Here is a 144,179-nt window from a genome sequence, read left to right on the forward strand (position 1 = left end):
TGATTTGGAGGAATTTCTACTAAACATGTAAGTTAAAGAAATAAAAAATACAATGGGTCCATTTTTAAAAAATTGTGCATATGCATGCATGTTTGTGTATGACTAAAAGAAGACAGAGAAAGGCACAGAGGATACATAGGTTCAGGAGTTCTAGGGAGGAAAAGTTAGCAACTCCCTGCACAGGCACATACTCAAAAATAAAAATATTGTGAACAAATAAAAATATTAGAATATTCTGTATGCTAGAGTCCCTTTTACAGACAATTGTGTGTATAAAGGAAAAACACACTCAAAAGAGAAGAAAAATAATTTCTGGAATATTTTCCAATGAGAAATAATGAAGACAAAAGTTTGATAGATAAATGAAAGGACAGATTGGTTGATTTAAGTTAAAACATTAAAAAATAGAAACATAAATAGTGTTCTCTTCTTTCAACATAGTTTTTAGATCATAGCATTTGACTTCACAATATTTGGTAATACTGATCACTTTCCTTCCTTAAACATTTTCCTGTTTTCCATGACCCACACAGTCTGTTCCCTTCTGCTCATTCTCAGTCTGTTGGGGGCTCTTCTTCCTTGACTGTTTGTCTTTCAGGGCCCTGTCCCTCTGCTTATTCCTCACTCAGTGCACCCTCCCCTAAGTGATCGAATTCATTTCCAAGGCCTCAAATACCACCTACAAGGTAACACCGGACTTGTAAATAAGTTATCTTCTTAAACTAGACTTTCTTATCTATGGGCCTACTGGAAATCTCCACTGGGACATCCCATAGATGCCTGAAATACAATTATATCCAAAACTAAACTCGTTTTCTTCCCTCTCAAATAGGGCCCTCCTTTTGAGATCCCATGTCAGAGAACGGCATCACCCACCATCAGTGAAGGCAGCTTCCCACTACCTTCAGGATTAAATGAAATGCTCAGTGTCTGGTCCTCACCGCTCCACAAAGTTTTGGGGAAATTAAAACATAAACTGCACAGATGGAAGACACTTTAAAAAGTCACTAGCTATCTTCTCCACTGTGTTACTTTCTCCGCTAAGTCTCTAGACCACTGTAAAAGTCCAGGTCTCATTCACCTCCTGTGGCGCGGCCCCAATCGCTCAGGGACCACGGCGCAGTCGGGTAGGAATGGACCCAACACCACACCTACGCAGGGACTCCCGGCAGCTAGTAAAGAAAAGGGCCGTTCTAGTACCTCCTGCACCCTGCGAACCCCCGAAACAACCTCCAGAGTGACCGCTAAAACACAATACCCACTTCTCCTCTCTCAACCTCACAAAACTCTACTAAGTACCTGAGACTATAAGGGTCCCTATCTGAGGACGGGCGAGACAGCAGGGGAAGGTGGGGGCGCCTGCTCCAATCCTTGCGCTACAGGGACCAGCACTTCTACTTCTCCCGGGCCTTACCTGGGATCCGGAAACTGTTTGCAACTCTGCAGCTGCGGCTTTCCAGAGGACTTGACTACGAGCCACGTTAACTCTGCCCCGGAGAAGGAGCCGATAGGAAAGCTCAGCGCCGTAGGACACACAGGAGACCGCCATCTTGGCTGTGGAAAGCCTAGGCATGAGGGGGGAGAGGCGGGGCCTGGAGATTGTGCAGGCGCTGGTGGGCCGGCCCCGGAGGTCCGGAAGCTCTAGCAAGAAGTTTAAATGAGGGGGCGGGTAGGAGGCTGGTCCGAGGCTGCTGATAGGACGTGTGAGCCTGTGGGTCGTGTCAGACTCCACCCTCTGGCCCTCATTGGCAGCCTGCTGGAGGTGGGTCATCTATGCATCTTGGGCACTTTCCTCCTCTTAACCTTTTGAGTTGAGTCGCTCTCCAGTTCCTAGTATTACTGACTTCCACGTGACTCTTCAACCAACCCATCCTTCCCTTGACTTGTGCTGCACCTTCTTCACCTGGCTTTCTGTGGGCAAGGGAATCTGTGCAGCTCTCCTGCACCTCCCTTTCCATTCTGTCTGCCCCACTCTGGAGCACTCCTCTCTTCTTCACAGGAGGCTACCTGTCTGCCTTTCTATCACGCGTTTTTCCTCTTGTCTGACTTTACACATTTTTCAGGGTCCAGGGTCTTAACCGACCTCCAGTAACTGCCAAACCACTAGCTTCCAAGCATTCATTATTTTTTTTTAATTTTATTTATTTTAGGGGGGTGCAAGAGAGAGAGAAAGAGAAACGTCCACGTGTGAGAGAAGCATCCATAGACCCCTGGCCTCTCTCGTGTGCATAACTGGGAACTGAACCTGCAACCCAGGCATGTGCCCTGACTGAGAATTCAACCAGTGACCTTTTACTTGACAGAATGACTCCCAACCAACTGAGCCACACTGGTTAGGGTTCCTAGGATATTTTATAACTATACAATGCTAACAGGCTAAACCAAAAACCCTGTGTGGGCAAGCTGTCTTAACTTATCTTTGCAAATCACTCCCTGTAGTGTTAGTACTAAGCCTTACTTGAAATCCAGTCAGAACTAAATAAATACGTGTTAAATAGAGATGAGTATGCTTTGCCTTCTGAGACTTGTGTCCTTCTGACAGTAACTCCCAGGTTGCTTCACACGGGATACATGTTAAGTGAAGTGGTAAACAGCTCTGATAGGATTTCCGAACATTTAGATTTGAAGGGTCAGTAAAATTAAAACACAAGTATACTCACAGAAAATCTGAGCTTGTACAAAGTTTTCAAAGAAATAAATGCTATGTACTATCACCATAATTTCTTAAAACACAACAGACCATTTTAACATTAAAAAGGCAGAACTAACAATTTCAGAGTAAAGAGCGTTACTTTAAATGGATGCATTTAGTGGCATAAAAAGCTTACTCTGTTTTCTGTTATTCCCTTTTAGGCTAGTGAAGCTTTCATCAGAAATTGGCAGAGGTCCATGAGCTAGCATTTGGAAACCAAACTTTATAGGTTATTAAAAATAGCTTCTGTATATTGTAAAAGTTATTTTAACTTAATTGTGGAAATTTAACCAAGCAAAAAAAAACAATCAAGGATGTAAAGCAGAATTTATATCATTTTTATTCAACTGGAAACTAAGATTTATTTAAATGATAAGTCAACAGGAACAAGAAGTGGTTCGACAGCCCTAGTAACAGGTTTCTCAAGTGTGGGATGGACAGGTAGAGGAACCTGGCCATCACTCAGGAAACTGAGCATATTAGCTCTGAGAAGATCAGTGACTGCACCTTTTGACTCAGCAGGATACTTGAACAGATTAGCAAGTGACCTCCTTCAAACTTAGCTCCCTTCCTCCCTTAGTTGTCCAGCAGAGGTAATAATGCTTCATTCACTCCTCCAGAAGCTCCATTTTGTCAAGGAACTCAAGGGGCTTGATTCTGCTGTACAAATCCATCATACTCATGACAGATGCTGCTTCCCACCCATTCAATGGGAATCATATTTTCTGAGGTTTCTACCCCCACCAGGGTCACATTGTCATCTCCATGGTTTTCAGTCATGATCTGCCCAAACCAGTCACCCATGTTCATGTGTTTGTAGTTATGAAAGTGGCAGTCCTCAAACTGTTGGCTGCCCACCTGATTAGGTTTGCAGACTACTCTGGAGTCTGTAGACCAGAACACGCTCAGTTATCACAGGTGTCACAATTGTGTATTCATGTTATTTTTCTTTAGTTTCCCTCTAGTTAAGATAAATCTTGAAGATCTGCTTCATTTAAGGCATATCTCTGAATCTGAGTGTCCATCAATTTGAAATGTATCCTCTGAATGTAATTCTAAAACGGATTTTGAATTTGATGATGTACAGCTTTCTTGTGACTATCAATAGAAAGTTAATTTCAAAATATTTACTTGGAAGAAGATCTTGATTCTTTTTTAAAAAAATATTTTATTTATTTCATGGGTTGCAGGCCAGTTCCCAGCAGGGGACACATGAGAGGCAACCATTTATATTTCTCTCCTTCTCTCCTTCCCTTCCCTTCTGAAGATAAATAAATAAAAAATCTTTAAAAATATTTTATTTATTTCTCTTTAGAGATGAAGGGAAAGAGAGAAGGAGAGAAATATAAATGCATGGTTGCCTCTCATGTGTCCCCTGCTGGGAAATGGCCTGCAACCCAGGCATGTGCCCTGGCTGGGAATCGAACCGCGATCGTGTGGTTCGCAGGCCCGTGCTCAATCCACTGAGCTACACCAGCCAGGGCCAAGATCTTGATTCTTAAATATTCAGAATGTGGTACCCATCCCAGCCCCAAGTTTTAAAGTGTGACAGTGACATTCTGTCTTCTGTAAAAATGCTTTTGTAAGTTGACTAATGCCATGGACTTGAGCAAAATATCCTCTGTTAATTTCTGGGGCCTTTCTCTTTTAGACAGACAGTCTCACAGATGCTGGATGTAAGGGTCATCCCAGTAGCCAATGCTCACTGCAAACCTCTTGCATGTAGAAACATTTTCAGAGGTGCTGGCACCCCTTCTTTATTTGTTTTGATCAAGGGAGAAGAACAGGAATTGAAAATGGGCCTCCCCAGGTTTGTGGCTATGGGTGTGCAGGTTCTGGGGCTGCTGTGCCCACTTGAGACATAACAGTAAGGTTGACAGCCACTGGGGGAATGCTATACCATTTTTAAAATAAGTATGTTGGAACATATAAGAACTATGTAAGTACTGAAATTAGGTTAGGAATTGTGGAAGTTTTATTCTTTTTCTTTCCTCTAAAATTCATCTTACAGACTTTTATTGTATTACAGAAAAGCAAATGTGATACATTTCCCACTTCTAGGGGCAACACCTGGACTGCTGCATTAAATTTTCTGTGTAGCTTGAGTTTGGGAACAAATACACCATTATAGGTTGACATTGGGTTCATAATTTGTAGACAGAGGGAATGATTAGAATCAGGAATGTGCTGATAAAAATTTAAACATGAAAGATCTGTAATTTTACCAAACACCTACAGCTTAGATTTATTTCATTTTTCTCTCATAAACTGAGCACCTATTATGGCATAAGCACCAAGTACCCTAGGTATCATGATCATCGAATCCCTCATCAAGTCCTAAAAGTCCAAAATGATGGAGTCACATCTAATGTAAGGGTCTGCTTCCAAAGTTAGATTGTAAGATAAACATAAGAGACAAAATGTTGGGCTAACAACAAGTGTTGTTAAAATATGAGATAGCAGGACCTATTGGATGCTGCTGGTGGGAGTGTATGTTGGCACAGCTCTCTTGAAATCAACCTAATGAATTACGTAAAGTTAAGATGAGTACACCATACAATGCATCAATTATATTCCTAGGTATATGCCTTGTGGAAATTTTTGCACAGTGTACATGGAGACATATAGAAGATTGTGGGGGCAACTTTGCCCACAAAGACACCCCCTCCCACCGCGTGCCACGGAGAAAAGTGAAACTACCAAGACATGATCTGCTTGGGGAGGAAAGGTGGCTGATCCCTCAAAGGGGAAGGGCTGTGAGGGATCAGCCCCCCTTCCTCAAGGGGCTTTTATTGTGTTCATTTGCACAAGAATACAGGTAAGGATCAAACAACCATAGCATTCAAAGAACTACCAGGGCTTATTCTTAGTCAGGGTCAGATAGCTAAAGAGCCATAAAACTTTGAGGAACAAACTTTTTCCTTGGACCCTTATCATTTAAATGAGAGCATTCTAAACAAAGCAGGTTTCACAGGATCTTATATATTCTTTCTTAGGCCTGATCACCCCGGAGTACCCGCCTTTTCCAGCACAGCGCTGCACTGCCTTCCCCATCATAGGTTTTTAGGCTTAAGTGGGTTATGTCAGAATAGCCGCAGGACAAAGGTCCATCACTCCCTCTTTGTTGCAGCCCCCTCCCCCTGAGTTCTTACATGATGGCCTCCCAAGTGATCGTGTCTGGCTTAGGTTGCCCCTCCTCTGAGGGGCCGTACCGGTCATAGACTAACCAACCAAATGTTGAGGGCAGGGGACAATCTTTGTCTCCTTAGTGGCTCACATTTCGGAGGTCGCTCACTCAGCCCTAGCTGTGGGGGGCAGCCACAACTCCTGAAACCAGGCAGAGAAGTTCCCAACCAAAGACTTTTTGTAACAGCAATTATCTATCTATTTGGTGAGAGGATGGATGTATAGGAGCACAGTGAAGAAATGGCAATGAATGAACCAAAATTACTTGTACAAATATGGATGAGTTTCATCAAGAGGAGGGAAAACAGTCACATATACTTACATAGCAAGATTAGATTTACATAATATGCAAAACCCAGCAAAACTAAACAAGATATTGTTTAAGGGCTTATTTATATGTGGTAAAACAATAAAGAAAAGCAAGAGCATGAGAACCCCAAACTTCAGGATGCTTAATCTCCAGGGAGGTGGATGTTTATAGCTATGAGCAAGGCACACAGAAGCAGCATCAATCTCCCTGCCAGTGCTGCTATCTTCAGATGACCAGTGAACACAGAGGTGCTCATTTTATTGTCATTATGGAATTTCTAAGCAAATGTTATAGATACATATAACAGGAAGAGTTGCTTTCATCTTCCATCCCACCAACTCCCATTGAAAGATGTGGCAAGCTGTGGCTGTAGTGTAAATTGGTACAATTGTTATTTCTTTTTCCTGTACTTCTCATTTCTTATTTTCTCCTCTATTATTTTATTATCTTTTATTCATCTCCTGCTCTCTCTCTCTTTTCCTACCAGTTCAGTAGCTTAAATGCTGAATGATGTAGTCCCCATAAAATAAACACACACACACACATACACACACACACCCCCCTTTAAAGGTTTCCTAGAAAACATCTATCTGCAGAACTTTGTGGATCAGTATGAAAACCTAGCCTAGAAAAACCAAAAAGGCTTAATAGACTTCACATGTAACTGAGATTCTCAGAGAAATTTCATCAAAGATGACCCAATACTGTGTCATTCATGCAAAATGCAATAAATGTGGATTTTTTTTTAAAAAAGCAGTGTTATCTGAGCCCTGATATAAATGCACTCTTTGACATTTGATGATTCCTTTAGTTGATGGAAACCTTACATTTGTCATCAGTGTAAGGGTTCCAGGAATGGGGGTTAGACCAAAGGTTCTCAAAAGTGTTGTTGCTGCAGTAGGGGCATCAGCATTATCTGACTGAATTGTGGGTTGAATTGTGTCCCCCCAAATGTGTTGAAATCCTCCCAGTATCTCATAATGTGACCTTATTTGGAATAAGGTCTTTACAGAAGTAGTTGTATTAAAATGAGGTCATTAGGGCTGGTCCTAATTCAATATGACAATAGTACATGTAATAAAAGGAAGCTTGCATGTAGACACAGATATGTACAGAGGGAAACAATGTAAAGACACAGAGAGAAGATGGGCATCTACAAGCCATGGACCACCTGAGGTCACCAGAAGCAAAGAGAGAGCTGGAACAAATTCTGCCTCATAGGCCTCGGGAGAAATCAACTCTACTGATAAGTTGATCAACCTTCCATCCCCTGGAACTGTGAAACAATACATTTCTGTTGTTTAAGCCCTCTGGTTTATGGGATTTTCCTTATATCAGTATTAGGAATCCATGCAGTGTATTGGCTGTAAAATGTACACGTTTGATACTCCTTCCTTCAAGAGGTGGAGTCCCTTCCCTTAAGGGTGAGCTGGATATGTTGACCTGCCTTCGAGGAGTAGAATGAAGTGGAAGTCACTGTGTACACCTTTGAGTCTTCATCACAAAAGGTACCATGGTTCCCTGTTTGCTCTCTCTTGAAGTGCCCACTCTGGGGAACTCAGATGTCCTATCACATGACAACCCTATGCAGAAGTCTGTTCAGTGAGAAAGTAAAGCCTCTTGCTAACAGTCCTGGAAGTGTACCTACAGGAAGTCTTCAAATGACTGCAGCTTCCATCAACTTCTTGACTGTCACCTCATGAGAGATTCTGATCTGAGACTCCTGAGCCACGAAAACATGGGGGAATTTGTTATGCTGCAATAGACAGCTACTACACCTGGAAATTTGTTAGATATGCAAATTCTTGGGTCCCAATCCAGACCTATTACATCTGCAGGTGAGGTCCAGCATAAAGATCTTTAAATAATTCAGAATTGTCATTTTGTTTGGTTTTAGTTTTTGAGTTTACAATCCGTTATTTCATAGTAGGTCAGATTACATTACATTCAATCCACTGGCAATGCTCTTTCTGTCCTGATAATCTAGCAGATTCCTACACATTTTTTTTTGTGTGTGGGTATGTGTTAAAATATATAACATAGAATTTACTGTTTTAACTTTTTATAAGTGTACAGTTCAATGGCATTAAGAACATTCACTGTGTTGTACAACCATCACTGCCCTCCATCTCCAGAACTTGCTCATCTCCCCAAAGTGAAACTCTGAGCACATAAAACAAGAAGTCTCATTTTCCTTCCCCACAGCCCCTGGTAATCACCATTCTACTTTCTATCTTTGTGAGTTTGACTATTATAGGAATTTCATGTAAGTGGAACCATCAGTATTTGTCCTTTTTGTGCCTGGCTTATTTTACTTAGCATGTTTTCAAGGTTCATCCACATAATAATCGCATGTATTAGAATTTCATTCCTTTTTAAAGCTAAATAATTATTTCATTGTTGCTACTCCATTGTATGTATATACCATATTTTGTTTATCTATCCATCTGTCTAGAGATACATGATTTGTTTCCACATTTGGGCTATTGTGAATAATGTTGCTATGGGCATGGGTATACATGTATCTGCATTCAATTCTTTTGGCTCTATACCTACAAGTGGCATTGTAGAATTCTTATTTTTATTGTGACAAGATTTTTAACTTAATCTACACAGGAAGGTGCCCACCTGCCTGTGTAGATTGGAAAATAACTTGAATGGAATTTAAATCTGCAACTTGAAAAGTCTTTAATTATCTATACCACTCCCAGCCAAATAAATGTATATATGGTGCATGAAAAAGAATAATGTAAATCTCACTGGAGTTTGAAAATATTTATGAGAAGTAATTTTGGTGCAAAATTGCAATACATCAAGCTTCCATAACAGAAAGACTGAATCTGTCTCAGACTACAAACTAAATCTATTCTCCCAAAATGCATATACCTTACTATATTAATTGAATTTTAATAAATAATGAATTAAATAAATATCTACTTTGTCTTTTCTCCAGTATGGACCCAATCTATCTACATGTGCTCTTTACCTATGAGCTGTCAGTTTTGTATGCTGGGCAAGAGACAGCACTTAGGGAGCTGTCAGCCAGCACAGTTATAGTGCTTCAAGAATCATTTTTCCAGGCTTCCTTATCAAAAATAAAACAAATTTACATGGAACATAAAGATGAATTGATCACACCATTTGCTGTGCATTGAAAATGACTTTAAACATGCACAAGTTCAGGAGCACTGTGCTTAGGGCCACTGTCTTCCTCACCGTGTTTATAATTGCTTTCCATAGATGCTGTCTTTTAAAAGAAGTGCATATAGACAGTGAAAGTAGTTATTTCAATAGGGTGGTTGGATTATGAGTGGGTCCACTATTTGAAATAATAGTGTGTGGAAAATATTCTGTGACATTATAGCTATTTCTTTCACCCACACGCTAAGCATGGATTTGGGCTCAATACAGGACTCCTGGTGATAGATGCTGAGTGGAAGCAAAGAAGATCTAAAAAATGGAACTAAATGCTCAAAATTATAGACTGGATATAGTCAATACACTAGATCTTTCAGAATGAAAAAAACATGCAATGGAAATGTATCACAAAGAGCACAGCTAAAATAAACACAGGCTCAGTGATCAAATTCCATAAACATGACCCAAACTGAACTTCTGGAGGCATGAAAGAGACTATTTTAGGACAGAGGAAATACCACTTTACAGAGCAGGGGAGTAAACTATGAAGTGCTTTGATCTTAAGAAGTTGATGCAGCCTGAAAAGGTAAGTAAATTTTTAAAAAAAGACTGTGATACAGACCTGAAAAAAGAGAAATGTTTTGAAGTGTAATTTTTATTCTTATTCTTTTGAATAAGAATGAAAGGTAAGAGCAACAAATCTCCAGTGTCTCTATCAGAGATAGAGTATGAATTTAGATGGACCATGGGGTACAGGTCTTAGAAATATAAAAGAGAATTATGTAAATTCTACATGCATACACATATAAACATACATGTATAAACAATAAAAAATTTTAAAAGAATTATATAATATTATGTGGCATTAATTGTGCACTGTTCTAAGTTTAATCTCATTTAATCATAGGAACCCTTTGAGGAAGACACTATTGTTGGAAGCTGCAGGCATAGAGATGCTAAATAATTTACTAAGGTCCCACACTAGGAAGGGATGTGTCCAGACGACAGGACTCAGGAGCACCCACAGAATGCCCCTATACTGTATTATGTCCAGTCTTACACAGGATTGCTAGTTAGGCAGGGATATATTAAGAGCCTTCGATCTTGTCTGTGTCCATGGCATCTGCTCACTGTTACCATTCACTTCAGGAACCCAGGTCACTTGTTTTCTTGCTTCAGCACCAAACTCCACTTAACTCTGTCTGCTGCTCTCACTCAAAGGACATGAGATTACATCTGTCTAGGGTACTTTTCAGAGGGCAAAAAACTGTCCCTCAGATAAGTTTTCCTTGGCCCGTACTGTGTGGGTGTATGTGTCAAATTTAAATATGAATGTGATAGGGGAGCTCTAGAGTTAAAAATTTTAGCTGTAGTTATTATAGTTGATAGGCTTAAGTGATTAATGCATGTAGACAGCTGTTATTCCAAGAACTGGAATACGTGACTCCAGGAGATCAACAAGCAAATTCAACCTTTATGCTCCAGGGGGTCCACTAGTCAGGGAAGATGGTATCTGAGCCATTGTGTTGGGGGGTGCAGGGCTGGGAATACAAGAAAGAAAACTGTACTTGAACAAAAGTTAAATAAATAAATAAAAAAAGAAAGGAAGTCTGTGATGCAGATAAGGAAATGTTGATCAACAGAGAAAGAAATGTTAGGAAAATTGCTGCTCAATTGCAGTCTTATCTGAATAACTCTTTCCCAAACCCCTAGCCTACCCTTTTCTTCTCATTATCAAAAGGTCCACCTGAGATGAGACGTTAAGGCTTTTTTTTAAAGACTTTATTTATTTATCTTTAGAGAGGAAGGGAAGGAGAGAAGGAGAGAAATATCAATGTATGGTCGCCTCTCGTGAGTCCCCTGCTGGGAACTGGTCTGCAACCCAGGCATGTGCCCTGACTGGGAATCGAACTGCGATCGTGTGCTTCACAGGCCCGCACTCAATCCACTGAGCTACACCAGCCAGGGCAGACGTTAAGACTTTTTAGAGTACATAACCTGCCATCTTCTCAGAACACCAGCATCTGAATTAAAGGGCCCATAAAAATTCAATCCTTATCTGTATTTATAGGATCTGTTAGTAAAAGGCATGAACACCAACCTTCTGGTTTTAAATGCTTTAGGTTGTTTACACCTTTCCTTTATCACATCCCCACCTCTCTTGGTGTCCTAATCTGGCTGTTCCCAGATTTGTGTTAATACCAGGTTTCTATGGTGCCCACTCTGAGTGCTACACATATATGCATTAGATGAATGCTTTCTGATACAAACACGAGCCCCCAAACTACTCACATTTTGCCTACTCAAAGATGGTTAGGGATGCTGGGGTTCTAGAACCCGAGAGATTCTTCCAGAAAGGCCAATCAGGAAACTGGATATTTCATGATTCAGTGACATGGATAAACCTACCTAACATCTTCACTTCACTGCCCAGCTAGTAAGTGGAATTTTGATACTTTAGGAAACAAAGAACTTAATCAACACAAAGACTATTTTATCTTTGTCACCTAATGTTTATTGATACATACTTTGGAAGGCTCTGTGATAAGAAACTTAGGTATAAAGATGGCGCCTGTCTTTCAGCAACTTATAATCTTAGAGAGAAAAAGATATTTACACAAATATGATTATTCTAAATGTGATATGGTCACAAAACAATTATAAAGTGATTTGGGAATTTGAAAAGGAAAAAAATTACTTCCTGCCTAATGGATCAAGATTTCCTAATGTTTTATAGAACTGCAAATCAAAATAAGGAAACCATGTAACTCATTTCTTTACATTATGCAGAACCACTTCTAAACTTGGTCTCAAAGCAATTAACCTACCACATTTTATATTACCTGCAAAGTAGAATATTTTTATTTCAATTTATCAAATCAGGCGATTAAGAATTATTCTTAAACATTCTTAAATGACTCTTAAGTATTTGCATGTCACCTTTCCTATTTTCACTGGAGAAACTTCCCTGGCCCATTTTCCAAATGTTTTCTAAAATCAAGTGTCTTATCTGAAATCTGAAATTGTGTCCAATTTCATCAAGCACCTTACAGCTTAGTGTGTGAGTAAACTATCTTATTTCTTTACGAATAGTTTGCTTCATTAGATTGTAAACACCTGCATGGGGTTATTTTAACTTTAGATTCAAAGGAACATTTTACCCTGGGAAATACAGATTTCTGAAATAAGAATATTGGTTTTCAAATGAGGCTACATTCTTAATGACCTTTGAAATTTAGAAACATTTATGTTTATATGGTAAATTCATGATTTCTTGCTGTTTTATTTATATATCCAGCACTCTTTTTAAAAAAATTCTCACTCAAAATATATTTACTGAGTTTTAGAGAGAGAGAGAGAGAGGAAGGAAGAGGGAGACAGAAACATCGACCGGTTACCTCCCATACGCACCCCAACTGGGGATTGAACCCACAACCCGGGTATGTGCCCTGACAGAGGGTGGAGCCCATAACCTTTTGGTGTATGGGACAGTGCTCCAACCAACTGAGCCACCTTCTGGGGCTCCAGCACTCTTTATATATAGGTTGCTTACCTCAGGACATACGCTTGTCAAATATTCATATTCTTTATAACATTTTATCTAATCAGAGCAACGTGTTCCTTTATGTCAGAATCAAGAGCTCAGTTTAAGAATTCAACTATTCATGAAGTTTATAACTGGGAAGATAAAATTGATAGTATGAGTTAGCATAACTTCCAAATTTGTAATATACATTTGGTCAGTGTTGGAAAGAGAGAACCTAAGAAACAAATGGGAATTTAGTCTTCATCTTTTGTTTTTGTTATGCAAGTAATCAGACTTACAGGCTCACACTTTTCTAACAGTAGGGCACAAACATTTGTTAGTAACATTGTATTCATCTGTCCTCAACTGCAGGTGGAATTTTTTTTTAACCAGGTATTAACTAACTTACAAAATGATTGAAAGGGAGGGTAGATCAAGCTGTACTGAATTTGGGAGAACAAATGGATGCCTCATGCTCTACCCATCTAACCCACTTAATAAAGTTACAAATTTAAGTCTCAGGTGAGGGCCTCTGATTGGTAGAAACTAAATCGTATACGGAACTCTAGCTGCAAGGAAATCTTTAACTTTCCAGCCAGCACTAGCATTCAGGAGGGAAGTGATTTTTTTTCCTGCTCTGTTCCTATCAGTTTTCTGAACAGTACCCATTACCTAGAAGCTGGGCCATGAACGTTTATTGAAAGAAAGAAATTAGAAGGGATGTTGAGTAAGCTAATCCATGGTTTTCACAACAACCACTTAATAGGGATGTTGCTTTAAAGGGGGCTTAAGTATCTAGTAGAAGCTTAGAAGAAATAAATTGGAAGTCCTTTTCAAATCCCATGAGGGCAAGATCCATGTCTGTATTACTCATATTGTATCCCCAGCTCAACTGTGCCTGGCACAATACTAGGCTATCAATGAAACCTTGTTGATCGCGTGAATGATTACATAAAATGTAAGTTGTCTTTTTCTCCTATCTCTCTACCTTTCTTCAGTGGTCAAGATTCAAATACTGAATGTTATATAATTTTTGATATTATATAGCTATTATATTTGTTAATCATGTCATTTAATTTCCCTTTCCTAAATTGACAATGTGTACATTGTGTACACATTGTGTACAATATGTACATTTCCTAAAATGAGGATTTGTGTGTTTTTTTGCACATTCTTTCTATACTGATGGCTAAATTTATTTTGATGCTTAGTCAACTCAGTGTAAAGCTGGTCATTGTACCAACAGTGTAGTTGTCTAATGGGTTCATTTCTATTTTTTATTGCACAGAAAGTATTATTGAAGAGTTTCGTCCTTGCAGAAGATGATTTCCTTCTAACCATAGAAAATAGCATGAAAATGCAAAATTATTAATCAGATAATAATGAATGTCAAATCAGTTTTCCAAACAGCATGTTCTTGATGTGTCTTTATTTCTACGATTTGGGGTGAAGAAAAATCTTGATAGTGTTTTAGCAAATGCCTCCTTCTCTTGTTTCCATATTCATAATAGGTTTTTCTACTTATTTTTTATTCCTTATTTTTTAAACTCTGAGTTTTCCTTTCCTAAAATAAAACATTGATATTTCATTTTCTGCACAGAATATGTGGAAACCTCAATTTTTTGAATGGAGGAAACCACTTATTTACCCCAAATATTTATATAAGATTTCATGAAATTCTCCTTATTTTATGTGCAGACCCAACATCTGCATGTTTCTATAAATAAATTATTGTAATGATTATTCAGTTGAAGTACCCAAAGTTCAGCATCATATAAAGTTAATTTGTTGCACATTATAAACAACTCCATGTTTTATTTTACAAATACACACTATGTAAGACTTGTTTTTCCCCCAAAATGAGGCTTATAACCATATGTAGAACTAAATGTATACTTCATATTTATTCAATAATTTATGTTTTCAAACTGTTTTTACATGTTTTACCTTTTTTGATTCTCATAACAACCTAATTAGATTTTAACCATACTAGAAACTATGCCAAGTTTGGATACACTGGCTTGCATATTCTAAATGCTAAAAGCACATATTAACAATGAAACAATGTTATTTTATCTTTAGAATGAAGAAATCTATTAAAACCATAAAAATAAAGCACTTCAGGTAAAAATAAAACAGTAAAAACATGGTTTTGAAAACAAAATAACCTCTTAAATTTCTTAAGTGTTCTTAATTCCTTCACACACACATGCACAAATATATACACCATAAACAAAATTACTCTGAATAACATGAAACAAAAATCATCCCTTAATGATTTTTGAAATAACCTGAGCACCACAACCACTTATTTACCCTTAATTTTTACATAAGAGTTCTTTTCACCAGAGCTCAAGCTTATTCTTCAAATCCCAAGAAACAGACTTCCGGTCAAGATGGAAGCAAAGGTAAACACACCTCACACCTTCACACAACAATAGCATAAATTACAACCAGACTACAAAACAAATATTACCCAGAATTATCAGAAAATTGAGCTGTATGGAAGTCTGAAAACCAGTGACTTACAGAAGCCACATTCATCCAGATGGGTACGTGGGGCTGATGTGCAAAGAGATGTGGAAAGGTGCAAAGACACAGAATAGACAGTCCCAAATACATGTGTAGTGGATAAAAATTTGGAGGGATATTTAGGGAGTGAGGGATCCAAGCCTTACACTAGACCACACAGTCCAGGGTTCCAGCACTAGGAAGGTAAGTCCCCATAAATTCTGGCTGTGAAAACCAGCGGGGTTTAGGGTGGTGGAAGAAACTGGGATGAGACTACTCTTAAAGGGCCCACAATGGACTTAGGACTCACGAAGACCCACACCTGTAGGATTCAGAACCAGAGCAACAGCTGGAAGGGCATCAGTGGCGTGTGGGAAGAAAGTGAAATGACTGGCAACAGGTGAGTGCTGAGAGACAACTACCTCCCAGGCAAAGCTCCAGAGGCTAGAGAGTAGCATTGTCCCCTCTCTGAAACCTCCCCCACAGAAAACCACAGAGCAGTGACATGGGTTGCTATGCCTGAGTGATTACCTAAGCCTCCACCGCATACAATTTACAGGTGCACTTTTCTACAATAAGCCATGCTAAGACAGGGAGTCAAAGCAGCTCTTCTTAATACACAGAAACAAGCACAGGAGGGCTGCCAAAATTAAGAGACAAGGAAACATGGTCCAAATGAAAAAAAAAACAAACAGAAAAAAACTCAAGAAAAAGAACTAAACAAAATGGAGGAGATAAGCAACCTATCAGAGGAAGAGTTCCAAATACTGGTTATCAGGATGCGAGGGACTCATTGGGTACTTCAACAGCATGAAAAAGACTTAGGCAGAAATGAAGGTTACAGTAAGTGAAATAAAGAAAAGTCTGTCCTGGCTGGTGTGGCTCAGTGGACTGAGTGCCAACCTGTGAACCAAAGGGACACAAGTTCGATTTCCAGTCAGGGCACATGCCTGAGTTTTGAGCCAGGTCCCCAGTAGGGGGCAAGCACATATTTATGTTTCTCTCCCTCTCTTATTCACTCCCTTCCCCTTGCTTTAAAAATAAATGAAGTCTTTAAAAAGAGAGAGAAAGAAAAAGAAAAATCTACAGGGAATCAAAAGTGGAGAGGATAAAGCTGAGAATCAAACCAACAATTTGGAACACAAGGAAGAAAAAAAGCATTCAATGAAGAGAGCAAGAAGAAAAAAAGAATTATAAAAAAACAAGGATAGAATAAGAGGTCTCTGGGAAATCTTAAACATACCAACATCTCAATCATAGGGGTGTCAGAAGGAGAAGAGGAAGAGCAAGAAATTGAAAACTTATTTAAGAAAATAATAAAACAAGAAGGAAATAGACATGCAAGCCCAGGAAGCACAGAGAGTTCCACACAAGGTGGACCCAAAGAGGATCACACCAAGACATATCATAATTAAAATGCCCAAAGTTACAGAAAAAGAGAGAATCTTAAAAGCAGCAAGAGAAATGGAGACAGTTATCTACAAAGAAGTTCCCCGAAGATTGTTGGCTAATTTCTCAAAAGGAACTTTGGAGGCTAGAAGGGAATGGTAAGAAGTATTCAAAGCAATGAAAAGCAAGGACCTACAACCTAGATTACTCTATCCAGCGAAGCTACCATTTAGAATGGAAGGGCAGATAAAGTATTCCCAGACAAGGTAAAGCTAAAGGAGTGCATCATCACCAAGCCATTATTACATGAAATGATAAATGAAATTATATAAGAAAAAGAAGATCAAACTATGAACATTAAAATGGCAATAAATTTACAACTCTGAATAATTGAATCTAATAACAAACTAAACAAATTAGCAGGACAGGTAAAGAATCATAGATGTGGAGATCATTTGGAGGATTATCAGTCAGAAGAGTGAATAGGGAGAATGGGGGGAAAGGCACAGGGAATGAAAAGCATAAATGGTAGGTACAAAATAGACAGGGGGAAGTTAATAACAATATAGAAAGTGGAGTAGCCAAAGAACTTATATGCATGACCCATGGACATTAACTAAGGGAAAAGGAATTGATGGAGGCAATAGGGGCACTGAGTGGAGGGGGCCAAAGAGGGAGAAACTGGGGCAACTGCAAAAGCAAAATCAATAAAATAGATTAAAGAAATAAATTCCGCCCTGGCTGGTGTAGCTCAGTGGATTGAGCGCGGGCCTTTGAACCACATGATCGCAGTTCTATTCCCAGTCAGGGCACATGCCTGGGTTGCAAGCCAGTTCCCAGCAGGGGGCTCACGAGAGGCGACCATACATTGATATTTCTCTCCTCCTCTCCTTTCCTTCCCCTCTAAAGATAAATAAATAAAATCTTAAAAAAAAAGAAATAAATTCCAAGTAAGAGTGACTAAAAATAAAGACTTTAAAAAATTGGCTAAGATATCTCTCCTATCAGATTCTTGCCATTTTCCTCCATTGACTTTATACTCTCCACATAAACCTTTTCTTCCTTAACTTTATAGGGATGTCTGTATTTTTTCTTATTTTGGTAAAATGAACATTACATAAAATTGGTCATCTTAAATATTTTAAGTCTACAGCTCAGTGGCGTTAAACACATTCAAATCATTGTCCAACCATCACCACCATCTATATCCAGAACTCTTCTGAAATTCTGAAACTGAAACTCCAAACTCACTAAAAAATAGCTCTCTATGCTTCTCTCCTCCAACCCCAGAAACCCACTATACTAATTTTCTTTATGAACCTGACCATTTCAGGAACAAAATATAAGAACTATATTGCTATATTATGTGTCTTTTTGTGACTGGCTTATTTCACATAGTACAATATCCTCAATGCTACAACATGAGGTACAACAATATCCTCATGTTGTAGACACAATATCCTCATGTTGTAGCATATGGAAGAATTTTCTTCCTTTTAAAAGCTGAATAATATTCTATAGTATGAATATACCATATATTGCTTACCCATTCATCTCTCAGTGGATTCTTGGGCTGCTTCCACATTTTAACTATTGTAAATAATACTGCTATGTAGTTACTATTTCCATGGAATATCTTCTTCCATCTTTTCATTTTCAAGATATTTGTATCTTTGATCAAAAGTGAGCTCTTTGTAGACAACATATAGTTGGGTCATGTTTTTAAAAATCCATTCTGCCAATCTCTCTCTTTTGAGTGAAGAGTACAATTCATTTATACTTAATTAGTGATAATTTGGACTCACTTCTCTCATTTTGCTATTTGTTTTCTCTACGCCTTATTGCTTTTTGTCCCTTATTTCCCATATGGTTATCTTTCTTGTGTTTTGTTTATATTTTTTCCAGTAAAGAGTTTTAATTCCCTTTACATTTCCTATGGTGTGTATTCTATAGATATTTTCTTTGTGGTAACCCTGGAGATTACATTTAACATCCTAAAATTGTAACACTCTAATTTTAAATTATACAAACTTAAATTCAGTAACATACAAAAGCTCTGCTCCTATACAGCTCCATCCCAACTCCCTTTTATATTTCACAAAATTACATTTTATGCATTATGTCCAAAAACATAAACTAATAATTTTTATGCATTAGTATTTTAAATTATACAGAAAACAAAAATGTGGACTTACAAACCAAAGTTAAGAAAATGATAGCTTTTGGACTAATAATTTTTGAGGCATTAGTCTCTTAAGTCATGTAGGAAACAAAAAGTAGGGTTACAAACTGCAGTTACAATAGTACTAGCTTTTATAATTGTCTATGTATTTAATTTCATTGAATTCTTTATTTTTTCTGATGGTTTTAAGTTATTGTCTACTGTCCTTCATTTCAACCTATAGGACCCCTTTTAGCATCTTTTTGCAGGACATTTCTTTTTTATTTTTTAAAGTATATTTTATTGATTATGCTACTATAGTTGTCCCATTTTTTTCTCCCCTCTTTTCCCGTCTGCTCTGTACCTGACCTCCCATCAGCATTCCTCGACCTTAGTGCACACCCATGGTATACATATAAGTTCTTTGGCTTCTCCATTTCCTATACTATTCTTAACCTCTCCTTGTCTATTTTGTACCTACCATTTGTGGTTCTTATTCCCTGTACCTGTTCCTCCATTTGTTCCCCTCCACCTCCCCACTGATAACCTTCCATGTGATCCATTCTTGTGATTCTGTTCCTTTTCTACTTCTTTGCTTAGTTTGTTTGTTTTTTGTTTTTGTTTTAGGTTCAGTTGTTCATAGTTGTGAATTTCTCATCATTTTACTGTTCATATTTTTGGTCATCTTCTTTTTCTTAAATAAGTGCCTTTAATGTTTCATGTAATAAGGGCTTGGTGATGATGAACTTGACCTTTAACTTGACCTTATCCAGGAAGCACTTTTTCTGCCCTTCCATTCTAAATGATAGCTTTGCTGGTTGGGGTAATCTTGGATGTAGGTCCTTGCCTTTCATGACTTTGGAGACTTCTTCCAGCCCCTTCTTGCCTATAAGGTTTCTTTTGAGAAATCAGCTGATAGTCTTATGAAAACTCCTATGTAGGTAACTGTCTCCTTTTGCTGCTTTCAAGAATCCTTTCTTATCTTTAATCTTGAGTAATGTAATTATGATGTGCCTTGGTGTGTGCTTCTTTGGGTCCAACCTCTTTGGTACTCTCTGAGCTTCCTGGACTTCCTGAAAGTCTATTCCATTTGCCAGATTGGGGAAGTTCTCCTTCACTATTTTTTCAAATAAATTTTCAATTTCTTGCTCTTCCTCTTCTCCTTCTGGCACCCCTATCATTTGGTTGTTGAAACATTTAAAGTTGTCCCAAAGGTTCCTAAGCCTCTCCAATTTTTTTGGAATTCTTGTTTCTTCATTCTGTCTGGTTGAAAGTTTTTTTCTTCCTTCCACTATAAACTGTTGATTTAAGTCCCAGTTTCCTTCCCTTCACTGTTGGTTCCCTGTATATTTTTCTTTATTTCACTTTGCATAGCCTTCACTTTTTCCTTTATTTTGTGACCATACTCAGCCATTCCTGTGAGCATCCTGATTAGCAGTGTTTAAAACTGCATCTGACAGGTTGGCTATCTCTTTGTCATTTAATTGTATTGTTTTCTAGAGCTTTGATCTATTCTTTCATTTAGGCCATATTTCTTTGTCTCAGTGCATGTGTTATGTTGTTGTAAGGGGCAGAGCCTTAGGTATTCACTAGGGCAGGGCAACCAACATCAATGTATGTGGAAGAGGGGCCAGAGAAGGAACAATGCCTCTTGCTTGGCTCTCAGCTGGCTTTCAGTTACTCCCCCCACAAGCAACGTGGGGCCTTCTCGTGCTGGATGGGTTTGTGTGTGTTTTAGGACCCTGTGGCTTTCTCCAATGAACTCTCCTGTGAGGCTGGGAGTTTCTCCCACTGCTGCATCCACACAGATTTTTACAAGCAGAGCTTTTGAGGGTTTGTTTTCTCATGCTGGAACCCTGGGTTGCTTGGTCTGTCTTGCTCCCCAGTTGTTCCTCCTGGTTTATCCACATGCAAATGTGGGACTTCCCAGGCTGCTAGCTGCTGCTTTACCCACCTGTCTTTCAGCCACTGCCTTGCTGTGTGTCCTCTCTGCCCCAGCGGCCTGTCTCCTCCCTTCCTATCAGTCTAGATGAATGTTTCTTCTCTAAGCCCTTGGTTGATGGACTTCTATACAGTTCAATTTTCTGGCAGCTCTGGTTATTTTTTGTTTTTATATTTGTTGCCCTTCTTTTGTTTGTATGAGGGGGCAAACTGTATTTACCTACTCCTCCATCTTGGCCAAAAGTCCTTTTTACAGGACAGTTCTAACACAGCAAACCTCCTTAACTTTTGTTTATTTAGAAATGTCATAATGGTCCCTTATTTTTGAAGTAGAGTCTTGCCAAGTATAGGACTTGATGGACATTTTTTTTCTTTAAGCATTTTGAATATATTAGCCCACTCCCTTTGCTTCAAAGTTTCTGATGAGAAATCTACTGATTATTTTATTGAGGATCATTGTTTTTGAAGATTCACTTCTCTCTTGCTACTTTCAAAATTTTCTCTGTCTTAATTATAATGTATATAAGTGTGAATATCTTTGTGTTCATTTTGCTTGGAGTTTATTGGACTTCTTGGATGTTTATAATCCTGTCTTTTATCAAATTTGGGAAGCTACTGGCATTATTTTCTTAAATTATCTCTCTGTCTCTTTCTCCTTTCTTCTCCTTCTGTGATTCCCACATGCATATGTTGATCTGCTTTACAGTGTCCCTCTAGTCTCTTAGATTGTTCACATTTCTTCAATTTTTTGTAGGGTAAATGGAGGCAATCTGGCTTCTTCATCCAGGCATCTGGGCAACTAAGAGAAACAGTTTCCCATTTGAGAATGGCCTAATAATTAGAGTTCTCATAGCCTTGAGACTGGGTCCAATAAACTGTTCCTATAGACTTGAGTGGGCTTGCATGAATAGTATGAAGCTCTGTTGCCACTCTGTTGGCTTTGTCTGTGTTCTAGTGTTTAAGGGTGTAGGGTGCCATGCTGGGTGCCACACCGAAGGACAGGAGACATGCAGGGACATGCAGGGGGACATGCAGCTTGCAGTGAGCATGGATTGCCCACTCTTGAATAAAGGCATGTCAGACATCCCAATGGCTCCATGAATATTCTGCCATATGCCCAAATTTCACGGACATGCCTTGCCTTATAGTCGCAACAAACTTTTTCTTTCCTCACACTCAATATTTTCAATAGCTCCATCTTTAAGTTTACTGGTTCTTTCTCCTCTTTGTTCAAAACTGCCTTTAAAACACTATAGTGAAATTTTTGTTTCAGTTATTGTAGTTTACAGTTCCAGGGTTTATCTTCCTTTTTCTTTGGGGTTTCTGTCTCTTCTTTGTTAGTTTCATTTTGCTTATGCATAATTTTCTTGATTCTCTTCATATCTTCCTTCAATTCTTTCAGCATCTTTAAAACAAGTGTTTAAAACTATTTGTTTAGAACTCTTCCAAGTGATCTTTTTCATGGATAGCTTTGTTTCCGCTCCCCCCACCCCCCCTTTCAGTGAGCCATAGTTTTCTGTCTCATTGTATGTACTTCAGAGTTTTTTATTGAAAACTGGACATTTGGAACTAATAATGGTAACTCTGGAAATCAGACTCTTCCTCCTCCCCATATTTGCTAATTTTTGTTTGTTGTTTTTTATTTTTTTGGTTGTTGCAGACTGTCCTTGGGTTGGGGATGCAATCAGCCTAAGGTGTAAACTCAGGGTCATCTCAGGTCTTTTCTGAGCCTGTGGTTTTACCTGGACATTCATGATGACTTTCTAAATTCCTCCATATATGTGTTTGTTTTTGAATATCCTAGACCTGAAATGCCTGGCTTCCAAAAGAGAAAGAAAGGGAGAAATAAAAGAATAAAAGGAAATAAAAGAATAAAAAAGGAGAAGGAAATGAAACCAAAAAGTATAAAAAGACATTAGACCTTTTTTAAAAACTTTATTTACTTATTTTTAGAGAGGGGGGAATGGAGGGAGAAAGAGCGGGAAAGAAACGCCAATGTGTGATTGCCTCTCACACACCCCCTACTGGGGAACTGGCCCACAATCTAGGTATGTGCCCTAGACTGGGAATCAAACCAGTGACCCTTTGATTCACAGCCCATGCTCAGTCCACTGAGCTATACCAGCCAGGGTGACACTGATCCTTTAAAACCTGTGAAAGACTTTTCAGCCTGGAAAGGAAAGGCTTGTAGTGGTGGAGGAAGTGCAACAATGACTTTGTGTCACATCTTGTGTCTATACCTGTGTAATTAGAAGTAGCAAATCAGAGACCTGAGCACAGAACCCTGATATTTGGAAGCAGGGTCCTTATTATCCATCCTGACTTCCTCAAGGTGTGGGCAAGATGGTTTTGAAACATGTGCACAGCTGCCTATCATGGGGTCCAGGATGGAAGATGGATAGTTACTACCATGAAACTGATGGAAATTATGGGAAATTTCAGTCTTCCCCTGGAAGTTGCTGGCCTTCAGTTGCCTCCAGAGTTACAAAATTGTTATATCAGACAGATTCTGCAGTGCAATAATTTCTAGGTGGGGACATGGATTCCTACTGCTTTCTATTCTGTCATCTTTCAAGAATCCCTTTTTTATAAGATAAAAGGGAGCTTATTATTTCTTGAAATAATCCTCTTTATTTTGTATTTAAGAACAATAAAAAATTTCCCTGTTGATTTTGGAAAATTTCTTAATAGCTTCTCCCGGCAACTGTCAAACATTTAAAATAAATGCTAAATAATATATTATGAAAAAAGACTGATTTTTTTGCCCTAAGCAATATATTTTCCCATTAACAAGTTAGCATGTTCTTCAAAGCAAGTTCTTCAGTTACTGGGTGGATTTTGATAAAGAAGGTAGTTACTAAGAAAGGCTCCTTATGGCTTGTGGGGGCAACTTTGCCCGCAAAGTCCCCCCGTCCACCACAGATAAAAGTAACACTACCAAGACATGATCTGCTTGGGGAGGAAAGGTGGCCAATCTCTCAGAGGAAAAGGGCCAGGAGCCCCTTCCTCAAAGGCTTTTATTGGGTTGTAATACACAGGAATACAGGTGGCAAGGATCAAACAGTAGACAACATTTCAAAGAAATCTGAGGGCTTAGTCTGAGTCAGTGTCTGGAGGTTGCAGAAACTTCAGGAGACATACTCATTTCCTGCTTGGACCCTTAACATATGAATGAAAGCACTCTTAGCAAAGCAAGCTTCACAGGACTTTAGGAATTCTTTCCTATGCCAGATTACCCTGGAACCCACTCTAGCTGGCAAGGGGCTGCATTGCCTCCCCCTTCATAGATTTTAGGCTTAAGTGGATTAGAGCCAGGAAGCGCTTCTCCCGGACAGAAATGGGGACTCAGACTATGTCAGAATAGCTGGCGGGTGAGGGTCCATTGCTCTTTGTGGCAGCCCCCCAAGCCCTTTCATGAAGGCCTCCCAAGTGATGGAGTCTGGCTTAGGTTGCCCCTCTCTGAGGGGGTCTTACCCATCATGGACTAACCAAGAAAGCATTGGGGGCAGGGGATGAAGCAGAAGCAGCACTGCTGCTAGAGACAAGCTTTGTGCCCTTGTGGCTCGCATTCTGGAGGTCGCTCACTCAGCCTTAGCCATGGGGGGCAGTTACAACTCTTGAAACCAGGTAGAGCAGTTCCCAACAGTGGCTAACTGGGCTCAAATTTAAAAAAAAAAAAAAGAGCCTAGCAGCCATTTCATGCAAATTGCTCTTGAGGAAGGAGCCTAAACTGAAGTACCTGCCTGCACTAGGTTTCTGCCATCCGAGCCATTCTTTATAAAAATAATCCTCCATGACTGAAGCTGTTTCCATTCAGAGTTGTGCAGCTATATCCCCATCAACATCATTTCTGACCAATCAGGACAGTACCTATTGGACCTATCAAATTGCAAAGATTTGAAATTTTTATTTAAATGAGGATGGACCAATCAGAGTAGGGTGGGGATTTCTGTCTATATAAGCCAGCTCTACTCTGGCTTCAGGAAGGCACTTTCCTTTAAAGACTGCATTTCCCAAGGTTGAAACAGTGAAGTTGTCTTGTGAAAGCAGGTTGGTGCTGGAGCAGAAAGGCAAACTGGAACAGAATGAAGCAGAGCAGAGCAGAGCTTCCTGGTTGAAAAGGGACCTGGCCCCAGGGCTGCCTCAGAGCTGCAGTGATGATTGGGTTCCATGGTCCTGCTGTATTACAATTGAGCTGTTTTGCACTGAATAAAGTTTCCTTTTTCACTGTCCCCCAAACTGAGGATTTCTGTTGGTATTGATGGCACCAAGAACCATCGTTTGACGTCGGCACGAAACCAATTATGATAGGCCCATTCAGGGACATGGTGACATGTAAAGTCAGAGGAGGCAGGGGTTTTCCTCCATTCTCACAAAGGAAATGTCAAGTTACTTTTAAGTAAGTTATGGTAGTTCAAGGGTCATTCTTGGGCCACTTGTAGACAGAAAAGCATTGGGGGTTCAATCTAAATTCTGATACAGGAGGATCCAGAAAGCACTACCATAAGAGTTGCATGTTTTTACACTTAAGACTACAACCTCAGCAAAGAAGCAAATGCTAGATTAAGGTTAAAAGTGACCTTTTCTTAAGAAGGTTAAAAGTGAGCCTTTTCTTAAGAAATTGTTTCTCTAGTGCAAATTTGAGGGTAATAGTAGTGTGAAGGTGGTTCTTTTCTGAACACACAGATTATGGACTGAATAAGAAGCTTCATGGACTTCTGCCAAGATGGAGGCATAGGTGGAAACACTGTGCCCTCTCCCACAACCAAGTTTGAATACAACAAAGGTTTGGAGAACAAAGACACAGCCAAAAACCAGAAAATTGAATTATACGGAAGTCCGACAACCACTAACAGTTCAACGGACGGTAAAAGGGGCGGAGCCAGCAGCAGAGCTGGGTCGGGCAGGTAAGATCCCCAGACCTAGGCGTGCAGGCAGCCCGGACCCAGTCAGGGTGTGGGGCAGACAGACAGCAGTCCCACATTCGCACACAGTGAGACGGACCACGCAGGCCCCAGGGGGCGAGGGCTGATGGGGGTGGCACACTCGCGTGCAGTGGGATGAAACGCGTGGGCCCGGTGACGGCAGCAGCTGTGGCACATGTGGGGGCCGAGGCGGGAGGCAGCAGACGGGACGCCATAGTTCCTCGTTGACCCCGCCCCCACATATAACGTCACAACCCAGCGACTGAGTTGCCCTGCTCTAGTGAACACCTTACGGCTCCTATCCTGCTATGGAACAGGAATGAACAGCCCAAAAGATGGCGCAGAAGAACTCAAAGTCCAAGAGCCAATAACTCTCAGCGACTGAGAAATTGCCAGCCTCTTAGAAGCACAATTCAAGACACTGTTTATCAGGATGCTCACAGAACTGGTTGATTATAGTCACAAATTAGAGGAACACATGAAGGCTAAACTAATTGAAATGAAGGGAGATGTCCAGGAAACCAATAGTGATGGAAAGGAAACTGGGACTCAAATCAATGGAATGGACCAGAAGGAAAAACGAAACATCCAACCAGAAAGGAATGAAGAAATGAGAATTCAGAAAAATGAGGAGAGGCTTAGGAACCTCCAGGACATCTTTAAACGTTCCAACATCCAGATTATAGGGGTACCAGAAGGGGAAAAGAAACAGCCACAAGTGGAAAACTTATTTGAACAAATAATAAAGGAGAACTTCCCTAGTCTGGCAAAGGAAATAGACTTCCAGGAAATCCAGGAAGCTCAGAGAGTCCCAAAGAAGTTGGACCCAAGAAGGAACACACCAAGGCACATCATAATTACACTAGCCAAGACTAAAATGAAGGAGAGAATCCTAGAAGCAGCAAGAGATAAGGGGACAGTCACCTACAAAGGAGTACCCATCAGACTGTCAGCTGATTTCTCAAAAGAGACCTTCCAGGCAAGAAGGGGCTGGAAAGAAGTATTCCAAGTCATGGAATCCAAAGACCTACAGCCAAGATTGCTTTATCCAGCAAAACTTTCATTTAGAATGGAAGGACAGATAAAGTGCTTCTCAGATAAGGTCAAGTTCAAGGAGTTCATCATCACCAAGCCCTTATTATATGAAATGCTAAAGGGACTTATATAAGAAAAAGAAGATGAAAAATATGAACAGTGAAAGGACAGCAAACACACAGTTATTAACAACCACACCTAAAACAAAAGCAAACCAAGAGGACAGCTAGATCAGGAGTGGAACCATAGAAATGAAGAACACATGGAGGGTTAGCAACAGGGGAGTGGGAGGAGGAGAAGGGGGGAGAAGGTACAGAAAATAGCATAGACAGTAGGTAGAAAATAGATAGGGGGGAGGGCAAGAATAGTGGGGGAAATATAGAATCTAAAGAACTTGAGGCATGTGGTTATAAACTAAGGGGGGGGAGAATGGTGGGGGAGGGAGTATGGGGGTGGAGGGGAATGAAGGGGGGGAATAGAACAACTGTAATGGTATAATCAATAAAATATATTAAAAAAAGAAGCTTCATTTTCCAGAACTGTCAGTTTGATGTCTTTTTCAACAATTAGATTTACTAAAGAATTTTATAGAGAAAAAGAGAGAGAAATTAAGCAAAATGTCCAGATGTCATCTGTTAAACATGTTTTATTGAGACAATAAACAAATAACATCAAGTGCTAAAATTTTAATTAAAATATGATTTATAATGTTGCTATACACCACAAAAGCATTCTTATTGGTGGAAAATAAGATTGCACCGCTGTATCCTCAGGACACTCGAATGTCCCATTTGGCTTTGTGGCCTTTCCTGCCAGTAGTGTGCTCTTATAATGTCTTTTCCATGCCCATGAGCATGAAAATTTTCAGCACTTTAATACACAATGGCAATATCAAGCTTAGCATCTCATTGCTGGCTATATCACTAAATAGATGTATATTATGTTTTCTTGCCTTCTGCTCAGAAAAAATATAAGTATTGCATTTCTGTCAATTCGTTGATTGAAGAGTTTCCGCCTCAGAATGTTGACAGCTGTTTCAGATGTTTATAAAATGACTTTGCTAACAGCTGAAAATGGATTGGCTAAAGAAGATTTGGAACCATGTAATTAGCATTCGTCATATGCACACATTTCCTTTGAAAAACCTCTTCAACCCAAAAGTTGACTATCAGGAAGCTGATAATTCTTGTTAAGTCTCAAAACAGGCATTGCTAATGTTTAATTCTCCACTAGCTGATTTAAAATGGAGCATATTAATATAGTTACTATTTAATAAGTTATTCATATATGCTTTCTATAACTAATTTACTTTAATTTTTGTCCTTTAATCATCAGACAAATAGCTACGTGGGAATGGTGGACTATTTTTTAATAATACAAGACACTAATAATTCCCTTGTACTTGATGAGATGTAATTCTCAAATATAAAGTAGAAATAAACTCAGTAACATAATTTATCTTTATGGACTTAAAAATATTCTTTGCAAGAAACAAAATGTACATGTATTGTGGTCACCATTGTGTTCAGAAGTGCATTAAAATCCTTGAAGTAAACACCAGAATGTTCACAGTAGATGCTTAGTGTCATGTGACTGTGGGAACTTTTTTCTTCTTCCTATATATTGTAAATGTTTTATCTGAACATGTAATTCTCATATAATTGAAAAAATATAACTTTACATTAAAAATGCTTTGAGTACTTAAAGGATACTATAAGTGTACCTTTAAAGTCAACTGGGATCACTAGTCTTACTTATCTTGAAATCTTCAATTTAAAAAGAACTTCCCAGGAACTAGGTTGTTATGAATAGATGAGTAGATACTACTGTGTGTACAGCATAAACATCACAGTGCCAACAAAAGGATCTTCAGTTTTTTCCTCATGTTGTTTTCTAGATTTATTTAATTAAATAGACCATCCAATTAGTATTGAGTAATATAGTGAACACATTTGTCTGGCTCCTGATGTTGGTCAGAATGCCTTTATATTTTCAGAATTGTTCACTATTGGTTTCTTATAAATATTGTTTAAAACATTTAAGGAAAATTTATTTTATTAAGCTCTTTTAACAAATGGATACAAACTTTTTTTTACTATTTTACATCCATTGAAAAAATAAAATTACCATAAGTTATTTTACTTTTATTTTTGGTTTATTAACATAATGTTTTTAGTTTTCTAGTGCTGTCTCTTGCAGCCTTTCAAGGCCTAGCAGGTTCACTTGGGATTCGGGCAGACAAAAGAAAATGCACGGAGCTGTGGAGATGCCTGACATGCCTTTACTCAAGGGTGGGGCGATCCACCCATGTTGCAAGCTGCAGGTCACACTGGCAGAGAGTCCCAACTCCCTTACATACTAACTGCACACAAAGGTGGCAGAATGGCAAAATATTATAAAACAAAGCGTGATTCTGTGCACGTTATATGGCCCATTCATTGGGTCATATAGCATTCATAGCCCATTCTCAAGGCTATAGGAATACCATTTATCTTAGTTGCTCAGACACCTCCGTGAGGAAGCCTGACTAACCTTATTTCCCCTACATGCTGCTAAGTCAAAATGGAGTCATTAGGGTACAGTCTAGTGCAATATGTCTGGTGTCCATATAAGAAAAGTGATTAGAACACAGATTTGGAGGGAAGACCATGTGGAAGCACAGGAAGAAGGTAGCCATCTGCAAAGCAAGAAGAGAGGCCTTGGGAGGAACCAACCCTGCTGGTGCCTTGACTATTGTTAGACTTCCAGGCTCCAGAATTTTGAGAAAATAAATTTCTTTTAAGTCACCCAGTCTGTGGTACTCTGTTATAGTAGCCCTAGTGAAGCGATACATTCTCCAAAATATTGTGTGGGTATCTTAGTAAGTGCCTAAATCATTAAATAATTTGTATGCATAAATCAGGGAAGACCAGGTACAAAAGAGAAGCAACCCATGCAAAAGTGGAAGTCTAAAGCTAAATTTTACTTTGAGAAATCTTGAAAACTGTAAAACTGAGGAGAGACTGGATATTCACAAAAAGATATCTGGGTAACATCCGGGCCAGTGTGACCCAGATACAGCCTTCTGTAGGCTTTCACTATACTTCATATCCTTGGAGACCGGTATTCATTTCAGCAAGAGCTTGTTTAGAGCAAACTCAGGCTCGTGGGCCAAACCTTTCTCACTGCCTATTTCTGTAAACAAAATGTTACTGAATCATAGCCACAACTATTTGTTTAAACATTGCTATTTCACACAAAATGGCAGAATAATTATAACACAGGCCACACGATCTAAATGACCTAAAATTGTTACTAAACTTTACAAAGTTTGAAATGAAGCGAATAATGATTGAATAGTATAAGGAACTACCCCTACTTTCCAAACACATAATGGATCTGCAAATGTTCAGGAACCTTGAGTTCAGGGTAATTCATGTATAGTATACTTAAAATGAAACTACTTAAGCAGTGGTTCTGAGGTGACCTCACAAATCAGTGACCTAGGAAAATTAGAAGAGCTGTGCTTGGGGAACCTTTGGAAAATGCTGAATTTCGACAAAAGGCAGGGAATAAAGGCATGCTAATAACAATTAGAGGCTGACTACAGGTGGTTAACTGAAGAAGGTCTGAGAACTCAGACTCAAGAAAATATTTGTCAGGTGATTCCTACAGAAAGAGGCCAAGGCACAGGAGCCTCCTCGGAGTTCCGTTCTGGAAGTAGGAATACTACCTAAACCGGATTTCAGTGAAAGCTAAGTCTCCCAGGTCCTAGTTGTCCAGACATTCTTGGCTCAAAACTCTATAGAAGTCTTACCCTCTTTCCCTTTAAGATTTTTAAACATTCCTGGGAATTCATATCCTTTTGATCACTTCTGACTCCAAACTCCTCACTTAAGTTAGGCTGTTTTATCCATTATAAATCAATCCAGAAACTACATTCAACTTCTTCCAAGACTTAGTTATACATACACACACACACTCACTTATAGAAAGCATTTAGGAGAGCAACATATTTTACTTTAAGTTTCTGAAATGAGGGGGTGGCAATGTAAATTGCCTTAAGTAAAATCTTGAAAAATTGTTATCCTCAAATATTCTTTGGCTATTTCACCAACTGGAAAATTTCTTCTGGCTGCACCTCACTGCATTCTCTCCAGCCTCAGACCGTCTCACTTTCCACCATCTTCTCTCTCTACAACTTTCCTCACTTCTCTTCCTGCTCTACAGAAGCAAAATGAAATTCTTCCTATGTTTTGTGCAGACTCATTTAACTATTCTCTTTGGACCTCTTCAAAGTCTCACCACTGTCTTCTTGATGCCAATAATATTGTCTGACATATTTTGCTTCTTTGTATGTGATTTGCTTTTTCTATGCAAGTTTTTTAATAGTTTAGTTTTTATGTATTTTTCACATTACTATTTATCCCCTTTATATCCTCTTTCACCTGTAACCTTCCCCCTCCCTCCTGCAATCACCATGCTCTTGTCTGTGTCCATCAGTTCTCCTTCATTTTTCCTGATCTCTCCACCCACCAACACCCCTGCCCCAAAACTGTCTGCATGCTCTCTGTCTGTCCTTATTTTGCTTGTTAGTTCAGTTTGTTCATTATATTCCACCTATGGATGAAATCATATGGTATTTGTGTTTCTCTGACTGGCTTATTTCACTTGCCATGTTTTGCAGGTCCAATCATATGGTAAAATTTTCTTCTTTTTAAGGCTAAGGAATATTCCATCGTGTACCATTCCAGCTGTACCATTCCATTCTAGCTGTTTTTTTTATACGATCATCCACTGATGGACACTTGAGTCACTTCCATATATTGGCAATGGTAAGTAACTCTGCAATGGACATAGAGGTGCATATATTCTTTTGAATAAGTGTTTTGGGATACTTTGGATAAATTCGTGGAAGTGGAATCACTGCGTCAAATAAAAGTTCAATTTGTAATATTGTGAGACTACTCCATACTGTTTTCCACAGGGGCTGCACCAGTCTGCATTCTGACCAGAAGTGCATGAGAGTTCCCTTTTCTCAGCATCTTTGCCAACACTTGTTTTTTGTTGTTGTTGTTGGTGGTGGTGGTTTATTGATGATAAGCATTCTGACAGATATGTGATAATACCTAATTCTGGTTTTAATTTGCATTTTTGATGGTTAGTGACATTAAACATCTTTTAATATGTCTATTGGCCATCTGTATGTCCTCTTTGGAGAAGTATCTGTTCAGGTAGATTGCTCATTTATTTGAAATTGGATTTTTTGTTATTTGGGTATTGAGGTTTATATGTTCTTTCTTTTTTTAAGTATCTTTTTATTTTATTTTTTTAAAAGATTTTATTTATTTATCTTTAGAGGGGAAGGGAAGGAGAGAAGGAGAGAAGTATCAATGTATGGTTGCCTCCTTTGAGTCCCCTGCCGGGAACTGGCCTGCAACCCAGGCATGTGCCCTGACTTGGAATTGAACCGCGATTGTGTGGTTCTCAGGCCTGCGCTCAATCCACTGAGCTACGCCAGCCAGGGCTATATGTTCTTTATAAATTTTGAATACTAATCCCTTATCAGATAAATTGGCGACTATGTTCTCCCATTCAGCGGGTTATGTTTTCATTTTGCTGAGTTTCCTTTGCTGTATAAAAACATTTTAGTTTGATATAGCTTCATTGTTTATTTTTTTGTTTCCTTTTCCAAAGGAGATATATCAAGAAAAATATTGCTACAAGCAATGTACCTGTATTTTCTTTTAGAATTTTTATGGTTCAAGTCTAACATTTAAATCTTTAACCCACTTTGAATTTACTCTTGTGTGTGGCATCAGAGGGTGATCTGGTTTCATTTTTCTTCACATAGCTGTCCAATTTTTTCAACACCACTCATTGAATAAATCTTTAGCCCATTGTATGTTTTTAACTCCTCTGTCAAATATTAATTAACTATAAAGGCATGGGTTTATTTTGGGGCTTTCTATTTTGTTCCATGATTCTATGTGTCTGTTTTTATGAAAGTGCCATGCCATTCTCATTACTATGACCTTGAAATATAATTTGATAATAGTTAACATGGTTTCTCTAACTTTGTTCTTCTTTCTCAAGATTGCTGTTGCTATTCATGGTCTTTTGTGGTTTCATATAAATTTTTGGAATATTTTCCCTAGTTCTGTGAAGTATGTCATTGGTATCTCAATAGGAATTGCATTGACTGTAGATTGTTTTGGGTAGTATTGACATTTTAATAATGTTAATTTTAAAAAATTAATTGTTGTTTAGTTACAGTTGTCTTCATTTTTCCCCTCATTGTTCTCCCTGGCCCTACCCTTTTCCATCTTCCACATTCAATCCTCCCCTGCCCACATTGTCTTTCTCCATGTGTCTTTTGTACATGTTCCTTGATGACCCTTCCTCTTCTTTTCCCCATTATCTCCCTCCCCATACCCCTCTGGTTTCTGCCAGTTTGTTCTTTATTTCCATGTCTCTGGTTCTATTTTGCTCACCTGTTTGTTTTGTTGATTAGGTTCCACTTATAGGCAAGATCATATTTTATTTGTTTTTCAATGCCTGGCGTATTTCACTTAGTATAATAATTTCCATTGTGTAATGGACTTAGTATAATAATTCCATTGTGTAAATGTACCACAGTTTTTTGATCCATTCATTTACTAATGGACATTTATGCTGCTTCCAGCACTTGGCCATTGTAAATAATGTTGCTATGAACACTGGGGTACATAGGTTCTTTGAATTAGTATTTCAGTATTTTTAAGGTATAATATCAGCAGTGAAATTGATGGATCAAAAGGCAGCTCAATTTTTAGTTTTTTTTGAGGAAATTGCACACAGTTTTTCACAGGAGTTGCACCAGTCTGCATTCCCACCAACAGTGTACTAGGGTTCCCTTTTCTCTACATTCTCTCCAGCACTTGTTGTTTATTGATTTAGTTATGATGGCCATTCTGACCAGTGTGAAGTGGCATCTCATTGTGGTTTTATTTGCATCTTTCTAGTGGCTAGTAATGCTGAGCATCTTTTCATATGTCTCTGAGCCCTCTGCATGTCTTTCTTAGTGAAGTCCATTCAGGTCCTTTGCCCAATTGGATTGTTTGTCTTCCTGGTGTGGAGGCATGTGAGCTCTTTATGTGTTTTGGAGATCAATCCCTTGTCTGAGATATCATTAGCAAATATATTTTCCAATACAGATGTTTCCCTTTTGATTTTGCCGATGTTTTCTTTAGCTGTAAAGAAGTCTTTTGATTTGATGTAGTTCCATTTGTTTATTCTTTCCTTTATGTCCCCCGCTCTAGGAGACATGTTGGTGAAAATATTGCTGCTTGGCAGATCAGAAAATTTCCTGTGTATGTCATCCTCTAGGACTCTTTTGATGTTGTGGCTTACATTCAAGTCTTTTATCCATCTTGAGTTTATTTTTGTGTATGGTGTAAGTTGAGTTTATTTTTGTGTATGGTGTAAAAATGGTTGAGTTTCATTTTTTTTGCATGTAGTTGTCCAGGTCTCCCAACACCATTTATAGAAAAAACTATTTTTATTCCATTCTATGTTCCTTCCCCCTCTGTTGAATATTAATTGACCATAGAGACAAGGCCTTATTTCTGGGTTCTTTATTCTGTTTTGCTGATTAATGTATCTGTTCTTGTTCCAGTATCAGACTGTTTTGATTACAGTGGCTTTGTAATATAGTTAGATATCAGGAATTGTGATCCCTTCTACTATGTTGTTCTTTCTTAAAATTGCTCAGGCTATTCAGGGTTGTTTATGAGTCCATATAAATTTTTGAAATGCTTGCTCTATTCTTTGAAATGTGTCATTAGTATTTCAACAGAGATTGTGTTGAATCTATAAATTCCTATGGGTAGAATGGACATTTTATTGATGTTAATTCTTCCAATCCATGAACATGGCACATGTTTTTGTTCATTCATATCTTCCTTAATTTCTTTCTTCATTGTTGTGTAGTTTTCTGAGTACAGGTCTTTTACCTCCTTGGTTAGGTTTATTCTGAGGTATTTTAATTTTCTTGTTGCTATTGCAAATGGGAATTTTTTCTTAATTTTTGTTTTTGATATATCATTGTTAGTGTAAAAAATGCCTTGAATTTCTAGATATTGACTCTGTATACCACTGTTTTGCCAAATTCTCATATTAAGTCAAATAATTTTTTGATGCAGACTATGTGGTTTTTTATGTACACTATCATGTCATCAACAAACAATGACAGATTTCTTCCCACTTTCCAATTTGGATGGTTTTTTTTCTTTTTCTTGTCTGATTGCTGTGGCTAGCACTTCCAATACGATGTTGAATAGCAGTGGTGAAAGCAGACACCCTTGTCCTGTTTCTCATCTTAGTGGGAAAACTTTTAGTTTCTGCCCATTGAGTATGATGTTGGCTGTAGGTCTCTCATGTATGGTGTTTATTATGTTGAGGTGTGCTCCTTGCACTCCTGCTTTACTAAGTTTTTTTATCATACATGGGTACTCTATCAAATCCTTTTTGGCATCTATTGATATAATCATGTGATTTTTGTCTTTCTTTTTTTATGTGATGTGTTACATTTATTGATTTGTGAATATTGTACCATCCTTGCATCTCTGGGAGGAATTTCACTTGATCATGGTATATGATTTTTCAAATGTATTGCTGGACATGATTTGCCAATATTTTGTTGAGGATTTTAGCATATATTTTCATTGGCAATATTAGACTGTGGTTTTCTTTCTTTGTTGTATTTTTATCTGGTTCAGGGATTAGGATGATGCTCTCCTCATAAAAAGAGTTTGGGAGTGTTACCTCTTCTTGGATTTTTTAGAATAGTTTGAGAAGGATTGGGGTTAGTGCTTCCTTAAATACTTTGTAAAATTCTCCTGTGAAACCATCCAGCCCAGGGCTTTTGTGTGCTGGGAGTTCTTTGATTACTGCTTCAGTCTCACTAGCTATTATCATTCCGTTCAGGCTTTCTATACCTTGGTTCATTTTGGAAGATTATGTTTCTAGGAATTTGTCCATTTCATCCAGGTTTGCAAACTTCTCAGGATATAGTTGTTCATAGTAATTTCTTAAAATCCTTTGTATATCTGTTGCCTCTATTCTAATTTCTCCTCTTTCATTTCTGATTTTCTTTATTTGGGTCCTCAGTCCTTTTTTCTTGAGGAGTCAGGATAAAAGCTTGTTGATTTTGTTCATCTTTTTAGGGAACCAGTCTCTAATTCATTGATCCTTTAAATTGTTCTTTCGGTCTCAATGTCATTTAATTTTGCTCTGATCTTGATTATTTTCTTCCTCCTGTTTCCTCTGGGCTGTCTTTGTTGTTCCTTCAGTTCTTGTATGTGTAGGGCTAGGGTGTTCATTTGAGATGTTTCTGTCTTTTTTAGCTAGGCCTGTATTGCTATGAACTTCTCTCTGATTATTGCCTTTACTGTATCCCATAGGTTTGGGACTACTATGTGTTCATTTTCATTTGTTTCCAGAAATTTTTTGTATTCTTCCTTAACCTTGTTATTGACCTATTCATTGTTTAATAGCATGCTATTCAGTTTTCATGACTTTGAATGTTTTTGAGTTTTATCCTTGAGGTTGATTTCTGGTTTTAAGCCCTTGTGATCCAATAAAATTCTTGTTATGATTTTAGTTTTCTTGAATTTGTTGAAGTTTGTTCTGTGCACTATCATGTGGTCTATCTTTGAAAATGTTCCATGTGCATTTGAAAAGAATGTGTATTTTGCTTCTTTGGAACAAAACATGCTATATATATATCAGTTAGGTCCATTTGTTCTAGTTTGTGGTTCAGAGCCTTTATATCCTTACTGATATTTTCTTTGAAGATCTATCCATTGTTGACAGTGGGCTACTAAATTCCCCTACTAAAAGTGTGTTGCTGTCTATATGTTTCTTGAAGTCCTCCAAGATTTTCTTTACATATTGTGTCCCCCTATCTTGGGTCCATATATATTTACCATGTTTCTATCTTGTTGGTGGATTCTTCCCTTGAATATTATAAAATGTGCTCTGTATTGCTTTGTATGGATTTTGTTTTGAAGTCTACTTTGTCTGATATAAGTATTGATACCCTGACTTTTTTTCCTGTACACTTGGAATATTTTTTTCCAATCTTTGCCTTTCAATCTGGGTTGGTCTTTTGTTCTGAGGTGAGTCTCTTGTAGGCAGCATATGTGCAGGTCATTTTGTTTATCCATTCTGTTACTATATGTATTTTGATTGAAGCATTTAATACATTTACACTCAAGGTTATTATTGATAGGTACTTCTTCATTGCCATTTTCCCCCTTTGTACCTGTATTTCCTTTTTAAATTTTTAAAATTTATTTAATTACTTTTCAAGTACAGTTTTCTGTGTATTACTCCCATCCCATCCCACCCCCTATGCTCCCCCCTCGCTACCATTTCCACACTTCTTAGTTGTTGTCCATGTATACTTAGTATTTGTTCCTCTAAATCCCTCCCCTATTTCCCCTGAAATTTCCTCCCCTCTCCTGTCTGGTCACTGGCCCCCTGTTCTCTATTTCAGTGTCTTTGGCTATATTTTGCTTGTTTGTTTGTTTTGTTGTTTAGCTTCCTGTTAAAGGTGAGATCATATGGTATTTGTCCTTCAATACCTGACTTATTTCACTCAGCATAATGCTTTCCAGTTCCATCCATGCTGTTGCAAAAGGTAGGAGCTCTTTCTTTTTCTATGCTGCATAGAATTCCATTATGTATATGTACCATAGTTTTTTGATCCATTCATTTACTGACGGGCACCTAGGTTGCTTCCAACTCTTGGCTATTGTAAATTATGCTGCTATGAACAATGGGGTGCATATGTTCTTTGGGATTGGTGTTTTAGGGTTCTTCAGATAAAATCCTCGCAGTGGAATTGCTGGGTCAAAAGGCAGGTCCAATTTTAGTTTTCTGAGAAAATTCCATACTGTTTTTCATAATGGTTGCACCAGTCTGCAATCCCACCAACAGTGAACTAGGATCCCCTTTTCCCCACAACCTCTCCAACATTTGTTCTTTATTGTTTTGTTTATGATGGTCATTCTGACTGGTGTAAAGTGGCATCTCATTGTGGTTTTAATTTGCATCTCTCTGATAGCTAGCGATATCCAGCATCTTTTCATGTGTCTCTGGACCCTCTGTATGTCCTCCTTGGAGAAATGTTTGTTCAAGTCCTCTGCCCATTTATTGATCGGGTTGCTCGTCTTCTCTGAGTGAAGTTGTGTGAGTTCTTTGTATATTTTGGAGATTAAACCCTTATCTGAGGTATCGTTGGGAAATATGTTTTCCCAAGCTGTTGCTTCTCTTTTTATCTTGATACTGTTTTCCTTAGCCATGCAGAAGCTTTTAATTTGATGAGATCCCATTTGTTTATTCTTTCCTTTGTGTCCCTTGCTCTAGGGGACATATCAGTAAAAATATTGCTGTGTGAAATATCTGAGATTTTCCTGCCAATGTCCTCCTCTAGGACTTTAATGGTGTCACAGCTTATATTTAAGTCTTTTGTCCACCTTGAATTTATTTTTGTGTATGGTGTAAGTTGGTTCTCGAGTTTCATATCTTTGCATGTACTTATCCAGTTCTCCCAACACCATGTATTGAAGAAACTATATTTACCCCTTTTTATGTTACTGCCCACTTTGTTGAATATTAATTGACTGTAGAGAGTTGGGTTTATTTCTGGGTTTTCTATTCTGTTCTATTGGTCTATGTCCCTGTTTTTATGCCAGTACCAGGATGATTTGATTACAGTGGCCTTGTAATACAGTTTGATATCAGGTATTGTGATCTCTCCTACTTTGTTGTTCTTTCTCAACATTGCAGCTGCTATTCGGGGTTGTTTATGGTTCCATATAAATTTTTGAAGTGTTTGTTCTATGTCTGTGAAATATGCCATTGGTACTTTAATGGGTATTGCATTGAATCTGTAAATTGCTTTGGGTAGTATGGACATTTTGATGATGTAAATTCTTCCAATACACGAACATGGTATACGTTTCCATTTGTTTGTGTCTTCCTTGATGTCTTTCTTCAGAGTTGTGTAGTTTTCTGCATAAAGGTCTTTTCCCTCATTGGTTAGGTTTCTTCTCAGATATTTAATTTTTGTTTTTGCTATATCGAATGGGATTTTTGCCTTCATTTCAGCTTCTGTTGTTTCATTGTTAGTATATAAAACTGCTTTTGATTTGTGGATATTGACTTTGTATCCCGCTGTTTTGCCAAATTTATTTATTAGATCAAGCAGTTTTTTTGGTAGAGGCTATAGGATTTTCCATGTACACTAACATGTCATCCACAAACAATGCCAGTTTTGTTTCCTCCTTTCCAATTTGAAAGCCTTTTATTTCCTTTTCTTGCCTGATCCCTGAGGCTAAAACTTCCAATACTATATTAAATAGAAGTGGTGAAAGTGGACAACCTTGTCTTGTTCCTGACCTTAGTGGAAAAGCTTTTAGTTTTTGCCCATTGAGTATGATGTTGGCTGTAGGTTTCTCAGATATGGCCTTTATTATATGGAGGAATGCTCCCTCTATTCCCACTTTGCTGAGTACCTTTATCATAAATGGGTGTTGTACATTATTAAAAGCTTTTTCCGCATCTATTGATATGACCATGTGGTTTTTGTCTTTGCTTTTGTTTATGAGATGTATTACATTTACTGATTTGCGGATATTGAACCATCCTTGCATCCCTGGGATGAATCCCACTTGGTCTTGGTGTATGATCTTTTTGATGCATTGTTGGATGCGATTTGCCAATATTTTGTTGAGGATTTTAGCATCTATGTTCATCAGCAATACTGGCCTGAAGTTTTCTTTCTTTGTGGTGTGTCTATCTGGTTTTGGAATTAGGATGATGCTGGCATCATAAAAAGAATTTGGGAGGTTCCCATCATTCTGGACTTTTTGGAGTAGTCTGTGAAGAATAGGAGTTAGCTCTTCCTTAAATGCTTTGTAGAGTTCTCCTCTGAAACCATCTGGTCCAGGGCTTTTGTGTGATGGGAGTTTTTTGATTACTGCTTCAATTTCATCTGCTGTTATTGGTCTGTTAAGTCTTTCTGCTTCGTCTTCATTGAGTTTGGGAAGATTATATTTTTCTAGAAATTTGTCCATTTCACCTAGGCTTTCAAATTTCTTGGCATACAGTTCTTCATACTAATTTCTTATAATCACTTTTGTTTCTGTGGTGTGAGTTGTAATCTCTCCTCTTTCATTTCTGATTGTGTTTATTTGGGTCCCCTCTCTCCTTTTCTTGATGAGCCTACTTAATGGCTGGTCAACTTTGGTTATCTTTTCAAAAAACCAGCTCCTGGATTCATTGATCCTTAGAATTGTGCTTTTCGTCTCTATGTCATTTAATTCTGCTCTGATCTTGCTTATTTCCTTCCTTCTGCTTGCTCTGGGCTNACTGGCCTTGTACACTGACTACATTCTGGGGTGGGGGCCTAACTATATCCTGTTGGAATTTCTACTTGCAGCTGGCTCTTATCGTAGCTGGCTCCTACAGTTTCCAGAGACTTTTTGATTTCTTCCCTAATTTCATTCCTGACTCATTCATTGCTTAATAGCATGCCATTCAGTCTCCATGACTTTGGGTGTTTTGGTTTTTTTCCTTTGGAGTTGGTTTCCAATTTCAGTCCCTTGTGGCTGGAGAAAATGCTTGGTATGATTTCACTTTTCTTGAATTTCTTGAGGCTTGTTTTGTGTCCTATCATGTGGTCTATCCTTGAAAATGTTCCATGTGCATTTGAAAAGAATGTGTATTTAGCTTATTTGGGATGAAGGGCTCTGTATATATCAGTTAAATCTGTTTCATCTAGGGTGTTGTTTAATGCCCTGATATGTTTGTTGATATTTTGGTTGGAAGATATGTCTATTTTTGACAGTGGGGTGTTAAAATCCCGTACTATAATTGTGTTGCTGTCTTTCTTAAAGTCCTCTAAGATTTTCTTTATATATTTGGGTGCTCCTATGTTGGGTGCATATATATTTACGATGTTTATGTTCTTGGTGGATTCTTCCCTTGAGTATTATGATTTGACCTTCTGGTTCTCTCTTTTTGGCTCTTTTTTTGAAATCTATTTAATCTGATATGAGAATTGCTAGCCCAGCTTTTTTTTCTTGTCTGTTTGTTGGAAAATTTGTTTCTAGCCCTTCACTTTTAGTCTGTGATGGTCTTTTGTCCTGAGGTGGGTCTCTTGTAGGCAGCATATGTGTGGGTCATTCTTTCTTATTCATTCAGCTATTCTATTATTTTTGATTGGAGCATTTAATCCATTTACATTTAAGGTTATTAATGATAGGTACTTAATCATTGCTATTTTTGTACCTGTGTTCCTCCCTGTCTCTCTCTCTTCCTTTCCTTAAAGCAGTCCTTTTAGCATTTCTTGTAGAGCTGATTTGGTGGAGGCATATTCTTTCAGACTTCTTTTGTCTTGGAAGCTCTTTATTTGGCCTTCTATCTTGATTGAGAGCCTTGCTGGGTACAGTAGCCTTGGTTGTGGGCCTCTGGTTCTCATTACTTGGACTAGTTCTTTCCATTCTTTTCTTGCTTGGAGTGTTTCCATTGAGAATTCAGTAGCTAACCTGATTGGGGCTCCCTTGTATGTTACTTCCTTTTTCTCCCTTCCTGCCTTTAAGATTCTCTTTGTCTTGGAATTTTGCCATTTTAATGATGATGTGTCTTAAAGTGGGCCTCTTTGCGTTTCTCTTGATTGCGACTCTGTGATTCCTGGATTCGTGTGATATTTTTTCTCTCATCATATTAGGGAAGTTTTCCCTCATCATTTTTTTAAATATATTTTTATCTCTTGTTCTTCTTCTTCTCCTTCTGGTATCCCTATTATTCAGATATTATTAAATTTCATATTGCTTTGCATTTTTCTTAATCCCTCTTCATTCTTTCAGAGCCTCTTTTCCTTTTTTTGCTCTTTCTTGGAGTTTTATTCTACTTTGTCTTCCAAGTCACTGATCTGATCTTCTGCTTCATCGATCCTGCTTTTGATTCCTTGTACTGTGTTCTTCAGTCCAGAAATTGTATTCTTCATTTTCTCTTGGCCTTTGCTAATAGTTTCTTTTTCTTTTTTCATGTTGATATAATTTGCAGAGAGTTCATTGTAGCTCCCCTGTAGTTTCTGGTAGCTCATTGTGAGCTCTTTGAATTTCCTTTTAACCAGTGCTTTGAATTCAATATCTGATAGTTGACTTTACTGTATTTCATCTAACATTCTTTCTGGGGCTCCACCTTTCTTTCATTTGGGGATTGTCTTTTTTTTCCTTCCCATTGTTTGTGAGACTCTTCTTGTTACATTCAGCTTCTTAAATTGAGCTGTTCTGACTCCCTGGGTTTATGGTGTGAACTTCTATGGTAGAATACTTGTGAAATTCAGTGGTACAGTCTCTTTCAGATATCTTGATGTTCTCTGCTTCCACCTACTCCTTTTTTTGTGTGTGTGTGATCATTTGGAGGGACAGGCAAAATGGTTTATGACAGCATAAGAGTATGTTATGATATTTACAGTCACAGCCAGTAGAGAAGATCTTAAGGCTATATATAGTGTTAACCGTAATCTCCAACCCAACTTGCCACTTTTAAGAAAGGATGGACAAAAGATAAGTCTCTTGTTGGGGAGGGAAGACTTGTGAGTTGGTTGTAGAAAGCAGTGAGGTTGCAGGTGGTCAGATGTTGAGGTAAGGTGAAAGAAAGTAAAGAATAGTAAATAGGTGCAATGTGTGAACAAATAGAGTTAATCACTCCAGTAATAGAATTCGGAAACCTGTAAAATGGGCTAAGATCCGAGAGATGTGTAGTGAAGTTTTTACAATTGTATAGAACAGGTATTATTTACAATAATATTAGAGCAACAATCATATGACAGACTCTGTGTGATCTGGAGAAGATGAATAGGGGTATAGCGCTTTGGGTAGTGTGCTAAAGGAAAGCAAGTAGCATGAAGTATAGTAAATCAACAATACACTGTGGAGGAGAGAACAGGGGAAACCTGTCAAATGAAACAATATAACCAGCCAAGGCTACGAAGCCTATACAGAAAGAGGAGGAATACAAAGATACCATTAAAATATGAAAGAAGTGAGAATAATGAAAAAGGGGTTTTTTTTGTCTCAATATCGAGACAGTTTCTTAGTATTAATTTGGTTCATTATACTATGTAGAAATAAGGGCTTTCAAATCCTTTTAAGTTATCAGTAATGATATCACATTTGCTGCTGTGGATCCTTTAATGCTGTGGCACTAGAAATATCCCTCCAAGGCACTAATATTTCACCTGCAATAAAAGAAAAAAAAAAAACAGAAAAATGTTTCCAAACGACCATTCAGTTGCATTCAGTAGCTGGAGAGAACTAGAACAGATATTTTAAAGAACAAATAGATTCTGATATTTGTATTACTATACAAATGTGCAGCACCTTGTGGCTTCTCTGGTATAGCAAAGTGAAATTTGTCTCTCTTTCTCTACTGCTGGGATGCCCCCTGTTTGGATCCCACTCTGGTCTTTTCACGGTTCCTAGTTTGTGTACCTTGTGGGTAAAAGAAAACAAAGCAACAAACAAAAATTAAGCAGGAGAAGGGAGGAAAAGGCAATAAGTTTGGAAAGAAAGGAAGGACTAAAACAGGAAAGAAGAGAGGGAAAAAGTATTGAAAAATAAAAATAAAAAGATACAAGAATACTAAAAAAAAAGTTACTACTAAGGGAGAAAAAAACACACCAAAATAATCACTTGTTGGTTTCAAACTGTCCAAAGCAGTTTTTCTGGTTGCAGCAGGTTGCGGGTCAATTGCTGTGGTCTTTCTGAGAGTGCTCCTGCAAGAGCTAACCTCTCCCAGGGCTCCCAGCGAAGGGGATCTGGGTTCTTTTCAGAGCACCTTCCCTGGGGGTCCTCTCTGTGGGCTGGAGTGCAGGCACGTTCACGCCAGCTATGCTGCGTGGGTCTAGCGGGATCTGTCACAGTCCTTCCCAGTTATGTGGCGGAACTCAAGTGATTTCGCCCCTCCTTTGGATCTCTGCTAGGCTGGGTGGGAACCAAGCCAAGGTGCTGTGGCAGGAGAACACCTCAGTCCATTTTCCAAAAAAAAATCTTCTCCAGAAAGCCTTCCTCTCAGCCCACCCCAATCCCCAGCCAGACGGGTGACAGCAATGCGCCTGTCAGTTCTCCCAGGCTGGCGACCACAGAGTCAGCAGTTGAATATGGCCCTTTGTCCTTGTTAACCTCCCTGTAAACTCAAGCAGACAGGTCTCTGTCTGGTGTTGCCCAGCCTTGCTTAGACAGGGAGAGAGGGAGTTGATGACCCAGCTCTCTCCCAAGGACCCTGCAGCAAACCCAAGACTCCCAAAGAGTCTGCCGCGTGCCGGGTCCTGAGTCCCGAAGAGTCCATGGCAGATGCCACCTGGCGCTGGTCACAGACCTGGGCCTCTGGACCCTGACTGTGGAGGCGGCACCGAGGCCACTGGCCGAGGGCGCTGGCCGCTGCTGCCACTGCTCTTGTCTTTGGTCAGGTCCCTGAGACCCCACTGACCTGCAGCTGTCTCCTTACTGTCTGGTCCTTCAGCGTTCGTCACAATCTCTGGTCTCTTCTTTTCATAAATGCTGGGGAACTGCTGGTTGATTGCGCTGTTCCTCAGTAGATCTGCCAGGATTTTCTCCCATGTGTATTGGAGCTGGAATCCGCTCCATCCTAGTCTGTTGCCATGTCCCCCCCTCTCTCAAAAGATAAATTTTTAAAAGTACAGACCATATAGCAAAAGAAAACAGGAAGGAAACATTAAAATATAGAAAGATAAATACAATTAAAAATAAGAGTATATATATTAAAGCCCATTTATGTGGGATATTTTCATGTATTTATTTATTTTTTTAAGATTTTATTTATCTTTAGAGGGGAAGGGAAGGAGAGAGGGAGAAATATCAGTGTATGCCTCTCATACATCCCCTGCTGGGAACTGGCTTGCAATCCAGGCATGTGCCCTGACTCGGAATCGAACCACGATCTTTTTATTCGCAGGCTCGCGCTCAATCCACTGAGTTACACCAGCCAGGGCTCATGTATTTATTTTTTTAAAAAACTTAGATTGGATCAAAAGAACAAAACCTAAAATGACTCAATTTAAATTTTAAAAAATTGGCAGTGATATGCAAATGGGAGTTTAAAAGTGTTGCAATTTTATTATCCAAAGGAATGAGTTCTGGATAACAAGTATTGCACGTTAATGGAAGACTTTGTAATGCTGAGGTATAGTCTGTCTTCAGATAGAACTCTCCTGAACTAAACAGTACATTCAGCATACCACTGAAACAGGAAATATACAGGAAACAAAAAGATAATTGACAAAGAAAATAGTGTGAACAGTGTGTAGGTATAGATTCCTATTTCTTTGGTATTATTCTCTTTGCTCACATCCAGATAAATAACTACTTACATTTTTTTTCTTTATTTTGTCTACGCTTTACAACCACTCTTTGGATGTGACGTATGCAGTCTATCAAACCTGTCTCTCTTTACCCTGCAGATTATCTCATGTCCTATTTCACAAAATATTGGCCAACAGACCTAAGTAACCTTACTCTTCCACCTACTCTTCCTCACAAACTGTTTTGCTTCTTTGCATAGAAGAGATGTTTCTCATTCTAACACTGAGTCTACCATTTCCCCTCTTATGGTGTCAATATCGTGTCCTCTGAGATTAACAGACCATATCTGTAGCTCAGATCTCTCCTACACCCCTCTCCTGGGATGCCCGTAAGGCATCTCAAACTCATCATGCTAAAATTGAACACATCACTTTTGTCCCTGGTGTAGCTTTCTCTAGAATTCATTACTTCAGTGAATAGAGCCATGATCACTGAAGTACTCATTTTCACCTTGTTGGAGCTGTAGCTCATGATTAATGCAAGGCATAGTAGATTTACGTGTATTATGAATGGATTGTTTTAGCTATGTAAAGAAACATTTGTCATATTATTTACAAAACCAGTAGTGTAATCATTGTTTTGGCAATGGAACATGTAAGAGAATTACCGGTACTCTATGACTGCTGCTTTTTTCTTCTCCAAGTTCATACCTTTGCCGTGTTTCTTAGGGCATTCCTTTGGCATTTTCACTTTGAATGTGGGAAGTAACTTTCTCCATTGTTCAAAGAAGATATGGAATCATAAAAAATATATAAAGAAAAGCCTAGAAAAGGATTCCTGGAAAACAAGATGGTAAAACTATTGAGATGGTGAATTGGTATTAATGGCACTTGGCTGTGGGGAGAGGTAGCAGGAGTAAAAACAGGCTCTGTCTGTGCAAAGGCAGGCTGACTATGTACATAAGCCAGTTCTGGTCAGTTATCTACTCGCTGATAATTGTTGAATCACAGTATAAAGAGAAACTCCTGTGTACTTTCCTGAGGGACAGTAAACTATAAAGTTTCATGGAATTTTAAATTGCCCTTTCTTACTCATCGAAGAGTAGCAAGAAACTGTTTTATCACTATTTTAAAAGAGTTTGACAACATAATTTTTGCTATTAACTGGATATTTTAATATTTGTCTTGTATTTTTTTCATTTTCTATTGTAACTGTGGTGACAAATTACTATAGAGTTATTTGAATCTCTTGATTGTCAAAGGAGTAGGGAATGCGTGAGGGAGGGAAAGTGCTATGGTGGTATGTATGAGAGAGATATTTATGTTTGTGAAAGGGAAATGAATGAGTTACTAAGTCTGAATATTGCTTAAGAGTTTTAAAATTGTTGAGGCAGGGATCAGGTTGAGAACCACAAGATTTAAAATTTTGAGAAAAGCCAGGACCAGAAACATCTGTTCTAGTGTTCTCCAGCTACTGAATGCAACTGAATGGTCATTTAGAAACATTTTTCTGTTTTTTTTTCTTTTATTGCAGGTGAAATATTAGTGCGTTGGAGGGATATTTCTAGTGCCACAGCATTAAAGGATCCACAGCAGCAAATGTGATATCATTACTGATAACTTAAAAGGATTTGAAAGCCCTTATTTCTACATAGTATAATGAACCAAATTAATACTAAGAAATTGTCTCGATATTAAGTGAAACAGTTTCTTCGTTGTGCCAGCTTAAAATAAGGACCATGCAAGAAAGTTCCAGTGGATATGGAATATGGGTGTTCGTAGTAGATATGGAAGCGGCATATCTCTTACAAATATTTTTGTTTTTAATGTGTTAAAATGCTAGTAGTTTAAACTACTTTGTAAGCACAGGCTTTAAAAAGGAAGCTTTTGAGTTGGGGACAATTCTAACAGTTTTCTTAACAGGCTTTTACTTTGTTTTCAGATTTCTTCCATCTGAGTACCATAAAAAGGACAACTGTTTGAATATCCTGTTTTCTTTTAGAGACAGTTGTCTACAAGATCATTAATTGCTTAATGTAATTTTTTTCTTTTCTTTCCTTTTATGTTTTCTGCTAGATATTAAGGCTAAGACATACTACAGTTGTAACAACAAAGAAAAAATTGGCTGCCTTAAGACGTGAAACCTACACAGTGGATTTTATTAAAAAGCAGATTGAGGAGTTCAACCTAGGGAAGAGACATTTAGCCAACATGATGGGAGAAGATCCAGAAACTTTTACACAAGAGGATATTGATGTGAGTACAGCTCCTCTGTTGAAAAGTGATTGCTACAAAGGTGTCCAGCCTTTTGGCATCTCTGTGCCACACTGGAAGAAGAAGAGTTGTCTTCGGCTACACATTAAATACATTGCGACATGTAATCACAAAAAAAACCTCACAATGCTTTAAGTACATTTATGATTTTGTGATGGGCTGCATTCACAGCCATCCTGGGCTGCGGGTGGCCCGTGGGCTATAGGTTGGACACCCCTGACAGAGTTTTAGATACCAAAGCACTGTTCTCCAGCATGGGCCCTTTATTTCTTTGTAAACTTTAATGAAACTGGCAAAATAAGGAAAATGCCACTATACTTTGCAAGTTGAAATGGTGCTTTCAAAGACAGATGCTATTCTGTATTTGAAGCATAATAAAGTATAGTGAGTTTTAGATTTTTACTTGAAATGGATATTTTCTTTGATTTAAGGTCATAGAAGCCACTGTGAATGCTTATATACAATTTGGAAATATTTATACAGTGGTGTAGACTTAAATTTGGCTTTCTTACAAAAATGATAAAACAAATGGTAATGGAAATATACTCAAGTTTATAGGAGATTCCATAAGTAAACCTAACCCCAGAGTTTTTATCAACTATATATTTACATTTTTAAAGTGAGGGCATATTCTAAGTGATTTAAGAACATTATGGACAGGAAACCTGTCCCAGAGTGGGTCTGCATAAGGGCAGCTGGTAGTTTGTGGGTTTTTGGCTTTGTGTGGGAAAGATTTCACAACACTAGCCTAGGGGACTATGAGGATGTATTTCTTAAAGCTGGGGAGAGTAAACAAGGAAGGACTTAGCATAGAAGAAACAACAGGAAAGCCCAGGCTGGGCTGCCTTAGCTCACTGGAAGTCAGAGAAAAGAGGGCCTTGGGGACAAGTTTACAGGGTTAGACTAGGACGAGGTGCCACTGCCCATCGTTCCTCTGGTTGCAGTTCTCCTGGGGACCCTTGGAATTTAGGAGATGTGTGCCTGTGGCAGAATAAGAGAGGGAAGGGAGTGGCACAGACTGTCCCCCAAAGGGCGAGCGCAAGCCCAGTCCTTTGTCTTAAGGCATTTTTTTTTCTTACCGGTGGGAATCTTAGTGGAGGTCTCAGGGGAGGGTTTTAGCAGAAAATTCATCAGGTTTCCAGATGTGCTCTTTGAGGTCATGATCTTCACTGATTGGTCAATGTTGGGTCAGGGGGGACATTAGACGTTGCAGCCAGACTACTCCTGCTATCACCCACCTTCTTTTACTGCTTTTCTGTGGCTGGATCCGAATAGAACTGAGACCTAGATGTTATATCTAGGGAAATGTTTTTCTGTATCTGGCTGTAAATTGCTCGGCCAGTTTCTTCAGCCATGTGTCTCAGTTTTCCCATTCTACTCACCAGTGAATTTTCCTAGCTTGTTCTTACTCTCCTGCCTCAAGAATAGGTTAGAATGTTGACTTCTAGCCAAGATGGAGGCATAGGTAAAAAATAAAAACAAAAAATAACCAGAACTGACAGAAAAATTGAACTGTGTGGAAGTCCCACAACCAAGGAGCTAAAGAAGAAATATTCATCCAGACTGGTAGGAGGAGCAGCGAAGGATAGCTGGAGCAGAGAGGGCTCACGGCAAGGCAGTGGCTACTGCTGGATGCAGCAAGGCAGTGGATTGTGGAACAGGGTATGGAATGCAAAGCAGCTGGTGGACAAAGCAGTCCCACATTCCCATGCAGGTAAACCAGGCAAAACTGGGGAGTGGGACATACCACACAATCCAGAGTCCCAGGTTGGGGAAATAAAGCTTCAAACCACTGATTGAAAATACCTGTGGGGGTTAAGGTGCCAGGAGAAACTCCCAGCCTCATAGGAGAGTTCATTGGAGGAGACCCACAGGGTCCTAGAACATACACAAACCCAACCACATGGGAATCGGGACCAGAATGGCCCAATTTGCTTGTGAGAAGTAGGGGAAGCAACTGAAATCTGGCAGAGAGCAGAGCAAGCACCATAGTTCTATCTCGGACCCCTACCCCACATATAGCCTCACAACCCAGCAACGTGGGTTACCCTGCCCCAATGAATACCTAAGGCTCTGCTCCTCACTACATAACAGGCACATCAAGACCAAAAAAATGGCAGAAATGAAAGAGTAGATGAAAACTCCAGGAAAAAATACAGCTGAGCAAAGAGGAGATAGCCAACCTATCAGATGCACAGTTCAAAATATTGGTAATCAGGATGCTTACAGAATTGGTTGAATTTGGTTGCAAATTAGATGAAAAAAAAAGAAAGCGACACTAAGTGAAATGAAGGAAAATGTACAAGGAACCAATAGTGATGGGAAGGAAACTGGGACTCAAATCAAGGGAGTGGACCAGAAGGAAGAAAGAAACATTCAACCAGCACAGAATAGAGAAACAAGAATTCAAAAATATGAGAGGCTTAGGAACCTCCAGGACATCTTTAAACATTCTAATATCCGAATTATAGGGGTACCAGATGGAAAATAGGAAGATAAACAAGTGGAACACTAATTTAAACAAATGATGGAGGAAAGCTTCCCCAGTCTGGTAAAGGAAATAGACTTCCAGGAAGTCCAGGAAGCTCAGAGAGTCCCAAAGAAGTTGGACCCAAGGAGGAACACAGCAAGGCACATCATAATTACATTACCCAAGATTAAAATTAAGGAGAGAATCCTAGAAACAGCAAGACAAATGGAGAGAGTTACCTATGGAGTACCCATAATAGTGTCAACTAATTTCTCAAAAGAGACCTTGCAGGCAAGAAGGAACTGGAAAGAAGTATTCATTCAAGTCATGAAATGCAAGGACCTATATCCAAGATTGCTCTATCCAGCAAAGGCTTTCCTTTAGAATGGAAGGACAGATAAAGTGCTTCTCAGATAAGGTCAAGTTAGAGGAATTCATCACCAAGCCCTTATCGTATGAAATGTTAAAGGGATTTATCAATGAGAAAGGAGATAAAACATATGAACAGTAAAATGACAGCAAACTCACAATTATTAACCAGACCTAAAACAAAAGCAAAAAAAACAAACTAAGCAAATGTGTAGAACAGGGACAGGACCACAGAAATGGAGATCACATGGAGGGTTATCAACGTGGGAGGGGAAGAGGGGAGGAAAAGGTACAGAAAATAAGTAACATAGATGGGGAGGCGGTAAGAACAGTATGGGAAATGTAGAAGCCAAAGAACTTATAAGTATGATACATGGACATGAACTAAATGTGGGGATTGAGGGTGGGAGGGGAGTGAAAGGGGAAATGGGACAACTGTAATAGCATAAGCAATAAAATATATTAAAAATTATTAATTTCAAAAAATAAGTTAGAATGCTATTTCTGTACCTCTTTTGAATTATAATCCCAGTAAAAGTATCGGGTTGGCCAAAGAGCCTGTTTAATTTTTTCTGTAAAATGAAATACACACATTTTTCATTTTCACCCACAACTTTATTGATCTGGATATTTTGAGTATGTTGGCTGTCTCCTATGTGGTATAACATTGATCTCAATATTTCGGTTTGATCACTATAAACTTCAACTGGTCTGCCCAGCCATGGAGTACCATCCAGCAAGAAATCTCCAAGATAAAACTTTGAAAACCACTTTTGACATGTTTGATAAGTCACAGCACCTTCTCTATACACTGCACAAACCTGTTTTTTGTCTCAGTTGTCCTTTTACCTTTCCTGAAATAATAAAGCATAATATGCTGAAAGTGTTGCATACTTCCATCTTCAATATTAAAATGACCACACAAAAATTAACCGGTTTTGATGGGTTTTTTAAATGCACACTGATACGACAGCTGTCACAATACAATTTAACAAAATTGTTTCAAATGAAGTTAAAGATAACTAAGTGCTGCTAGAGCCATCTTACAGAAACAAATTTTTTGACCAATCCAATAGTAATAATATTAGTTCTTTGCTAGGCATATTAGTTCTTTTGCATATTAGCAAAAGAAAACAATTTAACAATTTTGAAGCTTTTTCTCATTTTTAAGAAAGTAACAGTGACATCCAATGGAATTTTATATTTAACTGCAGAACATCTTTATAGATTTAACATTTTATATGATTTTTAAATATATCATTACTTTAATCATTTTGTGTTTTAGGCATTTTACTTTATTTCCCATGTTTTTGTGTACCTTTCCTAATTATTTATAAATGGTACTTCAGTATCTCTTTAACACACCCGACCAGCATTTTGTGACTGAGCTAGAAGGATTGCCCTTGTAGGTCTAGGTGATTTGTAGTTGTGGACCTCATACCTTCTGTCTTGTTTTTTAATTTTATGATAATCTGGACAGTATTGGGGATGTTAAACCGGTATTTTTATAACATTGATTTTATGAAAGGTTGTGTAAATATTACTCCATTTTTAGAAGAGGGGACTGAGGACAGAAAGAATAAGCATCATGTTTAAAGATGTAAGTGTGGATAAAGAAAAAAGCTATAAAACTTTAAACTTTGAGCCTAGTGTTCTTTCTTCATATGTGTTTTATTTCTTAGATATAAACATCTGATAATACCCAGAATGTATTACAGTTTTTAGCCATATACTCAAAATATTGTGATTTTCAATAAGAATTGAAGAAAATAAAACGTAACTAGTATTTGCTACTCAAAAAATTATTACATTTTGAAGAAGAATTGAAGAAAAGGACCAAAAACTAAATAAGATTTTCTTCCCCATTTAAGAATATGTATTAGACTTCCGGCCAAGTTGGAGGCGTAAGTGGAAACACTGTGCCTCCTCACACAACCAAGTTTAAAGACAACAAAGTTTTAGTTACAAAAACGCAGCCAAAACACAGGAAATTGAACTGTACGGAAGTCCAACAACAACGAACCATTCAGCCAGACCGGTTAGAGGGGCGGAGTCAGTGGTGGAGCAGGGTCGGCAGGAAAGAACGCAAGTGGCAGCTGGCGGATCCCAGGCATGTGATGGCAAAGGGCGGACCCAGTGAGGGCGCAAGGCAGCTGGCTGACCATGGTCACAGATTCGTATGCAGATAAACCAAACAAAGGAGTGAGACAGGCCACTCAGGCTAGGGCCTCAGCAATGGGAATTAGAGCCTGAAAGCACAAATTGGAAAGACTTTCGGGGTCAAGGTACCAGGAGAAGCTCCCAGGCTCACAGAGAGTTCATTGGAGAGATCCACAGGGTCATGGAGGGTACACAAGCCCACATACCTGGGAACCAGCACCAGAGGGCCCATTTTGCCTTTGGGAAGTGGCAGAGGGGACAGAAATCTGAGAGAGAGCAGAACTAATGCCATTTCACCTCTCTGACCCCACCCCACATACAGCGTCACAACCCAGTGACCTGGGTTGCCCCGCCCTGGTGAGCAGCTAAGGCTACGCCCCTCATACATAACGGGTGTGAACAGACCAAAACATTTTGGCTTAAGAACAGCTCAAAGCCCCAGAGCCAGTAAATCTAAGTGACCAAGAGATAGCTAACCTTACAGATGCACAGTTCAAAACACTGGTGATCAGGATGCTCACAGAACTGGTCGATTTTAGTCACAAATTAGAGGAACATACGAAGGCTAAACTAATTGAAATGAAGGGAAATGCACAGGAAACCAATAGTAATGGAAAGGAAACTGGGACTCAAATCAAGAGAGTGGACCAGAAGGAAGAACGAAACATCCAACCAGAAAGGAATGAAGAAATGAGAATTCAAAAAAATGAGGAGAGGCTTAGGAACCTCCTGGACATCTTTAAACGTTCCTACATCCGAATTATAGGGGAAGGGGAAGAGGAACAGCCACGAGTGGAAAACTTATTTGAACAAATAATAAAGGAGAACTTCCCCAATCTGGCAAAGGAAATAGACATCCAGGAAGCTCAGAGAGTCCCAAAGAAGTTGGACCCAAGAAGGAACACACCAAGGCATATCATCATTACATTAGCCAAGATTAAAATGAAGGGGAGAATCCTAGAAGCAGCAAGAGATAAGGGGACAGTCACCTACAAAGGAGTGCCCATCAGACTGTCAGCTGATTTCTCAAAGAGACCTTGCAGGCAAGAAGGGGCTGGAAAGAAGTATTCCAAGTCATGAAATCCAAAGACCTACAGCCAAGATGGCTTTATCCAGCAAAGCTTTCATTTAGAATGGAAGGACAGATAAAGTGCTTCTCAGATAAGGTCAAGTTCAAGGAGTTCACCATCACCAAGTCCTTATTATATGAAATAGTAAAGGGACTTATCTAAGAAAAAGAAGATAAAAATATGAACAGTGAAAGGATGGCAAAATCACAGTTATTAACCACACCTAAAACAAAAGCAAAGTAAGTGGATAGCTGCATAAGGAGTGGAACCATAGAAATGGAGATCACATGGAGGGTTAGCAATAGGGGGGTGGGAGGAGGAAAAGGAGGGAGAAGGTGCAGAGAATAAGTAGCATAGACAGTAGGTAGAAAATAGATAGGGGGGAGGGCAAGAATAGTATGGGAAATATAGAATCTAAAGAACTTGTGACACATGGATGTAAATGAAAGGGAGGACTGATGAGGCGTGTGCAGGGTGGAGGGGAGTAAAGGGGGGGAATAGGACAACTGTAATGGCATAATCAATAAAGTATATTTTTTAAAAAATATTTATTAATATGTATCCTTTTAAAAATACAGGTATAATAAGCATCTTGGTGGGGTACTTACACTATTTTTCAGAGAGAAATAGAATCTGTATCTGTGTGCCTCTAAGTCTAAGACAATTTATTTTGCTGTTTACTTTTTAAAAATTATTTTTATTGATTATGCTATTACAGTTGTCCTTTTTTTTCCCCTTAATTCCCCTCAGCCCACCACCCACCACCCACCTGCATCACCTCCTCTTAGTTCATGCCCATGGGTTGTATATATAAGTTCTTTGGCTTCTCCATTTCCTACACTATTCTTAATCTCCTCCTGTCTATTTTCTTCCTACCATTTATTCTACTTATTTCCTATACCTTTTCTCCCATCTTCTCACTCTCCCTCCCTGCTGATAACCTTCCTTGTGATCCTCTATTTCTTTGATTCTGTTCCTCTTCCAGTTGTTTGCTTAGTTTTAGTTTTTGTTTTTTTTAGGATCAGTTGTTGATAGATGTGAGTTTGCTGTCATTTTACTGTTCATATTTTTTATCTTCTTTTTCTTAGATAAGTCCCTTTAACATTTCATATAATAAGGGCTTGGTGATGGTGAACTCCTTAACTTGACCTTATCTGGGAACCACTTTATCTGCCCTTCCATTCTAAATGATAGCTTTGCTGGATAGAGCAATCTTGAATGTAGGTCCTTGTCTCATGACTTGGAATACTTCTTTCCAGCCCCTTCTTGCCTGTTTGGTTTCTTTGAGAAATCAGCTGATAGTCTGATGGGATCTCTTTTATAGGTAACAGTCTTCTTTTCTCTTGCTGCTTTTAAGAATCCCATTTTATCTTTAGTCTTGTGTAATGAAATTGTCATGTGCGTTAATGTGTGTTTCTTTGTCTCTATCCTCTTTGGTTCTCTGAGATTCCTGGATGTCTATTTCCTTTGCCAGATTAGGGAAGTTCTCTTTCATTATGTTTTCAAATTAGTTTTCAATTTGTTGCTCTTCCTCTTCTTTTTTCTGGTACCCCTGTGATTCAGATGTTGGAACATACCAGGTTTTCTCTGAGATTCCTAAGCCTCTTCATTTTTTGAATTTTTGCTGCTTCATTCTGTTCTGGCTGAATGTTTATTTATTCCTTCTGCTTCAAACCATTGATTGATCTGAGTCCCAGTTTCCTTCCTCTCAGTGTTGGTTTCCTGTACATTTTCCTTTTCATAGCCTTCACTTTTTTTTTCCTCTATTTTGTGACCATAGTCAACCATTTCTGTGAGTATCCTGATTACCAGTGCTTTCAACTCTGCATCTGATAGATTGGCTATCTCTTGATCGCTTAGTTGTATTTTTTCTGGAGCTTTAATTGGTCATTTCATTTGGGCCATTTTTTGTCTTGGCATACCTGTTACATAGTAAAGGGCAGAGCCTTAGGTATTCGCCAGGGCAAGGCAACCCTTGTAACTATGTTGTGGCACGGTATGTGGGGGAGAGGTCCAAGAGGGAACAATGACCCTTGTTCAGCTCCCAACCAGCTTTCAGTCACTTCCTCTACTACTGACAAGCAAATTGGGCCCTTTTGCTGATTCCCCAGGTGATGGGTTTGTGTACGTTCTAGGACCCTGTGGGTCTCCAACATATTCTGAGAAGCTGTAAGTTTATCCCTCTACCTCAGCCTCCACAGTTTATTCGGTCAGAAGTTTTGACACTTTATTTTTCCACGCTGGAACCCTGGGTTGCGTGGTCTGTCTCACTCCCCAGTTATTCTTCCTGGTTTTACCTGCATGCAAATGTGGGACCACCCAGTCCTCCAGCTGCTGCTTTGTCTTGAGTCCTCTCCACCCCAGCTGTTCATATCCTCTCCTACCAGTCTGGATGAATGTTTCTTCTTTAACTCCTTGGTTGTGGGACTTCCATGCAGTTTGATTTTCTGGCAGTTCTGGTTATTCTTTTTTCTTTTTAAATTTGTTATTGTACTTGTTTTTGTTGTGCGAGGAGGCTCAATATGTCTACCTATGTCTCCATCTTAGCCAGAAGTCCCCTAAAGTTGTTTACTTTTTTGTTTTGTTTTGGGAGGCTGCATTGAAACATACCTTCACATACTATCTAAAGAGTATACTTCACTGGTTTTTATCTGTCCACAGAGTTTCACAGCCATTCCGTCAATCTAATTGTAGACCATTTTCATCACCCCTCTACCTTTTAGCAGCCACTGTGAAACTTCTTCAGCCCCCCAAGCTCTAGACAACTACTTTGTATTTTTTGTCTGTATAGATTTGCCTCCTCTGGACATTTTATATAAGCAGCGTCATATAAGACGTGATCTTTTGTGAGTGGCTTCTTTTGCTTAGCATATTGTTTTTAAGATTTATCCATGTGTTAACCTGTGTCAGTTCATTCCTTTTTTTGGCAAATAATTTTCCATTGTATAGTTATACAACATTTCTTTTTAATCCATTCATTAGTTGATGGGCATTTAGATTGTTTCTATGTGGCTGTCATGAATTATGCTGGTATAAACATTTGTAAAAGTGTTTGTGTGGTCATGTTTTCACTTCATGTTTTGCATATGTACCTAAGAAACCATTGCTAATCCAAGGTAATGAAGACTTACACTTACGTTTTCTTTAGAGAATTTTATAATTTTTAGTTCTTTCTTAAGTTTTTGATTCCTAAGTCTTTGATTCATTTTGGGGCAGTTTTTATAGTAGTGTAAGTTAGGGTTCCAGCTTCATTCTTTTACTTGAGGATACCTAGCTGTCCTACCAGCATTTGTTAAACAGAGTAGTTTCCCCATTGACTTGTTTCAGCACCGGAAAATCAATCGGCTGTAAATCTGAGGGTTTATTTCTAGACTCTCAATTACATTTCATTGACCTGTATGTTTTTATGTCAGTATTATACTGTCTTCATTATTATAGTTTTATAATCAGTTTTGAAATTGGGAAGTACTCCTACTTTGTTCTTCTGTTTCAAGATCATTTTGGCTATTATGTGCCCTTTGAATTTCCTTACAAATTTTAGGATGAGTTTCTCAGTTTTTGCAAAGAGCTGGCTAGCACTTTCATAGAGATTATATTGAATCTCCAGGTCCATTTTGGGTATCACCAGCCTAATTTTGTCCTCTGATCTGTGAACTTGGGAAGTCTTTTTATTTATTTAGATCCTTAATTTCTTTTCAATGATATTTTATAGTTTTGAGAGTTTAAGTTTGTTGTTTTTAAAAGTTTATTCCTTAGAAATAATTTTTCTGATGCTTAAATTAAAAGCATTAATTTCTTTCAAATTTTTTTTTGGTAGAATTGTTTTCTTTATTTTTAAATTCTTTTTTTTTTTTTTTACTTTTTTACAGATTTTATTTAGAGAGAAAGAAAGGGTGATGTGAGAGCTAGATATCAATTGTTTACCTCTTATACACACCCTGACCAGGGACTGAACCCGCAACCCAGGCATGCAAAAAGATCACTGGTTCTATTTCCACTCAGGACATTCGCCTGGTCTTGGGGTTCAGTTCCCAATTGGGGCTCTCTGAGAGGCAACTGATTGATCTTTCTCTCTCACATCAGCATTTCTCTTCCTCTCTTTCTCCTTCCCGTCCCCTCTCTCTAAAAATAAAATAATAAATAAAGCTTTTAAACATTGTTCATTGAAACATTACTATTAATAGTTAAACTTTTAATAGGACCTTGAGCTAACACAAATATAGGATGTCAATTAAGATTCACAAGAATCAGATTTTATTTTGTGTCAAACTTAATACTTTAAAATAGTGATTTTCAACTGATTTACCATGGCACAGAGTTTTTAAAGCAGGTGATACCGATTTAGTTAGGGGTACTGACCTCTTTTCCCTTAGATTGTCAAATATAAAAAATGACAACAGCTAACACAACAATAACCATCAGGTGTGAATTAGTCAAAGTTACCTTTAAATTATACTTTTCTTTTGTCTGATTGGCAAAAATATAATGTTTGATGTGCTGTGGAATTTTAGTAATTTATGTGTTCTGTGAGATGAAAAAGGTTGAAAATCACTGCTTTAAAGGATGCAAATTATTTGTTTATTTTTTTACATTAATTGACTTGGGTGTTAAACTAACTTTGTGTTTCTAGAGTCAGTATGGATAATCCTTTTTTATGTGTTTCTGGAGTAGACTTGCCAGCATTTGGCTAAGGATTTTTGCTTCCAATTAATTGTCATCTACAATTTTCTTATAATGTCTTTGTCACCTCAGGATAATAGTGGCCTCATACAATAAGTTGGGAGATGTTCTCTCCTCTTTATTTTTGAGAGAATTTGTAAAGAATTGGTATTAATTATTCTTTAAATGTTTTGTTGAGTCCATCAGTGAAACCATCTGGGTCTGGCATGGTACAAGGGGAATATTTATTTTTATTACCATTTGCTTTTAAAAATGGACCTTCCCTCTCTCCTGTGACCTGTGTGTTCCCGAGTTCTCAGTAAAAAGAGCCCACTATCCAGCTGAGTTTACCCTTACAGGACCTTTGAGGATTTCTTTACAGCCTTCTGGAATGTACCAGTACATGCTGCATATTCAGCTCACAGAGAGAAATAGAATCAGTCAGCAGTTTTATAATTCTATCTGAGGGGATAAGTATTTTCACAACATAAGTATTAAAAACGAATTATGTTATTTGAAATGTTTAGTTCATTGCTCGTATGTTTTATCAAAGTATTAGTTTGGGATATTAAAGTTTATTTTCACAAGAATTTAATTTCTACAGAATAGACATGACCTATAATTTCATGCAGTTACCTATATAGTTAAAAGTCTAGACTTACTGTATAATTTTTACATAAGTAAATAAGGTGCCATTGGGTTTAGATTAAACTATTTATATTTTATGTATTCGAAACTGTCCATTTATACTGCTTATTAACCAATTGCTAAAATAATAATAGCCAAAACCATCTTGGAATGTGTTTAAGTAAAGATTTATAAGATTTAAAATATTTATTTGCATATGTTAAAATACCTTTAAAGTTTTTAAGGTGTTTACAACAGATACACATTGGTGTCTCCATCTCGAGTATCCTTTTTATATTATTTAGTGAAGTCTTAAAGGCTCCTATCATTTAATCAGAAATACTATGTGTAGTTTTGGTTTTTAAAATATAGAATTGTGTTCTAGACAAGATATGTTTAAATTGACATCACTAAGTAAATGTAAGGAGTGACAGCTTTTCTGTACTTTCTTTTTAAAGATTTTATTTATTTATTTTTAGAGAGAGGGGAAGGGAGGGAGAAAGAGAACTATCGATGTGTGAGAGAAACATCAGTAGGTTGCCTCTTGCATGTACCGCAACCCAGACACGCATCCTGACTGGGAAACTGGTGACCTTTCACCTTGCATGTCTACGCCCAGCCAACTGAGCCACACCAGTCAGAGTGTTTTTCTGTACTGTTATAACTATGTATGTATGGTGGAAGTAAGGTGATGTTATTTCGTGTCATTGTACTAATTGAATATAATAAAAAGTCTTTCTTAGACTTAACAGAAAAAAAGTAATGAAATCATCAATTAGTATTTTAAAGTCTCCAATTGCTTGATTAAAGTATGTGGAATCTTCTAAGATGAAGCTGAATTTCTTGTGTTGTGAGGAATATAGATGCAGAGCATTTAGAATTTGGTTGTTAAATGGATCTTTTTGGTAAAAATAAATGCATTATAGTTGAAGTGACATAGGAAGATGCAGAACTTGGGATAAGAAATTTTGCAGTGTCACTAACATTTTAATGTTGAGCAAGTTGAGCAAGTCACGGCACTGTCACTTGATTTTCTTGTCTCTAAAGTAGTAACAGCTGCTTGCCTACCTAAGACTGTAACTAAAGAACAGGAGTTTAATGCACTGTGTTATTCTCATACAATTAATTATAATAAATCTACTTACTTGAATCACTTACTAGTTTTCTAATTGCCTTTGTCACACAAATATTTCATGCCACTGAGACTTTGTGTTGGGGAGAATAATCTGAAATACTGTTGAAATACAGTGATTTATCACTGAGTGATTTAAACTGGAGGTTGCGTTGTATAGTAGGTTGGTGTTTTGTCTCACCCTCTAAAAGCCTGTGTGGGAGGGAGTGTTAGCCATTTGCCTGACACCAGTGATGGAATTCTGTGGTGCTAGACTTCCCTGCAAATGATTGATCTGCTTCACTGTTTCACATATCAATAAACTCTTTTGGCATTTTTATTAAATTTAGTGGGCTCCCTTTGGCATCTGAGTAGATATAAAAACAAAGAGGACAGTGATAACCATTATCAAGGCGTTAAAATAACTCACCCATTATGGTTCTTGTTTTCATTTGTTTTTGAAAATATTATTTTTGTAAGAGTTTCAGCTGTGTGTATAATTTGAAAGAGACTTGGCTGATGGGTCTTATCTAGCATTTCCATACTGACAAAATGCTTAATTATTTCTAAAGACCAAAAAAATCATTTGACATCCAAAATCAAGAAGATCTTTTAATCTTCCAGATAATCTGTGGAAGAACAGTATGATTGTTGTTTTATATTTAGAAGTTGTAATTCTTTTTATAATGTGTTTTTTAGTATATAAATTAAATGAGCTACAGTAATTTTATTTAATATGATCAGGAAATTAGATACTCCATAAAATAGAATTTTCCAGATAAGAAAGCCTATTTTCAATTATTTGTAATGAAAAATACCACCACTTATTGAACACCTCTTTTATATATGTGTGCAAGATGCTCTCGGGGAACCTGGTACACATGACTACAGTTAATGTTTATAAAAACCTTATGGGATAGTTTTTATTGTTGAAGAAACCAGGGCTATACAAGGTCTTTCTGTACCCAAAGTATGTTTTTCTACACTTTCAAAGATTATTTTTAGGGGTAATGTTTTCTAAAGTAAGTTGTAGTTTCCCCAACCTTGCACAGTAGAATATGAGTATAACTTAACATTACAATGCCTCAGCATTTTCCTTTTTATTATGGCTGTAAAACTGTGATTCCCAGCTGTGGCTCCTAGTGAATGTTTGTCCTTGTATTGAATGGCCTGGCTGTGCTTTATTCTGTTTCCTGCCATCTCCTTTCCTGTCACAATGTCTGTGCACATGTCTGCCCCTGGCCTCTCTTTCATGACTTCCCACCTTCCAATGTAACTACACTTACTAGGCATGTGAATTAAAATGAAGTGCCATTGGACTCAGTATGAGCACCTGTGTGCCCTTCCTACAAAGTAAAATCGTAAATTTATCAATATGGCAGCTATTTTTGCTCTTCATAGTCCTTTTTTGTTGTTTTCTATGTTTACAACTTTATTCAGGGTTGAGCTTGAATAGAAATCTGGTCTCTGGCCTCACTGAGTGTAGCGTATGTAGTTTTTGTCTGGGAATTATACTTAGCTAATCTTATATGCTAGTGTTTTCTTAATTTAATAAAGCTTTAAAAAGTGTTCAGATGTGGGTTGGTAAATTTTTAAATAAAATCAGATCAAATTTTATGAATAAAAATTCTGCTTGTAACTGTTGACACTTTAAAGTTAAATTATTTAGAAACCTTTTAATTCTTAAAGCACAGACTATCTGCTAGAATTTTTTTTTTGCAAAATTACTTTGCTGTATTTAATGCTCAATCTTGCTATTAAATGTATATGAAAATTTATTTTTAGTTGGTAAAATACCAAGTTAATTACAAAGAAATCAGTCATTGACAGGTATACATTTTCTACATTTCAAAACGTTTTAATTTTTGCCTGATTTTTTAAGTATACCTAAAAGAAAGAAATCACTTATTGCTCTTTCCTACTGAACTGCTGTAGTGCTACTGATTACCTTTAGAATATGTACTAAAAGGAAAAACGGGTCCCTCTAACAATCAGTGGTATATAGGTATCTTGCTCGAAGTACTTAAAATGCATGCTAAGAATTTTGAAAATAGGTCTTAATGCTGTGGTTCTCAATTCCTATGCCATAAATCTTTCACTGGTGATAGCCAAATGGTGATTGGTGTACATATAAGAAGTATTTTTGACTATAACAATACATGTTGCAGTGAGGAGGAACCTGTCAACTGAGTATTGAGCTGAGTGGGTTTTGTAATTCAATATAAAGCAGTTACACATTGATCAAAAGAAGACCTTATGTGTGGAAACTATAAAGAAATAGGCCCCATAGTCTGTAGCAGTGGCAGGGCAGAAAACAATTGTCCTCAAGTAGTGACCCAAGGCTAATGGCTGGCAGGTGAATAGTACAGTCAGTGCCCATATAACTTAATAGACATGATAACTTACTGTTATGCTGAAGTGGACACTGGGTTACAGTTACTGCCAGTGTGTTTAGTATTGTTGAGGTTTTTTATCATTTCGCATGTACCATCAAAAACTATTTTTCTCAAACTCATGCTGTAAGCACAAAAAAGTTGAGGATCACTGATAATTTGCATTTTTCCTCTTTGAATTAAGCAGTATCAGTTATAAAATTTTTGAAACATCGTATTAAATATGAATAGAGAATTACACTTGCATTTACTAATGTCTTTATTTGGGAATTAAAAGTTAAGTTCTTCATTACTATAGAATTTCAGGAAAAAAGCCAGCAAATTGATATATAACACTGCTGAAGTCTACCAATTACTTTTTAATTGGTATTATAGACCTCATTCTGAAACCAGAATGTTTTATTCTCCTAAGTGTGGATATGCTGTATGAAGTTTCTCTAATTGATTTGCTGTGCCTATTCCATTTGATGTATCATTTTTCACAATATTTCATAATTTGTGCTCACTTCTAATGAACAGAGTCGTTAGGACAGGCATGTCTAAGTACAACTGACAGCTAACATTAGGTGCCAGATGCAGTTTATAAAGCTATGTAGAAATGTAGAGAACAGTTTAAATAAATTAGCACCTGTACATTAGTCTCACTTGCTGGTAATTTATAAGCGAATCAGTAGAGATGACATTTAGGTAAGTCATTGATCAAGTTAACAGCTGCAAACCCACTGCCCAGCTGGGATAGCTAATTAATTGAGATTGCATTCGTGACCCAGTGCTTCTCCTGAGTTGAGTCTGCAATCTTTTTATACTTGACATAAACCTAAGAATATAGTCAAAAGTACTTTGCCCTCATTTCAGGCAACTCTTCAATGCCAGTATTCTAGTTAAAATCTAAAAAAGTAAGAAACTTGTTTATAATTGAGCATCTTTACTCCGTGACTCATTTTGGACTGATTTTTTAAAATTTGCATTCTTTATTTGTGTCAGTATTTTTTGTTTTAAATTCAAATAAGTTTTGCCATAGTCTAATAAATATCCAGCTGTACTTATTCTTAAATGTATAGCGGATAAGTAAGTAGGATTCTATCTATACTAATCCTTAAATGTATACAGATGCTTCTTGACTTATGATAATATTACATTTTAATAATCCTGTTATTAAGTTGTAGATATCATAAGTCAGAAATAGTATGTTTTTTAAAAAAGGCATTTACCACACCTACCCTACCAAACATCATAGCTTACCTAGCCTTCAGCTAGCCAACCATAAAGGTGCTCAGAACACTTACCTTAGCCTTCAGTTGGGCAAAATCATCTCACAAAAGGAACGCACTGTGTAGAGTGTGTTGGTCCTTTTCCCTCATGTTTATGCGACTGACTGGGAGCTGTGGGCGCTGCCACTGTCCAGCATTAGGAGAGAGTTTGGTTCCACATACTGCTAGCCTGGGAAAAGATCAAAATTCAAAGTATGGTTGTTTTTGCACCATCGTAAAGTCAAAATTTAAGTTAAACCATCAAAAATTGGGATCTATCTATACTTCAACCGTTTTATTTTCCAAAAGAAACAAGGTTTTTTCTTTTTGTGACAACCAGCCTTGAACTGAAGCCATGTATGTAATGCTTTTTTTCAAATGTGAGATTAGTTGAAAACATTAAAGAACTTTGCCAGGTTGAATTTCACGTAAATTCAAGTATTTAATATTGATGGCACTTGAAAAATGTTTTGATGGATATAAGACACAGTAAAGATGTTGTTTACATGTTCATCCAGTTTTTCTGTTCACCACTCCCTTGCTTCAGAATTGTGAGATGTGGTGAAAGTGAGCGTTTATAGCATGGAATGCTCTGCCCAAAGTCTGTCTATAGGCTCCTCAACTTAATCCCAACACTCAAAATTTTCTTATTCTAAGAAATATTTACTATTTATTTCAAAAGAGTAGTCACTGACTGAAGTTTTAACAGCTATGTGTGTTACTGGGAGTTAAGAACATACAGAAAGCAACAAAATTACTATTTTTTCCATAAAATCCAGATACTCCTTTTTTTGCTTCAGAATTTGTTGTTTAGAATGCCCATAGGAGATAAACAGAAAGAATAGTGTAGGTCGTGTTAGTGCTGCTCCGTACACACTACAGCGTGCTGGGGATGCATCTTTTCTATTTTGTATGTTTTATTTTGTTGAAAAAGAACTGGTTTATATTGTTTACTGTTCTGTCTCTTGTTTCTTTTTCTTAGATCTTTTGTTTTTAATTGTTTTTACTGAGCTTGTGATTTTGCTTTTTATCTGACATGGTATCTTTTGCTCTGTGGATCTTCTCCATAGTACTTGATACAGAATGTAATATAGTTAGGTACAAATGTAATATAATGTAGTTGGTATGATATACCATACATAGTAGATTATATATACTTCATTACTAATTACTGATATAGTGTGGTGTAAAGTAAAATAGTAGAGTTACTGTATTATTATTACAACCTAATACAGCAAGGAAATATAAATTAGTAAATATGTGTAAATTTACTTTTAGCCGAGGGTTTTGTTTTTTGTTTTTTGTTTTTTTTTTAAGGCAAAGGCACATTTCTTGATCCTTGCAGTGGAATTTCAGAGTACTTCTAACAAATTCTTTGTTGAATTGTTTTCATTTGGGAGGGGGGACACACGTTGCCTGTAATACCGTCTTTTAGAATTTATGGCTTATTTTCAGGTTCTACCAGTTAACTTCTTTGTGACTTTTCTAAGTCTTCATTTTCATTAGAAATCTAACCATGGGATAGAATTCTTCACATGTTTATTTCCTTCTAGCATACTGTCGGGTGGTCACTTAAGGTGGGAGTCATTTTCATATTTGAAAGCGATGCCACTGATGGTTTGACACTGATTTAAAAGTCGTTTGGATTTTTCTCCTGGATCTCATTCCAAGTTGAAGAGTTGAACTTACCATATTTTGCCGTGTATAATGTGCACTTTCCCTGAATTTTTGAGGGAAAAATAAGGGTGTACATTATACATGAATATAATGGTTGCCTACCATGGATATATAATATAAAATTGTATGTATATAATAAAGTTTTGTGAGTAATCATTCAAAATGCGGATATCTTAACACTTAACTCCTAAATACATCAGCATTCATTTAAACACTAAATGCATAAAAACCCTTTATATTACTGTCACCTACAGTACCACTATCACATCTAATGCATTTATAATTCTGTAATGCCATATATAGTCTATATGTAGATTTTCACAGTTTTTCCCAAAATTTCTTTATAGCTAGCTTGGGCTTTTGTAGAATTCAGACCACGTGCTTTGTGCAGTTGTCTGGCATTCTTGCACTCTAATTGCTTCCTCATGATCAGATTTTGAATGTATAAATGATACTCCTTACAAGATACTGTAGCCTTCTCATTGCCCCACACCAGTAAGAACAGTTACTTTGTCCCAGTATGGACTGTACAGTAGGCCTGATCCCTTGGTGCAGGTGGTGACCACGAGACCTCTTTATTGTGAAAGGAGCTTTTTTCTTCTGTAACTAGTAATCTGTAGGATAGTTTGAGTCCATGTGAATATTTTATTCCCCATTAACTTTTCATCAAATGACTTTAGCATTCATTGATGATCCTTGCCAGAAATTAATGATTGCCTTGGAAGTTGTAAAACAATGATTTTCTATTTCCAACATTCTTTCTACTTTTATTAACTGGTATTGTTTTATATAAAGAGGCTTTCCTCCCTCCCCCCCCCCCACACCATTCAGAGGGTATCTGTGCACACTGTTTAACATATACATACTCACATATTAAATGTCATAAAACATCATTTTTCTTTTATGTTCAAATTATCCCAACTTTGGCCAGTGGGAGACCCTTGAAGTCAACCTCTGTGACCTTTTGAGGATGTGCTTGTTTTTTCTGGCTTAGGAAGATAGATGCCATGTCTCAGGCTCTTTTTTTTTTTTTTTTACTTTCTTTGCTTACTTCTAGAACCAGTCATTTCTCCAAGGTACTCTGTTCCTTATAATAGGAAACTATTAGAAACCAAGATTTAGATGGTTGAATCACCCTTTTCTCTGGGAGTTCCATTGCTTCTCTGCTCATTCAGGGGACAGAACTTAAAAAACAATATTTTTAAAGTATTACAGAAATGATAAAGTATACAATGTTTGAGGATCATGCATTTATACTGATTTGTCTAATTCAAACTTTACTTCACTATATTTGTATCTCTTCTACAATAAAATTTTGGTAATTATAAAATTAATATATTTACTTTTTTTCTTTATGCTTCAATGTAAACAGAATGTTTCAGAATTATAATATTAATAATACTACTAACAATAGGCCCACCAAGGAAAGCTGAAGATTTATTTGAAGGTTTTTTTGTTGTTAGAAGTTAGGTTTATTTGTTTCTCTTTGTATTAAGTTTTAGAGTTTCTGTTGAAAATTTTAGTCTTTAGTATATAAAACACTGACATGCTTCAAAGTTCAAGCATATGAAAAAGTATACTCAGAGAAGTCTTCCTGTCATCCCTGTGCCCTCACCCTGCTCCCACCCCCCCCTCAGTCAGTAATGATGTTTATCATTTTCTATTTTATTCTCTCTTTCTCACACCAGTGGTCTCATTCTAAGTAAATGTCTTTTGTATCTTGCCCTTCTGAAATTTTTTTATGGGTATAAAATACTTGATCACATAAGTATACCATAGTTTATTCAACCAAACTCTTGTGTATGGGGATTTGGTTGTTTCTAATATTTTGCTCTTATGAATCAGTAAATAACCTGTGCTTGTGTTGTTCTGTGTTTTTGAGGGGGTGTGTCTTCAGAGTAAGCTCACAGAAGTGGGATTGCTGGGGGAAACACGTAGTTTTGTTAGATAGTGTCAAACTTTCAACCTTAGGGTGGTGCCGTTTGACACGCCCACCAGCATGGCACTACCGTTGTCTCTTAACTACTCCAACAGTGTGCTGTCAAGCTTTTGAATTTTTGCTAGTTCTGTTGGATGAATAGTGGTATCTCAATGGTTTTCATTTGTACTTTTCTTGTTATAAATGCATTTGAGCCATATTTTTTCATTTTAATGTAGTTTAATTGGTTGACTTTTTAAAAAATGTTTTATGTATGTATGTTTGTATGTATAGAGAGAGGGGAGGGAGAAAGAGTGGGAGAGAAACATTGATGCTCACATGCACCTTATTAAGGACCTGGCCTACAGCCCAGGTATGTGCCTGGCTGAGAATCGAACTGGCGACGCTTTGGTTCACAGGCCAGAACTCAATCCACTGAGCCACTCCACTTTTTTTTGCTTCTGAATTTTGATTTGTGGTTAAGAAAGACTTTGCATATCTACATTATAAAGGAATTCACCATGTTGTCTTCAAGTACTTGTTTTATTTTGTTTCCCTTTTCTATGTTTAGTTCTCTGACTTGCGTAGAGTTTATTCTAGTGTATGGTATAAGGTTTAGGTCCAGTTTTGTCTTTTTGCCATGGTAGTTAACTCACATCACTTACTAAAAAGTCCACCTTTTCTCCAGAGTAGAAGGGAGAGGTGTCCCTGGTTTTTGAAATAAAAAGTTCACAAAATTAACATTCTGATATTTAAGTTTTTTAATTTCAGATTTATTGGCCAAAGCTTGAATGAGAACAAAGTTTGACCCGGAGACACAATTGGGCTCCTAATATAATTGAATTTGTACCCCTGCCTCCAGCTTTCAGGAGCAGGACTGGGTCTAGCACATGTCCTGTGTGGAGGAGAGAGCAGGTCCATGCTGGGAACAGGCTCTCCAGCAGAGCAGCAGTGTTCACCCGAGATGCCAGTTCACTCAGAGTTCAGATAGAGTACGAAGAAGACTTTTCATCTGACATCGTTCAACAAGAATGAGCATTTAGTTACTTTGGATGGGTGGGTGTTGTTTTGTTTTTTCGCTTTTAATTGTGAGAAGGGCTGCTGGAGAAGACGGGTGGCTAGAGCAGGTCTGAGGTTTGCAGCAGTGCTGCACCTTAAGAGGTGAAGGAAGGATGTTGGGAAGTGTGCGTGTGTGAGAGAGAGGTTTGTCACAGCCCTGAGGATATCACTGGCACAGATTTGTATTGTAGAAAAGAGCCAGGGATGTTTAATGACCTTCAGCGTAGGGGAAAGTTTCCTGCAATGGAGCTGTCACACTCAGAATGCCAGTAGTGTCCCCACTGAGAAACAGACACATATGAGAACTGTTGGGGAAACTAGTTTAAAAACCTCTCACAACTTGAGGAAAATTTCAGAGAGTAGCCAAAAAATCAGTGAATGCCACTGTATAAGATTTAGAGCTGCTCTGTTCGCTATTCTGTCTTTAATATTTAGACTACCAGCTGGGAGTTAGAATGATTGATTGCTCTTGAATATATACCACAGAAGTTGTATAGGAGCAGCTAAGGTGTTCCTTTAAAAAAAGAAAAAGAGATTGAATGTGTGTGGTATCACTTTCACGTTTGAAATGACACTTGAACATTGTTGCAACTATAATAGTTTAATACAGTAGTTCCCTTTTATCCAGTTTTGCCTTCCACAGTTTCCATTACCTGCAGACTATCTCAGTCCAAAAATATTAAATGGAAAATTCTAGAAATTGCTGTCCTCCATCCCATCCAGGATATGCATCATGCCTTTGTCCGTGTTATATTCGCTCCTGCTCATTAGTCACTTAATATGAGATCCGTTGTTGAGGTATCACAGTGCTTGTATTCAAGTAACCTTTATTTTACTTGGTAATGGCCCCTCCTCGCACAAGAGAAGTGATGCTGGCAGTTCAGATATGCCAAACAGAAGCCACACTTCACCATAGGTATGTATGTATAAGGAAAAACATAACATATATGGGTTGGATACTCACAGTTGCTTCAGTCATCCACTGGGGATTGTAGAACCAGGAACTACGTTCGTTACATTTTTTTTTTCTTTTGGGGAATGTGTATTTTCATTTAGAAAATTTTGAAATGAAATAATGTATATGAAACTGTTAGTGTGATGCCTGGAACATAGTAAGCACTCAATAGCTGTTAATCATAACATTAACTGGTTTTTATAACAATTGTTAATTAACCTTTATGTATATTTTCAGAGAGCTATTGCTTATCTTTTCCCCAGTGGTTTATTTGAGAAGAGAGCCAGGCCAATAATGAAGGTAATTATCTTAAGTAATATTTTTAAAAATTTCACTTAGTTTTATATGTTACAGTAATTATCTAATGCACTTTTAATTTATTTTACAGCATCCTGAACAGATTTTTCCAAAACAAAAAGGTAGGTTTGCTCAAGAATGAAATAAACAGCGTTTTTTTTGTTGTAGTGTTACATACTAGCAGTCACTTACATATTATGCAGATGAACTCTCATACCATGGCGGTCATGTAGTAGGTTAGAAAGTTCTTATAACCAATAATGGAAATTAAGACTAATTTCTTTTTAATTATCAAGTACTAAAATTAGATAAGGGTAGAGTTTATGCTTTCACTAAGATCACACTAATTTATTTGCACTCGATGTGCCTTTGTGAGGAAGAGTTTGGTACAAATCTGCTGGAGAGAATTAAACATTTCTGTTCTGCAAAAGGCACTGTCCAAGAGAATGAAAAAAACAAGCCACAGAGGGGTAGAAAATATTTGGGAAAGAACCATATGATAAAGGACCATTATCCAAAATATATAAGAGACTCTTAAAATTCAACAATAGAAAACAATCCAATTTAAAAATGGGCCAAAGACCTTAACAAACACCTCACTAGAGATGTTATATACATATGGAAAGATCCTCCACATCAGAGAAATCCAAATTAAAGCAACGGTGAGATACTACTACATACCTGTTAGAGGGTCCAAAATTCAGAACACTGACAACACCAATTCTGGCAAGGTTATGCAACAACAGGAATACGTTCTGGTGGAAACACAAAGTGGTATAGCCACTTTAGAAGACAGTTTGGCAGTTTTATAAAACTGAACCTATTCTTACCATGTAATCCAGCAGTTGTGCTCCTTGGCATTTACCCAGAGGAGTTGAAAACTTAATATCTACACAGAAACTTGCACACAGATGTTTATAGCAGCTTTACTCATAATTGTCACAACTTGGAAGATGTCCTTTAGTTGGTGAGTGGAAAACTGGTATATCTAGATAATGGAAGATTGTTCACTGATGAGCTATCAAGCCACAAAAAGACATGGGGGAAACTTGATTGCATGTTACTAAGTGAAAAAAATCCAATCTGAAAAGGTTACATATATGATTCCAACCATAGGACTTTCTGAAAAAGACAAAACTGCTGACAGTAAAAAGTCACTGGTCACCAGGAGTTGGGGATGAATAGGTGGAGCTCAGAGAATTTTTAGGGCAGTGAAACTACGCTGTGTGGTGCTCTATAATGGTGGATACATGTCATTATACATTTGTCCAAACCCAAGAATGTACAACACCAAGAGTGAACCCTATGTAAACCATGGATTTTGGATAATATGGTATGTCACTGTAGGCTCACCAGTTGTAACAAATGTATTACTTCGGTGGAGAGTGTTGGCAGTGGGGGAGGCTCTGCATGTGAGGGAGTATGAGGTATATGGTAAATCTGTATCTTCCTCTCAGTGTTACTGTGAACCTAAAATTACTCTAAATAATAAAGTCTACTTAAAAAATAGTAAGAGAATGTGTTACTAGTGTAATTAATGTTATAGAAAACATAGATGACGAGGCGGTAGTAACCAGAGAAACAAAGGCTGAAATACAAATAAAATTTATCAAAGTATATAAGAAATTTATATAGAAAATTATAAAACTTATGAGTAAAAAATCTAAATAGGTAGAAAGTGATTTCATGTTTGTATGAGGAAAGATTGAAAACTACTTTAATATAATTTCAGTAAAAGTCTTGGTAGGACTTTTGGGAGAAATTTGTAAAGTTTATTTGAAAGAGTAAATGTACAAGAAGTTTTTTTAAAGAAATAAGAATAATAAAGGAAGCTTACTTAGCCTATTAAATATCAAAATGCAGCAAAAAGCTGATTTTAATTAAATAGCAGTAGTAGTGAAGAATAGATCAAATTAGAGTATTCAGTGCCAATATTTGTTTATGCCATATTTTGTAGGTTCTAAGACATGGTTTTTCAAATTTTAACATCTTTAACAACAGGATTCATTATACAGTTAATGCCAACTATGAAGTGTGCTGTCAGCTTTTTTCTTTCCTTGTAAAAGATGCATGATGGGGAATCTTAAAGTCTGATTGAGGACTTTACTAGTCTTACTAGCATAGTCAAGAGTGTATATGTGTGTGTGGGTGTGTGTGTATGCATGTACATACATACTTCAGAAATCAAGTATACACAAACGCAATCACGTGAAATGAGACCAAATTCAGAAATTCCTCTAAGCTTCTCAGTAAACTCTCATCTGCAACCATGATGTTTGTCTTTCTTGGTTACTTTCTGACTGACTGTTTTAATAATACAGTGAAAACTGATTGCATAGTAAAGTTATAAATATCAGAAAATATGCAGGGTTGCATGAAGTCTAGGAAAATGATGTTGGAGAAGTATTTAATTCATCCACAAGCCATTGGCAAATAAGAATCTTGCTTTATTTTTTCAAGCTGAACTCCTTATCAGGTTTGTTGATTGTTTTTTTTTTTACCATTTACTATGAAATTTTGGTCTCTTTTGTTTTTAAGTCTATTCACTTAAAGTGGCCCATGGTTGGTGCCAATTATCCTCAGAAGGAAAAGATTACCTGCATATTATGTAGGTGGTATTTCAATAGAAAGAGTGTAGTACTTAAAAAACTAATGAGTAACAATTCACTCTGCTGGAGAAAACACCAGGATTTCTGCCTCACAAATATAAATTCCAACTATATTAAATTTCTGAATATGAAAACAAAAATTTTAGTGGAAAATAATTTTTAGGAAGCATCGGCCTTAAAGCATGCTTTTTCAGTGCAGTGATGTTGGGTCCAAGAGGGCGTAAATTGATTTAGAAGAAGTGAAAAAATCTCAACTGTTACAGTGTTTCCGCCCTCAATCCATACACATGTCTAAAAAGGCTCCTTAGTAATGTACATAATGAAAGAGGAAAAAAAAACAGTTGAGAAACACTGCAATGGAGGAAAAGTGACAAATTCTACAAAAACATGTATGTTAAACTCTTGATTATGAAAGATACCATAAACAAAATTTAAAAAGCAAGTGACAGATTGGGAGAAAAGTGTTTACAATTTATGTAATAGACAAAGGAGTGTAATCTTTTAACATATTAGAGTTCCTACAGATTGTTAACGGAGACACAACTCAGTAGAAATACCAGCAAAGGGCATGGAGTTTTAGTGGTTTGATCTACTTACTAGAGACTCCATTTCTCAGTTTGTTTGGTGTTTATTAGATGTGAATGATCACCTTATTTCAAAAGGAATTACACAGAACACCTTTTGGGGGCCCCTTTTGTTTTAGATGTTTCTAAACTCTGAGATATGTCCTCACAGAGTTGAAACAAATAATGTGTCACGGGAAAATCCATCTAGTGTTTTTCTTTATTATGTTACGCCTGTTTCTAATTTTCTGAATGAACTACATTATTGACTTTATCAGTTTTTGTTATTAAGAATATGGGAGTGCATTATATTTACAGCCAAACCTAATATTTTTTGTCCTAACAAAGTTGATTTTGCATGTTTTATGACCGTTTATTTAAAACAAATTATAGAAATTCTCATGGTAAGATATTTAGGAATATTTTCTCAAATACAAACATTGTTTTATATCAGTGAGTATTAAAATACCCTAAATAGTTACATGCTAAACTAAATATTAAAATTCTAAATATTATGCTTTTTGTTGTATTAAAAGTTAATCAGAATTATAAACATGTCTCATGACTGTAGTTAATACATCTGTTTGGTCTCTCTCTGTATTTTATTTTTGTTTATTTGTTTTCATTTGGCTTTTTATTAGCAACCCAGTGGGGAGAAGATGGTCGTCCATTCCATTTTCTCTTTTATACTGGCAAACAGTCATATTATTCATTAATGCATGTAAGTATGTTATATTTTATGATAAATAACATGAACTGTAAGCTAAGTAATTGATATTACCAGAGATTTTTCTAAACTTCACAATTGACCCAGTATGTTTCATAAGGGACAAAAATAGGACTTCTAGAGGTGAGATAATATGTTGAAATAGTTTGTATTTTATTAATCCATTTTTCTAAAGGTAAACATAGGATTTATAACAGAATGGTTTGTCCTTAAAGTGCTTTTTCTTACAAATTGAAATCATGTTAGCAGACAGATACACGGTCGTAGTGCATGTATGTGCAATCCAGGTGAAAACGTGAAGCAGGGTAGGGGTGAGTATGTACCCTATCAGGGTCTGTAAGGCACCTTGGGAAGGAGTCAGATAGTCAACTGTACTTGTTATGCAGATATAGTTGCTGCGTTTTGTAGGCTAATGCAGTGTATGAGTCTAGAAAGCCTAGAAAAAAGACCCACTTCCAACTGAATTTGGGACTGCTGGGAAGTTTTTGTTTTCAGAACTCTCGAATGTTTGACAGTGTGCAGATAAGGGCGTTTCCTATTGTGACAAGGGAGAAAAACCTTGATGCTAATATCCAGTTTTAAACAGCAGAACCCATTTTATTCTTAAAATGTGTCAGGTTTTATTCATCGCATGATTTTTAAAATATTCAGTGGGTTTCCCCATCCACAGTCAGATTTCAGGTTGCTCGAATCCCATATGTGCTTTTCCTCTGCTGTTTAGAATGTCTTGTGTTTGCTGGAGCTCCACAAACCTGAAAGGACAAAACCCCCACTTGTCAGGTACATCTATTTCTTGGCAGCAGGGGGAAACAGAAAACCTTCTTTTCGGTTTTTGTTGACCTTGGGCAAATGAGCTTCTTGCCCTGGCAGAAATGAAATGAATGATAAATGTAGAGTGTGTCTTTGCTGAGTAATGGAGCTGCAGCTCGAGCTTTCCACTGAGGCTGTCTCTGCACAGCCCGAGGCTGCCCAAGGACCCCTGCTGTTCCTTTAAATAGGTATGTCAAATCTGCCTGCAGACGCTGCCGGTTTGATCTGTGGTAATATTTGTGAAGGTTCCATATGGACCTAAGCCCCCTGCAGTGCTAAGAAATAATGTACAACGCTTCATGGTGCAGACGCAAATTTTCTCTGAAAAGGGATGCAGTGCTGCGTTTTAGCTGTCGGAGGGGATGATGGAGCTGACGCACTAGGCCTGTCAACTTGTTACACGGATGGGTTGCACGCAGCAAAGCCATGGAAAATCTGTGCCTGTTAACTTTTCTACTTAATCACGATTGTAGCATTGCCTTTAGACTGTATGCTACATTAATTCCCTTCCTGCCTTCTGCTTTTCATCCCAAGTTTCATGGAAAAAGGAAAGCATGCAGGTCTTGTGGAGGAGCCTTATCAAACAGCTGTCATCTGACAAGCCATTTGCATTTGTTTTGGCTGAAACTGAGCAACCCAAGGGCAAGATATTTTGTTGCATTCCATCATAATGAAGAAATTACACATTGCAGGAGAGGCCTAATTTTGTTTTTAGTTTGTTTCTATCTTTTAAAAGGTATTGCTCAAGAAAATGGTTGGTTTCTCAGTGGATAAAATACTAGCATACTCTGACTGATAAACCAAATTATATCTGATTAATAAATACTCTTTCTTTTTGAGTAATATAGTTTTTGTTACATATAGGAGTGTTCTTTGGGCCTTTATGTTTTAGCTGAAATTTAGGTCAGTTTGTTTTGCTGGGTGTTTTAACTCCCCAAACTATATGGGGTTTATTCAGCATTTGTTTCATTGCTCATCAGGACAGTTTTACACATAGGAATTACAGATATTTGGGGTTCATTTGAGTATTTTAATTCAGATAATTAATAAAACCTTATATTTTCAAAAGTATATTTTATGGAATTTTAAAGTAATTATATGTATGGGGAAAAGGATAAATGTTTTCCTAAATATACACCAATGACTTTAGCCTCATATTTGTACTTGTTATCAGTTATAACTATAGTTGTACCAGTCTCGTTTTCTAGGTCATATAAACCAACATCATCCTACATTCAGTTTGTTACTTTGAAATAGCATGTGACTCAATACTCACTGTTGGGCTTGCAAAAGTGCTTTTGTAGTGAAGTCAAAGATTGGACATAAAGTAAAATGGTAAAAATTGAAGCTGCTTTTTGTGTTTGTCTTCTTCTTTGTTCTGCCTTCTCTTGGTGGTGTGGGCTGCTGTTCCATTGTCTGGGTGACAGTGAGGCCACTGCTGTCCTTCCACTGCAGCAAGGGAATCAGCCCCACAGACTGGTGGGCTCTAAACACTGGGAAGTGAACGATTGCTGTTATCATTTCTTTTTGTTGATAAAATGCCTTCCCATGTGAAAGGGTAAAAGACACTGAGCCAAATCAGTTTTCCCCATGTCATTGAAGCACTGTAATTGAGATGTGGCCGTCATCAGCCATGCGTTTTGACAAAAATACGCAGATGTTGAGCATGTGGGCGTTTCTGCCAGGAGATCTTTCTAATGTCAGTTACCCTTTTTGTCTTCTATGCCAAGTCTTCTTTTTAGTATTTGGCCACTTTTCATATTGACCTTAGGTATTACATTATAGCAACTAATAAAAGATAGTCCCGTTGCAGCTTATAGTTTCAGGTAGTATATGATGCTTCAGTGAACACTTTCCAATTGGCCCATCTAATTTCTATGGGGAAGCAGGGAGGTTTTTGAGACAAGATGAACATGAAAAGGAAGAAGTCATTTGTTTCTGCTCAGAAATGAAATGCGATAAGAAAGATAAAGTGAAGAAAAATTTGCTGATCCATGGGGTCTCAGACTTGTAAGTGTGTTACATTCTGCAGGTTCGTTAGAATTAACTCTGCAGGGAGTTAGAACATATTCCTGTGGACACAGCTCCTTCAAGTTCCTGGGAAAGTCAGTAACAAACTTACAGTGAATACGATGTACATATGTAATGAAAAAAGTATAAAACAGTGCTAACAACTAATTTCTTAAGCAGTGAAAAGTAATTTAAGTGAGAATAAGAGACTTGAGGAGTTTCTCAAAGGATAGCTGAGTATTGAAAAGGGAGCTCTGTGCTGGATGGCACTGTCTAATCTGGTGTTTTTCTCCCACAATGCATGGTTTTTCATTTCTTTAACAGCTGCTTAACCAGTAGAAATTGTGTACTTTTCAGACACAATTTTTAGTTTCAGTTTAGGGTTTCAGGAACAGAATAAAGAAATAAAGAAAGAATAAAAGAAATTTTCTGAAACATCTGAGCAGAAGCATAAAGGAAAGGGAAGACTTTTTAGAAGAGGAGTATGTGTGCAATAAAGAACATGCCTAGGTCTCCATGAGGAGCGAGGAAGGGATAGGCCAGAAGGGTGTGCCCTTTGGTCCTCCAGCCTGCCAGGCATACCCCTTGTCCACAGCAGTTGCTGCTGTCCAGGCCAACAAAGCTGGTGGTGAGGGGGAGAGAGGCCTGCATTCATGAGCAAGGCATTGGCAATCTGGGTAGTCACAGTTGAGTTTGTGCAGGTCCTTTATTTTTTAGAAAAATATTTATTTAGGTTGACTCATTAATATATACATTTCTGAAAGTTTTAAAATTCCCTCATGAAAATTTAGTTGAAAACTATTTAAAATGCATTATGGGAGGTTATTTTTTCACTCCGAAGTGGGGAACCCTTTTGTAAAATATTACTCATTAAGTCAGGGCATGTCTATGATGCACCTTTTCCCATAGTGCTTTCTGAGGAGCACAGGTTATAAAATATTCTTCAGGAAAGGATCTCTGGAGTTACTTCGTTTGGGAATGCTGCTTATTGTGGCCTAGAAAACTCTAATATGGAGATACTTATCAGCGTGAGAAAGCTCTGCAAAGTCCCTCAGTACAGAAACCTGTTGCATTAACCCACTGCTGCTAAAACATACTAGATCATAGAGCCCTTTTTACCCAGAACACCTTTTTTAAAATCCCATGGCCCTGGCTGGTGTAGCTCAGTGGATTGAGTACAGGCCTGTGAACCACACAATCGCGGTTCGATTCCCAGTCAGGGCACATGCCTGGGTTGCAGGCCAGTTCCCAGCAGGGGACTCACGAGAGGCAACCATTCATTGATATTTCTCTCCCTCTCTTCTTCCCTTCTCCTCTAAAGATAAATAAATAAAATCTTTAAAAAAATCCCATGAAACTAGTGGGTGGGAAAAGCTGGGTAGCATATTGAAAACACTAAGTTGTGAAGTAAGCGTTCGTTAAATTTTACACAAGCTCCCCTCCCCAATCTTTAAGAAAAGTTAGTTCCAAAAACTGCAGTGGGAATAATTTAGCATCTTATAGAAACCTCATTTCTATTGTAGGACAAGTTTTACAGTGAACAATGGAGTATTTTCAAAGTATTTTTATAAATTGAAAGAATAACATGGCCACAGATGAAATTTTCACCAAAAAATATGTATAAAATTAGGGAATGAAAATCATTATTTACTTAAAGTACTGTACTGAATTAAAATAAGTATGAAACACAACCAAGTAATTCTAATTGTAATAATGTAATTATGCACAAACAGGATTAATTTGCCTTTTGAAAGAAGCTCCTGGCTTGTTTAGAAATTCTGCAGTTTGCTTTAAAAGCCTTACAGAGCACAGAAGCCCCAGGGGAGACACTGGGCTCCTTAGGTGGGGAGCCCAGGCCTGGTGAAGTGCATGTCTGCCAGTCCAGGACTTGGAGTCGCAGAGGTCTCCCCTCCTTCACATCTCCTCAGTAACCTGTGGTGAACATTTAAAACTCCTGATGTAGTGCTTTTATCTGTCAAAATGGAGTTAACATAGTGACCCTTCTCACAGTTAGATATTGTGAAATAACTGCAACTATGTAATGTGCTTAGTTTTTAGTGTGCTACAGACTAATGCTGACATATGTGTGTGCTATTTTAAGACTTTTCTTGACAACAGGAATTAATTCAACCATAGAAACCACTGTTACAGAAGTATCTTTGGTATACATTTTCCTCACATAGGAATAATTACCATTGTATATTTTGCATGTACTGAAAGTAACAATTTTTTTTTAATTTTAAAAGCTAATTCAAATTATGGCCTCTTATTATAATCAGGCTATTTTTATGATGATATAATTGTTATAATATATGATGGGATGTTAATTTGAGTAGTAAAAATATATGGTATATGAAACATTATATTATATAAAAGTATATAAAACATTTTTATATAATCCTCCTAGATGCGTACTTTCCCACAGTACTTTTCTGTATGACCTGTGTATGAGACTGTTTCCCTTTTTATGTTGAATATCACTATGTGATGTGTAAACTGCATAGCATATTGTTTTTACAAACTGATAGCAAGGGTCTACAGTAGAAATATGTCCCTTGGAACTTTGGATAAATAACAGAAGCCATGATAAATGAATTATATTTATTTCATTTGATTCTGTGTATGCCCAAAACCAAAAAATTAAGATTGTTGTTTAGGAAATTGACTTTCTGTGATTCTTTTTTTAAAAAAACAAATACATATTTTAAGTGTGTTACTTTTCTGTTTTTGATCTAGTACCTAAGATAATTATTATTAGTATGATATGTATAATTGTATATCAAAATACAGTTGACTTTGCTGTACCACTCTCCCAAGAAATGTCATTCATTTACCCTTTCTAAAATGGAATTTCTACATGATTAAAATAACCAAAACAGATTTTAGAAGACTGAAATCAGATTTTTAGGTGAAAAACCATATTGCTCACATTCTTGGAAAGGTTTGGTTTAAGCACTTCATTTCTGCAACCTGAGCACCTGGTATTTTCAAATCAGGCACCTTCTGAATTTGACTCATGCATTATGGAAATCTGATGACACAAGGGTGGATAGGCTCACTTTGATTTTATGAAATATTAATCATAACTGTGATTAATGATTCAGCATTTCACATCTGGGTTAGCCTGTCATATGTGGAAATTACACTATTAAATATAGTATGTAAACTTAGTATAGGTGGGTCATACCAATTCTCTAGTGTCCCTTAAAAATTAAGTGGAAATTTAACAATATACCAAAAGCTACCAGTGATAACCTGTGTTGTTGACAGTTCCTGGCATGTTTTATACCCTCCAGGACTTTTTGATGCAAATCAGTACACATGTCTTCAGGGAATTGAAGCTATAGAATCTGCTTTCCAGAGAACTGTTGTTTCTAACCAAGATAGAATCTGAAGAGCGGTTTTATTATGTAGAAAAGGAAGAAAAGTAGAAATGATGCACCAATAAAATTGCTTCTTAGTTATTAGACTCTTCTCAATTATTAGACTCTTGAATGCCATCCCTCACCCCTGCTGTCATTTCTTGACTGTTAGCATAGGTCAGGCACTGTGCTAGTAGTTTGCGTGTATTTTCCTATTTAAAGAAGTATAAGGGGTGGCTTAATGAGCGTTATTTAATTTGATGAATTACAACCATCAAAGTGTTAACATGTGTCACAAATGAACAGAATTTATCATGTTTGAAATTTGACATGTACTTTTCGGTTGTTTTCTCATATCCTGCACTTTTTCTGATTATTTTATACTATTTATAAATTATTATGGAGCTAAATATAACACTGGATGGTACTAGCATAGTGAAAGAAAATTTTGAGAAAAACATGGACTTAAGGTAAAATTGCTCAGATGTCACTGGAAAGTGATGATGAAGTTAGCAGCCCAAACTTCGGCTCAAAATTTCCCCGTGAAGCAGGTTAGTTATTTTTATTTAAGTTGCCTTGTTATTCCAGAATATTAAATAGACCCTTACAAGCAGGGGAGGGTTTCTTATTACTGTTGATGTTCTCTTGGGTTTATATTTTCTTAGCTAGGTCTGAAAGACACAGCATCTCTGAGTTACACACTCGGGCTGTCACTGGCTCTCCGTTTTACCCGAGTCCCGGACGCAGCGGTCTGGCTGGAGTCTGGTGCACAGCAGATGCTGTTTGCACTGTGTCTGTCCGTTTCATATCAGGGCTCATGTTGTGTGTTTTTCCCTTTATTTTGCTTATTCAGAGCACTTGAGATTTTTTTTTCTTAAAACAGAGGTGCATAGAAATCTTTCAGATGTGCTATTCAGTTGGGGGTGACAAACTTACTATCTGCTTTAGAAATGAGTCAGAAGTACCCTAACCACAACCAGTCAAATGAGGCTTACGAGTTCTTGGAAGGCAAGTTGTAAAATTTTAAGATGAATAGGAGCTACAAATTTTACATGGATTGTTCATATTAGTTCTTGCTTTCTTTAGGGTAGACAGTTGTTTATTTTAAATTGTCACATACCATCTATTGCTATAGCTGATGGAATTGTACCTTGGATGTAGTTGGAGAGTTATCCTTAATTAGAACAGTAGAATCAAATTGACGTAATTTGTCCTTCACTATTGCATTGAATTCAGCTCTCCACAGTCCTAGTGTGCAAATCCAGACTTTAGTGCACATCTCTTGGAGGCATCATTGAAATGGATCACTGGGCCCCTCCCACAAAGGGTCCTTTTTGGAGAGTCTGGTGTGGGACCTGCAAATTTACACATCTAACCAGATTTAGGCTTGGATGCTTCTGCTGCTGCTGCCCTAGGAAATTACATTGTTGATTCCTGAACTGTGATTGCTTCACTTTGTTTAAAATACTCGTGTCCATGTTAGAATCTGTAGCTTAGCCTCAGTTTTACAGCTTCTGACTAGCTGCTTCTCTTCTTTCTTCTGCTTTTTTTCTTTGTCTTTGCTCACCAATCAATTCCAGTACCAATCAGAGGTTATGGAATGAAGATAATAAAATGCAAGCACTAGTAGATAAAAGATAGTGGCAAAGGGACACTTCTCTTAGAACAAACTGCTAGCATCACAGACATGACATGGCAGTCTAATCAGAGCCCGTAAGAAACCGCCCCTCAAGTTTGAAATGATTAATTAAGACAATTGGAGATATGGATGAACATCTCTATTTGTAATAAGTTTTGTCCTCTGACATTAGCTAGTGGCATTGGAAAGTGTCATAATTGGTGAGAAAAAATATCATTTATATCATGTCTAACTCATTCTTTGAAAATAGCTATGTTCTTTAGGCATTATTATGGGAAGTTATGTGGAAATTATAAATGAATACTCACATATTGTATATGAGTCTTCAAATACTTAAGTTTGTTCAAACAAAAATATGGGAAACAGTTACATCCTATTTGTTGTAAACCCATTTTCTGAAAAATATATTTCATTGATAATCTTTATTGCCAAGTTGTAACAAAATGGCAAAAATTTTCCCTTACCTACATTACAGTTTAACAAGTGTCATACATTCACAGACTTCGTTAAAAAATATATTAACACAATAAATTAGATAATGAAAAATAAATAAAAAACTGTAAGACACTACATAGTGAAGATTTAAATATTATGTAAATAAGATAAGTTGTTCAGCTATAAATACTATAACTTTTACTGATTAAGTCTCTGAGTTTAAAGTGCATATTGCTATATAAATTAAGATTGTTTTCTAAGGAAAATTTTTGTTCCTGGTTGTGGAACTCTAAGGAAAATAGTTTGTAGGGTTTTTTTGTTTTTGTTTTTACCAGCCTCACTGGAGTTGTTTCTTACAGAGATACTTAAAAATCAGTTAAGGTATGCGTTACACTAAAGTCTCATTGAAATCACTCTCCCATTTTTAGTTTGAATGCAAAGTAATATTATTTAAAAGCATTTTCAGTATTACTTGCTATGCAGCCACATAATTTGAGGAGGTCACTTTCAAAGTAAGGGGTGTTGGAGGAAAATATAAAGTCGAAGTAATAATGTATCATCTCTCTTATTTTATTATGTGTATTTTGTTTGCCATAGGATGCTTATGGAAAGCTACTCAATTTAGAAAAACATAAAAATGAGTTGCAAGCGAAAAGTCTATTTTCTGAAGAAGCTAAAACCAAGTAAGTGCTTGTATTAAGATATATGAAAAATTTGGACTAAAAACAAGCAAGTTATTAATGTTTTTCGAGCACAGCTTAAGCCTAGAAATTGGTCCTGTATTTTAGCATTAATCATTAAAGTTAGAGGTCAAAATAATAGAGGTATTTTTTGTTTGTTTGAGAGGAAGTAAATATTATGGTTATTATTTTCATGTTACTTCACTCCATATTTATGTGCTAAATGGTATTTAATAACTATATTTGAGTATGATATCCTTAGAATTTTTGTGTATACAAGGTCTGTCTAGAAAAAGTCCAGCCACTGTTAGTATAACTAAAACAGTTTGAGCAACATCATTGTAACCTGGCAGCCAAGGAGAGTGGACTGGAATTCACATGTGTGAACAATGATGACTTCACTGTACTAGTCATTGGGGGTGGTAGATGCCTTTGAATGAACATGTGTACTGTGTGGCTGTCACATTCGAAGTGAGTGAGTAGAACAATGAATCTGCACCAAATTTTGCATTAAACTTTAACATTCCTCCACAAAAACTATTCCGATGATTCAGAAAGCCACAGCTATGGGCAGCTGGTGATTTGCAGTTTCATCACAACAACACACCCATTCTTGCATCACATCTCGTGCAGTTTTTTGGTAAAACATCAAATCACCCAGGTGACTCAGCCCTCTCCAAACCCAGATCTGGTGCCCTGCAACTTTTGGTTTTTCCTAAAACTGAAGTCACCTTTGAAAGGGAAGAAATTTCAGACATCGATGGAATTCAAGGAAATACAATGGGGCAATTGATAGCGATTAGAAGAACTATATGAGGTCCCAAGGTGCTACTTTGAAGGGGACTGAGGCGTCATTGTCCTATGTACAATGTTTCTTGTATCTTCTTCAATAAATGTCTCTATCTTTCATATCACATGTCTGGATACTTTCTGGACAAGCCTTGTATAGCTGTATAGCTAGCTACACACATTTTGGGTTTTGGGGGTTTTTTATTTGTTTTTTTTGTTTAGTATTTCAAGGGTTGTGCTTTCATTTAGCCAACAGTGATAGATTAGATCAACTGTCTTGAGCAGCCTGTTTTAAATTTTGGCCTGGTGCTTCATATGTGTTTTCTTACACAAAAACATATCTTTGACTGTATCTTGCTTAGCTTATAAATACTACCCCTAGCCCTGTATTTGGACTATACTACTACTTTAGTCCATTGACAGATTAACTTTGCGTCCATAACATCTCCTTTGAAATAAATTATGAAAAACAAGTGAATTTTTTAAAAATATTTTTATTTATTTACTTGTCTTTAGAGGGGAAGGGAAGGAGAGAAGGAGAGAAATATCAATGTATGGTTGCCTCTCGTGAGTCCCCTGCTGGGAACTGGCCTGCAGCCCAGGCATGTGCCCTGACTGGGAATTGAACCGCGATTGTGTGGTTCGCAGGCCCGTGCTCACTCCACTGAGCCACACCAGCCAGGGCTGAAATTTTAATTTTTAAAAAATCTGGTGGCTTTTAATACCAAATGATTTCCACAGTGGTATGTTACTGCTTCAAACAAAACATTTGCTAGATTCGATACCTTTTCTAGAGTAAATTGAGGACGTGAAATATTATTCTCTTGGAAAAATCGTTTACTTTAATGAAATTTTACAGCTATATAGTAGAAAAATTTCTTTTCCAATCAAGAGTTACTACTACATCTGAGATCTTTTGTAATACAACTCTAATTGCGTGGTTAATTTAAAAGAGAATCTATGTGATATTTTAACAGAGACCTGATTGGCAGCAGATGGCTGATTAAGGAGGAACTAGAAGAAATGTTAGTGGAAAAACTATCAGATCAAGATGTGAGTAATTAATCTTTTCAGATTTAAGGGGACCTGTGCCATAACAATGCAGACAGTTGCTGTTTTAGGGCCCTAAGAGTAATGTTCCTCAGAGGCAATTGTTCCTCAGATAATGTTCCTTTTTATAACATTTATAGTTGATTTCTGCCATGGAAGGAGGAAGGTGACATGCCTGGTCTCCAGACCCTCCTTATCTAAGTGCCCTGGTGTCCTCTGCTAGTTGTTCTAGGGAAGCATAATAGAGGTCTGTTTTCATCTCCTTCAGTAAAGGGGATGGCTAACTTGACAAGCTAATGATAAGTGTAAGGAGCTATTATAGATTAAGTAGAAAAGCAGTAAATAAAGCACCTGGTTACCTTCATACAATTTACTGCTTTTTTAGCTTACCCATTTGAAGTATCTCCGAGGCCACTGTTTTTCATCTTGGAATCTGTAGAACCACCTGTGTCAGAATCACTTGGAATGCTGGTTACAAAATGTAATTTTAAGGATCAGGAATAGCTCAGCTACTAGGGATGTCATAGGAATCAGTATTTTTAACAAACTCTTCAGATAAATGTGATATCCCACTTAGGTCTCAGGTTTTTATTTTGCTAAATGTCATAATATATGCCAATATCGTCAGAGGAAAATTGATATTTTAAATATCTTGATGTTCTAAATGTAGATTATTTTTGGAGGATTTCAGTGTAGATTAATTTCAAAATTGTCCCAAGAGGTTTTTTTTTTTTCCCAGGCAATGGCTGCCATTGTAGTACCTTGCCACCCTGTAGATTTTAAGTCTTGTACTGAAATTGCCCTTTTTCTCATATAACATATTGGATAAATTAATGATATGGGAAAGTTGTAGTTTGCTTAAACAAGGTGTCAGGCATTTGGTGAGTGGTAGGCCTAGAGCACAGGTGGTAAACATAAGGCCCACGGGCTGAACCTGGCCCTCCACCATGTTTCTACCCAGCAGCAGCACCGAGCTCCTTGCCCCTAGTTAAGCAGTAATTACATTTACACAGTCCTAAAATTACCTGGAGCCCTTTGAAGGCAATCTCGAAGCTGATGTAGCCCCTGGTGAAAATGAGTTTGACACCCCTGGTCTGGAGTTAGTTTCTAATGTAGTAATCATGAAATCAGTACAGCTGCACTTGGGTCTAACTGAAAAAAATCTCCCTTTGCTTTGTCATTGAAAATGTACATCATTCTATTGCTTACTCTGTTTTCTGGCTGCTTTGATTTTTATAATGCAGGTGTGTTTATTTGTTTTCATTCTGAAAACATCCCAAAGACATTATCACAGGTGTGCATATGTATGTATGTCTTCTGTACATTTGGGGTACTGGTCATCAGAAGAAATCCTGAGGCTGAAGTCTGGTATCAAGATGCGGGAGGCAGAGCGACAATGACTTCTTAAAGTTCTTAGTTCATGAGCAGGGCTGTGTTATACCTGTAGTTTCCTCTTGGTAGGTTCACCGGTAGTCACACTGAATGATGAAATTGAGAGAATAGCCGAGAACAAAGGACATAGGCCTGAAAGGGAGAGGAAGATTGGAGTTTTGTCAGGCTGGTACCATAGGTGGCTAAGTATTCCCCCCTTGCTTAGAAAATTGTCTTCTATCTCTCTCCCTCTCTCTCACTTTTTAAGATCTTATTTATTTTTAGAGAGAGGGGAAAAAGAGGGAGAGAAACATCGATGTGCAAGAGAAACATTGACCAGTTGCCTCTCACGTGCCCTCCACCCGGGACTTGCCCTGCAACCCAGGTCTGTGCCCTGACCTGGAATCAAACCAGCAACCTTTCAGTGTGTGGGACAGCACCCAACCCACTGAGCCACACTAGTCAAAGCAATTTCCTTCTCTTGTAACATAACAGGAAATAGTAATCAAAATAGCCTTCTTAATCTTATTGGTGAGATTCTTATATATTAATGGCAGATTTTCACACTAAAAACAATGGTAACAAGGTGAATGTGACTTTTGGGGTTGGCAAAAACATAAATAAGGTTATCAAAATAAGTTTCACTCTTCATATTAACTAAGGATGTCAAGTATTAGTTGTTTCCTTCTGTGTAAACACTTTAGAATGATTATTCTGGCTTCTAATTTTAAGGGGTTAATACCAAGTTGTTTACTTTCTAATCACATGTTCAAGAACTATTTTAAAAATGCATGGAGTAGCAAGGATAATTTATTTCAAGAGGTTGCCCTTTAAGTCAAGTATCTCTTGAATTTTTAAATAGCTTGATTGTTCAGTTTTAAAGGAAATCATAAACATTAAAGTAACACAGCTTGAACAGCTAAAGATATATTTGCCAAATGTATTATGAGATATAATTCAAGAGGTACATTTTCTCAAAATCAAACTCTCCCCATTTTGCTATACATAACTTACTGGAAATTACTTATGAAGCTTCTCTAGATAAAAGAGTAGAAATTACACTTGAAGATCATCTAAATATTTTTTTGGAAATGAAATTAACTCTCAATTTCATGTCATCAAAATATGGAGAAGTTGACTTTCCTTTAAATGATAAATCTCTTTATTTCTCAAAAGAAAAGACTGAGAGCACTAAAGATCCACAGGGCAAGTACTGCATCTACACAATTTTCTAAAAGCAGCATGAAGGTGCCAAAGTGTCATCCTGTCAAAATTCATCAAGAAAAACAACATTGGAAAGATCAGGTCTATAAAAATAGAAGAAATTTAGCAAATGCAATTACACTTGCATCTTCTAATGAATTTTTATTGTCTGCAGTATGCACAGTTCATTCGGCTGCTGGAAAGGTTATTGACACTGCAGTGTGGTACTGCTGAAAAAGAATTTTTGCAGACCTTTCGTAGGAGTGTAACTATTCAATCAAAGAAACAGCTGATTGAGCCTGTGCAGTATGACGAGCAGGGAATGGCCTTCAGCACAAGCGAAGGTAATGACATTTCATGGAGGAAAAATAAATTCCATGATGATTAAGAAACTACAATTATCCTCTCCATTTGATTGGTTTGTTCGTTTATTTTTGCTACTGTGGCATTGGATTTCCTCATTTCAAAGATTCTATTGGAAGTTTTTAAAAAATAGGACCTTATAAATGTCCCAAGAAAAAATCTGGACACTTTCCTACACAATCATCTGAACCCTTTTTATTTTTACACTTAAGTTAAATCTTATTTTCACATTTCAACTGGTGGAAAAATATTTATAATAAAGTTTTCTTATAAAATGAAAATGCTCAGTGAGTCTGCATGTCAGATGCTGACACTGTGAAACGTGAAAACTTTAGATCCTCACTCACATTTCTCTGGTAGGTGTGTGGAGACATTTCACGTGGTGTAACTTAAAAATTAATGCCTTAAGTGATAGATCTGCAGCTCTTAACATCATTGCTTTGTCATTTTAACTAATGTTTCCAGAAAAATGTGACCTTTTCTGAAGATTACTTTCATTTCTATCAATTATATTTTATCACATTTCTCAAATATTTAAAAATTATGGTTACACATATTTTATTGAATATAAAAGGACATTTAATCAGTTGACTTTTTTAAGTTATATAAATGTGAATTACTTTGTTGCTTGTGAACAACTAACTTAAAATTATTGTAGTTTTGTTCAGATGGAATTACAGAACAAAATTACCTCATAATAAGCTTTATTACATTGATTACGGTGTAGTTTACCTGCTTTATTTTTATTTGACTTGTAGAAGTCCTAGAACTTTCTGTATATGCTGCTGTATACTGTTACTCAGGAGGAAAAACTTTTCATGTAATTTTATTGTCTCAAAGCCCTGGTTTATCAGATTTTTACTGATAGAAGTTTTGTATTTTCAAAGGTAAGAGGAAGAGTGCAAAAGCAGAGGCAGTTGTTTATGGACATGGAAGTGGAAGAATAAAAGTTAATGGAATCGATTACCTGCTTTACTTCCCTGTGACACAGGACAGGTCAGTGTCTGGCTTTGCTTTTCTCTTTAGTTTTTAAAGAAAATATGCTTCATTATACAGTATGATCAGTTCATTAAGGCTTGTGATTTTCTGATTGTATTTGTCTTTACATTGGTAAATGTCTTTTACATTGGCAAAGACACATACAATCAGAAAATCACAAGCTTTAATGTCTTTACCAATGTAAAGACAAATGTATTTCCCTTTTCCAATATAATTTATCAAACTAGCTGGAGTGAAACTATCATTCTTTTTTTATGTGGCTTTCCATATTTTTAAAAAAACATTTCTTAAAAATTCCTCCTTAACTGAATCTTCCTCTTCTTTTCATCAGCTGCTGCTGGAATTTGGGTGATTTAAATATATCTTACATTCTGAAATTCAGATTGTGCCAAAATGTAAGAAAAGTAGATTTCTGGGGGTGGACATGCACCAAACAAAACAACAGAAACCAGCCTTGGCCATCACAAGTATTAGAACAAGTCTGGTCTCTCACTTCAGATGTTTTCCTTTTCAGAGGAAGTAGATTGTGTGTGTGTGTGTGTGTGTGTGTGTGTAATCTGTCAGTCAAAGAAACTTGCCATTTTTGCCTTAAAATAAGAACTCATCAGGCTTTGCTTGGTTCCCAGTGCTAAATATGGACAGTTTTATTTTTTTGAACTGTGTATCCCATGGGGAAAGACACAGGAATCACACGAATCATAAATGGATGTTATAATTCAAATCCTCTACATATACTCATGTTAGGTCTCTTTGTGAGTCCTGTGCAAAGGCCTATTCTTGAAACAGTTATTATTTTTTCAGTATTTACTGTCATTATTTTCATGTTCCCGGTGCTTATGTAAGGGAAAGGGGACCCAACGAATGTTATGTAGTGTAAGCTCCTGGACAGAAAGATGACTTCAAAAAAGGACTGTTTATTTGTGTGCGTGTGTTTGTGTCAAGAAGTAGTGCACCCTAACTTCATTCAGTATGAATTAAAGTAATTGTGCCATCATCTTCATAGGAAACAAATAGAGGACGTTCTCATTTCTTTTAAGAAAAGCCAGAGAGGCCCATAGCTTCAACATTGGGGACTGTGAGGAGGAATGGCATTTCACTGGTACTTGCCCATTGCTGTATTTTTTGGACAATAAGATGCACCTAGGTTTTAGAGGAGGGAAATAGGAAAAAAATTTTTTGAAACAAAAAATGTGAAATATTTAATAACATAAATAACAATATTTCACCAATGTAAATGTAAACAATTCAACAGCAGCATTAACAACCATTATTCCTCCCAAATGGGTGGGGTGTGCATCTTATAGTCTGAAAAATGTAGTGATTTGTTTTCGGGTACAACTCTGATGATTTAGCCCACAGTCTCAATTTTGGCTTGATTTCACAATTAAAATATATTCTTAGAACTTATTCTTCATTTTGAATTCAACAGACATTTAACAGAGATTGTCTATGATCCAGTCTTTTTCTTGGTATTATGAAGATATCACAGCTGTTATGATCTGATTTTCAGTATTGTGAAGATAACACAGCTGTTATGATCAAGAAACTTTCTACCTGATTGGGAACCCTAAGACCAGCCTTCATGGGAATAGGCGGCTAAACCATCTCATCCTCTTTAAGAAGCTGCAGGGATTTAGGGCAGCCGTGCTAGTCGTGGACTGCCTTTCCTCTTGCAGGAGCAGCTCAGGAGCTTAGAGATTCACTAGAAAGGTGATGCTGACCAGTAGGAAGACTGATGAACCAAAAGTCAGGTGATCTTGGTTCTAGCTCTGTTTCTTAGCTGTGTGACCATAGCCAAGATGTCTAAAGGTCACTTCTAATTGGTAGGAGGAAGTTGAACTTGATCTCTGAGAGTCAGTTGAACGTTTACTTACCTTTTCAGGGACCTTTCTTTAGGCTGCTTTTATACAAACAGCAACAGATGTTGGAAATGTTGACTATGTTGCTTTCCCAACATCCTCAGGAATTTTGTATTCATTTACTCACTTAACCATTTATTACTATGTGCCTAGTACATATAATAAAGATTGATAATCTTCCTGATTTGGAAAGGCCTTTGCTCTTATCAGTCAACCAGCAAAGCAACTCTAACTGGTCATTTGTATTAATGAAATACATTACTCACACAGCACTGACCATGTAGCAGAAGAGATATGGGTAGCATTTTAAGCAACTATAGAAAATTAAAAGAGACTATGTAATTATATGTATTTTAAGTTACATGCTAATATTAATAGAATCAGTGCCCTGGGAGTAGCATTCAGAGAAGATAGAAATGAGAAAATTGATTGTTTATTTTTTTCAAAGTAACTTTTATTATATAATAAGGAACAAAATAAATTTGGTTCCTTTAACTTAGGATTTCATCTGGGATCCCTGCAAGGAGAGAAGATGAATTGTGAAATATTTTCAAGCCATGTAACGTTTTGCATATACCAGTTTGTAGTCAGATTAATTAAAATCAATAACAGTATAATTATTTTTATTATTACCCTTTGGGCATTTTCTCATCTATTTATACTGAGTGGTGGTGTATACCTCAGTATACACCAACTTCTCAACTATCTAGACTCTTCCTAATGGTTTTTTCTTTTCTTTTTCAAAATGGTTCTTTCTTAACCCTCATTCTTTCTTAACCCTGACTACTATAGTTATAAAGAATTTTTTTCAAATTTTAATCTAAGTTTCTTTAATAAGCATGTATTGGGCAATCTTAAAATTTTAGGACTTAACACAGATAAATGTTTAAACTCCCAAACAAGTGGGTGACCAGAGCTTCTGTTTGTGAAGACACCATGCCAGTAACTCATTTAGCTATGCAGGCAGAGACCTCCTGTGACATGTGCGCATGGCAGTCCCACAGACTTCTCTTGGCCTCTGTTTCCTTGTTGGAATAAATGAAATGGTGGAACTAGGTAGATTTTCAGTCTCTAAATCCTCTTCAGTTATTATGATAATATGGCTATCACTTATAACTGTACTATTTTTATAACATTCTTATTTTTATTTGGTTGCCTTGAAACCTTTGTTCAAAAAAACAGTATAGATTTATGGTATTTCCCTTTCAAAACAACATCTCTATTGAAACAGTATTATTACAAATTCCCATGAACAATGTCCCTTGGAAGTCCTATTTGATACATCTTGCTGCATGTGATTATTTTTCTAATGTAGTCCAAGAAGTGACACCTGAATGTTCTGACTATCCGTCTGTCAGCTTCACTGTGTTATTATAAGCTCTGTTTGGGGTCTAGAAAGCTACAGGGTCAAACAAAGCAACTAAAATGCAGTATCAGTTGACTTTTCTAAATAAAAACTCAGCAGAGATATAAAGCAAAGTAGCAAAATCAAAATGCTTGACAAAGGTGGTGGTGAACACTGCACCTGGCACTTAAGCAGTATTCAGTAAATATTTGTTCACTTGAGCAAGAGAAGGTCCAGGGCCGTGTTCTGTGTTCCATTCTCTGATCCTGTGGGGCCAACCTGAGGCCACATGGGCACTCACTGTTGAGGGAAGCAGGCCCGACTAAGGCTGTACAATGTGCCACCTGGCATCAGGCAGGTAGCAAGGACCTGCCGCTTAGAAAACTATTGATAGCAATATGTGTTTCAGTGGGGAGAGAAAAGTTGAATGTGATTTTAGGAACTTTAAAAACCAACTGTGTCAGGATGAGCATTATGTATACATTATACCACAGGTGGCAAACGCAAGGCCCATGGGCTGAATCTGGCCCTCTACCTTGTTTCTACCCGATAGCAGTGCCAGCTCCTTGCCCCAAGTTAAGGAGTAGTTACATTTATACAGTCCTAAAATTATATTTGGCCCTTTGAAGGCAACTGTGAAGCTGATGTGGCCCCCGGTGAAAGTGAGTTTGACACCCCTGCATTATACAACTGCATTATAGTATACTCTATTTAGTGAGTCCTGAGGACAGTTGATAACTGCATGGGCAAGCATATTGGTATTATACCTGATCATTGACTCCACAGAGAGTTAGTCAGTTGAGTAATGGAGACTCCCAAATTTACAATTTCTTTACAAGGTTATTTCCAAGCCTCAAAAGTTCTTATGAAGATAAAAGGAATCAGCAGTAGTTGACATAGTATATTGCCATATCCTACAGAAATAAACCTTGCTCTCAGCAAACCATTCTAAGTGGTCAAAATGTGAACCATTTGTAGAACCAACTATTTTATAATAAACTTAACCACATTTCTGGTGATGTGCTTTAGAGAACAGTTGATGTTCCCTTTCCACTTCCTGGACCGACTTGGAAAACACGATGTGACCTGCACAGTCTCAGGGGGTGGGAGGTCCGCGCAGGCTGGAGCAATACGCTTGGCAGTGGCCAGAGCTTTGTGCAGTTTTGTCACCGAGGAAGAGGTTGAGTGGATGAGACAAGGTATGAATTGTGGGGGAGGGGCCCACTTGTCTTATACTGTCTATGAGTATTTCTTTTATTCTTGTGCTACTCACCTGAAATGAGTGAGAAAACACTCACTTAAATACGCAGTGTAGCAGTTTGCTGGCCTCTCTTCATACTCTAGAACCATAACATTATTTTTCAGTTTTGATTTCTACAAAGTGCACTTGAATTAGAAAAAGAAAAGGGAGACACTGCTGACATAAGGGGAAATTAATTTTGATCTCGTGACAGAACTATTTTAACAAGAACCAGTTTAACAGCAGTTTAAACACTGCTCAATTATGTTTAACAGACAGATTGTTTTTGTTTTATCATGAAAAGTTATAATAATTATTGTATTTAATGGTGAAGCCTTTAAGGTATTTCTTTTCAGAATTATTGGAGCTTTCCATTTTTCCATTGTGATGTTAATTCAGGTTTTATGTTGTCTTGCTTTGTGTGACCCCATGACTTTGTCATGGGTACAATTGTGAGAAGGAATATGCAGTCAACTTGCTCATTAGGGCAGTGCTTCAGCATTTATAATAAGTCAGGGCAGTTCTAGCTGAAGATGTTCTTTACACTAATATTTATGAAGGAAAGACAGTGCTGTGGCCTGGACCTGTCCCTTACGTGTTGGCCACAGCTCCTCCCTGCTCCCCTGCCCATCCTCCCAGCCACTGGGTCTGATACTGAGTCAAAGATAAGATGGCTTAGGATGGTTAGTTTTTAAGCCTCTTAATCCATTTGTTTATAAACAGTTTGCCATTTTGTGGGGTTCATATCTTATCATTAAAATAATCTGATAGGATCTTAACAATTTTGCTAGCTTGAGTTACTGTGCCTATTGAAAAGTAGTAAAGCATAATTACTTATAATTTAAAGCAGAATTTAGACAGGTCTTGTCTCTGTTTTTCTCAAAATATTACTTGTTTTTCCCCATGTCATTTAAATGCAAGTAAATTGCAAAAGCTATGGGTACATAATAAGCACTTAAAGTTTTCCTTTGCTTTTGTGACCCCCCCTAATGAAATACTGTAGCTTTGTACACAATGAAAAGATGTGCTCATGTTGGAAGAGTAAAATTTTTTAAAAAGCAGTAAAAAACTGTGGTCTACTTACATATTTATAAAGCAGCTTAAGAGCTTTCTCCTCACTGGTATTTTTGAAATCTGTGGTGTTTACTAATAATGCACTGTGACTCCATCCACAACTGTGATGCTTCATGTGAGCCATATACTGAAAATAATGCCTTAATTGCCCAGAAATTGTCATTGCTCCTGGTGATTGATTAGGAGAATGGGAGCTTCTATTTTAAACCAATTTTATTCTTCTAGAATAAACAGCTTATGCTGAGAGAGAATACAGCCCTAAAACTTACTTTTCAGATTTCTGAAACAAAATGCCAGGGATATTATTATTTTCCCACAAATTAGAATAATAGATTTTTGTTCTCAAATATGTCCAGTAAGTTGTACTTGAAGTATATGTATATTCATATATACTATTAATATATGGTGCCTGTTATTTCCTTATACTTTACCATACAGGTGGTTCTTCTCTACCTCTTGTCTTCATTAAAACTTTCATGTCTGTAATGATGAGTATGCAGGGTAAGTTCCATTGCAGTGAATAGTGACTGCCCACACAAGAGCAGCTTTATCTGAAGTTAAACAACTTTAAAAACCAAAAAGGAATTGGTTCTCACAGGATAAGGAAAGCAGACCATAATGTAGCTGGCATTTGTCCCAGAAATGGAAAAATATCATAGAAGAGTGAAAGCAAACTGTTGTCATGAGATTTATACCAGGCTGGTGAATCCTTGTAGGTCTGCTTGCTTCCCTCTAGTTTCTTCTCTTCTAACAGTACCTATAAATTCATGTGGTTTACTCCTTTTGTACCTGGCACCATACATTTTCCACGGTTTGTAACAGCTTCTCTTCATGCTGCAGCCGGACTACTTACTGCTGATCCACGCATCAGAGAACGGAAGAAGCCAGGCCAAGAAGGAGCCCGCAGGAAGTTCACCTGGAAGAAGCGCTAAGTGCTTGCTCAGGAGAGGAGAGGAGAGGACATGCTGCACGTGTGCCTGCATGTGGCAGACATACAGTGTGAGGGCAACATTATCAGACACTTGCGTTGTGAGATTATTTGTTTTTAATGCTACTTTGTAAAGGTTACTTTATAAAAATAATTTTTAAATGTTTAGCTTCAATCTGCTGCCTTATTTTTTAGCTCTTTCAGAAGATAGTTATAGAAGAATAATTCATAGAATCTTGGCATACTAGACCTTAAGGGAACATTGAGCCAAACCCAGTCAAGTAACCCATTTTGTAGACAAGCCCCAAAGTTTAAGTTTAAGCTACATTGCTAATTTGATGATTGAACTAAACTTGAACTCACTTGTCTTGATTCTGTTGTTTGCCCAGATGGCAATTGTTACAACACTGTTTTCACCACTGAGAGCTGAGAGTGCTTGCTTAAAAGGATGAAGTAAGTTGAGTGCCTTTGTCAGGAGCTCAGCAGAGCTGGAGAGGGCTGAGCTGCCAGAGCTGATGGCCACAACAAGCCAGCCTCCCCCACCCTCCACCCCTGGCAGCTGCCATTCTCCTCTCCATTTCTAATTTTTTCCTACATGTAATTGATGCCATGTGGTATTTGTCTTCCTCTGTCTTCACTTATTTTACTTAACATCATGCCCTCCGAGTTGGGTACATAGTTTCAGTTATAAGGTAAATTCGTTCTGAGGATCAACCGTACAGAGTAGTGACTGGTTGATAATACTATATTGTATCATTGAAATTTGTCAAGAGGGTAAGTCCTTAAGCATTCTCAACCAAAAAAAGTAAATAAATAATTGTATGAAACGATGGGTTTAATAATTAACTTGATGGTGAGACTCCTTTCACAATTTGTGTGTGTGTCAAATTATCACATTCTACATTTTAAATATATTACAATTTCATTTGTCAATTATACTTCAGTGAGACTGGGGGGAAAAAGACAACAGGTCACAGCATCAAGATGGGATCATTATGAGGACAAGTTGAGGACCGTATACTGGAGCAGAGGCTTCTGGGTGAGGTAGGAACAGCTGTGAGAGTCCAGTGATGAAGTCAGAGTAAGGTGATGACACCACCATCTTGCCCATGTGGCCACAGCTTCCACCTGTTACTTCAGTGTAGCTACTGGAGAGTTCCCCCTTTTCCTCTCCTGGCAGCCTGGTTGGAGTGTAAGTTATATGGTCACTTGTTGATTTAGGAGATCTGTGAAACATTGAAATACTTCCCAAAACCTTTCTTTTAAAAATTTTTTTATTTATTTTAGAGAGAGGGGAAAGGAGGGAGAAAGAAAAACATCAGTGTGTGGTTGCCTCTCACACACACCCCACTGGGGACCTGGCCCACACCCAGGCATGTGCCCTGACTGGGAATTGACCGGCAACCTTTTCATTTGCAGTCCACGCTCAGTCCACTGAGCTATACCAGCCAGGGCCCAAAGTTCTTACATATGTGTTATTTTCTTTCTGGGTTTCATTGATGCATTGCTCTCACAGATGCCCAGAAGGGTCCATCCTGGTGATATTAAGAACCCTGGCACAAGGAGTGTGTTTTTGCTTTTTCTTAAGGGAAATAAGCCTGGCCTTTGTGTGCAACACTGAATCCAGCAAGTGAAGCAGAACAGGTGTTGGTAGGACGCTCTGGTGAAAGGGTCTGTACCAGGTGGGAGCAGGTGGTTAAGGGCTGTCTTAAGTTCACAGGTGGGTAATGAGTTGTGGGGGCAACTTTGCCAGCAAGTCCCCCGGTCCACCACGGATGAAAGTAACACTACCAAGACATGATCTGCTTGGGGAGGAAAGGCAGTCTCTCAGAGGAGAAAGGCCAAGAGCCCCTTCCTCAACGGCTTTTATTGGGTTGTAATACACAGGAATACAGGTGGCAAGGGTCAAACAGTAGACAACATTTCAAAGAAATCTGAGGGCTTAGTCTGAGTCAGTGTCTGTCAGGAAAGGGGGTTGTAGAAACTTTGGGAGACATACTCATTTTCTGCTTGGACCGTTAACATACATACGAATGAAAGCACTTTTAGCAAAGCAGGCTTCACAGGACTTTTAGGAATTCTTTCCTATGCCAGATCACCCTGGATTCCACTCTAGCCAGCAAGGGGCTGCATCACCTCCCCCATCATAGGTTTTAGGCTTAAGTGGATTAGAGCCAGGAAGCGCTTCTCCCAGAGGACATTGGGACTCGGGCTATGTCACAATAGCTAGGGGGCAAGGGTCCATCACTCCCTCTTTGTTGCAGCCCCCCGAGTCCTTTCATGATGGCCTCCCAAGTGGTGGTGTCTGGCTTAGGTTGCCCCTCTCTAAGGAGTCTTACCTGTCATGGACTAACTGACCACGTTTTGGGGGCAGGGGGAGGAAGCAGAGGTAGCATTTGCTACCAGAGACAAGCTTTGTGTCCTTGTGGCTCGTATTCAGAGGTCACTCACTCAGTCTTAGCCATGGGGGCAGTACTACTTCTGAAACCAGACAGAGTGGTTCTTGGCAACAAGTGTCTATTATACCTTCCAAATGTGGTACATAACATTTTTACTCTATTACATGATAAAAGTAAATAAAAGGCCATCTTGAAGACCATGTGTAGGTTTTAGAAGACAGTCTCTGCAGTCTGTGACCTTGGGCAAACTGAATTCCTTACATATTGATTGTGCATGTGAAGTGAGGAGAATGGCAGTGCCTCTCCAAGGATGATGACATTCAGTACAAGCGAGCAATGTAGCCCATAGGAAGTACTCTGTAAGTGCAGGTTTTGATTCTCATGAAAAATCTCTCCTTGACTTCTGTCAATTGGTTAAACAAAAGTGGACAGTGATCCACCGACATTGCATTCAGTCAGATTCTCACAAACCTATCGGAACTATAGCAGGTATCAGCCAGTGCAGAACTTAAAAATAAAGGAAGGATCGTTATGTTGTATGTTACAAAAATTGAAGTCAGGTGCCATTAACAAAAAGGCTGTAACACATTCCATGAGATTAACAGGCAAGGAACCATAAAAATAAAAATGATCATTATTAAATCATCTCAACAGTTGTCACATTTTTTGGTGAACAACTTGTGGGCTACAGAACTTTTTCTTAGTCTAAGCCTTTGGTTAAAACACAATAAACTCATCCTAAAAATCAAAAGATATCTTTGAACACCAAGCTGTAAAAAGTACTCAACTTCAACACTGAGCAAAGTCTTACCAAAGAATTTTTTCTAGCATTTCACAGAAAATATAAATAACTACTGAGGTATAAAATGTGGTAAAATTGTTAAAAGAATTTATGTCATACCGCTATTACTTTTTCTTCCGCACAGACCGTTAGCTTTTAAAACTGAATAATAAAATTAATGTTACATCAAAAATAAAGGAACCATAGTAGCATGGTTAGAATTAGAAGACAAAGGTCATGATTAATGGAGTACAGGCCTGTATTAACTATGTGTTTCTGATGCTTTGACATTTGGGGCCTTGCTGGCTCGTGAGGGAGTGCCCCTCCCAGGGTTAACTCACTTCCTAGAGATGGCTGCTGATGTGTCTCTTGTGCAAACCAACCAATGCAGTGTCCACACCCCAGACTACTTCCTTTATCAGGCTTTCACACTCTGGGCCACCATCCATCTGCTCTAATCACCTCAAGGCTGGTTCCAGACAACTCAGGACTGCCCCAGAGCCCACTGAAGTGATGCACACTAGCCGTTCTAAGCCTGTGTGCTCCACCTATGTGTCCCAGGCCTCCTTGGAACCCACAGTAAACACTCTCACTTGGGTTTTCCACGTGCTCCCTCTGCCTCCTGATCAGCCCTGGTGCTTCCTTGTGTGCCCCGCACATGTGGCGTGCTCCTCCACTGCACAGAACATCTCTTCAGTGGCATTTGCATCCTGATCTGTCGACCACACCATACCTGAATAATACTGTGATAAAACCTGCACTTTAAACAAGGCCTCACCAGACAGGCACTGTTACTACAATAAAACACGGAGATCATAATGTAACCTTGCTATGTTAGTGCCTTTTGTTATTTGACTTTTAGTCATGAAGCGTTTACCAGGGTGACAGACCAGACAAGCTCCTTCTAGGAAATTTTTTAAGGAAGGAAGGATACCCTTTTGTTAAAGTGGTAAGTTTACATACTACTTTTCATTAATTACCTGCTACTTAAACTTGAACAAAAATTAGGACCACTTTTGGGTTTTCTCTGAAAACTGTTCATGAGAACTCCAAATTTATTCCTTTTTCATTTTTCTAGGACTTAATTGTACTTCTAAGCAAGATCAGAATCTCCCTAGGGGCCCAGCTTCACAGTGTGAGGTCTCCTTGTCCAGAAGGAAAGGTTAATACCAAACTTCCTAAATAAGAGCACCTCATACCCTCTCCACTGAGGACACCATCATTACTTCTGTGGAGCAAACTTTCCTCGCAGTGTCCCCCCTATTAAGTTGAATTTCTTTTTCATAATTTCAGAATATTGCTTCTTGGAAGTGAGGGAGAAAATGGTGGAGGGAAGATATTTTTTCATGCTGGTATTTAATACATAAAGTAAAGGAAGCTGAATATTTCATGTCAGTCAGTGGTTATATTAAATTGTAAGAAAATTCTTTTGGTTACCGGTTGTAAAAGCCCAAAACTCGCATTGTTTTTAAAATGAAAAGGAATTTCTTGGGTGAGCACCTAACCTGCAACCGGGAGTTGGATGGCCATCCTGGAGGAAGGCAGCAGCCCCTCAGGTTTCAAGGATGAGATGCCCCCAACTCCCAGTGCCCTCTGCTTTCTTCCCGTTTACGCAGGCCTCACGACTCACTCCATTTCTCAGGGATCTTCCAAAACATGATAGGAACTCACCCCTCGGTCTGTCTTGAACTGGCTCTTGACAACTGGGATCACACTGGATTCCAGCAGCTTCCATTGAAACCAGATCGCTGACCTCAAACCTGCCACTGTTACAGCTCGGCACCTCCTCTCCAGCAGGGCTGCCACCCACCTTCACTGTCCCTCTGTCCATGAACCTCAGACCTGCCGTGAGGCCTGGCCCCTCTGCGCACAACCTCCTGCCTCCACCTCTGTGCATCCACAGCCTGAGCTCTGTGCATCTGCTGCGGTGCTCCTTTTGAAGCAGAGTTATAGGTGCATGTTTTCTCCTATCAGGCTATAAGCTCAACAGGCAGGAAGAATGAATGTCCTGCTCATCCTTCTCCCCCAGGGACTGACTGGCACACAGCACAGGAATAAACATTTGTTCAGGTAATTTAGAAGGTGATGGTATACCTGCCCATCTGCCTGATGCAGTCGGGGCTCTTCTATCAGTTTGTACATACTGATAACTCCATGGGTCTAGCATAAGGGGGTTACAAAATAACAGTTTTTGACCATAAAGCTTAGAGTCTAAATAGAGACATATAACAAACACAGAAAACAATTAGAAGGCAATTAAGTCCAGCTGGAAAGTGACTGAGTGTGATAATGACTCAGAGCTGAGGGCACGACCTGGGCAAATGCAACAACTTCACCTGTGAGTTTGGGCTTGAAGCCAAAACTTGGCCGGGAGAACTTTCTGGCTCACATCTCACAGGGCTCTGAGGTTAGGAGGCCTGGCACATAATAGGTGCTCAGGAAAGCATGACTGCCTTCATCAAGCCTCTGCTTTCTAGTCTGAAAAAATGGAGACAGTATCCCTACTTTGCAGAGCTCTGTGGATCACGTAGAAAACTTATGTGATACACCTAGCAGGATTTCTGAAAGAGATAGGTTCTTGGTAAATAGGTCTTACTAGTGTTGACACACAGTCAAAACTGCTTGGAGGAGAAAGTGAACCCTGACCCACAAGTAGTGTTTAGAGAGGCACATCATTCCACCTGCTACTTGTTTTATCAGGCCCTTTCATTCTGATAAAAGCATTAGCAGGAAAACAATGCTAACTTGATATTTGTAATGCAGGAGATCCAAACCGAGGGGCTGCACTTCTGTTCATGATATTCCCCCCCCCCCCACCCCGGCAAAAAAAAAAAACACCTGGAGGACCCCCAGATGAGGACATGCCCTTTATTACTCAGGTTACAGGGGAGTGCCCCAAGGGCAGAGGATGGGGCAGCAGATCACATGCTGCCTCTGGCCTTGGTGCTACTTACAGAGCTGGAGAGGGGGTAGCAGCAGTAAAGGGAACAGCAGTGGCATGTGAAAACTCTACACCTTTGTGATAAACACAGGAGCCTTGGGGCACAGGGGTCTTGAGAGGACTGGGACATCCAGATACAGACTGTTCCTTATGGCTGCTGGCCAGTCAGCCATCTGTTCCTTAAGGTCGTAGAGGGATCAGGTCCTGAGTTACCGGACACTCCACACTGACATTGCTCCTCCACCTTACAATCTTCGAATTAGTCCTCCTGATCAGGGAGTACCTGGGTGATCACAGCATTGGCACATTGCATCCATACGCCACAAATACAGTATAGGCTACTCCTCCAGAGGAGTAGAATAAGGTGAAGGCCAAGGAGGACATGACTCATCTTACCTGACCAGACAAGTCCTAAGAATTTGACAGAGAAACCAGGACCCTGCCTGTGTGGGATATGGAAGTCTCTTCCTGCCTGATCTAAGGGAGATGAGGGAGTGGGATCTGAGGCTAGAACAGAGAAGCTGTTGGCTGATTCTTCTAAAGCAGGGTTAGGTGGAATCCCTCATGTATCACCATCTTGATATGGAATTGTTATATCCAATTCAACTGTCTAGTCCTGGCAACAAGTCCATTCAGCCAAACCTTTGAGTCTCATTTCAGGAGGTGGCAATGCAGACGGGCTTCTAAAATGAGGCCTATGCTATGTAAACTAGCAACCAGGTGTGCAAACAGAAAGAATGTAAAGGTTAATGAACACAGCAGATCAAAAACTAGCTTCTGCGTCTGCAAGAATGGCAGATGAGAAGACTTCCAAATGCAGGTCTTTTCCTGAAATGAAATTAAGCAGTGACAATCTGATAGATCCTCTTTGCACTGTAAATGTCTCTGCTGATGTCATCAGGTGCTCAGAGAAATTCTGTATGGTAGATACTGCATAAGTACTTCTCATAATTCCAAATCAAAGGATGAAAGAAAAATAAAATCCTAGTTTGGAAGAAAACTAGAAAAATTCAGGATCCAGTCTAGTTAATAGTTATATAAAATTTTACAGACATTCACTATGTTAAGTCTAATTTCCATAATTGTGTATAATAGCTTTTATTGAAAGGTATTTTCTCCTAAAATCACTGTCATTTTTATTAGAGCCAAATCAAGACCAATTTATTTACTGCATTAAGTCTACTTTCAGTTTGGCTTGATTATTTGCAGAAACATAACATGACTAGCAACTGATCATATAGGCTTTCTTAAATCTACTTTGATGGAACATTACAAAGAATTCCTACATAGAGCTTTAGCCCCTCAAGTTCTCGAGGTCCCCAAAATGCCTTGAGGTTCCTTCCTTGCTATCTTACAGGAAAGCAACCTTCGCTCCTTACCTGGAAAGAGTGCCATGAACCACATGACCAAGCAAGGTACCCAGCTTTTTCTCCAAGGGCTCTTACTGGCTTCAAAAGTCAATCTCAATTCCTTTAGGTTTTCTTGTGACTTCCAGATCCCAGGCATGACTCTTTCAATCATGACATTCCAGACAAAGACTTGGTTAATAAAACCACAATTGGAAATTGGCTTTATGTGACATTTTATAAAGAAATCAGATTCTCACTGGATTCATGCAAACAAACTTATTTCCATGGAAAGAGTAACACTTCATTAGGACATTACAAATTCCAGAGGGCTCTGGTAGGGAGAAAAATACAGTTGCTTCAAAATTGCTTATGAAAGTATAGTTTTAAGAGAAAAAAAGGTTTTCTTTTTTAATTTAAATTATTTTATTGTCGTTCAGTTACAGTTGTCCGTATTTTCTTCCCACCCCTCCCCCCACCCCCCAACCCCCTCCAAACCCACCTCCCTCCCTTGCTTCCGCCCTCCCCCTTGGTCTTTCGTCCATGTGTCAAAAAAGATTTTCTTATGTCTAGAAAACAAAAGATTAAAAATTAGCAGTATTTTTCAACAAAAAGTTATAAAAGCCACAATTATCTTCAATTTATTATGTCCCATAATCGCTTCCTGTTACCCTGATCATCTGCAAGCACCTCGATAAATCCACTTATGGAGCTCTAGCAATCTTTACATGGTTCAAAGGTATGATCGAAAAATCCATTCTCAGAAATACGGAATCCAAAACAAGTCAGAGTCCTCTTCATGAATTTCTCCAAAGACATTATATATTGTTGCAAATATATTAGAGCAAACAGTGGCTGTTTATAAATGACAAAGCCTAAAATGACATGGTTATAGACCTGATCATAATGCAATTGGCATTGCAGAGGAATTTGCTTCTTTTGCATCAACAATTTAAGATAACTAAAATTACAAGGGTAATTATATCAGAACTTTGCAGAGTCTTGGAGATTTTTATAAAATCTCTAGAACACCTACCTTAGTAAAAATATATGTATACATATAGAATATACTTATTATTTCTTTATTTGACAAAGCTTCCCATGTCCTTCAAGCATATTAAATAGGCCTAACTAGTTAAAAATTTCTTCTTAATAAGGAGAAAGAACAAATTCTTGAGATATTCCAGGGACCCACTGGACTATCTCAAAGGCATTCCTAGGCTAAGAAAAAGTCTCTTAAAATTTAAACCCTGGGAGGTTGTCAAATAAACTTAACCAAAAGATTATAACAAACTTTTTCAAATACAACACATAAAAATGTATTAATATTAAAAGGTATTAATTAAAAATAATATTAAAAGGCATTAATTCAACTTAAAACCAGTTTTGAGATCAAATAATGTGTCCAGGCCACAGATCCTGCTTAATTTATATGTGCTTACTTTCTTTAAGCCAATAGATTATCACACCCTAGTTATGCTGTCTGGAGGCAGAAAATGCACCACATGTGACACAGAGACAAAAGACATGTCACATAAAGACCACACACAGAAAAACTGAACACAAAAAGCCTATGCATATCATTTTAATTACTAATTTTTATAGCAAAGGAACAAGATTTTCTCATCTATTTCCTCCATCTACACTAGGGGTGCCAAACTCATTTTCACCGGGGGCCACATCAGCCTCGCCATTGCCTTCAAAGGGCCAAAGGTAATTTTAGGACTTAACTAGGGGCAGGGAGCTCGGCGCTGCCGCTGGGTAGAAACAAGGTAGAGGGCCAGATTCGGCCCATGGGCCTTGTGTTTGCCACTTATGCTCTACACAATCTTTCTTCAACTTGTACAGATCCTCTTCACCTTTCCTAGTCTCTTTTAGTGTCCTCTCTTACTCATCTAGAAATTAGGACAATTTACTTTTAACTCCATTTCCTTTTAAACATATTGCCATAATTTACAGCTTTTATAACCAAAATCGTATTTTCTCCAACTTTATTCTTCAATTTTTACTGAAAAAAAGTAATTAGCATTCTTTAGACTGACAAATTTATAAGTACATTTCATAACTTTCAGAAAGTTTTCTCCCATTGGCAAATGCACTCACATTTTTATTGGCTTCCCAGTCAAGGTACATGCCTGGTTTGCAGGCCAGGTCCCCAGTAGGGGGTGTGCAAGAAGCAACCACACACTGATGTTTCCCTCTCTTTCTCCCTCCCCTGCCATCTCTCTAAAACTAACTACATAAGTAAATAAATAAATCTTTTTAAAATTTTTTTTAAAAGTTCCACAAGGCCCGTGGGAGTGTTAGGAACATTCCCCCAATTCTGGCTTGCCACCTCATTCCACATTGAAACAGTGGACCACCCCAGGATTCCTCCAGCTAAGCTCCCTGGGATTGCCCCCAGTCACCCCCAAATTTCCCCCCCAACCCTGTTCTCTCACCCAGCATGTTGTCATTCAGGAATCAACAGGGGTACTTTCTGGAATACCCTGTTCATGATGCCAATTGTAACACAGGCAATTCAAGCCAGGGGGCTGCACTTGTGTTCATGATATTCCAAAAAACTACCTAGAGGACCCCCAGATGAGGACATGCCCTTTATTACTCAGGTTACAGGGGAGTGCCCCAAGGGCAGAGGATAGGGCAGCAGACCACATGCTGCCTCTGGCCTTGGTGCTACTTACAGAGCTGGAGAGGGGGTAGCAGCAGTAAAGGGAACAGCAGTGGCATGTGAAAACTCTACACTTTTGTGATAAACACAGGAGCCTTGAGACACAGGGGCCTTGAGAGGACTGGGACATCCCGATACAGACTGTTCCTTATGGCTGCTGGCCAGTCAGCTATCTGTTCCCTGAGGTTGCAGAGGCACCACGTCCTGAGTTACCTCACAATATTTCACTAGGTCTCAGAATATTCTGCTGCGATTATTTCACCAGTCACTTGGTTTACCTTGGTTGAAATTTGTTGATGTTCTCTCTTTCTATGGCTTCTCCTTGATCTTGCTTCTCTTCATCTTAACTAATCTCACAGACTATGACAAGGGGTTAGTCAGCTGCAGCCTGACACACAGGTGTTGGAGGCTTTCTCTAGAGACATCTTTGCAAACAAATGTTGTTCAAGCTAGAGGCCATCAAGCAGTCAGTCATCAACACTTGTTTTTTTTCAAAAAGATACAAATTTAAAATACAGAAAAATTCGACTAATTCATAGAATTAGGTGGTGTCATAGAATCAGATGAAAGCAAGGGACTCTTGCCCTGGATAGACATTATTGTATTTTTCAGGCCATAAGACATGCCTAGGTTTTAGAGGAAAACAGAAAACAAAATTTTGAAGGAAAAGAATGTGGTAAAATATTTAATAACATAAATAACATAATGTTTCACTAATGTAAATGTAAACAGAACTCAACAGCAGCATCAACAACCATTATTTCTCCCAAATTTGGTGGGGGCGGGGGAAATGCATCTTATAGTTAAAAAAATACAGTATATACAAACAAAAAATGTTGATGGGTTCAGAGCACCCCTGAAGTCCACCCATAGACTTGGGGTTCTACACACCATCGAGTGAAGTTAATTGCTACAATGGGACAAATTCAAAGTTCTATAGTCAATGTAATTTCTTATTTTCTTATTTCTATCTTTAAAAATACTTGTTTAAAAAGCAAGTATTTTAGTAGATTAGTTTTGGTCTTTATACGCAAGTTCCCTAAATACAGTAAATCCTCACTTAACATCATCAATAGGTTCTATGACTTGAAGCAAAATGACATATCACAAAACCAATATTACCATAACTGATATAAACTAGAGTTAAATTCCTATAGCATCTCATCAACATTATAATGGAATTACTTGGAAGCTAACATTTAAGGACCTATTGTATAAGTCCCAGATACTACTACATTGTATTCCTAACTGCCTGTGAGACACCACCATCTGTGGACACCTCCATTTTGCAGTCACGAAATACCAGAACTCTCTCCCTCCACTTCCCTCCCTGCCAGCCCACTTCCTTCACTTGGGATCCAAGCAGAAAGACGGTGGTGCATTGGGCAAAGGGGTAGCTCCCCACCGGTGCCTTACCCTCGTCTCCACACACTGCTTCTCTGAGACTGTCTGGCTTACTGGCAGAAATATTACATCCCACAGAATCTGAAGGGAGGATTCAGAACAGAGGCCAGCTAGAATACACTCAGCTTCACGGGAGCCGAGATGTCATATTGTACAGGGATCGTGATGCCTAGTGGGATCTGAGGAGTGACAAGAAAAGATTATCTGGGGGATAAATTGATGGGCACATTTTATTTCTAACATACCTTGTATATGGCTATCTCTACTCATTCCATAAAGTCTTAGGGTATGATTAAACCATCTGCCTAAGTCCTGAATTCAGTTAGCAGAGTAACTTCAACTTGCTGTGGCTCAATAAATCTATTTACTTTCTTGAAATTAAAAAAAGTAAGTTAAAAAATTTTAAACATTGGATAATATATATCATTCTATATTTTTAAATCCAAACAGCAAAATGAGCCCCTAGCCTTACTATTAAGGTGGAGTGACCCTCAGGAGAGAGCTCAGCCTGCCTTTTATCCCTGTGAGGCTAAACCTTCTGGGTTGTACTTCTGACCCACAGCACTTTTAGATAATACAATTATACTGCTTTCAGCCAAGAAGCTGGTGGTAATTTGTCACAGTGACCACAGAAAACTAATACAGGTATGTACAGAGTAAACATTATTGCTACTTTTATACCAGAGTCAGAAAGGATGAGATCGGGCTAATGCAAAAATGAGGTGCCGGCAGAGGCTGCCGTTCCAAAGGCATCAGGAGTCAGAAGACAGGGACTTCTGGAAAAGATCTGTGTACTGTATATTGATTAGCCAAATGTCACTCAGGCAGACAGCCTTCTCTTAAGGTATATCTGTGGTCAAGTGGCCAAGGAAGAGTTTGTGTGGTTAATTTTATACCTCCCAATGGTTCAACCATAAAAACTTTTCTCTCTTTTTCTTACATTCTCTTTGTAGACCACATGAATTTAACAGAACAGAAAGACATTTGATAATATTATAATATTTATTTATAAAAACAGTCAAAAAAGAAGCTACATATTTACATGTACCAAAACATAAAACTATATTGGTAATAATAATAACAATAATAAAGATAATGCAGTCTTTGTAATGTGGCGTGTCATGGCATTATTCTGTAACTGGTCCATCATACCTTAGCCCTATTAAATTTTATTTATTTTTTATTCTTACCTGAGAGAATTTCCATTTGCTTTTTTAGAGAGAGAAAGGAAGGGGGAGAGAAAAAAGGGAGAGAGGAACATCAGTATGAGAGAAGCATCAATGGATTGCCTCCGTATGCACTGAGATGGAGGATCGTGCCTGGACTGGGCATTGTACACTTCTGGACCAGGGGTGGCATGCATCTGTGCCCAGACCAGGGATGAACCCACAACCTAGCTATATGCCCTGACCAGGAATTGGACCCGCAAGCTTTCGGTTACAGGATGACACTCCAACCACTGAGCCATACCAGGCAGGCCTGCCCTGTTAAATTTTAATTACCATATTTTGGGGACCATAAGACACACCTAGCAAGACAATATGAAACGTAATAATATCCGAATAATAGGAATACCAGAAGGAGAAGAAGAACAAGGGATAGGAAACCAATTTGAAAGAGTAATGATGGAAAATTTTCCTAATTTGATGAGAGAAAAAGTTACACAGATCCAGAAGTCACAGAGAGTCCCACTCAAGAGGAACCCAAAGAGGACCACTTCAAGACACATCATCATTAAAATGGGAAAATTCCAAGACAAAGAGAGAATCTTAAAGGCAGGAAGGGAGAAAAGGGAAGTAACATACAAGGGAGCCCCAATCAGGTTAGCTACTGATTCTCAATGGAAACACTCCAAGCAAGAAGAGAATGGCAAGAAATAGTCCAAGTAATTAGAACCAGAGGTCTACAACCAAGGCTACTTTACCCAGAAAAGCTCTCAATCAAGATAAAAGGCCAAATAAAGAGCTTCCAAGACAAAAGAAGTCTAAAAGAATAAGCCTCCACCAAACCAGCCCTACAAGAAATACTAAAAGGACTGCTTTAAGAAAAGGAAGGAAAGAGAAAGAGACAGGGAGGGACACAGGTACAAAAATGGCAATGATTAAGTACCTATCAACAATAACCTTAAATGTAAATGGATTAAATGCTCCAATCAAAAAACATAGAATAGCTGAATGGATAAGAAAGCATGACCCACACATATGCTGCCTACAAGAGACCCACCTCAGGACAAAAGACCATCACAGACTAAAAGTGATGGGCTGGAAACAAATTTTCCAACAAATGGAGAAGAAAAAAAAGCTGGGGTAGTAATTCTCATATAAGACTAAATAGATTTTGAAAAGGCCATAAAGAGAGACCCAGAAGGTCACTTCATAATACTCAAGGGAAGAATCCACCAAGAACACATTAACATCATAAATATATATGCACCCAACATAGGAGCACCCAAATATATTAAGAAAATCCTAGAGGTCGTCAAGAAAGATATTGACAGCAACACAATTATAGTAGGGGATTTTAACACCCCACTGTCAAAAATATCTTCCAACCAAAATATCAACAAAGATATACCTGCACTAAATAACACCCTAGATGAAATGGACTTGACTGATATACATAGAACCCTTCATCCCAAAGAAGCTAAATACACATTCTTTTCAAATGCACTAGGAACATTTTCAAAGATAGACCACATGATAGGACACAAAACGAGCCTCAACAAATTCAAGAAAATTGAAATCATACCAAGCATTTTCTCCAGCCACAAGGGACTGAAATTAGAAACGAACCCCAAAGGAAAAAAGCCCAAACACTCAAAAGCATGGAGACTGAATGGTATGCTATTAAACAATGAATGGGTCAAGATTGAAATTAGGGAAGAAAAAAGTTTCTGTAAACAAATGAAAATGAACTCACAACAACCCAAAACTTATGGGACACAGTGAAGGCAGTCCTGGCAGGAAAGTTCATAGCAATACAGGCTTACCTAAAGAAGACAGAAACATTTCAAACAAACAACCTAACCGGACAGCTGCAAGAACTCAAGGAACAACAACAATGACAGCCCAGAGCAAGTAGAAGGAAGGAAAGAACCAAGATCAGAGCAGAATTAAATGACATAGAGACTAAAAGCACAATTCTAAGGATCAATGAATCCAAGAGTTGTTTTTTTTAAAAGGAAAACAAAATAGATAAACCTTTAAGTAGGCTCATAAAAAAAAAGAATAGAGAGGACCCAAATAAACACAATCAGAAATGAAAGGGGAGAGATTACAACTGATACCACAGAAATAGAAAGGATTGTAAGAAATTACTATGAAGAACTGTATGCCAAGAAATTTGAAAACCTAGGTGAAATGGACACATTTCTAGAAAAATATAATCTTCCCAAACTCAATGAAGAAGTAGAAAGCCTGAACAGACCAATAACAGCAAATGAAATTGAAGCAGTAATCAAAAAACTCCCATCACACAAAAGCCCTGGACCAGATGGTTTCACAGGAGAATTCTACAAAGCATTTAAGGAAGAACTAACCCCGATTCTTCTCAGACTATTCCAAAATATCCAAAATGATGGGAAACTACCGAACTTTTTTATGAAGCCAGCATAATCCTAATTCCAAAACCAGATAGAGACATAAAGAAAGAAAACTTCAGGCCAATATTACTGATAAACATAGACGCTAAAATCCTCAGTAAAATATTGGCAAATCACATCCAACAATACATCAAAAAGATCATACACCACGACCAAGTGGGATTCATCCCAGGGATGCAAGGATGGTTCAATATTTGTAAATCAATAAATGTAATACATCACATAAACAAAAGCAAAGACAAAAACCACATGATCATATCAATAGATGCGGAAAAAGCTTATGATAAGGTACAACACCCATAAAGGTACTCAGCAAAGTGGGAATAGAATGAGCATTCCTCAATATAATAAGGGCCATATATGAAAGACCTACAGCCAACATCATACTCAATGGGCAAAAACTAAAAGCTTTTCCACTAAGATCAGGAACAAGACAAGGTTGTCCACTTTCACCACTTCTATTTAATATAGTATTGGAAGTTTTAGCCTCAGGGATCAGGCAAGAAAAGGAAATAAAAGGCATTCAAATTGGAAAGGAGGAAACAAAACTGTCATTGTTTGCAGAGGACATGATAGGGTACATAAAAAATCCTATAGACCCTACCAAAAAACTGCTCGAACTAATAAATGAATTTGGCAAAACAGCAGGTTACAAATCAATATCCAGAAATCAAAGGCATTTTTGTATACTAACAATGAATCAGCAGAAGCAGAAATCAAGACCAAAATTCCATTTGATATAGCAAAAACAAAAATAAAATACCTAGGAATAAATCTAAAAAAGACCTGTATGCAGAAAACTACACAACAATGAAGAAAGAAATTAAGGAAGGCACAAACAAATGGCAACATAGACCGTGTTCATGGATTGGAAGAATTTACATCATCAAAATGTCTATACTACCCAAAGCAATTTACGGATTCAATGCAATACCCATTAAAGTACCAATGGCATATTTCAAAGACATAGAACAAACACTTCAAAAATTTATATGGAACCATAAATGACCCTGAATAGCAGCTGCAAATTTGAGAAAGAAGAACAAAGTAGGAGGGATCACAATACCTGATATCAAACTGTATTACAAGGCCACTGTAAAAAAACAAAAACAGCCTGGTCCTGGCATAAAAACAGGCACATAGACCAATGGAACAGAACAGAGAGCCCAGAAATAAATCCAACTCTGTACAGTCAATTAATATTCAACAAAGGGGGCAGTAACATAAAATGGGGTAAAGATAGCCTCTTCAACAAATGGTGTTGGGAGAACTGGACAGCTACCTTGAAAAAAATGAAACTCGAGCACCAACTTACACCATACGCCAAAGTAAATTCAAGGTGGATAAAAGACTTAAATATAAGCCGTGGCACCATTAAAGTCCTGGAGGAGAACATTGGCAGGAAAATATCAGATATTTCATGCAGCAACATTTTTACTGATATGTCCCCTAGAGCAAGGAATATAAAGGAAAGAATAAACAAATGGGACCTCATAAAAATAAAAAGCTTCTGCACGGCTAAAGAAAACAGCATTAAAATAAAAAGACAACCAACTGGATGGGAAAACATATTTGCCAATGATTCCTCAGAGAAGGGTTTAATCTCCAAAATATACAAAGAACTCACACAACTTCACTCTAAGAAGACAATTAACCCAATTAAAAAATGGGGAAAGGACTTGAACAGACACTTCGCCAAGGAGGACATACAGAGGATCCAGAGACACATGAAGAGATGCTCAATATCGCTTGCTATCAGAAGATGCAAATTAAAACCACAATGAGATACCACTTTACACTGGTGAGAATGGCTGTCATAAACAAAGTGACAAACAACAAATGTTGGAGAGGGTGTGGGGAAAAGGGGACTCTGGTCCACTGTTGGTGGGATTGCAGACTGGTACAACCATTGTGGAAAACAGTATGGAATTTTCTCAGAAAACTAAACTTGGACCTGCCTTTTGACCCAGCAATTCCACTGGTGGGATTGTATTCTTAGAACCCTAAAACACCAATCCCAAAGAACATATGCACCCCAATGTTCATAGCAGCACAATTTATAATAGCCAAGAGTTGGAAGCAACCTCGGTGCCCATCAATAAATGAATGGATCAAAAAACTATGGTACATATACACAATGGAATTCTATGCCGCAGAAAGAAAGGAGCTCCTAGCTTTTGCAACAACATGAATGGAACTGGAAAGCATTATGCTGAGTGAAATAAGCCAGGTGTTGAAGTACAAATACCATATGATCTCACCTTTAACAGGAAGCTAAACAACAAAACAAACAAGCAAGCAAAATATAACCAAAGACACTGAAATAGAGAACAGGCTGACAGTGACCAGAGGGGAGAGGGGAGGAAATTTCAGGGGAAATAGGGGAGGGATTTAGAGGAACATATATAAAGGATACATGGACAACAACTGAGAAGGATGGAAATGGGAGGGAGGGGGGGACCACGGCGGGGTGGGATGGGATCAGACTAATAGACAGGAAACTGTACTTGGAAAATAATTAAATAAATTTAAAAAGACACACCTAGGTTTTAGAGGAGGTAATAGAAAAAAAATGTTGTAAAATATTTAATAACATATGTTGCCAATGTAAACGTAATCAGAATGCAACAGCAACATTAACAACCATTATTCCTTCAAATTCTGACGGGGAGATCCATCCTATATTCTGAAATATACGGTATAATGATTATACTGTGCTTACATAAGAGAACATTCTTGCTTGTTGACCCAAAGTATTATGGGATGATGGGGCATTATGTCAACAACTTACTCTCAAGTGATTCTGTGCTAGAAGAGTTTTTTTGTACTATTTTTGGACATTCTCTAAGTTTGAGATTTTTTTTAAAGTAATTTAAAAATCCTACAAAAGGAACTCATTCATAAATCACATGTGTAACATTATAGTTCACTGGCACAATTGGCAGACTGTACCGTCTGTAAATAATTTTATTTATATAAGATTGAAATATACTACGATTTTTGCTATCCAACATGGAGGTGTAGGTGGAGATACTGTACCTCCTCGCACAACCAAATTTAAGGACAACAAAGATTTAGAAACAAAAACACAACCAGAACAGACAGAAAATTGAACTGTACCAACGTTCCACAACAACGAACCATTCATCCAGACGGGTAAGAGGAGCAGAGTCAGCGACTGGCAGGAAGAGGCGGTAGTTAGCAGAACCGGGTGCGGGGGACGAAACGAGGAGTGCAAAGCAGTTGGCAGACCAAGGACACACATTCATGCGCAGATAACCAGGCAAAAAAAAAAAAAAAAAAAAAAAGGCAGTGAGACAGACTGCACAAGCCAGGGCCCCAGCAATGGAATATAAAGCCTAAAAGCACTGACTGGAAATACTTTCAGGGGTCAAGGTGCTGGGAGAGGCTCCTAGTATCACAAAAGAGTTCATTGGAGAGATTAACAGGGTCCTTGAACATACACAAGCCCACCCACCTTGGAACCAGGCCAGAAGGACCCAATTTGCTTGTGGGAAGTGGCAGAGGGGACTGAAATCTGAGAGAGAAGAACAAGTGCCATTGCTCCCTCTCTGACCCTGCCCCCATATATAGCATCGCAATCCAATGACTTAGTTGACCCGCCCTGGTGAACACCTAAGGTTCTGCCCCTCATCCATAACAGGTGCAAACAGACCAAAACATTATGGCTCAAACAGAACAGATCAAAGCCCCAGAGCCAGTACTTCTAAGTGACCAAGAGATAGCCAATCTATCGAATGCACAGTTCAAAACACCGATGATCAGGGTGCTCACAGAACTGGTTGATTTTGTTCACAAATTAGATGAAAAAATGATGGCTACACTAAGCGAAATGAAGAAAAATGCACAGGGAACTAAGAATGATGGAAAGAAAACTGACACTCAAATCAATGGAGTGGACCAGAAGGAAGAAACAAACAACTAAACAGAAAAGAATGAAGAAACAAGAATTCAAAAAAAATGAGGAGAGGCTTAGGAACTTCCAGGATATCTTTAAATGTTCCAACATCTGATTTGGAACCAGAAGGGGAAGAGGAAGAGAAACAAGTGGAAAACTTATTTTAACAAATAATAAAGGAGAACTTCCCTAATCTGGCAAAGGAAACAGACTTCCAGGAAGTCCAGGAAGTTCAGAGAGTCCCGAACAAGGTGGACCCAAGGAGGAACACACCAAGACACATCATAATTACATTAGCCAAGATTAAAATGAAGGAGAGAATTCTAGAAGCAGCAAGAGATAAGGGGACAGTTACCTACAAAGAAGTTCCCATAAAACTGTCAGCTGATTTCTCAAAAGAGACCTTGCAGGCAAGAAGGGGCTGGAAAGAACCTACATCCAAGATTGCTCTATCCAGCAAGGCTTTCATTTAGAATGCTTCTCAGATAAGGTCAAATTCAAGTAGTTCATCATCACCAAGCTCTTATTATATGAAATGTTAAAGGGACTTATCTAAGAAAAAGAAGATAAAAAATATGAACAGTGAAAGGACAACAAACTCACAGTTATTAATAACCACACCTAAAACAAAAGCAAACTAAGAGGACAGCTAGATCGGGAGCAGAACCATAGAAATGGAGACCACATGGAGGGTTAGCAACAGGGGAGTGAGAGGAGGAGAAGGGGGGAGAAGGGACAGAGAATAAGTAGAATAGATGTTGGGGAGAAAATAGGCAGGGGGAGGGCAAGAGTACAGTGGGAAATGTAGAAGCTAAAGAACTTATCACAAATGGACATGAACTAAATGGGGGGAAATGTTGGGGGAGGGAGTGTAGAGGGTGGAGGGGAATGAAGGGGGGACATGGGACAAGTGTAATGGCATAATCAGTAAAATATATTTTTAAAAAACTTTGAAGTATATTACTTAACTCCACACCTTGTCAATATGTGTTTACTTTCAAAGAATGAATAAACTCAGTGTTTTATAGGATCACATACTGTTTTACCAGATGTAAATATAACCACATACTCTTTATGAGTAGATTTATCCTGTAAGACTTTTTTTCAGAGAGAGATTCTGTGATGTGTAAATGTTAAATTAAAACAAAAAAGTGAAAGTTTTTCCCCCACACATATCACTTTATTAGCCCCTCTCAGCTCAGTCTTTAGCCTGGCTCACGGATGAATGGACTTGGTGTGGCAACTGCCAGCAGCTCTGCACTGGGAGGCTTTCACCCCACGCAGGGCTGGCTGTTGGGTCTGAGATAACTGCCCCAACTGAGGCCACGATAGTGTTACAGGGTGCAGCCAAGAGGGGGGGCCCAAATAGGGATTTGGAATGGGGTCCGGAACTCAGGGTGTCCAGGAAATATTGGAAAGATATATAGGGTGTCCTCCCTCCTCCCCCGCCACACAGGTGTGAGTTGGGGAAAGGGATAAATGGAGCAGGGCCATTGAGAGCTGTTTTGTACAGCAACAGCTTTGCAGCTAACCTCTGGCATGGCCATTTAACATATCTGTAACCTTTAACTGGTTTCATAGATATGTTAAATAGCTGTGGCCATGCTCTGAGCCAGGGGGATGGAAGAGACTTCCCCCACAAGATGTAACTGGGGACAGGTCCCCCAGGTTGCAGCACCTGTGTAACAGCTTGGAGATGATTGGCTCCATGCCATGGGGCCACACCTGCCCAGACTCATGATGGCAGCCCTGTAAGGATATGGGAGTGCTGGAAAGTGTGGCTGATTATAGGAGTCAGAAATGGGGGTACAGAGGAAGATTGATGCAGGATTTAAACACAGACTTGGTAGCCATTGAGAGGGGTCCACATGGTTCCGCCCTAGTGCAGATCTCCGCAGCTTAGGTGAGAGAAAGCCATGCTTCAGGTAGAGTGGGGACCCCTGCAGGTGGGGCAGAGAGAGTCACCATGAAGCTTTAGCAGAGAACCACGACTTGGCTTTTAGCCAGAGTGGCAACCGCCCCCATTCCTCGCAGCTTAGGTGAAGAGGGAACCACGTGGATTGGCCAGAGTGCAGAACCCTGAAGCTCTGGTGGAGAGAAGAACCATGCAGTTTTGGCCAGAATGCAGAGCCCTGCAGCTCTGGTAGAAGAGGACCACGGTGCTTTGGGGTGCTCCCTTTGGCTGCATGGCCTGAGAAGCAGGAGAGACTTTGCCTGGAAGGAGGATGAAAGAACTCTTGCCATGAGGCCATGAGAAGGTGCCACATGGCTTTGGAGTAATTAGAGATCCTGCCTGGATGGTGACATAGTTGACAGTGCCAGTGGCCTGAAACACAGACATGTGCTTCTTTTCCTGAGATACGGTACCCCGAATTAGGGCAGGGGGACAAGGAAGCCCTGTGGGTGTCTGTGGGTATCCTAAAGGACTTTGATATTTTAATGGGGACACTGGGTCACTACTTTAAGTCTGTATAGCTTTAAATAAACATTTCCTTTCCTTTTCAGAAACCTCTGGCATTGAGAGACGTCTTTCCTATCTGGCAGCAGACGACTGAGCCCAGTAGGGGGTCCTTTAGGTAATAGTATATCATGACCCCCCTTGGCCCTGTATGTGTATGTGTGGGTTCAGTAACAGTTTTTGGCGTCCCTGGGTGGGCCAAATATTGCCCCCTTGGACCTCTATTCTATAACAATAGCATCTCTTGTCCCCAGTCCAGTGCAGTCATACCTTCCACAGGCTGACACCCACCCTAAATGAGGACAGATTCCACTCAGCCCGTGCTTCCCCTATGCTCTTTTATTCATCCAACGAGTACTTCTTTTTTTTCTTTAATTTTTAGTTATTGATTTGAGAGAGAGAGATATCAATATGTTGTTCCACTTATTGATGCATTCACTGGTTGATTTCCTGTATGTACCTTGACCAGGGACTGAACTTACAACCTAGGCATATCATGACAATGCTCTAACCAACTTAGCTACATACATGATCACTACTGCCTGAAGCCTGGTTAACTGCTTGAGGATGTTCCAGTAAGCAGCAAGAAAATTCCAGATCTCACTGGGTTCATATTTCAGCAGAGAAACAAGTCTACCTGGTGTTAAACATGGAAAGTGTCATGAAGTAGGGAAGGTGGGAAATGAAGAAGGGAAGAGTGGGCTGAGAGGTTGCAACTCAAATAGGCAGGTCACGGAGGGTCATTTAAGCAGAGACATGAAGGCAGTGAGAGAGCAGGCAACAAGTGCTCTTAGCCAGAGGGCCTTGGGCAAAGGGATGAACTAATGCAAAGGCCCCCAGGTGGGACCAGAAAGGAGGAGGCAGGTGTGTTACAGCAGAGAGAAAGTGTGCGGGTGGGGTGGGGGGGCGCGTAGCAGGAAGTAGTCAGAGAGATGGTAGCAGCACCTATTTAAGTTATTTAAGGCAGTAGGATTTTTTTGGAGAGAGGGGAGTTGCTGCGGGTTTCGAGCAGTTTGGTGCAACACAGGGTGTGAGGAGCAAGTGCACCTGGGTGTGCAGGTAGCAGTGGTGGTTGGGGACGCAGGGAGGCTAGATACATGGCTTCTACACGAGTCAGGTGACAGGCGATGGTGGCGAGGACTGGAGTGCTGGCAGTGGGGGCAGAGAAAGGGGTCTGACTAGATTTTGAAAGACAAGTTCCAAATCAAACCATTCTTGATTTATCTTAAGTTTATGTTACCCCATCCTGTTAATTTAACAAGATTACTGGTAACTGCCTGATCAACTGCTATTAAAACCTATGTTTGTGATCAGTTGAACTATAGCTGTCTAATCCTGAGTGGAGGAAAATATTTGGAAATTATTCATGTGAAGGCAAAAGATAAGTGGATAAGAATGGAATGTTTTTATTGATGTTCTAGATCAGTGATTCCCAAACTTAATTACCTTGTTAAAACACAGTCAGGGGCCCACCTGCTGAGTGTCTGGCTCCGCAGGTCTGAGAGGAGGTTTGAGGATGCTCACAGCCAAGCAGCCCACAGCCAGTGTCAGCTGGTCTGAGACCACACTCAGAAAAGCACTGACAGGGTTTTTGAAGAATTCTCAGGACAGGAACGGAATCAGACTGTCTCAAGTGGAGAATTTAGGGAACATTTAATCAAACTGCAAACCAAATGCTTCCCCAGGGAGGCCGCATAAAATGTGAGACAGCATAAGACCATGGATGCAGGAAGGTCTGGTAGCGGAGTTCAGGGTCCCACTGATGTGCATCCTCCTCTGACATCCACCCCCTTGAACAGATCAGGAAGCCGATGCCCAAGGACGTTGTGGTTACCCTAATTTCTATGAAAACATTTTGAGCTTTTATTCTAAGCTGCTAACATAATGTGAAACTGAGTGGCTCTCATTCCTGCAATGTGTTGAGACAGTGATTCATTTGAAATGAAAAAAGGCAGACAGTAACTATTTATTTTATATAAAAGAAATGCACATAAGATGTGCCTATGTTTGCCTTTTAAATTTTATGTATACACAGATCTCTCTAGACAATGAAATTATTGACAATTTTTTACTTTCTCCTTTTATTTGTGGCTTGAATTGCTTAAAACTCATTCATAATTTTTTTATAACAGAGGAGAGAATACAATGTTTTTGCTGTGAAAATAAGAGCATCCAGATCTCTAGTTACTAATTTTCTGTTTAACCACAAGATGGAGCAGTTTACAACCGAATCAGCAACTAAATACCTAGAAAGGCAGAGAGGGTGGGATCCTGGCCCCTTCCCTGGATTCAGTCTAGGTGATTCCTGTGCATTGTGATGCATCTTGAAAACATCTGGTATGCTAACCATACCTTTAAATTCATCTATTGGAGCAAATCTCCGAATTCCAATTTATTTTTTAATGTACATTTCAACTTATTATCCATTATCTTCCATGTTAAATTGGTTCTTTTTAATCAAAGGTAAATTGAGAAGACTAGAAACCAAAGTTGTAATACACCCTTACTTACCAACAGCTTCTTGTAATGAAGGGAAATTCTGGCAAACAAAAGTACAGTATCCACAGCTTATATCTAAAGCTGCCTTGCCCCCAATATAGAATGGATACCATCTGACTTCTTGTTACCATTTCAAAATGGACATTTATATCAATGTTGTGAACCCTAACAAGGAAAAAATTCCAAAATGCTCTAAAGAAAATTATGGCAGGCCAGAGGGTGAAAGGAAGAGATGAGAGGGGTTAATCAGTTAACAACTGCAGGGCAAAATCAGTAAGACTGCTCACATTTCTGAGTGTACGCTAAAACTTTGAATCAGCTTTATGGAGGTTATTTTTGCAATTCACTAAAGAGAATACCCAGGTGCCACCAACCACCAGGCACCTCCACTTCTTGGTTACAAATGAACTTTCTGGACTGTTGCTCACAACCACTCCAAAGGAGCAGACGCTTCTTCCCCGCAGACCCTGCACCTATGCCAGAACTAGCACCCCTTCTCCTTCTCCCATCCCTGTGTCTAAGCCCGTGTAATTTCTTTCAAAACAGCTTACTTCTTTTGTCCCCAAACTGTTTCCTTAAAAGAGCCCATCAGCTCCCTGAATGGAAGACATGTCTTCTCCATTAGCCCTGCTGCCAAGGTTTTAGGCTGCAAACCCCAGAACCTGCTCCTCCTCTGGATAGCACATGGCTCAAAAAAACTTTTTTTTTCCAGAAAAGCTTTCAGCCATGAGAGTATTTTATTTGACAACCATTAATAAACTCTCTAAATGTTATTATCTGAAAAAAGAGAATTTAACTCAACATAGAAGACGACAAATATTAAAAGACAGACTCACATACAGTACGTTCAGGATCATGTTCCATGTGGAGACTTGGATGGGAAGGCTATGAGGTTAAATGAGGGTGTGCTGCTGGGCTCTGATGGGGATGTGCCCAGGGAAGGAAAGCTGCAGGGGCCACGTGGAAGACATTGGCCAGGAGGAGGCACCCAATTACTGTCAACACTCAATCTCCACATCAGATGGGAGGGACTTCCAATGGAGTCACTGCATCACATAAAATCTTAATGGACTTCAGTACCAAGGGAAAAATTCATTGTGTTCTTTTTACAGTAAGGACAATAATTAGTAATATATAAGTCTGCTTGTTTGTTGTTCTAATCATAATGGCACTGTTAGGAATCAAAAGGAGTTTTACAAATGGAGAAAGAAAACAGTTACTCATAATCTTACCATTTTTTTCCAACCAATAGCTAGTGTCATTTTTAGGAATTCTATTGTAGTATATTTTTATGGAAAAGCATGTTTCACATCATTGTAATTAGAGTGTGTGTACAATTTGAAAACATTCTTTATGCACCATCATAATCAGTTTTCTGTGTAGCTATAAGGTTCATAATTATAATTTTAATGACCTCATATTATCCCATCCACTGAACATATGTTCCATAATTTACTTAACTAGTTTCCATACCATTAGCCACATGTGCATTTAAAAAATAATATTGTAAATAATGTGCCACAAGCACATGGTATGTATGTGTGCTTTGTCATTCATTTATCCTGAAGGTAAATCCCCAGAACTAACTTCACTAAATCAATGGTCATGAACTATGACTTTATACCTATTGCCAAATGACTTCCAAAAGAAATTTGCTATTTCCAAGGTTTGAGTGTACCAGCTTCACTGTGTCTAGATTAGCACAGAGCATTTTCACTTCAAAAAGCTCCAAATGGCAAAAAGGCCATTTTTCTCAGCTCTTCTGTCTCAGTGTGTCCCACCACTGAAGGCTCATGCTTCTTCCCTGCATCTCATCGTCGCATTCCCTGACCTCCCAGGCCTGGTCCTGATGGCTGGCCTGATTGCCCTTGGCACCAGTCCCTTGTGCTTGGTGGTGAATGTATTCTGCACTCCCCAGTTGCCCACCACAGGCCCTGGGCCCCACAGGATGCTTTCTGTTCCCTTTCCTCCCAGTGTGCTTCTCTATACTCTGTCCCATGTACACTCTGCACCTCTCTGTCATGCCTCAGTGTGAGGCAATCTGACTCCTGCTTCTATGGAATGGCTCTTTACAAGATGCAAAAGTCAGTGGACATCTTTCAGATACCATCCACTTCCCCCAGCTTTTTAAATCTCTGTGAGGCATTTGACACCATCCTTCCAGAAACTTTCTTCTGCCTTGCTTCTCTTTCCATGTCCTCCTAACCTTCTGGCACTCCTCTCTGAGTGTCTGCCAACTCCTCTTTTTAACCCATCCCCCAATCATTGCTGTTGCCCCAAATAGGAACATGGTGTTAAATGGCACATGGGGCAACACAGTGAGATTCATCCCCTCTCTCCATGCTGTCATGTCAAAGGGGTGCCCTCTGCCCTGGCTTTGTGGCTCCCCAATACATTGATTTCAGTTTCCACCTTCCTTTCATTTCATACACATGATCCATGGACAAGATAATGACTTCCCAATCTGTGCCTCAAATTGAATGGAATTGGACTGCCTATTGGACACCTCTATATGAATGTCCCACAGGTGACTCAGATTCAGCAGATACAAAATAAAAGCGTTAGTTTTCCTTTAACCTTCTGATTTACCCATGTTCTCCTAGTGAATGGCACCGCTCTTCAATATCAAGTTCAAAAGCTGTTCATCACATTCCTTCCCCATCTTCACCTCTATGGTCACTCACTCTGTGGAGCTTATTTGCCCACCCCCTCCAATTTCTCCCCTCATGTTCATCTTTCACTGCTTCCTGAGTTTACCTCATAGCTCTTGTCAGCCCCTGTCTGGATTTTCCAGCTGCCCTGCAAATGGTCTCCATTGCATAGCTTGTCTTTCCCACTCTATAGTCAGAGGTAAAGGGGTGCAGTATGAGTGGGTAGGTACTGCAGGCATGCTTTCTGGGTCTAATTGCACTTTGTCTTCAGCTGTCTGTGCAACTTTGGGCAGGTTCTTTAACTGCTCTTCATTAGTTCATACATAAAATGGAGACCATAAGAGCATCTACCTCAGAAGATTAAGTGTAAGGGTGGGGTAAGGATTACAAAAATCAATATAGGTCAAGTTCTTGGGACAGTACTGGCACTTATTAAGTACCCATTAAATGTTACTTGCCATTGTCATCATCATCATTATCATCATTTTCTGCACTACTAGAGGATCTTTCTAAAGGAAAAAGCTGGTCTAACCAGGAGTTTACTCAAAACCATTCCATTCAAACAGATACTTTGTATACTCATGTCCATAGCAGTATTATTCTTGATAGCCAAAATGTAAAACCAACACAAGTGTTCATTAACAAAAGAGTGGATAAACAAAATTTGATGTATACCTACCATGAAATATTATTCAGGAAGGAAGGAAATTCTGACATTGCTACAACATGGATGAGACTTGAGGATGTTATACGAAGTAAAGTAAGCCAGTCACAAAAGACAAATACTGTATGATGTCACTTATATGAGGAACCTAGGGTAGTCAAATTCATGAGTCAGAAAGTAGAATGGAAGTTGCCAGGGGTTGGGGGGAAGAGAATGGGGAGTTAGTGCTTAATAGAGACAGAGTTTCAGTCTTGGAAGATGAATAAGTTCCAGAGATGGATGGTGGTGTGGGTTACATTCAATGTGAATATGCTCAATGCCATTGAACTTCACAAGTAAAAATAATAAAAAGGGTAAATTTTATGTAATTTTTCCATAATATTAAAAAAATTTCAGTGTGTCCCCATTGCCTACACAATTGCAACACCAAAGAATGTGGTCCAGGCTCTGAGGATCTATCTCAGTTCATCTGTTCTGGCCTCTTCTCCTACCTCTCCCTGAGCTTCAGCCACACAATACCACTGTGTTCTCTTGGGATATGAACTTAGACAACACTCAGCCTCTGCAAGGGGCTCGAACTCCTTGCCCTCTGTATCTATGAGAGTTGATTCATACCCACTTCCTGTACTTCTGGACTTTCACTTGGACAAATCAAAACACATAATTCTGGAATATTAGAAATTATTCTACAGGTTTTTCAACGTGGCAGCAAGTAGGTGGAAGCTATATTTACCGGCTCCCTGGACTAAACTGGATTTACAGCTAAATTAAGGAACAATCACCCTGAATAACCAACTGAAGTCTAACTGAAGTGCAGTAATGTAGTCAAGGATTTACAAAAGAAGTCACATTGAGACTAGTAGAAATGAAACAGCTGTGTAAAGGGCTGGCCCCACTCCCACAGTGGCAGCTGATGTTGGGGAGGGATATTTCAGCAGTGGGGGTTTCCCCTGAGAACTGTGGGACCCATAGCCCCAGAGCCAGGAGGAGGGGGCCACATAATATCTGGTTGTGAAAATCAGAAGAGATTCTGTCCCTTAGGAGAGAAGGAGCTCCCAGAGATACAGACACCCTCTTAAAGGGCCAATGTACAAAATTTTGTCTGTAGTCACTCACCCTGGGCTCTGGGTGAGACTAGATTTGTATGAGGAGAGTCTGGGGTTTGTGGTTCTAGGATGGGAGCTGAGGGGACAGCTGCTAGGATCCCTGTGTTGAGGCCCTCTTCCATACTGCAGGTGCCATCTTTCTTGGGTGGAGAATGACCCTCCAGGCAGCAGCAGCCTGGGGGAAAGCAATTTTCCCACCCTCTGGACGCCTCTCACCTCACCTTGCAAAGCTTAAGCCCTGATGAGAAGTCAGCTGCCTTGGCTTGGGTGTAGAGGTCTGGGCAGACTCAGGGCCTGTCAGTGACTGAGTTGTCTGGTTTTGGGGTAGGGCCATTCCTCCACTTTCCTGTGATCTTGAATGGTGCTTCCCTTTCATGGGAGATCTGACAGAACCACCTTCCTGGGTTCTGGCAGCACCAACATCTGGGCCTCAGATGCCCTACCTGCCTGACCCCTACTGGCTCCATCCTGACAAAGTCAGGACAAAATTCAAGACAGAGTCCTGTGGCTTTGGGATGGAAAGCACACCTACCACCTTCCCTGAAGCTTGACCAGCACCTCCCCCTCATGGGAGATCCATTAGCCCTATCCACCCGACTACAGAGGTTCTGTTAGTGACTGAACCCAACAGGCAGCCAGCAGGTGGAGGTAGATCTTAGGGTGACTTGGGACTTTCTTTGACATGCTCCTGTGTCTGGAGCTGGAAAAAGCCAGCCTTGGTGCACAGCATGGTCTTCCCACAAGCACCCAAACCCAGTGGATGCAGCCAAAAACTGTGGACCACTTATAGCTCCAAACGGACTGCAAAGGGCTAGGCACAGACAGTGTCTGACACTGGTCTGCTCCAGGGTTGCTTCCAAGTGGCCCAAAACTAACACACCATGAGGCCAGCTTCAGAAAACATCAGAGCAGGATCCAACAAGCTTCACAAGCAGCATATCCAAACGGAGATCTCGGGAGGCACAAAGCCCTGCTGAGATGAATTCTACTTTATGTGGTCAGTACTTACACAGCAGCTTGCACATTATACTCAGTGTTGAGCCTCACATTCAGCCAGCTTGAGGGTTGGTCCTGTACACAAATAGGTAAATAGCAATCAAGACTCAATCACAACAGAAGGACCCACATCACTCACACAAGGAACATTCTAGCTCAAATGATCAAAAAGAATGTGCCCACAGGACACTAGATCCCACTAGAGCCCACAGGACATCTACTACATAAGGCCACCCCACAAAGACTGGGAGTCATAATACACCTACCTAATAATACATAGGAACAAACATAAAAAGGAAGCAAAAATAGGAAGACAAAAAAAAGTCCTAGATGAAAGAACAGGAGGACTCTCCAGAAAAACAGCTAAATAAAGTAGAGAGAAGCAATTTATCAAATATAGAGTTCAAAGTAATGGTTATAAGAATGCTCAAAAAACTTAATGAGAACTACAATAGCATGAAAAAGAACATAGAAACCATGAAAATGAATCAGTCACAAATGAAGGATACAGTAACTGACATCAATAATACACTGGAATACATAAACAGTAGGTTGGATGAGGCAGAAGATCAAATCAGTGATTTGGAAAACAAGGTAGAAAAATTAGAGCAGCAAAAAGAAAAAATTAAAAAGAATGAAGATAATTTAAGGACCTTGGGGACAACATGAAATATATCAACATCCACATCATAGAAATAACAGAAGGAGAAGAGAGAGCAAGGTATCAAGAACCTATTTGATGAAATAATGACCAAAAATTTTCCTAACCTGGTGTCAGTAAAACACTCACAAGTTCAAGAAGCACAAAGAGTTCCAAACAAGATAAATCCAAGAGGCCCACACCAAGACACATCATACTTAAAATGCAAGAGTTAAAGGCAAAGAGAGAATCTTAAAAGCCACAAGAGAAAGACAGTTACTTATCTACAAGGGAGCTCCTATCAGACTGTCTGCTGATTTCTCAGCAGAAACATTTCAGGCCAGAAGAGATTGTCATGAAATATTCAAAGTGATAAAAAGCAAGAACCTATAACCAGAACTGCTTTACCCAGCAAAGCTATCACTTAAAACTGAAGGAGAAACAAAGAGCTTCCTGGACAAGAAAAAGCTAAAGGAGATTCTTACCACAAAATCAGTATTATAAAAAATGTTAAAGGGCCTGCATCAAGAATGAGAAAATGAAGGGAAAAGAAGCACAGGAACAGAGTTAAAAGAATAAATGGCAATAAGTATGTATCTATCAATAATCACTTTAAATGTAAATAGCTTAAATGTTGCAATCAAAAGACACAGGGTAGTGATCAGATAAGAAAGAAAGACCCATATATATGCTTCTACAAGAGACCCATCTCAGAACAAAAAGATATACACAGACTAAAAAGTAAAGATGGCCCTGACTGATGTGACTTAGTTGGTTGGGCATCATTCCACAAAGCAAAAGGTTATTGGTTTTATTCCCAGTCAGGACACATGCCTGGGTTGAGGGTTCAGTCCCAAGTCGAGGCATGTATGAGAGGCAACTGATCGATGCTTCTCTCATGTGGATATTTCTCTCTCTCTCTTTCTCCCTCCCTCTCTCTGAAAAATAAATAATAATTTTTTAAAAAAATAAATAAAATAAAAAGAATGAAAAAAATATTTCGTGCAAAAGAAAAGAAAAAAGCTGGGGTAACAATACTTATATCTCACAAAGCAAATTTTAAAACAAAGGTTTTATAGTAAGTGACTAGGAAAGACACTACATAATGAAAAAGGGACAATCCAACAAGAGAATATAACACTCGTAAACACTTATGTACCCAATGTAGGAGCATCAAAATATGCAAAGAAAATTTTGATGGATATAAAAAGAAATAAACAGTTATACAGTCATAGTAGGGGATTTTAATAGCTTACTGACATCATGGATAGATTTTTCAGACAGAAAATCAACAAAGAAATGGTGGCCTTAAATAACACGCTAGACTAGAAGGATTTAATTGGTATCTTTAGGCATTTCATCCCAAAGCAGCACAATATGTATTTTTTCAAGTACACATGAAACATTTTCTAGGGTAGACCACATGTTAAAACACAAAACAAGTCTCTATAAATTTAAACAGATTTAATAAAATCAATCATATTCTCTGACTTTGATGGTATGAAGCTAGAAATGAATCACAAGAAAAATAATTAAAAACACCCAAAGACACGGAGGCTAAGTAACATGTTACTAAACAATAAATGAATTAACAATGAAGTCAAGGAAGAAATCAAAAGATACCTTGAAACAAGTGAAAATGAGAACCCCCAAACCCAAAAATCTATGGGACACAGTGAAAATAGTCCTAAGAGGAAAATTCATAGCATTTCAAACCTATCTCAAGAAACAAACAACAAAAAAAATCTCAAATAAAAAATTTCATTTTATACATAAAAGAACTAGAAAAAGAACAATAAACAAGCCCAAAGTGAGTAGAAGAAAGGAAATAATAAAGATCAGAGCTGAAATAAATCAAATAAAGAAATAAAAATAATACAAAGTGAATCTAAAAGCTAGTTCCTTGAAAAGATAAACAAGATTGATAAATCTGTAATCAGACTCATCAAGGAGAAAAGAGAAAGGCTATGACTCACATGGCTCTCTAGGTTGAATGCCAGCCTGTGAACCAAAAGCTTGCTGGTTCGACTCACAGTCAGGGCATATGCCTAGATTGTGGTCCAGGTCCCCAGTTGGAGGTATGTGAGAGGCAACCAATACATGTTTGTCTCACACATCAATGTTTCCCTTTGTTTATTTTTCCTTCTTTTCCTATCTCTCTAAGAAATAAAATAAATATTTTTAAAAAGAAATGAGAAAGAGGATCCAAATAAATAAAATCAGAAATGGAAGAGTACAAATAATAACTGACAACAAAGAAATACAAAGAATTGTAAGAAAATATAATGGATAACTATATGCCAACAAATTGAACAATCTGAATGAAATGGATAAATTTCTAGAAGCATACCATCTTCCAAAACTAAATCAGGAAGAATCAGAGATCTGCATAGACAGATTACAACTAGTGAAATTGAAGCAATAATTTAAAAACTCTCAACAAACAAAAATCCTGGACTGAATGGCTTCACTAGTGAATTTTAACAAATATTTAGAGAAGAACTAATAGATCTACTTCTCAAACTATTCCAAATAATTCAAGAGGAGAAACAACTTCCAAGCTCATTTTACGAGACCAGTATTATCCTAATTCCAAAACCAGAAAAACACACTGAAAAAAAAAGAAAGAAAATTATAGGTCAATATCTTTTATGAATATAGATGCTAAAATCCTCAACAAAATATTAGCAAACTTGATCTAGCAACATATTAAAAAGACCATACACCATGATCAAAGGGGATTTATTCCAGGAATGCAAGGTTGGTACAATATCCAGAAACCAATAAATGTAATACACCACATAAACAAAATGCAGGATAAAAACTATATGATCTTATCAATAAATACAGAAAAAACATTTGATAAAACCCAGCACCGTTTATGTGTACAACTCTGAGCAAAGTGGAAATAGAGGGAACATGTCTCTACATAATAAAGACCACATATGACAAGCCCATAGCCAACATCATATTCAATAGACAAAAACTAAAAGTAGTTTCTTTAAGATAGGGAACAAGACAAGGATGTCCATTTTTACCACTCTTATTCAACTGAGTACTTGAAGTCCTAGGCACAGCAATCAGACAAGAAGAAGAAATAAAAGGCATCCACATTGGTAAAGGAAGAACTAAAACTGTCATTATTTTCAGATGACATGATATGTATAGAGAACCCTAAAGATTCCACCAAAGAAACTACTAGAACTAATCACTAAATTCAGTAAAGTATAAGGATACAAGTGAAATGTCCAGAAATCAGTTGCATTTTTATATACCAGTAATAAACTATGAAAAAGGAAAACAAAGAAAACAATTCCATTTATATTTATTTTAAAAATACCTAGCAATACATTTAACCAAGGATGTAAAAGACCAGTGCTAGGAAAATTATAAGACAATGAAGAAAGAAGTTGAAGAAAATATAAATAAGTGGGTACACATACCATGTTCATGGATAGGAAGAATTTATGTCATTAAAATGTCCATACTACCCAAAGCAATCTATAGATTCAATGTAATTCCTATCCAGATACTAATGGCATATTTCACAGAACTAGACCAAATATTTCAAAAATTTATATGGAACCACGGACTCCCGAATAGCCACAGCAATTTTGAGAAAGAAGAACAAAGTTAGAGGAATCACACTACCTGACACCAAATTGTACTACAACACCATAACAATCAAGACAGTATGGTACTCTGCTTTTTTATGGTACTTGCATAAAAACAGACATATACAGCAATAAAACAGAATAGAGAGCCCAGAAATAAACCCACACCTTTATGGTCTATTTGACAGTTACTATTTGACAAAGGAGAAAAGCATATAGAATTGGGTAAAGATAATCTATTCAATAAGTAGTGTTGGGAAAATTGGACAGATACAGCAGAAAAATGAAACTAAACCACCTATTTATTCCACATACAAGAATAAATTCAAAGTGGATTAAAGACTTAAATGGTAGACTCAAAACCATAAAAATCCTAACAGGAAACAGGCTTAAAATCTTGGACATTTCTCTTACCAATATTTTTCTGATATATCTCCTCAGGCATGGGAAACAAAGAAAAAATTTTAAAAATGGGACCATATCAAACTAAAAAGTCTTTGCACAGCAAAGGAAACCATCAATTAAATGAAGAGACAATTCACTGAATGGCAGAACACATTTACCAATACATCTGATAGAGGCTTAATATCCAAAATTAATAAAGAACTTATAAAACACAACACCAAAAATGCCCAAACAATCCATTAATAAATGGGCAAAGGACATGAATAGACACTTCTCCAAAGAGGACATACAGATGGCAGACATATGAAAAGGTACTCAACATCACTAACCATCAGAGAAATGCAAATTAAAACCACAATGATATATCACCTCATACTTGTCAGAATGGTTATCATCAATTAATCCACAAATGAAAAGTGTTGGTGAGGATGTGGAGAAAAGGGGACCTTCATTCATTGTTGGTGGGAATGCAGACCAGTGCAACCACTGTAAAAAACGGTATGAACATACCACCCAAAATTTAAATCACATGGGCCTGCCAACCAAAGTGTTTTGGGTTCAATTCCCAGTCAGTGCACATGCCTATGTTTCAGGCCAGGTTCTCAGTAGGGGGCACATGAGAGGCAACCACACATTGACACTTCTCTCCTCTTTCCCCTTCCCTTCCCCTCTCTCTAAAAATAAATAAATAAAATAATTTTTTAAAAAATTAAAAATGGAACTGTCTTAGGACCCAGTGATTCCACTCCTGGTAATATATCTTTAAAAAATCTGAAACCCAATGTGAAAGACTATATGCACCCCTGTGTTCATTGCAGCATTATAGCACAATGCACCCCTGTGTTAATTGCAGCATTGCAGCATTTCAGCACAATGATATGGTGACTGCCAGAGGGAAGAAGGAGGAAAGAGGTAGAAAAGATTAAAGGTGGAACAAAAAAGCAAAGAAAAAACAAAACCCATAAGCACAGACAACAGTTTGGTGATTACCAGAGGGAAATGTGAGGTGGGGGGAGGTAAAAGAAGCTGACGGGGGAATAAAATGGAGATGGAAGAAGACTTGACTATGGGTTGTAAACAAACAATAGAGCATAAAGATAATGTATTGTAGAAATGTACATCTGAAACCCACCTAATTTTATTAACAATGTCACCCCAATAAATTCAATAATAAATTAATAAATAAATAATTTTTAAAGGAATTATTCTAGTTGAGCTTTCATTTACAAATGGGGAAATAGGTCATCAATTTACTTGAGAATATGCAACAAGTTGGCAATGCAACCAAAATAAGAACTTAGGTTTCCTGCCTCTTAACACTGAAGTCCTTCAACAAACCTGGCATTCACAAAAAAGCGAGTCTTGGGCTGGGAACAAGGCCAGATAGTGACATACAGAAGCCAGACAGGCCCTGGGAACCATAGCTCCCATGCCAACAGAGATCTTATTTGCAACATATGGCCACACTAGATAAACTTGTTCATTTAATCCTTTGTGTATCTATCCATCCACCCATCTACTCATCCACTCTTTCATGAAGGGGGAGGTGGTGTAGCTGAGTCTACATCTGAACTGCTTGGTCTGAATCTTACCTCTGCCACCTATATATGTGATCATGAGCAGGTTATTTGCCACCCTGTGCCTCACTTTCCTTATCTGTAAAATAGGGTAACAATACTACTTCATAAGATGATTATGAGAAATAAATTAACACATGTAAAATGCTTAGAACAGTGCCTGACATATAGTAGGTTGTTCAAGTCTCTGATTCAGCAATAAACTGAGAGAGAAATACCTCCAAATAATATGCATGCTGGTCAGTTTGAGCTGGTCTCCCACCATTGTTGGCATCATGAATAGTAACCATAATGAATGTGTCTGTATGTCAGGCAGAGAAGCCTGGGTCTCAGCTGGGAGGGCTTTGGAGTCAGTCACAGAGGGTTTCAGTTCATCTTAGTACCCATGTGTCTCTGAGCTTGAAATGAACTAAGATAAATGCAATGTAAGATTTCAAACAATATTTTGACATTATGCAAATATGATAGTTTAACAACATGAACATAAGTAAAATTCAAAGTTTATGAATTTTTCTAACAAGAAAGGCAAGAAATAAAGCCACATGGTAATTTCTGATGATCCATCTAGTGATAAAAGGATGTCGTTGGGGAGGAAGTGTGCTCCTTTTGGCCAAAGTCGACAGAGCCTCTGCATTTAACCAGAGAAATTTCTCTCTACTTCTATCTCTCAAATGTCATTTTAAGTGTTAGAAAATCTTCTCTGAATATTAGTAAGTTAAATAAAAATCTTCCTTTCTTATGATACAAAACCTTTTTCTGATCACTCACTAATTTGCATTGTCTACAAAGCAGGAATTTAATAAAAGGCATTTTTAGCTACTGATTTTAATTTGTTATGTGCATAGGGGGTTATTTTTGCAAGCACTGATGAATGTGGCTAATTAAAAATATTTTTCTCTAGTTTAAAATGTCTTTTACTCCAATTTGAGGTCAGGTAAAGCTGCTGTGAGTACCATGTGCATATTCTGTGTGAACATGTCTTCATTTGTCTGGGACAGATGCCGAGTTCAATTGTTGGGTGGTGTTGGTAGTTGTGTTAGAATCAAAAGCTGGGCCATCACTATTGCAATCTAATAAAGAACTTAATACAGAAGCCTAAACACAAGGGAAATAGCCCATTAAGACTTCTGGGTATTCACACCCTCCTCCCACATAGCCCAAAGGAAGAAGCCCATAAATACCTTTGGAGATTCACCAACCCCCAGATCTGGCACCACCTTTACCAGTCAATCAATATGTAACTTCTTCACCCACATCTGCCAACTATGTAAGTCCTCAGAACAAAGGACCAGGTGATCACTTGCCTTCTCAGCCTTTGACCACCCTTCTTTTCACCACCCTTACTCTGTGTTGCCCTGAACCTATGCCTCCCCATCCTCCACCTCAACAAGGCCTGTTCTTTTCCATGAGAACATATCACCAATAAACCCTGCTTGCACACTAATAGATTTGCTGGTGTGTAATTCCTTACAGCATCAGCAAGAACCAGGTCTTAGTCTGTAACAGGTGCATGTTTGATTTTGCAAGAAGTTGTTAAACTGTTTTCCAGAGAGGATGAATCAGCTTACATTCCTTCCAGCAATGTGTGAGGGATCCAGTTTTTCCACATGCTAACTAGCATTTGGTGCTGTCACTATTTTTTTGTTAGTCATTCTGATAAGTGTATAGAGATAGCTTATTGTGGCTTTAGTTTGTGCTTCCCTAATAGCAAATGGTGTTGAACATCTTTTCCTGTGTTTATTTGCCATCTCTGTACCCTCTTCTGTGAAGTCACATCATGTCTCTATTCTTGTCTTTTGACCATTTTTAAACTGGGTTGAGTGCTTTTTAAGGTCGATTTGTAGGAGGGTGCAGCCAGGGGGGCCCCAAAAAGAAGAATTTGTAATAGGGTCCAGAACTCAGGGTGTCCAGGAAATATTAAAAAATATGGGATGTTCACACCTCCACAAGTCTGAGCTGGGGTGATGGGATACATGGAGCAGGGCCATTGAGTTGTTTTGCATAGCAACAGTTTCACAGATAACTTCTAGAATGGTCATTTAACGTATCTATAACCTTTAACTGGTTTCATAGATATGTTAAATAGCTGTGGCCATGCTTTGAGCCAGGGAGAAGGGAGTGATTTCCACTCAAGATGTAACTGGGAGGTAACTCCCCAGCCCCTGTTACAGCACCTGTGTGAGAGCTTGAGGATGATTGGCTCCACGCCATGGGGCCACGCCTGCCCAGACTCACTATGGCAGCCCAGCAAAGCTGGGAGGATATGGGAGTCCTGGCAGGTGTAGCCGATTGTGGGAAGAGTCAGAAATGGGGCTGCAGAGGAAGACTGGCAAGGAGATTTAAATGCAGACATGGCAGCCATTGAGGGAAGAACCACACACTTTTGGCCAGAATGGGGACCCTTGCAGCCATGTGAGAGAGGATCACCATGTAGCTTTAGCAGAGAGAACCACGTGGCTTTGGCCAGAGTGGGGGGACCACCCTTCCCCCAGCAGCCATGAGAAGAATCATCATGAGGCTTTAGCAGAGAACCACCACACAGCTTTCTATTTCTTTTCCTGGGATACGGTACCTTGGACTGGGCAAAGGGGGAAAGAAGGACTGTGTGTGTGTGTGGGGGGGGTGTTTTAAGGGACTTTGGGATTTTGATGAAGACATTAAGTCATTACTCATAAGTCTGTATAACTTGAATAAATAATTCCTTTTCACCAATCTCTAACATGGAGAGCTGTAATTATCTGGTGAAGGGAAAGGCGAACCTAGTACAGGGGGACCCCAAGAGAAGGGGGGATCAACTAGGTAACATTGTGGGACCCTTTCCCTGGTGGCCAATTTGGGAAAACCATGGGAGACCACATGGGCAGTAGCTTTACAACTACTTGTCACAGTAATAGCCTGTCAAAACTAATCAGGAAGGATCTCTCTTTATAACAGAGTCCCTCCAGCCCATGAGGTTAATCCCTGCTTGGAGTCAGCCTGCTCCCATGTTCTCTGCTATAAACTCTGGGTGTTTGGTTCAAATCTTTGTCCTGATCACCAAGAACCTGGTTACCTGTGCCCACCTGTGACAAAGTGTTGAAAGTTCAATTCAACACTAACTGGAATAAAGATATATTCCAGTTACAAGTCCTTTATCAGATATGTGGTTTGCTAATATTTTTTCCTACTCTGTGGCTTATCTTTTTATCCTCTTAAAAAGATCTTTCTCAGATAAAAAAGCTTTTCATTTCAATTAGGTCAAGTTTTCCTTATATGAATCCTGTTTTCAGTGTCAAGTCTAAGAACACTTCTCTAACCCTAGGTCCCAAAGATATTCTTTTTTTCCCCTAAAAGTTTTATAACTTTACATTTACATTTTTAAGGTCTGTGATCCACTTTGAATTAATTTTCAAGGTGTGATGTTAAGTGAATGTTCATTTTTGTGGCTTGCCAGTATCAAATTTCTCCAGCACCATTGGCTGAAAAAATGATCTTCCTCCCTGAATCACTGTATACATTCACAAAATGCTGAAACCAGAAAACCCAGTGTTCATGCTGCCTGTCACCTACCAGACCCAATAAGTAGGGACAGGGATTGAATTGTTATGGGCACTTTATTCAGAAGGTTGGCGGTCTGAGAAGATGGTAGGTATTGTACCCTTGCAGACCATCTTACATTTCCTTTCAAGCTAGCCTTTTAATACCAGAACAAAGTGGGTGAGGGGTTTTGAAATTCAGGGAAAATTAGATTTAAAAACTGCAGCATTCTCACCCTGGGCATTAGCTGTTCCCAGGCAGGTGGTTGTCTGTTTCTCACTGGGACATACTGGCTGGGATGTATTATCTCCAGCTGTGCCCCAGGCGGTCAGCTGTCTCTCCAGGGCATCAGGGTAGGCCCTGCCCACAGTTCCTGAAACAATAGCTTTAACATATAAATTACCTACTAGGTTTATTTTTTAATATATTTTATTGATTATACCATTACAGTTGTTCTATTCCCCCCCTTCATTCCCCTCCACCCGCACACTCCCTTCCCCACCATTCTCCCCACCTTAGTTTATAACCACGTCTCAAGTTCTTTAGATTATATATTTCCCCCACTATTCTTGCCCTCCCCCCTATCTATTTTCTACCTACCATCTATGCTATTTTCTGTACCTTCTCCTCACTTCTCCTCCTCCCACTCCCCTGTTGCTAACCCTCCATGCGTTCTTCATTTCTATGGTTCCACTCCTGATCTAGCTGTCCTCTAGGTTTGCTTTTGTTTTAGGTGTGGTTGTTAATAACTGTGAGTTTGCTGTCCTTTCACTGTTAACATTTTTCATCTTCTTTTTCTTATATAAGTCCCTTTAGCATTTCATATAATCAGGGCTTGGTGATGATGAACTCCTTGAACTTGACCTTATCTGAGAAGCATTTTATCTGTCCTTCCATTCTAAATGAAAGTTTTGCTGGATAGAGCAATCTTGGATGTAGGTTCTTGCCTTTCATGACTTGGAATACTTCTTTCCAGCCCCTTCTTGCCTGCAGGGTCTCTTTTGAGAAATCAGCTGACAGTCTGATGGGAACTCCTTTGTAGGTGACTGTCCCCTTATCTCTTGCTGCTTCTAGGATTCTCTCCTTCATTTTAGTCTTGTCTAATGTAATTATGATGTGCCTTGGTGTGTTCCTTCTTGGGTCCAACTTCTTTGGGACTCTCTGAGCTTCCTGGATTTCCTGGAAGTCTATTTCCTTTGCCAGACTGGGGAAGTTCTCCTTTATTATCTGTTCAAATAAGTTTTCCACTTTTGGCTGTTTCTTTCCCCCTTCTGGTACCCCTATAATCCGGATGTTGGAATGTTTAAAGATGTCCTGGAGGTTCCTAAGCCTCTCTTCATTTTTTTGAATTCTCCTTTCTTCATTCCTTTCTGGTTGGATGTTTTGTTCTTCCTTCTGGTCCATTCCATTGATATGAGTCCCAGTTTCCTTTCCATCGCTATTGGTTTCCTGGACATCTCCCTTCATTTCAATTAGTTTAGCCTTCATATGTTCCTCTAATTTGTGACTATAAACAACCAGTTCTGTGAGCATCCTGATAAACAGTGTTTTGAATTGTGCTTCTGAGAGGCTGGCAATTTCTTGGTCGCTTAGAGTTATTGGCTCTGGGACTTTGAGTTCTTCTTGCGCCATCTTTTGGGCCGTTCATGCCTGTTACGTAGCAGGATGGGAGCCCTAGGTGTTCACCAGAGCAGGGCAACTAAGTCGCTGGGTTGTGACGCTGTATGTGGGGGCGGGGTCAAAGAGGAGCAATGGCGTCATGTCTGCCGCCTCCTGCCGTGGCCCCCACAGGTGCAGCAGCTGCCACCGTCACCAGGCCCACGTGTTTTGTCCCACTGCACTCGAGTGTGCCACCGCTGTCAGCCCTCACCCCCTGGGGCCTGTGTGGTTCGTCTCACTGTGCGAGAATGTGCGACTGCGGTCAGTCTGCCCCACACCCTGACTGGGTCCGGGCCACTTGCTCGCCTAGGTCTGAGGATCTTTCCTGCCCTACCCTGCTCCGCTGCTGGCTCCGCCCCTCTTACCGTCCCCATTGAAGGGTTAGTTGTTGTCAGACTTCCGTATAATTCAATTTTCTGTTTTTTGGCTGTGTCTTTGTTCTCCAAACCTTTGTTGTATTCAAACTTGGTTGTGGGAGAAGGTACAGCGTTTCCACCTATGCCTCCATCTTGGCGGAAGTCCTAGGTTTATTAACTATTTATCTTAAACTAAAATTTTCCAACTCTGGAGTATCCTATCAATGTGACGAGACAGGTCTGTATAGATGGTATTATAGTTTTAACTAAGCTGATGCTAACATTTCCAATCATGCTGAGCCCTTCCAGGCAGTCACTTAGGGCCATTCCTCAAACCCTGAACCTTGTTTGTGGATTTTTTCAGAGCCAGGACAACTGAGGAAAACAGTTTCACTATTCATAGTGCAGTCTTGGTTTTGGTTTTTAATCATAGATGGTATTTCCTATCCTGATTATCCCCTACCTTTCACCTAATTTACAAGATGGCTTTCACAAGTCACTAGGATCATGCGCAGTAATTAGGATGGGGTTTGGGGGCTTCACAGTGAAGGACTTGCCCAGCTGTGCTTCTTACTAGCCAGGTGATTTGGGATGAGCTATTTACCTTGCTGAGTCTCACTGTCTTAGCTGTAAAATGGACTCAGAAAGTGAAGACTAAGGAAACTATGAATTCAGGGGGCATAGTACAGTGCCTGACATATAAATATTTAATAAATGATAACCAGTATCATTAGTGCCTTAGACTGTTTTGAAAAAGTAAATCATTGTGAGAACATTCAAAGAACACATCTAAGGATCCTAAGGTAATTCTATAAAAGGTAACCGAAATGTTTTCAGCAGTATAAGATGGTTACTTTTTAAAAAATATTTTATTTGTTCATTTTTAGAGAAAGGGGAAGAGAGTGGGAGAGGGACAGAAACATCAATGTGTGGTTGCCTCTCACATACCCCCAACTGGTAATCCGGCCCACAACTGAGACATGTGCCCTGACTGGGAATCAAACCAGCAGCCCCTTGGTTCGCAGGCCAGAACTCAATCCACTAGTGACACCAACCAGGGCTAAGATGATTACTTTGAAGTGGCGAGCCCTCATTGCTTATGCAGTGTCTGGACTTGACAGAGTATTTCAATAACAAATATAAAACTCAAGGTAGTGGTTATCTCTGAGGAAGGGCCAGAAGGACGGGGTGGACCAGGAGCAGACGAAAAGCTTGATGATATTGGGAATGTGCTGGTGAAGCTGGGTGCTAAGTTCACAGCCATTTTTAAATAAACATTATGCAAACTCTTTTCAATAAATCAAATGCTACACAATAATTCATTTCCATGACAATTAGTCTCATTGACTCACAGTCTTACCTGATGCATAAATGCATAATATTCACATGGATATATAAAATATAAGTTAATTTAATTCAACAAATTTCTATCAAACTCGTACTATTTCATAAGAATAATTATGTCAGTGCTATACAGACATCCTAAAAGGGCTTAATAGATAGTGGAAGACAAGGTAAGTTTCAAATGTAGTTCATATGAAAAAAGGAAGTTCTCTTGGAAGAGGTAATTTTTGAATTGAGGAAAATTTAATTTAATAATAGAATGAGCCAAGTGAAAAGTTGGAGTTTCTAGAGTTAAAGATACCTCAACCTTCAAGAATATCCAGTATCTATTAAGGACTTACTGTATGTTAATAGTGTGCTGGAAGCCTTCACACTCACCCTCCCTGGAGATGAGGACATGAAAGCTCAAAGTCATACCATATTTTAAATGCAAGATTTTGAATCTGAACCCCAAATCTTTCCTCTGTACCGCAGTACCCATTGCCACCAACAAAGGGAAAATACCCAATTAACTGATGCTGTTGAATGTCGTGGGTGCCAAGTTGGTTTTCTACCTCATTGTCTAACAGTAAAAAGCTTTGAGACAGGAGACAAGGGATATTTGACAAAGTCTCTGTTTGCTGACTACAAATAAGATGAATTGTAAAAGGATTATCAGTAAGCATAGACTAAATTATGCTACAGTAACAGACATGATCCAGACACTGGCCGCAGTGTCCACAGCATTAAGATTAAACAAGACAAATTCACACGACTGCAGAAGTCCTGTGGAGAAAAAGGGATGGCATGGCCACTCTCTGAGTGAGAGAGGGCCAGCCCCGTCCCTTGCCTAGACAAGTTTTTATTGCTTTTCTGGGCACATTACATTGAGGATGGTCCTCATTTACTATGTACAGGTTTGCTTTAGGTGGTTACTTTTTACAGAAGACAAAGAAGAGGATGTTGCTAATTACATTACAGAAGAAGGATATTTACAAATGCAAAGGGAAAAGTGGTTGAACTGGTTACACTTGTCCTTGGAAGGTTTAGCATAGATTTTAGGAAGTTACTTTAAAGATATGGAGTAAACATTTGCTGCTTCAAGTCAGGGTGAGGGAGTTTTAGCAAAAGCAAGTCTCATAGCAGCCTAGGTACAATGCAGGCCTGATTCCCCACGGGAGAACCTATTTGTGGGCGTGGGTCCTGTGTGCTGGACCTCGCTCCCCACTGGCCTTTCCAAGTGGGGGCTGGGCTACATTCCCACACCACAGGGAAAGGTCTCCTATAGGCATACATCACAGTGGTTTATAGCAACTCACATTATGTATTATTAATGCATCATCCATGGCTCTGCTCTAAGACTTCTTTACTTCAGACCCCAGTTGACAGAGCAGCTCCTGTCTAGGCCTTTGCTGGTTTTGTAGAAGAGGGGAAAGAAAATGGCAGAACCACACAATGGCTTTGCTTGGGCTTAGAAGTATGACACACGACTGTTCAGGTTTCATGGGCTGAAACAGGTCTCTGGCCAAATCTGACCTGAGTAGGGTGAAAAAGTGTAACTCTCCCACAGGGAGGGGTGGTGAACATTTTGAAAAACAATACAATCTAACATAAAGAATAAAGTAACAAAGCCATAAATAGTCTGTCAGAGAAATCTGGGAAACAACTTCAGTTTTGCCCTGGTATCTCACATCTTGAACCAAAGGATGAAAAAGAGTAAGAGAATTCTAAACAATGCAGATTCTGTTTTTACATGATTTCCCTAGTAGCATTCATTCATAAGACAGGACTAAAAACAGGTGGTAGTAATGAGCCCATTGGAGATAGGGCTGATGAAAATGTGAATGGGTGAATATTTAAAATTTAGTGCACAAAGCTGGTAGCCATGTAGAGAAGAGTGTAGTTTTTAAAATAAAAGTTGAAATCCTTACAGCTGTTATGACTAGGGAAAGTACTTTAATCTCTGACCTTCAGTTTCTCCAACTTTATTTAGCATTTACTCAGTGCCAAGCTCAGAAACTGCAGTCAGATACTGTGAAGCCCAAGGGAGTGTGATTTGTTGTTCACAAGAAAGTTTGCAGGCTAATGGTGTGCAGACAGTTACTACAGGAGTAAGTGCTGTGGAACATCTCACCTGGAGGAAGTGGAGAAAACTAAAACCAGAGGGGTAAGTAGGTATTGACTTGGGTGTAACTAGTGGAGTGGGGGCAGGGAACACACTTACTGTAAGAGAGGGCACATAATTTTCCTACTCTGTTATTCAAAGATTTAGGTAAATGTAGCTTAAATCTAGTGTCCAGGGCCTGGCTGCTCAAAGCCCTTCACTCAGTTTCCACACTTAACTTCCTCAATCTTGTCTAGATTCTTCTGTATCATACTGGAGGAGACTTTTGGCTTTTCCTCTTTTTCCTAAGAAATTCAATCGCTCTTTATTCGGTGCTTCCTCCTCCTTTTGTCCTTTCTTCCCTCCCTCCCTTCCTCAGCAGGCAGTGTGCTTGGCTCTAAGACTATGTCAATAAACCAGGAGGGGTCTCTCTCCCACGGAGCTTATATTTTAATAATGGAGATGAATAATCAACACTTATTAAAAGAGCTTGTGAATAAATACAGTAATTGCAAATAATAACTACTGTAATTAGTAGCTTTTATGAAGATTTTGCATATTCTCAAGTGTATCCAACACCACCAAATTCTCCCGTTCTCAATGGACAGAGTGGGTGCCCCACAAATTTAACTCAATCCTGACAGTGTTCACCTGGAGATCACATCAAATCCCAAAGGTAAAGGACTCAGTTCCACAGAGTGCCTCTGCTTCAGACACCAGCCAAAAAACCAACTTGTCACCTGTACTTCCAAATGACTGATTAAAGGCAGAATTCCCACAACCTTTTTCTTGGGTTTGATAATTTGCTAGGATGGCTAACGAAGCCTAGGAAAACATTTACTTACATTTACCAGTTTATTATCAAGAATACAGATGAACAGCCAGATGGAGGGGTATACAGAGTGAGGTTTGGAAGGGTCCTAAGCACAGGAGTTCCTCTCCTCATGGAATTGGGGTTCACCACCTTCCAGGTATATCGATACACTGACCCAGAAGCTCATCACAGCTCACTGTTCAAGAGTCTTTATGAAAGCTTAATCTGCAGTCCCTCTACCTCCTGCCCTTTCCCAGAGACTGGTGAGTGGGGCTGGAAGTTCCAGTCCTCAAATTCCTTGGTCCTTCTGGTGACCAGCCCCAACCTAATTAACCTTGTAACTGAATGTAGGTCTGGCTGCCTACCACTACAAAAGCCAGTACTTGAGAGACAGGTGCTGATATAAAGGAACATGGTTTATTTGCAGATGCCAGCCATCTAGAAGATGGGGGACTCATGTCTCAAAGCCCATCTCCACCTCTCAGTGCAGGGAGAGGTTTTTATAAAGAGGGAGAGAGGAACAGAACAAAGAGATCCAGAAGTTCTCTGCACTCAGACTAGCACAGTTCATTCTGATAAGGCAAGTGATGGTCCGGTGTGCATCATCTTGGTTTAGTCAACCTGGCTTCAGGTACGAAGGTCAGCAAATCTCCCAGAGCCTACAGGTTGGAGTCTGTATCATTTGAAGCTAGTTCCTAGGATTCTTATATAAAGATGTTGTTCATCTGCAAGCTACATATTGCTCAGGGTCAGCACTTACAGAAACAATGTCAAAAGAATAGTTAGGTGGGTTACAATTTCCCACTGCTACAACCTCATTAGCACAGCTCAGGTGTGCTCAAAAGGGACTCCTTACGAATAACAAAAGACACCTTCATGGCTCTCATCACTTAGAAAATACCATGGTTTTAGGACCTCTATGCCAGAGACGGGAATGAAGAGCAAATATACCTTTTTTACTATAAATCACTATGTCACATGTATCCTGCAGGAAATGGCATAGACTAGAGTACCAACTATGAAAAGAAGTGGATGGGTTGGGGAGATGGTTTGGGAGAGAGAATCCAGTGATGGTGGTAATTTGATTGGAGATTGGAATGAAAGAGGAGTCCAAGACGGGTGTCAGTATTTCTGCAGAGGTCACTCACTGAGCTGTCCACATGCAGTCAGATGAAGGGTCTGTGGGCCAGGAGAAAGGTTAGAGCCAGACACATGTATCTGGGGGCATACAGGTGGTCTTTGGAGCCATGAGGGCGAATGACGTCTACTTGGAGATAAGAGTATGTTGATTGAAAAAGAAGAAGTGTAGAACCAAGGTCCACTGACATTTAAAGGAGAGAGAAGTAGAGGAGGCATTGTCTTTATTCAGAAATCCATGTGTAGTAGGGAAACGTGTGTGTATGGGGGGAGAACCTTTCTCCTTCTCTCAAAGTTCTACAGGCTGGTTTAATAATAAAATCTATATGAGACAGATTAACAGGAAAAAACAACCACATTTAATTTCATGACTATGTATAGGAACCCCCCCCACACGAAAGGTTTAGAGACAGAAAGGGAAAATGAGGTCTATATGACATTCTGAGCTCAGGACGAGGCAAGGCACGGGGAAGGGGAGGTTCAGAGGGGAGGGAGGCCATCGCTGGATGACAAGAAGAGCAGATGTCAGTAATTAAATGTTTGCCCCGACCTGTAGATAGATCGTAAAAATTTCTGGTGATGACTTATTATGGGCAAGGCCCCTGATTTAAATTATTTAAGAGAGAAAAGAAGCTTTTCCTGAGCCTGCAGGGTCTCGATAGCCTTCAGCTCAAAATAATCCACATGCCAAATTGGCAGATCTTGGAGAGGTCTGTTCTGACCCTTTCAACAAAAAATCACTGCTGGTGAAGTCAAGGGTCATGGTCGGGAGCAAGCCCGGAGTGACCTTTTAAGGTGCAATAAAGTTCTGTTTCTTGATTCAGGCAGTGCTTATATCTACTATTCACTTTCAAATTGCCTGTTAAACAGCATATGTCTGTATGAATATTATATTTTACAGTAAGAAGTATAGCTTTTCTGTTCTGAGAAGCAGCAAAAAACTAAGTAGCCTAAAAATACTATTTCAGCCCATGGATTCCATTTCTCTAATTAACGTGCCTATTAAATTTGACAAGAGACATATATGTAATTTAAAATAGAACTAATTCTTACATAAATGTTACTGATCAAACCATTTTTTAAACTACAGATGGGGCTTCTCAGATAATCTAACATGAGAAATAATCAAGTTGTCAGAAGAGAAATAGCTTTATAGTTTCTCTCTCCTCTCTTTAGAAGGCTTCAAAAATTCCTCAAGCTATAAAATTTCTTATCTTTTTTGGAAATGGGAAGAGAAAATGGAATAAAGAATCATTTTTGTCTGATTTAATATCCGGCTAACTTAGGGTATGAAATGGGTTGCTTTCTCAAGCTCCCTCTGGAAAAAAAAAGTTAACTAAGTTATCAAAATAAATTTGATTTTCACCAAAAAAGGGAATTTGATGAGGCTCTTGAGGAGACCTGAGTAGTGTCTAACTTGTTCTGAGGTTCAGGTAGCTCTGCAGCAGCATCTGCTTGGGGCTCACTGATGAGCGCCATTGTTCACTTCTGCTTTCTTTTCCCCTCCTGTCATGTTTTGTACACCCCTACCATTACCTAGATAACAAAAGGCCAGGTGATAACAATTGAAAATAACAGGCAAATTCTGTCTCTCCCAGTGCAATCTTGGGTAAAAACCTATTTGTGTTCAGAGAATATTTTTCCTCCATTTGAAAATTTATTCCACTTTGCCCAGAAAATTAGTTTGGTCTCAGACAAGTCTTATTTATTCATTCTGGTGGAAGAAAAAAGAAGACTGGATAATGCAAAATGATATAAATCCAGAAACCTTTTATATTTGCCTTTCAAATGTGGGCTTGTACTTACATTTGATTATGCTTACGTTTAATAATGTGAGGATTCAATTTAGACAAAACAAATAAGTCACAGCATAAGAATCTAATGGAAAAAGTATGAGCTGATCCCCTCAGTCCAGAGACCCCTCCTTGGCCAACATCTAACCCCAGGGGACAGGGAGTATGACTACGGACAGAAAGACAGATACAGAACCCCTGTAGCCCATGGATTTCTCGTTGTCTTCCCTGCATTGAGGGCAGCAGCAGAGCTCTGTGCACCCCAAGCACTGCTCGTCATCTGAGAGGAAGTATCGCACTTGCTGATAATGTCTGGGAAGAGGCCTTCGCCACTGAGAAGATTGCTTTACCCTGGTCCAAAAAACTACCAGTAATTCCTTTTCAAGTTTTTCCTTCCTAGCCAACCCTGAGTTTCATTTGTTAACATGGGTCCCACCTATGCTTAAGGGGAGCAGATTACACCTCCAAGAGGTAGGGATCATGGAATAACACCTCGAGTCTGTTCACCACAATTATTGTATCTATAACCAGCCTCTCCATGGTGGGCAAATCCAATAAAACAAACCTAGGAGTAGTCAAAACTGTTTGAGGCAGCCCTCTCTGAGTCAGCACCTCTGGATCTTCCCTCTGGGAGTCTGATACCATAGACAGTCAGTCAGAGGAGCAGGCCTAGGGCATGTGTGGAGGTGGGGGGCAACCGGTTCCCTCAGATGTGCTGGCACCAGCCCCAGCACCACCGGCACCGTGTCTAGTATTGGGAGGGCCATGGCATGTCCTGATGTTGGATTCTGCAGCACCCCCTCCACTGACCCTGATAGTGTAGACAAGGAGCATGGGGGTGGCCTCTCCCATTGGCCGAGATGGTGCAGGGGGATGTTTTTAAGCTTGAAAGATAAATGAACAGGACCCCAGCCTGCCAAAGGCTAGAAAGATGAATGGATAGGACCTGAGCATGCCAAAACCTAGCAATGTGATTGGGTAGGAAAACAAAAAGCCCTTGAGCAGAAGGAGAGATGGTCTTTGAGATGGGGAGTCCACCATTCTCCCAGGTGGCAGCACCTGAATAAACCTTCCTTTTGTATGAGCACCTGTCTCATGAGTTTGGCTTTTGTTGTGGCAGGCAGCTGAACCTGCCTGTTTCTATTTCATAATCATGTTTTGCCCCTGGTCCTGCCTGGTAAACCAGTATCTCTGTGGCAGACACTCACCACAGCCCTTCCCAGCTTCCTTCTCCCTTGCACTTTCCATTCTAGAAACTTCAGGGCCCATACTCACTTTCCTAGCTTCC

The 144,179-nt window shown here is 38.7% G+C and overlaps 1 protein-coding gene and 1 pseudogene across 2 annotated transcripts; one reads left to right on the forward strand and one right to left on the reverse strand.

The window, feature by feature from the left end:
- Positions 1–3,228: 3,228 nt before the first annotated feature.
- On the reverse strand, positions 3,229–45,917 carry LOC118992924 (leucine carboxyl methyltransferase 1-like; annotated as a pseudogene).
- Positions 45,918–47,248: 1,331 nt separating this feature from the next.
- MRPS9 (mitochondrial ribosomal protein S9) lies at positions 47,249–95,333 on the forward strand. 2 transcript variants are annotated; one of them, XM_037054975.1, is made up of 11 exons: positions 47,249–47,428; positions 69,402–69,464; positions 69,553–69,583; positions 73,275–73,354; positions 82,214–82,299; positions 84,063–84,138; positions 86,683–86,811; positions 86,885–87,053; positions 87,960–88,068; positions 92,305–92,474; positions 94,430–95,333. In XM_037054975.1, the coding sequence occupies exons 1-11, from the start codon at positions 47,384–47,386 to the stop codon at positions 94,519–94,521; spliced, it is 1,050 nt and encodes a 349-aa protein (XP_036910870.1). In that variant the 5' UTR covers positions 47,249–47,383; the 3' UTR covers positions 94,522–95,333. The 2 variants fall into 2 exon arrangements, with proteins under 2 accessions (XP_036910870.1, XP_036910869.1); XM_037054974.1 differs by lacking the exon at positions 92,305–92,474 and having other exon boundaries at positions 47,299–47,428.
- Positions 95,334–144,179: the final 48,846 nt, after the last annotated feature.

The sequence above is a fragment of the Sturnira hondurensis genome, unplaced genomic scaffold (assembly GCF_014824575.4).
Source record: "Sturnira hondurensis isolate 20B ecotype Veracruz unplaced genomic scaffold, ASM1482457v3 Scaffold0008480, whole genome shotgun sequence".
Lineage (NCBI taxonomy): Eukaryota > Metazoa > Chordata > Mammalia > Chiroptera > Phyllostomidae > Sturnira > Sturnira hondurensis.

Excerpts from the sequence above, each read along its gene's own strand:
- MRPS9 (XM_037054975.1), top strand. The coding sequence starts at position 47,384 with ATGATGGGAGAAGATCCAGAAACTTTTACACAAGAGGATATTGAT. Across the intron at positions 69,465-69,552 it reads GAGCCAGGCCAATAATGAAG|CATCCTGAACAGATTTTTCC; the intron begins GTAATTATCTTA and ends TTTATTTTACAG. Across the intron at positions 69,584-73,274 it reads GATTTTTCCAAAACAAAAAG|CAACCCAGTGGGGAGAAGAT; the intron begins GTAGGTTTGCTC and ends GCTTTTTATTAG.